The sequence below is a fragment of the Eschrichtius robustus genome, chromosome 12, assembly GCF_028021215.1.
Source record: "Eschrichtius robustus isolate mEscRob2 chromosome 12, mEscRob2.pri, whole genome shotgun sequence".
Taxonomy (NCBI): Eukaryota; Metazoa; Chordata; class Mammalia; order Artiodactyla; family Eschrichtiidae; genus Eschrichtius; species Eschrichtius robustus.
Genome location: NC_090835.1, coordinates 77,299,507 through 77,443,685, shown reverse-complemented (window position 1 = coordinate 77,443,685; position 144,179 = coordinate 77,299,507).

Below are 144,179 nucleotides of genomic sequence, written 5' to 3'. Positions count from 1 at the left end.
AGATAATATGAGTATCTGCTCACAGGATTGTTGTGTGTGCAAAGCAGGTGGCAGAGGACCTGACTCACACGATAGGCTGAGTGAACCTGAACTATCATTATTGTCATCAATAATCCATCCTCCACCCAATCATCAACTTTGACTTTGCTTGAACCCCCCTTTGACTACTTTCCTAACTTAAGTTGCCCCCAGGGGGGCAGTATTCTGCCCTGTCTGGTCATTGTTTGGGTACTTGTCTTATTCATTTCATTAGAGTCATAAGCTCCTGGCTGGCAGGAATTGGGTCTAATTCATCTGCGCATTCTGTGCCGGGCTTCTCACACAGCGGGCTATTTATAAGTTAGCCCTGGCTCCAAAACCCTCCAAGGTGCTCCAGAGGCATCTGAGAGAGGTCCAGGCTCCTATCTTGATGTCTGAGGGTCTTCACTGAGAGCTCCAACCATGCCTTGAATTCCTACCCCCTCACACATTTGCTCATGCTGTTCATGTTGCTTAGAACCCCCTTCCCACCTCTACTTCTTGAACTCTTATTCATCCCTCAAAGCCCAGATTAAATCACACACTCTCAGGACAAAGGTCAGATGGGCTTCCTTCTGCCTCTCATCTCAGATAAAATTTGACTCTAGTCCAAGGGTCAGCAAATTGCTTCTGTAAAGGGCCAGATAATAAATATCTTTGGCTGTGTGTGTTACTGTTACACAACTTTGCAAAAGCACGCACAGGGGCTTCCCTGGTGGCGCAGTGGTTGAGAATCTGCCTGCCAATGCAGGGGACACGGGTTCGAGCCCTGGTCTGGGAAGATCCCACGTGCCATGGAGCAGCTGGGCCCGTGAGCCACAATTGCTGAGCCTGCGCGTCTGGAGCCTGTGCTCCGCAACAAGACGGGCCGCGACAGTGAGAGGCCCGTGCACTGCGATGAAGAGTGGCCCCCACTTGCTGCAACTAGAGAAAGCCCTCGCACAGAAACAAAGACCCAACACAGCCATAAATAAATAAATAAACAAATACTTTAAAAAAAAAAAAAAAGAATATATGCATAAATGGGCATGGCTGTGTTTCAGTGAAAATTTATAAAAACAGGTGGCAGACCAAACTTGGCCTTCAGGATGAAGTTTGCTGATCTCTGCCCTAGTCTTTTATGGTGTTCATCACAGGCTGCCTTTATATTATGCTTATTTGAGGTCACATTTCCTCTCAACTTCTAGAATAAAAATTCCTTGAGGGCAAGAACAGTATTTTTCTGTTGCCATCACTCATAATAAGCACATAGAAATTACTTATCAGATTTTTGAAAACAGGCTAGAGAGCCCCCAGCAGAATCTTCCCAGTGCAAAGGTATAGAGAGATTAAGAACAGAGTATTGGGACTTCCCTGGTGGTCCAGTGGTTAAGACTTCACCTTACAATGCAGGTTCAATCCCTGGTCGGGGAGCTAAGATCCTACATGCCTCATGGCCAAAAAATCCTCAAAACATAAAACAGAAGCGATATTTTAACAAATTCAATAAAGACCTTAAAAATGGTCCACATCAAAAAAAAAAAATCTTAAAAAAAAAAGAACAGAGTATTACCGGCTGAATCGTGTCCCCCCGAGTTCACGTGCTGAAGTCCTAACCCCCAGTGCCTCAGACTGTGACTATATTTGAAGATGGGACCTTTAAAGAAGTAATTAAGTTAAAATGAGGCTGTTAGGATGGGCCCTAGTCCAATCTGACTGGTGTCGTTATAAGAAGAGGAAATTTGGACACACAAAGAAACTCCAGGGATGAGGGTACACAGAAAGATGACCAGGTGTGAACACAGGAAGAAGGCAGCTGTCTGCAAGCCAAGGAGAGAGGCCTCAGGAGAAACCAGACCTGCCAACACCTTGATCTTGGACTTCCGGCCTCCAGAACTGTGAGAAAATAAATAAATTTCTGTTGTTTAAGCCGCCCCAGTCTGTGGTATTTTGTGATGGCAAACCTGGCAAACGACACAGAGAAAGGCCAATTAGAAAAACAGAGAGGGAAAGCCCCAGTAAATGTTAATGATTTCAAATATTTCGCCTGTTATTTCTCAACAATTATAGCTTTCTGAGGACATTGGGATTTTATTCTGTTGGGAGGTGAGGATAGGGGGTAGTTAAGAATGGATTCAGTTTCCAAGTCCTGGGTTTCAAGTTAGTAGCTCCAGGCTTGCATTTCTAATACTGTCAAACCCTGATGATTCTGACGAGGGCTGTCCCGGCCCGCTTCCCCACAGTTTTCCAGAAACATTTCTTACATATCCACTCAAACTTAATCACCGAAATACCTGCCATTTCTCATGGACTTTTGAAGGGTCGTGTTTGCTTTGTGGAGTTTAAGGAAAGCATTTGATTTTTCTTCCCTTGTAAAAACTCCAGTTGGAAGAAATCATTTTATTTTCCCCTCTAGGTTTATTTTGTTTAGCTAAAGCCATTAGAAATAGCTTCAGTTTTACATTTTTCTTGTCTGCTTGCAAAGTGCGTTGCCACGGTGGTTGAATTTCAATGGTTTGGATTGTTTTGAATGACTTCTGTGTTTTTGTTCCCAGTTCCTCAAATACTGGTTGCTATCTAGGTGACCAGGTGAATGAGTTAATTAGTAATAGGCATTTTCACTAAGTATAGGTTTATATGTGTATTTTGTAAGTTGAAAATCTGATGTTCCCATAGATGAGACAATTTGTGTACCAAGAGACCCAGACAGGGGCCAGTATTTCCTCTCCAGACCCATTGACTCTGAGACCTCACAAAGGCAAATCTTTGGGGCGTGGGGCTGTGGCCTCCATCCCTGGGGGGCACATCCTCTGCTAGATCAATATAGGTCAGTAACCAAAACCACCTGGAAGGTTGTGCTTCCCTGGATCCCATTTTTTGGAAAATGGTGCCATAGGAAGTTTCCACTTGACTAATATAATGTTGAGGTGCTCATGCAGATTTCCGGACTTCATTACATTTTCTTGACAATCCTCTGGAGTTAGGTCCTGTTTTTTTTATCATCATCCCCATTCTATAGATAAAGAAACTAAGGGTCAAAGAGGTTGTCAAAGCTGCCTTAGATGTCAGTTCTCTTTTGTGACTGTGCCTTGCCAATCGAAAGCTTGCTGGTGGGGGGCCAGGACCTGGTTTCTTTCACTCCTCGGTGTCCCCTCTTGGTACCTTGTAATATTAGAAACAGCATTGCGTGTTACGATTTTCACTAGTACTTGCAATTTACCAAAGTTAACAAAATCTTAGGCTGAGGGATTTCAGGGATCCGTGAAAAAAGGCAGTATGGGAGAAATTTTTTTGACCTTAAACTTTCCTAAAGGCATTCCTAAAATCACACTACAATGGTGGCAGCTAATCCTGCCCCCCCCCCAACCCATCCCATAAACCTGTTTCTTTGTCAGACAAACATGCCCTGAGGTGCACTCACTTCCCTAATAAAATTCTGTCTGAGATGGATGAGGAGGGAGGGTCCCCAGAGGGAGGCCCTCCTTCTCAAGTGGAGATGCCCTCTCCCTGTGGCCGAACAAGAAGGCTGTCTCCTGAAGTGGGTGTGCAGGAAACGGCAGTTGGGATTGATCCCTACGAGGAAGGTTAAGTTTTGAAGGATGAACGTCAGGCCTGGGGGAAGTATGAACTCCTACCCACCAGGAGGTTTTTTTCCCCCTTTCTGCCAGTTTTGGGGTATCGGGAGTTCAATTTTGCTGAAGAAACCAAGCATTTATGCACACACATCAGATTAAGAGAACAGCCTCTGAGTTCTTGCCGTGAAAAGAGACTTCTGCCTTAAGCATTCATTCCGAATTGGCACTGTTCCCTTATCAACTTGGAAAGCTGCCCCATCCTGACAAGGTCCCTCAACTGACAGCGCCCCAGTGCTCTGGCCCAGATTACAGCCCTCGCCCCCAGCGGCCTTCACACCTGCGGCTCCCTGATTTAATGAGGGCTGTCGGGGATTATCAAGTCATGAACTCGCTTGCATCCGCCAGACTCTCATGAATGAGGCATTTTGTTCGGCTACCTCTCGTTTCGTGTTTCTTGGAGCCAATGCAAAAGAAAAAGGCAGTAAGTGAGCAGCTATTTTGGGCCAGCGTCTAATAGTTGAATATTGCATGATGAAACAGTGGACCTATCAAGTCTGTTATTTTTGTGACTTTCTTTTCTCTCTTCCTCCCACCCTCAGCCCGGCCTTCTTAGCCCTGCGATGCCCTTGCCGGGGGACTGGTAACTCTGCAGCCAGTGAGTCCCAGCTTGGGTAATTGAAATGGAGAACATCTGCCCTGCAAATCCCATGATGAACGGTCACCGGAAGTGGACCTATGAAGAGGAGGCCGTGGGCCAACATCTGAGCTCCCTGAGCCGGGCAGATTTCAAGTCCGACCCACACTTCTTGATCCAAGTTAATTTTCTACGGGAAATCCGACGGGGAAAGGCTTTCTAATTTAGTGGTGTTTTGAGACTTAAGCAACGCTGGTCAATAACAGAAGGAGAAAATGGTGGTTTGGATATTCAATGGCTTTTGGTTGACAATATTTTGATCACGAGGAGTTAGGGGAATTTTCAGTGTGAGGCCCTCCTCCCGGGAGAAGGCTGAGAGCAGAGCAGGGCCAGCCTTTGGCCTCAGGCAGGATTCTCCTTATTACAGTAATAATTGCCGTTATTAACAATTATAAGCAATTATTCTTCGCCTGTTTTCTAGCCATCAACCCTCGGCTGCCATTGGAGGAGAGATCACGGTGGTGGTTCTCATTACCCTTCAACACCTCCTTGCTGCCAGCCCGAAACTGCCTTGAGTGGGAGTTTACGGTTCATAGGATTCTTTCCCCTATATTCCAGGCAGAAGGAAAATCCTATCTTGGTTTCAAATTTTTCTCCAGCTTTAACATTATTTTTCCATCTACACTGAGGAAGTAGTTCTTTCTTAAAATACACCAGCCTCTGGAACCTCAGAGAGTCTGTAGACAGAAAGACGAAGATGGAAAACAAAAGGTAATGTGCCTGGAGGTTCATAGGTGAGAGGTCAGGGGGCAAGGAACCACTGTGGAGTCTGTGATTATTAACACAGGATGGGAGCAAGAAAGTAGCTCTTTGTGGCTATTGGACTGGCTCTGCCACAAACCATTGGAACACTCAGCTTTGAAGGATGAAAACACCAGCCCTGGACTTTGGTGTCGTCCTCCGACCGGCAGAGGCTGTTGGTTAGACGCGTGTCACGTCACGTCTGACGCTTGATGGGCACAAGGGAGCTGCCCCACCCCCTTGCCCGCTCTCCATCCAGCGGGGACCTTGGCACTTGGCTCCATGGCCGGGGTAAGGATGAGTGCGGCCGTGCACAGCTGCGCATTGTGGCTGAGGCTTCTTGTGAGTGCTGTGGACGGAGTGGCGTTGACTGTGGTGTCCTGTAACCAAGATTAGTCGGCAATTCCGGAAATCGGAGGGTAAAAATAACTGCAGAGCCGCCAGCCCCCGGCCGGTGCCACCACTGGAGAGAGGAATGGTGTCTGGAAAGTGCTGAGTGTCATGATCTTTGCTTCCTTCCGGTGGTGGGAGGTTCTCAGAATAAGATCTGGGCTTTGGATTTCCCCCAAAGGGTTTCTCAGTGCTCCACGGCCTGCTGAGTCAGTGGAGTCGAGCTTGGGTGAACTTTCAAGGAGGGATGTTGGGTTTTGAGAGAGGGGGCGAACGGAGCGGCCAGCCAGGGCTGAGCCCGGGGAGGTAACCGCTGAGGGCGCCCACTGGTCGTGTGGACCTCCTGTGGCTCCAGCATCTGTCACCGAGGGTTCGTGGCCTCCCAACCACCCTCCGAAGTAGATGCCTCAGACCCAAAGCCTCTTCCTGCTCCGTTGTTCTTGCCTCTTGGCCAACTCTGCCTCCAGACATTGACATCTATTGACTAACATCCTCACCCAGGTTCTCCCTCTTCTGTTGCCCCAGGAAATCTGGTTAAATGCCAAGTTCATGGTCCTGTTCCCATCCCTTTGGTACCATCACACGTGCTCTGCATTTGGTCTTAACCCTGAACCCCTCTGTACCATATTCTCCATGTTTTTCTGGGAAATGTTCATTGCAAAAAACCGCTCTGGGACCCCCTGAGAAATAGAAAACTGAAGTTTTCTACTCATGGCCCACAGAGAAGCTGGACTAACTTGGACTGAGGGGAACGTGCATTTGAACTGAATGTGTATCTAAATTCTAGAACATCCCGAGGAGGGGGCAAGTCTTACTATTTAAAAGCTCACATAATAATTTCAACTAGGCTTACTCAAGTTGAGGTGGTATCAGCCTTTTGATCTCTTGCTTTGATATCCAACTTGATGGGAATAATTCTAATCACTAAGTTAATCTCTCAAATTAAAAGTGTTTCTGAAGGAAATGTGTTTCTAAAATTGGTGATTGCGGCTTAAGCTTTTTTGGACCTTGCCAAAGCCAATTCATTCCTCTGGTCACTGTGCTCATGCAGAACTTGATTTTTTTAATTAAAAAACTTAAACGTTGTGTGTGTGTGTGTGTGTGTGTGTGTGTGTACACTTAGATGCTTGTCTCTGGGCTGGATTGTGAGCTCCCTTTGAAAGGGAAAGATTCATTCCGTTCTGTATCTCCAACGCACTTATGAAATGTTTATTGAATTGTAAAGGATTACATGGATTAAAGGTTCTTCTGGGAAATCCTGTTTACATTATTAATTTGCTTGGCAAGTTCTTTCTTTCTAGATAGCAACAAGACACAATTCATTACCAGCCTCTGTCCAAATTTAAAATTCCACCTTAGTGAAGTGCCATCATCTTTCTGTGGGTCTGTGGCTGAATGTCGCCAGTCAGGTCTTTATTTCTTCTCCAAGTGTTCCTGGGAAGACTCCAGCCTGCAGTCTGGCTCCGTTGCCTGGAGCGTGAGGTCCATGTGGCCAGAATCAGGTGTTTGGCCTGCTGTGTCCGCTCAAACCCATAGGCCCCATCCTGTGCCCTTGGCCCAAGTCGGCCACTGTACACTTGGTCTCAGAGGATGGAGTGAAGTTGGAAGGGCCCACCTGGTACCCATGGGGGTGGGGGATGGTGTTCTGTGGGCTTTGGCACCAGACCCAACTGGTACAAATCTTGGCTCCCGCACTTTCTCTGTGCGTGGCCTTGGTCAGTTCAATTATTCTCACTGAGTCTCAGTCTCCTTTTCTGTAAAACGAAGAAACTAATGCCTTACCTGTGAGAATGCTGAAAGAATTGGAAATAAGGATGCAAAGTGGCTATTGCAGTGCTAGGTAGCTATTGATGGGAGGGAAATCTTTTAAAGATGTGTGACACCATCTTTACCAAGGTCAACATTGAGCTTCAGAGTCAGAGGCCAAGGAGATGCTGAAGAATCCAGAGGCCAGGTCTGGTTGGCAGGAAGCAGTCTTGGCCCATGAAGAAGTCAGAAAAAATAGCAGCGGTAGTGCTCATCCAAGCACTACGCTATGCATATTATGTGGAACATTCTATTTAATTCTCAAAACGCCCATATTTTCAGCTTTACTGAGGTATAACTGACAAATAAAATAGTGAAATATTTAAAGTGTGCATCATGATGATTTGATATATGTATACATTTTGAAAGGATTCCTCCCATCTAGTTAATTAACACATTCATCACTACCTTTTTTTTTTGTTAATTTAGTGGGATGAGAACATTTAAGTTCTACTTTCTTAGCAAATTTCAATTATGTAATCAGTGTTATCAACTATAGTCACCATGTTACACACTAAATACTCAGGCCTTATTCATCGTATAGCTGAAAGTTTGACCAGCCTCTCCCTATTTCCCTCACCCCCATCCCCTGGCAATCACTTTTCTATTTTCTGTTTCTATGAGTTTGATTTTTTTTTTTTTAATTCCACATGTAAGTGACCCCTTGCAGTATTTGTCTTTCTCTGCCTGACTTATTTCACTTAGCATGATACCCTCAAGGTCCATCCACGTTGCTCTAAATGTTAATACTCACAACTCCCATTTTACAGATTAAACAACTAAAGCTCAGAGAAGCTCAGTAACATGTCCAAGTTCACCCAGCCAGATGAGGTCAGGTCAGCTCCAGATAAGAGCCAGGTGTTGCTCATGCAGCTTTTGGTCTCACAGCCTCAGCGGCACCCCTGACCTCTTGAGATCGTCCCTTCTGTGGGCCCCGTAGCTGGGGTCCAGCTCAGGGCAGGCACACAGGTAAAAGGAAAAACAAGCCAACAGGGATGGTAAGAGGTGAATGGAACCACCCTTTCCATGAGGAGGCAGAGGCCTACAGAAGTGAAAGGAAACCTTTGTCCCTTCCTGTGACTGGTTAGGGCAGAGCGAGGACCAACCCAGCCCTTCCGTGTGGGGATCAGCTAAGCGGGAGCGACCCAACCCATTTCCGTAGATCCTCGGCATCCCCTTCCTGACTCACGCCTTACACGCCTGCGGGGCGGGGGCGAGAGGAGGAAAACTGACAAAACCAGTGATAGAAAAAACCCGGATTGGAACATTTAGCTTCGTTCGGGACCAACTCTAACCGCACCTCTGCCTGCCAAGCCCTAATCGTCATCCCATGTCAGAGTCTCTTCTTAGTCACTGTCTGTCCCTCCAGAGGGACTTGTAAGACAATTACAAGAATTCAGCGATAATCTCTGTCTATTTACATCTTTCAGTTTTTATTTCCCGGCTTTTCCAGAATTTGCTCTCATTAAACATCCAAACCCAAAGCCAGCCGAAAAGGCTTTTCAGCGTATGTTACTGTCTCCCTCTGCCTGATTCTGTTACTCAGATCGAAGTCCCATCACAGTCCTGGGGTTTTGTGTCAACTTCAGAAAGATCACAAAGGGAAGAATAGGCCCTTGGAAGGGAACAGGTGGGAGGACCTGTGAGCAAGCTGGGCTACAAGTTCCGTGGCCTTGTATGTTGGTGTTGGAGGTGGAAGGTCCAAGCCAAGAAGGGGCTGCCTGCTAGGCACAGGGGACCTGCACCCTGAGGGGCATAGCCCAGTGATGCTGTCCCCTGAGGTCTGGGGAAACAGCCAAGTCTGGTGTGAGAGCCACAGTCCATCACAGCTGGGCAATGGACACAGAGAATGAAAGTTAGAGCATGGCTTCCATGGGGGGCCCTGCTTAGATCCTGCACCTCAGCCCTCTCTAGCTAGCCCTCACAGCACCACCCATGCACACACACACTCTCTCTCTCTCTGCATCAAGAGGGAATGTTTGGAAATGCTTTCAGAGGGGAGTCCTGGGACAACAAGGACTTACAGACACTGCTTCTTTGAAAGGCTGCCACCACCCTTCTGAGGTTAGAACTTGGTTGCGACTGAGGGGAGTGGCCAGAGCTATGGGTTATGGAAGGCCCATGAGACCCCCGCAGTATCATTCCTCCAAATCCCTGAGAACCACCCCTTCTTCTGCTGGTGTCTCATCACCTTGGTCCTTTCTACACGTCCCTGAAAGGTTGGATCCTGGAGAGAGGGATCTAACTTTTCCTCTTGGATTCCACATACCACACCCTGACCTTGACCTTTTATAGTTTTAGCAAAATACACCCTCTGCAAAAAGTGATTGAGGAGTACCTCCCAGACTGGGGTAGTAGTTACCACGGAGGCTGTGTAAGCTGCTGAAACCAAGAGCCCAATTAGACTGAAGACTATTTCTCTGTCTCATGACAGCCTGGAGGTGAGGGGCCCAGGCCAGCTGGGAAGCTCTGCTCCACATGGTCACTCGGCCCCCTGGCTCCTTCTGTCTCGTTGCTCTGCCATCCTCCAGAGAGTTGTCTTCATCCATACTGGCAGAGCTTTTGCTCACAGGAAACAAGGCAATTTATTTTCATAGTAGAAGTGGAGGGCAATTTATTTTCATGTACAAGTGATGCAGAATTTACACACCTCAGTTCTGCTCATATTCCACCAGAGAACTTAGTTACGTGGCCACACCTAGCTGCAAGGGAAGCTGAGCAATGTGGTTTCTAGTAAGGTGAAGGTCTGTCCCTGCAGGAGTTAAGGTTTTGTATAAAAATGTGGATGTGAGCTCTTCACTGACAGCGCTAGACAATGAGAGTTCATTCTTCCAAGGATGACTCTGAGACACTCCTAGATCCCTATCTATCTATCTATCTATCTATCTATCTATCTATCTATCTATCATCTATCTATCATCAATCAATCATCTCTCATCTATCTATCTACCTATCATCTATCAATCTACCTATCATCTGTTTATCTATCAATCATCTATCTATCTATCTGTCTACCATCTATCTATATCATCATCTTCACTGAGAATATGGTGGAAAGTAGGGCAGAAAGATCGACTCAAGTTTAAAACATCAAGTAAACTGACCATCATCTGTTCATTCATTCAACAAACATTTATCAGGTTCCAGGTGCCATGCTGGGCACTGAGAGATACAGATGTGGAAAGCATGTTCATGACTCTGAGTAACCTCGTCTGTGGTTTCTAAACTTGCCAGTCCACCCAAACTCCCAAAGAGACAGGCGAATTTGTTTTTAAACAGATCTCAAATGATGCTTCTTAGCTATCTCTGTTTAATTGAAGGGTAACCTAAGATTGAAGTTAATTAAAAACAATTACCATTTGCAGCTGCTTACCTTCTTAATGACTTGCAACGACAGCAGTTGCAGATTAAATTGAATGCTGATGTCCATGGGATTATAACCGTCAGCCTTAATCCCAAATTTTCCATTTTGTGGTCCATCAGAACAGCACCCCTGTGCTCATTTACGGGCTCTATAATACACCAATGTTATAAGATTGAACTTTAAAAAGTATCACTTTTGGTGATTTCACTTTCTTTTGACAAAACTACTGGAAAGATTTAAAGACCAGTGGAATCAAGCTTCTAGATTCTTCCAGTGCAGAGGCTCTGTGGCCCCCTGATTCTCTGTGATGCCCTTTGGGGTTGGGATGCGATGTGGGACTACTGAGAGGCAAAACAGCATGAAACAGCAGGGAGAGGTCGGAAAGATGGGTAACTTGGTGGTTTGTCAAGAGCCCCAATCGAGAACTGCGAGTGGGTGAATCAGAAGGTTGCCCTCACTGCACCTCTGGTGCAGAAACACACTGGGTAGGAGTCAGAAGTCTGACCAGGCTTGGAAAACCCCTGGGCCAGGGACCTACATCTCCTGCAGCTGCCAGACTTTGTGCTGAAGGACAATTATGTTCCTCTCAAATAGGTGCTTGCAACCTCCACTGGTGCCTTGCATGTGGGCTGCAGCAAGCGCCTAGGCAGCCCTCCCCAGACACCCCCAGGGCGACCGCCAAGAAAGGCTGGCCTAAAGCAACCAACGAGTGTGATACCAACAGATTGTCACTCTCCAAAGCATCTAGAGCTGAAGTCGATTTGGAGGGTTTCAACATCGTCAACCTCCAAATTCCAGAGGACATGACGATGACCTGGCACAGCCTCTGGGTTCCAAGAGCAGGAGAGGAGATGCCCAAGGGCACATGGTGAGTTAGTAGCTGTGTCAACATCCCGTCCCCTGTTCTCTCCAACATGTCAGCCGTCTTGGTCAGCACAAACGTGCAAGTGGTTTAATAAGGAGCAATAACGATCACAGTGACAGCCCCCACTGACAAAGCTCTGTGAGCCCTCTGTGTCATTTTAATCATGCGTATACGATGCTCTGTTCTCTCCCGGCAGCCTTACAGAGTAGACGGGGCAGGGATTATGCACAGCTTCAGAGGAGGCAGGGGTGGATGTTGAGAGTGTAAAAGCCCGAGCACCAGTACACTTGCGATCCACGTAGTATCTGTGATTTGCACCAGATCTCCCACCCCGTCCAGCATGCTCCCTGCTCCACTGCTTGGCAAGTTGCCACCTCCTTGGGTCCTGATTGGCTCGTCTGCTAACAAAAGGGAGAAGAAGAAAACAAAGAAACAGTGACAGTGTCTAAAGACATCTACCGTCCTAAGGCTCATAACCAGGGCTGCAAGGTGCAGTGAGATCCCCCAGCACAAGGCACACGGATGATTCCTCTGTCCCAACTCATTACCAGGCAACGTCTGGATCTCACCCAATCTCTGCGGGGTGCTCTCTGCGTGCTAGGTGCTGCTGGTACTTGGCGACGCACAGCAAGGCCTCTACCTTTGAGGAAGGGAAAGAGAACTGAGGAAGAAAAGTTAGAGTAGTTGCCAACTGTGCTAAGAACCCCATGAGTATCATTTCACTTAATTCTCCCAACTGCATCCTAAGGCATGTGTGATTGTCCCCCTTTTACGAAATTAGAGGCTCAGGGAAGTTAGGCAACGCCTGAGGGTCATACAACTAGTAAGTGGCCAAACTGGAATCTGGACCTAAATCCACCTGAATTCATGAGCTTTCCAGGCTTAGCGCTGGGTCTGGTATGCAGTAGGTGCTCAATAAGTGTGTCAAATAAATGAGTGGGTGGAGTGAGAGCAGGCCAGGCCGAGGAGGGAGACGTGAATTGGTGGTTCCTGGTGCAGTGGATGGAGGCTGTGGTCCTCACTACCAGGAAAAGGATACTGTGGTCCCAGGGAAGATGGGGGGTGGTGACAGCACAGCCACTGCTAGGGGGGCCAGCCTTCCCGAACAGAGGACACAGCTGAGGAAGGCGGCTGTTTTTCTCTGCTCCCGTCCTCCATGCCCACTGGGCCAGGCGGCCACGTTCATGTGCACGGTTGTCCCCCAGGAGTGGAGGTGGTGCCCGCCTTGTCCCCGCTACCTTCCCTCCCCTGAGAGAGAGGAGTCACGCGTGCCCAGCCGAGTCACGCCCGGGAGCTCACTGCCTCTCTGCCCACGCCTTTCTTTCCAGAGGTGATGTAAGAATTAGCAGCCTGAGAAGAGGAGCCCCAGGGCCCAGGCCCACCTCCGAGATAGTCTGATGCTCAGGGCTGGGTGCCGACAGCCGGCTCAGCCAAGACACATCTCCAAACCGCGGGTGTGGCCCGCCCTGCGTGAGCTGTCTCTGAGCCTCCTCGTGGGGCATCGTGGCCTGACACCGTGGTTCCTAAAGAGCTGACAGATTCTTCTGTGCGCTCTGAGAGTCACAGGAAGATTGTGACTGTCTGCCCCATCCTATTACCCCCTCCAGCTGCCTGGGCCCCTGAAGAATCCCTTTCCAGTGTGTAAGGATGTCACCATCGCAACCACATTAAAACCACTTGTAAGTGACATTCTCAAAATGGGAACGTGACTGATGTGTGTGTGTGTGTGTGTGTGTGTGTGTGTGTGTGTGTGCACGCACCACTCTAAGCCATGAATATTTGAAATACATCCCTCTGGCCTCCCGTGGTAAGAGAAAGGGTTGAAGCAATACATGAACTGTCCTTAGGGTCCTGTCCAGGTCTTGGTCCTGACTGTGATGAGCTTTTCCTCTCTCAAGACCCCCTGTCCCCAGTCCTCCAGCATGAAGGGAATCCATGGTCAGGGAGGGGCCCTCTGGAAAGGCACATCTGGAGACCAGCCTCGCAGGCACAGCACAGCAGCACGCCGGCCTCCCCTCCTGCTCTGCACCCCAGCACGCCGCCCTCCCCAGCCCACACCTCCTGCACTGGATGTGTGTCAGAAGTTTCCATGGGAGCCCCCCACCCCTCACTCAGGAACTTCATCAGACCTGGCAGGTCTGGTTGAGCCTCATGCAGTCGCTGCAGACGAGACTCTGGTGTGCGCCGTCCCTGGCGAGGCCAGAACAGGCTTGTGTCCGTGTTGGTCTCGCTCCAGGATTGTGGGATGTCCCCCGTGAGCTGGCGGGGCTCGGAGCCAACAAGAAGCTGGAGGGGGACCCCTGTCTGAATGGAGCAGGCAGCATCCCCACGACGGGTGACACCCCACGTCGCTGGAGAAGAGCCTGCACCTTCCAGACTTGGAGCTCGGGTCTCCCAGGAGCCGCAAGGTGGTGAAGCAGATTATCGCCGATCTGGAGCAGTTTTCCTTTGCGGAGACCTAGGGAGAGGCCCTCTCTGGGGGTCCTGTCTCTGCCATCCCAGGAGGCCTGCTGTCCCTACAACTGTGCACAGCATCCTGGGCTTGAAGTCAGGGGTCTCCGTTCCCAGAGAAGATGGGGAGTCCCTTTCTATCCCCTGAGACCTGTGCCTGGAAACAATCACGGATCCTGTTCCCTCGACTATTTCCTAAGTTTTATGAAAAACTGTGGTTATGATTCAACCCCAGACAATGACCAAAAGAAATCGGAATATTGCTTTGTTGAAAAAAAATAAAGTGTGGGTTGTGTTATTTTAAGTTCTCCTGTACTTAAATTGGTTTCTACCATCTATCATTTATTATTATATTAGGAGTACCCTCTGTTATGGTAGATGCATGGGCACTAATAAAAATATACAACCACTCATTATATATTATACATTTAATACTGTTATACACTCTACATCTCCATTATTGAAGGAGTAATACAAAATCATTTATTGGAATGTCATATTTAATTAATCAGCCTCACTTTATTAACTTTGTTCACTTTTAACCCAAATTTTATTTAGTCATACTTCAGAATTCAATAAATCAAAAGAACATAAACATTCGTTATCTTTTTCATTTTTTTGTTGTCAAACAATAGATATTTTTCTTCCTTAAGAAAAAAGTCTAATAGTTTTTCTTAAAAAAAAAAATCTAACACAAATAACAAATGTTGGCAAGGATGTGGAGAAAAGGGAACCCCTGTACTCTACCAGTGGGAATGTAAATTGGTACAGCCACTGTGGAAAACAGTTATGCAGGTTTCTCAAAAAACTAAAAATAGACCTACCAAATGACCCAGCAATTTCACTCCTGGGTATGTATCTGAAAGAAACAAAAACACTAATTCGAAAAGATACATGTACCCTGTTGTTCATAGCAGCATTATTTACAATTGCCAAGATATGGAAACAGCCTAAGTGTCCGTCAACAGATGAATGGATAAAGATGTGGTGTATATATATATATATATACACACACACACACACACACATACAATGGAATACTACTCGGACATGAAAAAGAATGAAATTTTGCCATTTGCAGCAACATGGATGGATTCAGAGGGCATTTTGCTAAGTGAAATAAGTCAGACAGAGAAAGACAAATACAGTATGCTGTCATTTATATGTGGAATCTAAAAAATACAGCAAACTAAAAAATACAACAAACTAGAGAATATAACTAAAAAGAAGCAGACTCACAGAGAACAAACTAGTGGTTATCGGTGGTGGTGGGGAGCAATATAGGAGTAGGGGAGTAGGAGGTACAAAGTATGGGGTATAAGATAGGCTCAAGGATGTATTGTACAATATGTAGAATAGAGCCAATATTTGGTAATAACTATAAAAGGAAAGTAACCTTTCAAATGGTATAAAAAATAAAAATTTTAATAAATAAATAATTTTTAAAAATCTAATAGTCTTTCTTCCCCCCTTGGAATAGATACTCTTTTTTTTGTTGTTTCAAATGGATATAAATCAGTCAGGGTCTCAGCAGGAAACAGACCGCACGCTCGAACTGGGTGATTGGAGTAGCATTTAGCAAAGGGACTCAGAAGAGTGGCCAGGAAGCGTTTGGCACCCAACAGCTGGTAGCAGTGGGGAGACCTCAGTCAGCCCAGGCCTGAGGGAGCTGGGTGGGAAGGGCTGCCGCTGGCCCTTAGTCAGACTCCCCCAGGGAGGGAACCGGCTATGATCACTCTGACTTCAGACCTCTTCCTTTCTCAGACCTCTTGCTGATCCTCCAATTTGCCAAATCCCATGGGCAGGCTGAGTGCCTGGGAGCCCGATGAGCCCCATCAGGTCAGCTTTGCCAGGACAGAGAGCAGAGCAGAGAAGAAAGGAGAGAGGATCTTTGGGGACAAATAAGAGGGTCACCTGCTTTGTCTCTGTGACATCTTCTGCTTCTCTTTCCTAGTTTCCCGTATTTACTTGTATATACTGTCCCCAAATTAACCATCACAGAAACTTTTTTTTTTCTTATAAAGCTCAAGAAAGAATCGGTATTTTTGTTAGGATACCATTTATTAAAGCTGAATCTCTAAAAAATTATTTTCAAAATGTTCAACTATTGCTATCCATGATTTCTCTTTAAAAATATCCAAATGTTGACACAATTTTCAACCTGCTTTTGTAGCTCTTACACTGTAAGAGGCCTCTCAAGCTCTCAATATTCTTCCAGCTTTTATTGTTTAAATTCTGAGCTCTTCGTACTATTCAACCCCTAATCATGTTTTATTTGTAGAATAAAAGTTTATGGAAGAAACATTTAAAGTGATTTACTTTATTTACATCTTCCATTGCATCTTTCAAAGATATCTGAACACAGTGACTTACCAAGTTAAAACAGACTGGAAATTTTTCTAAAATCTTGGTTGAAATCTCAGATATTCTCCATAGCATTATACTGGTCCTCTGTACAAAATCCAATGAGATTTTCATATAATTATTGCTCAGTGAAAAATCATTCTTCTTAAGCACTGATGATGTTTAGATATATTATTTCAAATGATACTACTTCCAGTTCCATAAGATAAACAAAATCTATTAAACTAATTTCAAAGTCTTAAATTTCACATATCAGTAAATTTTTAACAACACTTCAATGTGAAATAGCTGAAGCTTTGTCAACGATGACTGACATTTTATTGCTTTGATATATGTTTTCCAAAAAGCAATTTCATGTTTTAGTAGGTAAATGTTTTATAACAATCAGGACCATAAATCTAGACTATAATAATATGCCCATATTGAAATTACTGTTTTTTGAAGTCTATTAGATATTTTATATCCGAAAATACTTTTTTTTTAACTAACCACTTGATATTGTTACGAAGCCTAATTAATCGTAATTTCCAAATTTTTTATTTCTTTATTGACAGTCACTGATAAACTTTTTTTCACAAATTTTGATGATTTCAAATGCTGTTTTGTATAAAATTGACTCCTGGTAATCTTTTAGTTCCTTCCTCCCTGATGATTGCAAACTTTCTTTATTGGGACCGTGAGCTTCACTGGAAGAGAATTACCATTCTGATTATAAAGCATTTAGCACTTTCAACTTTTAATGGTGCAGTTTTTGAGTACTGTTTGCATCCCACATTTCCACTACCAGCAAAATAAGCTAGTCACATTTTTGTTGAAATAAGTTGTAAATTGTTTTTCATTCCAGCAATATAAATGATCTGGTTTATTTTGTACCAATACTTCGACAATATTCACAAGACATTCTGTTTGGGTTTGTGGCATGGTGTTGGGAGATGTTCCAGGCTACAGTTGATGATTAATATCCTATCTTCTTTGTTTTCCTGCAGAGTCAGAAGATTCGTATGTATGATATTTTCAAAGGAACGTTAAGAAACGTATCGCAAATTTGATGTGTTTTCATTCTGAGTGTTCAGGGTGTTGTTTGCTTTTAAGTGAACACGTATCATTAGTGGAACCAGCAAGATGGTAAGACTGGTTCAAAGAAAACGGGAGTGAGCCAACTATTTATACCAACTAATTTAGAAACATAACTGGTTAATATCCCACAGAGCAAAAACACTGTAATCTTTGGAGTTATCTTTTCTACCAGACAGAAGTAGTTGTATCTCCTCTGAACCAGATTCGTTTACATTGTTATTGGACAAAAGTCATTTGTGTCACTCTTAGTTTTCTAAGGGTTAACACGTATCTTTATGGATCTATAAAATATCCTAAATCTAAAGTAAGTAGTCTTTTTCCTATTGCCTTGCTCTATTTCCCATAAAACCTTAGCCAGCTTTGGCAAAATTTTACATTTTACATTTCATTGCCTTTTTTGAGACATTATTTGTAGGTATTATAATTCAAGGCAAATAAAATTCTCTTTTCACAAACCTTCTACTACTTCCTCTGTTCATAGCAGTTTTTTTCTGTAAGAAACCTTAGCTGTGATTATAACTTGCTATTAGTTTTATGAGTTCTAGCAAACCAGCAAACTTGAAGATAGTCTTGAGAACTTAGCTCTTTTCGAAAATAAGAAAGTCTTGTAGTTTGCTATGTTAAAAACAATCAAAAGCATGAAAACAATAGCACTAAGTACAGAAAGTCATTCTGAAATATGGAATCTCTGCCATCTAGGTAAAGAAAAACCTTTTACTACCACTTGTTAAGAGCAGACTGGGTACTCCAAGACCAATTTGTCACCGTAGTAGAAAGAAAACAAAATTCTGACTTTTGCATTAATATTTGGCAGTATATGCATAACAGGTTTCTGGGGTTTTTTTTAATCTTATGAATAAACCCATAAAACCTTAGCCAGCTTTGGCAAAATTGTACATTTTACATTTCATTGCCTTTTTTGAAACATTATTTGTAGATATTATAATTCAAGGCAAATAAAATTCTCTTTTCACAAAGCTTCTACTACTTCCTCTGTTCATAGAGGTTTTATCCCTCCCAAAGCAAGAAGTCCAGAAGAGGAAGTTCCTAGTATTAGTTCAGGAGTTAAGGATTCCAAGGTTGAGGTCTCAGCAATTTTGTTGGCCTTTCCCTCCTGGTCACAACATGGCTGCTGAACCTCCAGCCACTAAGTCCAAATTCTAACCAGAAAGTAGAAAATAGGTATAAAGAACAAGGAAAAGGGGGCAATACTGGTATCAGAAAAGCAAAATGTTTCCCCAAAATCTCCAGTAGACTTTTGCTGTGGTTTATCGGTCAGAATAGTACTTGGACATGGCTGCCCTGCTAAAATCAGGATTCTATTCATAAGGAAGAAGGTATGAAGGGTATTGAATATGTGTATCTGTCAGAAAACCAGAACCCAGTTTATGTAGTTCAAGGAGAAAGAGAATTGATACAGGGAATTGAGTGTTTACAAGACTGTTGAAAGGACTAAAGGAGGGAAAGGAAGGCTGGTGCTGGCTCTTACATCCACTGCTAGCTTTCAGGACATCAGGAAGTTACTACCACAGGAAACCACTACTAATTCTAGAGCTCCAGCTACTAGAACTACCCATAGCACTGAGGCAGGTGATTCACAGGGGAAAAACCAGAGGTGGCTGCAAAACCCCACATCTGCCCAAACCAATTTGTCTGCCCACCACTTCTGGAAGAAAAATGTGGTCAGTGTCTCCTCTCTGCCTTCCAGTTCTCAGATGAGTGTCCTTCACTGGGGAATCTAAACGGGAAGCCTGCTGGTAATGGATTCTGGGAAATGTAGTTCCCAGGCTCCCAGCCCCTGCCTTCCAGAGGAGATGGGGGCCTGAATGATGCTGGGTACCAAGAGTCCATTTGGCACGGAGGCAATAGCAGTGTTTCCTACACCCATGCAGAGTGCAGGCGTCAGACTCTGTGCAAATGTGGAAGGGTTGGAAATCTCCCCTGGTGCTCCTACTACAGGATCACTTTTGAGAATCACTTCTCCAACGGAAGTGAGGTACAAATGCATATGCTTGGTGCAAGGACAATGGGTTATGTCCAGAGGAGCAGGGAAATTCTTAAAATAATTCGAACGTGTGTAACTCAGATCATCCTCTCTTTTTCATGCTCCTTTACCCAAAGCCTTCCAACATGAGTTACCTGGACCTGGGCCAGAGTTCCACAGAGAGGAGGTTGGGAGAGAAAAAGGATTGTGTCACAGGGTCACAGCTGATCACCTTGGGGCTGTCAAGGGGTGGAAGCACGTTTGTTCACTGTAGTCCATCGGCACTCAGGACAGAGACAGGACTGGAACAGAGGTAGCAATCTGGGAGCTCCCGGCCAGTGTCAGGGGGAGAAGAACCCTGAGTGAAAGAGCCACTGAGTCACCCAAGTCTCTATGTAGAGCAGCAGCCTTGGAGCCAGAGACCCCCAAGGCTAAGACACAGGAAGATGTCACAGAATGGCCAGGATGACTGTGATTGCGGAGCTGGGGGAGGACCTGAGACAGGGTTGTCACAGTTCTGAGCTACAGAAATACTGTTTTATTACTGTTACTGTGGCCTTACTGGCCCCCTCCCCAAAGATAAGGATCAAACTTCACCATCCAAGTACCCGATCTTATGAAGCTTATTACACGACCTGCAATGAGCGGCTCCAGGCAGAAAACTAGATCCTGCAATAGGAGGGATGAAAGTGGTGAGGCGTGAGTTCTGCCTCTCTCCTCCTGGTGTGGCCTGCGAGCAGCCAAGCTCCTCTGTTGCTTTCTATGTTTTGAAAATACGAACATATTTAAAGGGGATTTGAGAAATCCTTGGTTGGTGGTTGCAGGGATTTCCGCAGAAGGGCTCCAAGGAGCCAAAAGCATCACGGGCCTCTGTCCTTTCCCTCAGAACGTTGGAATGGTCGTTACATGAGCTGCAGTTGACCTCAGCGGCTGGGGAGGTTTGCAGAACTTAAGTAGCTCTTTTTAGGTAATATGGAGTAAGTAAGACCAGCGGCTTTAGAGCCAAACCCTAAAGTGGATGTGAACTCGTCAGCGGAGCCAAAGCGGAGGTTTCTAGAACAAGGGTGATGTCACAACTGACTGGAGTTCACCTCAGTTGCTTGGCCCTCCGGTCACAAGTCTGAGTTATGGCTGGAGTCCAGCCTAGGCTTTGCAAGCCAGAGGGTGGGAGGGAGGGAGGGAGGGAGCGACAAGAAAGCAGAGGGGAAGGAAGTGACACACAGGAGCCTGGATAGAGCTTGGGACTGACTTCTGGGCTTCCATCCCTGGAGCCACTACTGAGGGGCTTAGAGGGGTGACAACCGTCCCATGGAGAGGAAAGCCCAGATCCTCAGTGAGTCCGAAGACTGTGGGTCGGGGGGGCTTGCTGACTTCTGGCCGAGGAGCTCTGGCGGTCATCTCCCTAGGATGGACAGAGCTGGCGGTCGCCGCCAAGGAGGCTGCCGTGGAGTTTGTGAGGAAAGGACCTACCTCTGCTGATGGCTCCCCTTTCCCTTCTGGGGAACCAGAAGGTGCCCCCTATGACTCTTTCTGGAAAGACATGGGACCCCCAGTGGATCCAGGTCTGCTGGCCCAGACTCCCTCTCCTGAGTCACGATATCAGCTGGTACACAGTTGAGCTGAAGCATAAGAAATAAGAGGAGAGGGACCCCTTCCACACTGGGTACCTCTTGGGTATGTGGGTGGGGTAGGGTGGGCCCCAGTTGGAGGAAGGAACCAGCGCTCCGGGCGGGACCCAGCACCAGTGTCCTTCGCCAGGACTCTCAGCTGGTAGCATTTGGATTCTGCTTAAGAAAATGTAGACTCCTCCAGGGTTGACCTTCAGCAAACCACAGGGTGACCCAGCGACCACAGGGCTGGGATCAGAGCACAGGGGCAAGCTGGGTCAGAGAATGTGCATGGACTTAAAAGAGCAGCCTGCCCGGTGCAGCGGGGGGGCAGGCAGGGGGCGCTTAAATCGCGGCCAGGGATGCCCAGGCGCTCCTGGGGCATGGGGGTCAGAGCCCACACTGGAGAATGAATGAGGGGCCCCGGCAGGATGCGCGGCCGCAGGTGCAGGGAGGGAGTGGAACAGGCCCCCAGAAAGCTCTCCGCTTGTGTGAAAGGAAGTAACTGCTCTCTGACAGCTGGATGTACTTCAGGTCTCTCCATTCAACAAATATTAAGCACCTACTGTATGCAGAGCTTGGTCTCGATGTTGGGGAAACAACCATGAGCAAAACAAAGTCCAAGAACAAACAATGCAACATCGTGTGGAGGCGAGGAGACACGGCCACAGGCACAGCCACGGAGCAGCCGTGTGCCTCTCGTGTGTCACCCCTGTGTGCTCTCATTTAATTGAAGTGGGCTCAGTGTCCTTATCTGGGGATGAGAAAAGCAAGGCTCAGAGAAAGAGAGAGGCAGATTAGGATAAAATTCCCAAGGCCACACAGCAGCAGGTCAGTGGAAGACCTGGGAAGCCAGTGCTTGACCTGAGTTTAATAACTCCATCCCCAGCGTCCTCACTTTGGATAGGGAAGTAAAAAAACCAGCTTCACACCACCCCTCTTCTGCCTTCTCACTTCCTTTCTAGAACTCACTGTCACATCTTTACAATAATTGACTAAGGATTTGGGTCTTGTCACCAAGTGCCCAGCCTCATTTTAGCCTTTTTAGGAGCTACAAATAATAATGATAATAATAATGGTAATATTGAGATGTACTCTCTGACCTTGAGGAGCTTATACTGTACTGGCAAGTCTGATTGCACACCTCTGAATTAGTCTGAGGCTGCTTACAGAGCAACCAACACCACAAGTGGAAAACAAAAAGCCCCTCTGCTAATGGACACCAAATAATAGGGCATCAGGGTAGAGCTGGGGCAATAGGGAAGGCTTCCTGGAGGAGGTGGGTTTTAAAAGGGCATTTTAGCAGATACAATATACCTAATTGTTAAAGAAGCGAGAAGCCTGCGTTCTGAGAAGGTGTGAACTAATCACAAAAGTAGGAAGGGTCTGGGGAGCAGGGGAACAGGACTTTGGCCCTTATGACCTTCACTCTTGATGTTAACACATGTGAATATGTTATGTTACGTGGCAAAAGGAACCTTGCAGATGGAATTAACGGTCAGGGATCTTAAAACAGAGAGATGAGTCTGGATTATCAGGGTGGACCTATTCTAGTCACGAGTCCTCAAAAGCAGAGGACTTTCTCTGGCTGGAGTCAGAGAAATGAAGCAGAAGAGGAAGGCAGAGATTCAAAGCATGAAGAGAACTTGACCCACTTTTGCCACTTGCAGGTGGAGGGAACACGATGACGGGGAATGTGGTGGCTTTAAGAAGCTGAGAGAGGCTCCCAGCTGGCATCTGACAAGGAACCGGATTCTGCCAACGACCTGAATGATCCCGGAGGTGAATCTGCCCCAGAGCGTCCAGATAAGAGCCTAGACCAATGGACACCTTGACTTTAGCCTTGTGAGACCCTCGGCTGAGCCACACCATGCCAGACCTCTGCCCTGGGGAACTGGAGGTAACAAATGGTGTTGCTTCAAGCCACAGAGTTGGTGGTGATTTGTCACAGCAGCCATGGGGACTGATACCTCCTCCCAGCTGGCTGTGCAGGGCCCTGATGGCAGCTAATGCCTTGGCTAGTTCCGTAACCGTATAGGAGAAATACACTACCTGCTCTCCATTCTGTGCTCCTATGGCCTGGGAGTCATAAACTAATGCCTACTCTTCTGCAAGTGGCAGTGACACAGGTGTCTTCTGGCTGAGGCTTTAGAGCAGATTGAGTAGGAGACTTGCTGGCGTTTGCAGGAATCAGGGCGGTGGTGCAAGCCAAGCCATCCGAGCTGACCCCTGTCCCAACCCCGCCTCTGCTTATAGATCTCACATCGGCATCACTTCTGAGAGATCCAGTCACCGGAAATCGTCTGCAGGCTGAGTGAAGCACCCTTTCCGCTGACTCAGCTGGGTCTTACGGGATTTGAACCCCAGGCTCCGGGGTGTTTAGGACTGGGACAGGAGACCACGAAGACAGCATCCCCACCGGATCCAGCCAGGGCTGACCTGCCAGTAAATGCCTCCTTATGCTAAGTGGTGACTGCCTTTGTTTCCCGGAAGTTTTCTCATCAAAGCTTCTAATCATCTCCTCCTCCAGGGAGAAAACCAACTTGAAAGACAAAGATCTGCACGGCCCACTGGCTCTCCATCTGGCCTCTGCTGGCTCATAGGCACAGCCACGCCACCTCATCCAAGCCACTAACGAAAATGCTCATTGGGACAGAGTCGAGGACAGCTTTGCCGGAATGCTTGGTTCCAACGTTCTAGAACGTGGTTTTCCTCTAGAAAGTGCCCTCCAGGTTGACACCCATCCAGTCTCTGCATCCCCATGAATACAGCTGTTCAACCCGTTACCCTCCCCCCCAACTGCAGCACATGGGCAGAGTTCTCAGTCTTGGCCAGAAACATAAGAGATTTCTACTCTTACTGATGTGCTCGTCCTGAAACCCAGTCGAGGAAGGCAATGTAGATGGACTGACATACTTGCTCCTAGAGGGTCAAGCTCCTCTCCAAGAGGCACTCACGGGGAAGAAAGTGTGGTGCAGTGGTTAGGGCCCAGGCCCTGCCACTGGGCCCCCTCGATGTGAGTCAGGCTGTGTGTTCTAACTGCTCACCGGGCAAGCTGTTTAACCACCCTCTGCCTCACTACCCTCATCTGCAGAGTCGAAGTAATCATGGTACCCATTTCATAGAGTGGCTGTGAGGATTGAAGGAGCATAGAAAGCCCAAGTATTAGCGATTATTTTTACTACTTGCTTCTCTAGGTATAGGCAAAGCTCTCCCTTAATAGTCCATTCTAGAAACCTGGCCACAGGGTCTTGAGTTCAGGGTTGATATCTTCTTTGTCTGCATATTCCAAGAGCGTCCCTTATTCCTGCTGGGTGGCTATCGTTATACTCAAGGACAGTACTGCTCATTTTAAACATAAAAAGGCACCTTTCCTCAAGGCTGGGAACAGTGACAGGGACACATCTGACCAGCACGCGGAAGTTTTCAGACCTTGGGCAGAGAGGCTGTTTGGTTTCAACGTACTAGGATGCAAATCCACGGGGGTGACAATCCTGCTGTCTTCATTTTCCCATTGTCTCCAGCATGCTGCCCAGCAGATGCTTGGTGCTCGATTGATGTCTTCTGAATGATTGAGTGAATGAATGAGCAAATAAATGAACTGAGAAATACCACACAATAAAAGGCAAGTGTTTTGGACTCTTTCAATGGAAAGCCTACATCTTACTGTCATTCTTTTCGAGAGATTGAACTTGTTGGTGAAGCGTGGCTCTGACAATTGGAGCTTTTTGGAAATATCATCCATTGGGTTATCTAGTATCCAGAAGGCCCCTCACCCCTGAGCCCAGCTTTTAGGCTTGAGTCTGCATCTCCACAGACGAGCTTTGGAGAGAGAGGTGCTCAGAGGTCCAGCCATCATCCAGGAGAAGGTGGCCTGTTTGCCTGGGTCCCAGGCAGTGGTTCTCCATCAAAGCTTGTGGTGGAGAAGCGGAGCGGTTGATCTGCGTGGGACCTTTGTCCTCAGAGGTGCCAGCTCCACCCTGGGTCATTTCTGTGAAGCAGAACTACATTTGGAAGCCAGGAGACACAGGTGACTAATGGCCCCAAGGTGAAGGGTGGAGACTTGCATACAGGTAGGGTGCACCTCTGTGGGCTGGATTAAGGCCAATTTAGGAGTCTAATAATAGGCTTTCCAACAGGTAAACTCCTGAGGCTGGTTCAATCCTCCCAGACTCTGGTGCCTGGGATTGACTCATCTTTCCAGTGCCCTGGGCAGGTTTCTATAAAGGCGCCTTCCTTTGGGGAATTCAGATGCTGGGTTTGCTATCACCTGTGGGCGAGGATCACTGCTCAGTTTGAGGCTGTCAGCACAGCTCATGACAGAGGCATGACCTTGACCTCACTGAGATCATAGCGTCTTTCCTAGCAGGGCTGTTGGGCTGGGGTTCTGCCCCCGAGCCTCCTTCCCTACCCTGTCCAGTCTGCTCGCCCATTAGAGCTCAGCTCTTACAGCTGCATGGAAATATAAGGATCACCATAAAGGCCTTCACAGACGCGTATTAGGAAGTCTGGAGCATTCATGGGCTTCCTCCCAGGTTCCTTCTCTCAGAAAAACTCACCAGCCTCCATCGAGTCCTCTCTCTCTCCACCCCAGCACTTAACTCTTGAATTTGTCCCTCCTTTCTGTTTTTCCTGCCACTCTAGTCTGAGCCATGACCGTTTCTCTCCCATAAAAGCCTCATGAAGGATTCTATTTCTGCACTTTCCCCTATAATCCATTCTTTCCATGGCAGCCAGTGGGTATTTTTAAAATGCAAATCTGATCGTGTTGCTTCCCTTTAAAAATCCTCCAGTGGTTTCTCATTGCTTCAGGAATAAAAACTCAAATCTTTAACCCTGCCGATAAGGTCCTGCATGGTTTGGCCCTCACTCCAAGCCCTCCTTTGATAAAAATCTCATCGTACTCCTTACTTTTTCTTCATTGCATGAATCTGAGTTTTCAATTATATAATGGTGGGTGTTTTGAGTAGAGAGTGTGTAGACCACTTTGTGTGGCTGTACAAGTTGTGCTAGGGGGTCATTTACTTAGATTAGGATGTGACTGGACACCTGGAATGGTGCAGTGCACAACCTGTACAACCATACATGGCAGCTCATGGTGTTTTCAGCTCCTGCCAAAGTACCTGGCACTTGCTAGGTGCTCAGAAAATATTGGTTGAACGAATACATGTTGATGCAACTTCAACAACCTGAGAGGATGGTATGAGCATCCTATAAATCTTAGTGAACCCCATATATAATAATAAAAAAAAGAAGATCTTAGAATATTATAGCTGTAATGAAGAGAGGTCCTTCAAATACAAAATATTTTGTTGGCATTTGACCATAATAAAAATAATATTTATCTATAATCCTTTACTCTTTGACACAGTCCTAGGTTGATTGCATGCTTTATTGTACTCAGTCTTCACAACAAACCCATGAAGTGAGCCCCATTATTATTTCCTTATTGCGAATGAAGAAATTATTCCTTGGGCAAAACCACGCAGCTCTTAAATGGCAGCACAGGAATTGGAACCAGGGCTGTCTGACCCCAAAGCCCATCTCATCCCCTGAAGCAAGATATCCATGTCCAGGATCAGCACTGCTCCTTTATTTCTTCCCAGAATCTCGCTTGGTACTTTGGAAGCAAGCAAGGCTTTCAAAGCCTCGTGCCTGCCAGTTCTGAGTGTGTCACCTGGAACAACCTCTCCCAGGATGCCCTGGGGTAGTGGATGTGGGGATCAGCTGTATCTCCATGGTCCCTGACTCACCAAATGCCAGAAGGACTGGAAAAGGCTCAGCAAGTCACCTGAGTCTTTTGAATTGGCCTCTGGCTCAGATGCAACCCAAAGGGCTTTTTCCTTCCAGTAGGGGGCAGTGGTGGGGTGGGCAAGGGACAGACAGAACCTGCCACTGAGCTCAGGAGTTTAAAACTTTTCATATCACAATTACTGCTACCACCTATCAGGTGCCCTTGGTGTCCAGGCATCACACAGATCTGCATGTATTACTTCTCTGGAAGGCAGATAGAATTATGCCCATTTTACAGCTGAAAAAACTGAGGCTCATTGAGTTTAAGTGACTTTTTAAAGCTTCCTTAACCTGAGAGTAACTGACCAACTGTTTCAAGCTCCAATGATTTGAGCTCCAAATCGGGTCTGTCAGGACCTATAGCCCATGCCCTCCAGCTCAGATTACACCTAAGACCAAAGACCAGCTCCCTGGGGAGGTGGACAGTGTGGTGGCCTTCCAGCCCCCCCTCCAGCCCTCTCCCACACGGGACAGCCATGTTTGTTTGGGGAAACTAATCCCTCTCCCAGATCCATAAACCAATCAGCACAGTCTCATCCTTCTCGCCACAGTGATTTGTTCAGGGATGGGAAGGAACCCAGGCCTAAGCCAATGAGACCTCAACGTTCTCCAGGTCACAGTGACTGGCTCAGGCTGGCCCGATCAGAGTGAAGTATGGGACTCTTGTTGAATATCTGGGGGTGAGGTGGGGCAGGAGAGCGCTCTCTCTCTCTCTCTTGCTCTCTGTGGTGTGGTATGGGGATGTGAAGCCTGGAACTGTTGCAGCTGTTTTGCCACCATCTGGGAAATCAGGCTTCAATGAATCCAAGCCATCCAAAAGGGCAGAGTCAAGAGGATCACAGAGAAAAGGAGACATAGCCCTGATAAAGCCACGCCTGAAGGTTGAACCACTCCTGGACTTTCGTTCCTTAATGTACTATTTCTTCACTGTTCAGGTCATTTTTGAGCTGGGTTTTCTAATAATTGCAGTAGAAATTATCACACCCAGAATCTCCAAGAAGTTGGCTGGGTTTGTCGTTTCTAACAGAAGATTGCAGATGGAGGGGAGAAGGAGTCCTGTGGAGGACCCAAGGTACAGGGAAAGAAAGGGAGCTGGTGTGAGCAGGTGAGAGATGAGGGAGGTGATGGGTGAGGGAAGAGAGACGGCAGTGAAGGGTGAGGAGGCTGAGGGGGTGAGGGGTGAGAAGCAAGGGGGTAGGAGCCATGAGAAGAGTAAGGGATGTGATGGGGTGAGAGCGTTTGGGAGGGAAGGACAAGAGCGTGCAGCTAAAGAGCTGCAGAAAGTGAGGGGTGAGAGAATAAGGGGGTGAGGGAGGTAAAGCCCACGAAGGAGGCGAGGGGGCAAGGGAGTGAAGGGGGCGGGGAATTGAAGAAGGTGAGGAATTGGGGGAGGTGGCCTCCCAAGGGCTGCCCCAAGCCAGCCGACTGCGGGAAGTGCCCCTCTGGCTGCCGGCCAACCCCACACCTGCTGGGCAGGAGCTCTTGTCGGGGGGTGGGGGGTGGACCGGGAGTGAGAACACGGAGCCTTTGACGTAAATCTTTGCCTTCCATATTTTCAGTTCCTCTTTGCTTAATCGGAGGAATCAAGCCCTGGGTTTTCAAGACCCTTGTTCCAGAAACGTAAGAATTCACCTGCTTCAGGGAGAAGGCAAGTTTTGGAATGAAAATGCTCCCACACCTCCTGCCTCAGCCTTTTGTCCAGAGAGCGAAGGGAAGAGCTTGAGTGAGACTCCATTGGACGAAAGGGGCCCCATGTACATAGGCGCTGGCTGTGAAAGTCTGGAATTACAAAGGAGAACTGAGGGACCAGCATGATTACAGAAGGCTTTCTGTGACAAAGACAGGTTGTATAGTTGTCCTGTGAATAATGAGCTATCCAAGGGTCTTTAAAATAGGTCTCAGTTTACAGGAATCTGGTCCCCTTTTTGACAAAATCAATCACTGATTAGAAAGCAAGGCACACCCAAAGATAGAGCACATCTAATGACATCCCCAGGAGAATGGCCTCAAATAGCTTCCTCTCCAGTCCCTCCCTCAGCAGCTCAGCCTCTAATCCTTCTAAAAGTTGTGCAGCCAGGGTCCCTCAAATGCCACCAGTATGCCCCCAGACTGGCATACTGGACCTCCTCTCTCTAAAAGACACATATACCTCCATCCCTTCACCAGTCCACCCTTCTTTCAAAACTACCCTGCAAGTTTTAGGTCATGGAGTGGTAGACAAATTAAAAATCTTGTCCACATCTAGCTGTGTGACCTGAGTTATGTTTCTTAACCTCTCTGAGCTTCAGTTTGTTTCTCTCTAAGTGGGAGTAATTATGTCACAAGGCACTTGTCATATTAAATAAGAAAAATGTGCACCAAAGCACAAATTCTGACACCAGTAGATGCTGAATAAATTGTTTGAAGAAAAGAATCTATCTGGGCCATGAACAGATACATTGACCTGAGTCAATGGATGGTTTGACCTGAGTTGGTCTTAGTTGCAGACAACAGAGTCCACTTTAACTGGTTCACAGAAAAAGGATTTACTAGAGAGTATTGGGGAGTCTGTAAAATGTCTTGCAAGGCCAAGGAATCAAGCTAGGAACAATTCGGACTGAGGAAACACCCAACCACACCACAGGACAATTTCAGTAGAAACTCCGCACCTGTGATGTTGGGGACCAGTCAGGACGGTTGCAGAAAAAGCAGATGCCTCCTCCAGGGAATCTGACGTCCCCACACCCAGCAGTCACCTCGTCTTGCTCACTGCTGCCTTCCATGCCTTATGTGGGACCACCATTTGGCATACCTGGGCCATCATTAGAACTCTGGCTACAACAGGTCAGATTCTAGGATTCAGGAGGGCTGGTGGGGCAGATGTTTAGTGAGCCAGCCTGTGGCGTTGGCATCCACGTCCAGATGAAAGAGGTTAGGCTACAGGACCTGCGTGGTCCCCAGCGCTGGTCTATAGCCAGTAGCTACAGCGTCAGTGTCGGCCATGCTCATTGATCTGCTCCAAAGGCCTCCCAGAAGCCAGCCCAACCTGCTCCCTCGGCCTGGCCTTCTACCTCTTCTCTGTAGGAATCCTCTCATCCAGGCAGCCAAGCCGACTAGCTTCTGCCTCCTGAGATGCTGTGGGAGATAGGGGAACGGTGGGTGCTGTGCACGCAGGCACACAAAGCCTTGATTCAAGTCCCGACTCTGTTATTCATTTGCTAGCTGTGTAACTAGGACACATGATTTCCTTTGGGATTTAAATTCCTCATCTATATAGTCGGGTGATCATCATGACACCTGCCCTGGTTGTGAGACTCCAAAGAAAGAATAGGTGGGAAAAGCACTTGGTAAATTGTAGAGGGCTTGTATCATCATTCAGAGCTTTCCTGCCCTTCGAGGCTCAACTCAGTGCTGGCCTCGCCCTCCAACCCCACCGGGATCTCAATTCTTCTGGAATGGCTCCCAGAGCCTGCTCAGCATTCTTGGAAATGTCCTCCAAAGATTGCTAGTTCTCATTATTTGAGGGTTGATCTGATATTTAGAAGCAATTGAAAGCCATTTGAGTCCAATCCCGGGGAATTAGGTGAGTAATCAAACTGGGTAATAGAATTTTTCGGTCAATAACGAGGTGAGGCAGAGTGGTTTATTTTTTTTCCACGTGGCCCACACAAATGGACTCTGAAGGCAATTCCAAAAGAGATGCCACACGGTACTTGAGCAATGGCAACCTCCCTGGAATAGGATGGAGCTTTCCAGTGGAATGTCTTTGGAGTCCTAGTCTGTTTGCTGAAAAAACACAGTCATTATTTTATAATCACAGCTTGCATAAACATCAGCTTTTCTCTCCTGGCTCTGAAACTGGCATATATAAACAGTGTTCCCTCAATTTATTTTGAGCAAATGACCATACTCAACAAGCAAGAACCTATAAAAACAGAATAGATGTATGTAGAATTGCAGTGTTGTAACTAAATCAAACTTACAGTGCAGTGAATCTGATACATATTTAATCATTTACATAGTTGTTGCTAGGCGGCTTGGTAATAAGGCATAAATGTTCTTCGTAAATATTGGGCATAACAACTTGAAGCGTTTTGGACATCGGCTGGGATAGGGTGGGGGCCGGGGGTGGGGGGAGGGTTTGGGGCCTCCCGGAGCCCTCTGCCCTGACATCCCTCACCAGCGGGTCTGATCCTGGCACGGGAGGCTGCCTTGCCTTAAGCTAAGATTGAAACCGAGCAGGACCCTGCGGGGATCTCTTCTACTTCACCCAAAACTCTGTCTCTGACATTCGATTCGGTACCGGTGTATGGAGGCCGAATTTCGGCTCCAAGATGTGCTTCTGGTGCCGAGTCTGTGGGCCGGGCCTCCGAGGACAGTGGGCCCTGGATGCCCAGTTCTGTCTTCTGAAGAAGAAAAATGAGTCAGAGCTTGGGAAGATGGTTCTGAGGCCTCAGGAGACAGGGAGTTCCTGCCCTGTAGGCTGACGAGGCCAGGTGTGGACCAGGCACGTGACCTCGAGCACCCTAGCAACCTCCACAGGGCTCAGGGGCCCCCGTGATGCAATCTCAGGATCTGTGGGGCATAAAGATATAAATCTGGGCGCACAGTAGGTGCTCCATAGAATAAGTCTGTCGTCCCCTCTCCCTTCTCTCCCCAGAGAAGCTAAGAGGCCACAGAAGCCCATCAGCAAGGTTAGGGGCACCAGACGGGAGGCAGGCCCAGGATGTCATCAGCAGAAACTACACAGGGCTTTGGGGAAGCTCTGCTGAGGAGTCCTCTATGGGGGTGTTCAGATGTGAGACCTGCCTCTTCCCCTCCCGTTATTTATCAGAGTAATTCCTAACACCAGCAGTAAGGGAAGAGGCGTTTTTATGGGGGAAGAAGAAAGAAGAGGCTCCCTCAAAAAATAATTATGGAATGTGGAGTATTTCTGAAGTGCCCAATGGCTGAGTGATGCCTGGGGGCAGGGGGGCAGGCCTGGTAGCAGGGAGAAGGGGCCTGGAGAGTGGGCTCGGATGGGGCGGTGGGAGAGTGGTCTTTAAGGTATAGGAGGGAGACTGGGGGAAGGCTCCAGAAGCAAGACGGAGGTCTTCTGCACTTTCTAGAAGCTAAGGGATTGTTCTTTAACCTTCTGAGGGAGTAGGACCAGTCCTCCTCCCCCAAAGGGGGTGCCCTTGGTTTGGGGAGCTGATAGAAGGCAGACGCTAGGGGATAAATCAGAGGTGGTGGTGAGAATCTGGACTCCAGCAAGACCCTCCGCAGTGAGGTATGGGGTTGGCCTGGCCTCCCAGATTCTGGGAGAAGCCGGCTACACATCCCTGTAACTTGGCTGGATGTTATCCAAGGTGGGCGGTCTTGTCCTGGGGCCGGGAGGAGGGAGGAGAAAGGTACTCAAGTCGTGTTGCTTATTAATGGGAAAGAGCCCTTCTCAGGAGACAGAGACAAAGAGGAAGAGAGAAAGAGCAGTGGGTCTGAAGAGTCAGAGAAGCCAGAGAAAATGAGATCGTCAACTCTCTAGCCCTCCCCAACTCTCCTTTCTGGAGCATTTTAAAGGCCTAAAGACGACCGTGACTCATTCATTAATTTGAAGAGAAAACAAGAGAAGAAAACAACAGAATAGTCCAGACACAAGCATTCTTTTAATGCCTTCCATTCCCCAAACACACATTTTCAACCAGATTCCTTTGGCTTCCCAGAATGTCTTAATTTTATGCTTTCATGAGTCATTAGAGAGAAGAATTTTGAACCCTATAGAAGGGGCAGCAGTCAGCAGTTAGTGATATTTAAGGACTGAGGCTTGGAGGCTTGCAGGAAAGAGGCTCAGCCAGTGGGCCTATCCTTCAGGCAGGGGGCCTAAGACCTGCGCCCACTCTCACCCTTGCCCCTTCCTCCTTTACCTTCCCCTCTCCTTCTCTTCCCTCCCTCCCTCCTTCCCTCCCTCCCAGTACTTCCCTTACACTCTCTCTTGCCATTTCTCTCCCTCTGGATGTCCCTTAAGGGACAGGTCACCTTGGGTCACCGGATACAGCCCCTTCCCTTGTCCTACAAAGCTCTGGTTCCCAAAACCCCAGCCATGCCAAGAAGAACGGTCTGCCCAGGCTCGTTTGCAATGCAGAACAGACTTACCTGGCTTTATGCACGGCTTAACCAATTATTTTAAAAAGAAACAGCCAACTTGGAACACTATGTGAAGGGACTTTTCTTTCTGCTTTTGCTTTTTCCTTTTTTTTCTTTTTTTTTTAACCAGCATCTTCTCTTACCATCCCTAGCTCCTTCTGGACCTCTCCTCCCCCAAATGCTTGCTTTGGCTTGGGGAAAAGGTTTTCGATATCTGACACCTCTTGAAAGTGCAGTTTGGCAAAGGAGAATAGAAATCCACTCCAGCCGGCCAGGCCTGCACTGGGGGCTGCATGAAAACACCTGGGTACCTCCTCACGCCCAACGAAAACCAGGCCTCCTGTCTACAAACACAGCACCCTGGTCTTTCCACCATCCCGGCCCGCTCCATGCTCAGCTGAAGCCCTGCTCTCTGGAAACTGAAATGAATTGAAAACAAAAACAGGTGGTAGAAGCCAGCCAGAGGAGGCCTGGGCAGATTTGGGGGGTGGCAGGGGTGGGGGGCATCTTGCAAGGGGTCAGACAGGGGACATTTGAGGCTGGGCCACTGGGTTTGTTCCCTCCCCTCCCCCTCCTCCTCCTCCCCCCCCACCCCCTCCCCAGGGTCCAGCCTCCCCCCAGACCCTGCCACAACCATCCTCAAAGCCTGGCAGATGTTCAGACTGATTTAAGACATTCCTGGAAATGACAGGGGAAATTGTCAAGGTGTCTTTAGCAGGCCTCACCAGAGAAGCCCCGCTCCCCCCTGACTGCTGGGAGGGCTGTTACAGCAGCTCCACCTTCCTCTCCCTGGGAACCAAAACTATTTTCCAAGGCCTGGATGTGGGCTGGTGTCGACTGCCCTATATAAAATAGCAAACAGCCCGTCTGAAGAAAACAGTTTTTAAGGTTCAGCAGAACACACCATAACGGAGAAAATTCTGGACAGGCAAGCCATGGAGGGGCAGATGGAGACACGTGCTAGAGGTGTGAACTGTCAAACCAACAGGAGGGTTCACACGTCGTAGTGCTGGGCGGAAGGGGGACCCACTTGCAGACACACACACACACACAACGTGTGCGCGTGCACATGCAAACATTCCCCTGCCATGACAACAAAGGAATTTTGCATCGTGCGATCTGTACTTTTATTGTACCCATTATATACCTCATATTTAAAATCTTTTTCTTCTGGGTGTAAATGATTAGGGGAGAAAAAGAGCATGAATTCCAGTTTCTCATTTGAAGTGTGTTCCCAGAACAGAGTCATGTTGCCGAGAACCGTGGTCCTGCAGAGGCACCAGCACTGGGGCCCCCGGCGCCTGGGTTCTGTCTCAGCTTCCCCACCAGCCAGCTGGGTGGCCTGAGAAAGTCCATTGTCTCTGGACCTCAGTTTCCTGCTCTGCTATAAAGTGAAATTTTAAAGCTCTTTCAGCATCGGGTGGTGGTTTAAAACCATAAAATGCAAGCTTCAGCTCCTTTGCAATTTACACTTTTGCCCCCATGCCCTTCCAGCCCAGCCCACTGCCTTTGCTTACTAGGCTTGAAGCCATTCCGTTTGGGACAGGCTGTGAGCATTTCTCTGGGGAGGTCTGTCCTGGTGGCTCTGGAAGCGAGCGGGAGAAGGGTGCCTAGGGCAGCCTCGGGGGCGCTGCAGCCTGTGTGAGGACCACGCCGGGCCAAGCGCCAGAGCCCCTCAGTCCCCTGGGCCACTGGGCAGGCACAGGCAACATTCTCAGAGCCAAACTGTTCATCTGGACAGCTTCAAGGCCAGACCATCTAGACTGTACCTGGGATTTCTTATTTATCTAACTCAAATATCTCCATGTACAGGGCTGGGGGAAAAAAAAAAAAAAACAAAACCGTGAGCTCAGCTCACTCCCTCTCGGGCTAGGCGCTTAACTTTTCTTTGGCCCCAGACGCGTGTTCCAAATGCGAGGGTTTACATGTAGACATATCTATTTGCAGATCATTTGTCTGAGCCCTTATTATCCTGTAATTGGGTTAAATACTGCTGTGCAGGCAGCAGCATACCAAAGCCATTGCCGAATCCTTGCAAGGCATCAGACCTGCCCCCCTCGTCCCCCTTTCCTTCTACAGGCCTGTTGGAAGGAAAAGGTAGAAACATAAATTAAGGCAAGGAGAGCATATTTCTTTCTTGGAATGAGCTATTTAAAGAACAAGCCAGATGGTGCAAAGAGACATTTTCCCTTTGCTCTTTACATTTTCAAAGATTGCGTGTGTGTGTGTGTGTGTGTGTGAGGCTGAAATACACCATTCTTCTCTGCCCACGGCAAGACCGTGCTTTCCAATAAGTGCCCCTTGGGTGGTGGGTCTGATGGCGGCAGGTTCGGCTGGGAAGCCCCTTGCTGCAGCAGTAGCACCGGGTCTGTGCTCTCCACAAAGGCCACCCACACAGGCCTTCTCTCCCAAAGACTTTTCTGCTTTCCATGAGTCTCTAGGTCAGACACAGGCCTTCCAGGGGATCAGCTCACCGCCCTGGCAACTCCCCTCCTCCTGCCAGGAATGACAGGACCTCTCCAGGAGCCCGTACTCCCAGTGGCTGGAATACAGCTTTTACAGTCCCCACTGAGCCTGGGAACACCAGCCCCTGAGTGACCAGGTTTTCCCCAGACAATGCCCTTGGATACTTTGCTTTATGGAAATCTTTCTAAAACATATTGTGCCTTTCTGCCTTATTTCCTGCATATTGATTGTGTTGAGCATAATTTAACTGAAGACGTAAAATGAAGGATGGCCCTGGTGGTCTGGAGCAGGCTTAGGGCTGGGAGTCAGAGCTGGGTTCAGATCCAGACGGCATCACTTACTATCTATGACCTTGACAGTTCCAGGAGTCTGTCTCCTCACAAAGAGAAGGTTTTGACCCGCAAGGGTGTGGGGAGGATTAAACGACATAATCTTGTCATCCCCTTTCCCTCCTCTGTGTCTCCTCTGCCTGCACACACACTCTCCCTTGCTTGCCTGGATTACCGCCAACAGCTAAGTTAACCTCTGCTTTCGTCCCTCTCCTCTCCCTGATGCTTTCATCCAAAATAACCTTTCCAAAATGTAAATCACACTATGTCTCTCCCCTGCTTAAAATCCTCAGAATTCCCGCTAGCTCTGAGAACAAGTTTTGAATGCTTGGTGTGTTGCACAGAGCATCCTAGCTCGGCCCCCATCTCTCTCCCTCCACCCCACCCCTCCAGCCTGTGTGCAGGACTCCAGACCACACTCCTTGCTGGTCAGAGTGGCTGGGTCCTTTTGTCCCCCTTCTACTTGGCTACTCCTCTTCAACCTCCTCCAGGAAGCTTTCCAAGATTGCATTTTGTCCACCTGGTTTGGGGGCTTCCTCAGGGAATTCATCTCACCCCACTAAAATCCTGCCTGTGTGCCCACTTGAACCTCTCAAGGGCCGGGGCTGTCCTTTCCCTGTGCTCCTCAGCGCTCAGAGCAGTGAGGACCAACCAGTCAGCCCTCTATCCTCTCAGCGCCATCTTCCTTCCTTTCTTCCTCTTATGCCTTAGACAGCGCCCTCAGTTCTGATGACTGCAGTGGTAATTACAGCCCTGGGGCTACATGAGTAAGGCTATTTATCACCACCCTAAATAGGCTCAGATCACTGGGGTTTTAAAATAGTCCTGTTTGTTCTTCTGCTGTCAATTCTCACCTCTCGCTGTTGACCGTGTGTCTTATTTCACGCCCAATTATTGGACGAGAGCCTCTCCTGTCTTAAAAACTAAATTTCAGAGCCCTGAGCTGTTTTCCTCCCCATGCAGGAGACTTGTTCTCTACCTTTGTCTCTGTGGCTTTGTCCTCAATCGTTGGAGTGGCAGGAATCTGGCTTTTGGACAACTGGTGGGGGACGCTGGGTGGGGGTGTGTGTGAAATACCTCCTGTAGATCTGGGGACAGACAGCGTGCCCACTGCAGAAACCAGAGCTTCCAGGTTGTTCTAAGGGCTAATTTGATTAAGAATAACTTTAATTCCTGGAACCTGCTTTGAAAGCCTGCATCTGCGTAAATGTCAAGTTTCTTAGTGTCAAATTCAAAACCACAGAAGGACAGATGTTTTGCTTAAGTCGGAGGATGACTCGCCCTCTTGGGAGAAGGATGCTCAGGGAGGCCAAATGGGGCCACCGGGAGAGTCTGTGCCCCCCGCCAGTGTCTCTCCTGTGACCGGAGGGCTCCCGCGGCGGTTCCCGCAGGCAGGCCCCGACTGCGAGGCGGGTCGGCCAACAGCACAGGGACCCAGCTGAAGGCGAGCAGGGGGTGCAACCACTGAGGACCATGCCCGTGTGTGTGAGGGGCCCAGGCACAGGATCCACCTTGAGGAAACGTGGGGCGATTGAATCACCAAGTGGTAGAACATTCAGAGTTCAGAAGGATGTGTTGAACTACTTCACAGAGGTACAAGGAGCACATCCAGAGCAGGGGGGACTCTGCAGGGCCTCCACAAACTGGTTTCCTCAACCAAGAAACTGCAAGAAGAAAAGAGAGAGAGGTGGAACCTCCAGGTCAGGGTTTCTCAATGTCAGCACTCTTGACGTGGGGGTAGGATAATTCTTTGTCGTGAGGGCTGTCCTGAGCAATGTAGGGTGTAAGCTGCATCCCTGGCCCCCATCCACGAGATGCCAGTAGCACCCCCCCCACCAAACCAATGGCAACAACCAAAAATGTCTCCAGACATTGCCAAGTGCCCCTTGGAAGCGAAATTGTCCTTAATTAAGAACTACTGCTATAAACTAAAAGAGACTTAAAAAACATACTGACTTGTCACAATGCATGGATCTGATTTGGATACTGAGTCAAGCAAGTAAAAATTCAACTGTTTAAAAATAAAAAGGAAACATTCATGAGACTATACAGAACTATATATTTGAGTTTATTAAGGAATTGTCATTAATTTTTACATGTAATGGCATTATGGGTATCTTTAATAGTCCTTTTCTTTTATCAATACACATTGAAACATATGAATGAAATGCTATGGTGTCTAGGCCTTGCTTCAAAATAATCCAGAGCGGGGGACAGAGAGTGAGACAAAGATGAAATAGGATTGGTCAAGAGTTAAAGATCATTCATGTCTGGTGGGGTCATGGGGTTCATTACACCCTTCTCTCTACTCTTGTGTGTGTGTGCAAAATTTTTCACACAAAAATATGTAAAAGAAAGAAAAAGAATAAAAGAAGGGAAATAGTAGCTGGGATTCTGAAGCTGGAGATACCTTTTTCTCCTCAAAGAACTGCTGTCACTTCTCCCCAGCTTTTCCAAATCTGCCTTTTAATCAGATCCCTCTGGGCTCCTGTGTTGATGCGCTCACCACCCTGAAAGGCATCAAGCTGCGCAAAGAGAAATCACATTCCGCTGAGTCCTTGCCTCATGAGAATTTTAACAGTCAACGGTATCTGCATGGCCCATCTCATCCCAGCAGTTCTTTCCATAATGAGTCCTGGCAGTGTAAGGTAGACACTCCACAGATGGTTTTTGCATGCGGGCATCCGTGAATGAATGAACTCGTGAATGGGCAGAGTTCAAGGTAGTCTGCTGGGCTGTGGGAGAGACATGGTAATAAATAAGTCAAGGTCCCTGCCCTTGAGAAGTTCACCGTCCACTTGGGGCCAGAGATGTTTAGACAACTGTTGTGAAAATAGTTCAGAATGAAGTCAATGCTAAGTAGACTCTAGGCAATGGCTGATTTCGAGGAATGAAGAGAGCAAAGTCCCAGCTAAAACCTTGGGGTCTGATCTCAGTAAAAGCATCACAAATTCTTATGACATCTAGTTGCTTTTTTTTCACGTCTTTGAGTTGTGAAGTCATAAAAGCTGCCATAATCGAATAGAGATTCACTGAGGGCACTTGGCTGGCTGCAGAGGGGAAAGTCTGTTTACACTAAAAAGAAAAAAATATCAGTTCAACTACTGTAAGAAAACCAAAAATCAGAAAAAGCTGTCGATGGCTTAATATGCTCTTCAGCGGCTTCAGAAGATCTGAGTCATGCCTTTTCCTAATATGTCTTCCCGTGTCAAAATCCACCACCTCAAAGGGGAGCGGAAGACAGTCTTATGGAGACCGCGCTCAAGACAGCCGCATGTGAATGGTGCCAATGTGTTAGCTCATCGCCCGGAACGCAAAGTCCTTTTAGGAAATTGATTTTCCTTGGATAAAGTCACTTCCCCTCTCTGCACCTCTGTCTCTTCCACTGTAAGATGAAGCAGTTGGATGAGATCAAGCATGGCAAATTTGTGGCATACTTGCTACTCCCTACCACTCTGCGCCCACAGCAGACATTGCTAATTGATCTCAGCATCCTCCCCCACCAAGCCCAGCCACACTGGGTGTACTCAACAGAGGGTTCCAGGCCCCCACAATCCATCAGAGGGAACTCAAACCTCCTTACTATCTCTGGCCTTCAATTTCCTGGAATGCTGAATTTAAAAGCCCTGATCAAAAATATATCACTGGAGAAAACCCAAGCACACCATTATTTCACACTGTCGTTATCAACAACTCTGTGGCTTGCTGAGGGCTGTGATAGGAGCTGAGATACTGGCAAAAGATGTGGCCCACTCACCCCCCTCCTCCTCCTACTTAAGGGGATTATGATTTGGGTAGGGAGAAAGGAAATACAGAGGAAAGACAAACCACAGTGCAACTCCAAGGGCCCGGTGAGTGACCATGGATAGCCAGGCTGCAGGAGGTGGAGGTGACACAGAGGGAGGGGCCAGTTGGAGCAGGTTTCCTAGGAAACAGAGACGATTTAAACCTTGAAGGATGAGCAGAGTAGACAAAACAGCGAGCAGAGCCAAGGTCACCAAGAAATCGGGCCCTGCTCTGGGCTCTCCCTCTTCTCTCAGGAGTGATAAGATGTAATGTCCACAGGGATGTTAGGTGGTGAGGTCATCCTACAGCATCCATAATGGGAAAGGAAATTAAGGTTGAGAAATCTACACTCAAAGTCATCTTCGCTCCCCACAAAGGGAATAATACCTGGAAGAAGTTTTCTGGTCGGTGGGCATTTAATCTACTTCCCCATGTAGACTGTGTTTAGCACAGAAGATGGAAGTGAAAGGGCTGGGGAGTCCCTGATCTTAACTGCATAGACACAGGAGGTGAGGAGTCTGGGTGTCTGCAGGCTGGAATTCTTTCACCTGGATCTTTTGTTTGTTTTCAAAGCAGCTGCCCCAAACCTTCATTCTGGAAATAGGACTGGCCAAGGCAGAATCTGCAGATGAAAAGTCTGCTTTAGCTGTGCAGCTAACGGGACAGACTGTGTAACAGGAAAAGGCACAATTTAATATGTGTAAAGAGAAATACATTTTGATATACTACTGATTTCTAAAGTGGGATAATTTGAGAACACACCTCAGCCAAACTGTAAAGGGACGTATGGAGGTTGCCTTCTGTGTCTCCCTGGGTCTGGCCAAGGCCAAATGGACAACAGACTCACAGCACGTCTTCTCTGCACGGTGGCCAGGTTTGGGTGAGAGCTGAAGCTTACCACATCCTAGGACTGTGAGCCCTGGGCAAACCAGATTCATAACACACTGCCTTGAGCAGCCCCCAGACCACCAATTATCCACTTGGTCAGACCTCCTCCCCACTGTGCGCTGAGCTCTCCGTCCCTTAGCATGACTTAGATTACAGAGGACAGGACGGCCGCGTGGGCCTGGAGGTGTGCCCTTGTGGGCAGAGGAAGCAGCTGTCCGTTTGGGGTCCAAAATGGCCGGGAGAACAGGTGACTGAAACTTGGGAGCTTGTCTGGGCTTTTCTAACTCCGTGACCCTTTACCTGTAAAGGTCTCCAGTTCATTTAGGAAGAGGATGCTCAAAGGTGCCTTGCTTCTCTCACTGTGCGTCAGATCATAGTGTGTCTGAGCCATGGAAATTTCAGGGATCATTTAGTCCAGCCTCCTCCACCAACATGTCCCCACCCCCTCTATTTCGATGCTTTTCATCTGCTATTGTCTGAGAAATCCACTCAACACGTTTTTGGACTTGAATGTCAATTAAAAATACATAGCTTGGAAGCTGGAAAGTACCCAAATGTTCACCAGCAGTTGAATGGATCTATAAATCCTGGTGTAGGCACACAGTGGAATACTACACAGCCATGAAGATGGACAAGCTACAACGACACACAACAGTGCGAAAACAGGTAAGAGTAATCCAGGACACAGAAGTCAGGAGGGTGGTTCTTTATGAGGAGCAGGGCTGAGAGGTAGAATGAAGGGCTTCTGGCGGGTGGTAACGTTCTGTTTCTTGATTTGTGTGCGGGTTAGTTGGGGGTGGTCTATATATGAAAATTTGTCAAGCTATACAGTTAGGATCCGTGACTGTATGCATCTTATACATCAATAAAAGTTTTTAAAATCTGTATCTTACATAAGAAGTTACACAGTGTATGATTCCATTTGTATGAAACATCCAGAATAGGTCAATCCAAAAAGACAGAAAGCAGACCAGAAGTTGTCAGGGGCTGGGGCAGGGTGGTGGGAGGGAGTAACTGCTTAATGGGTAAGAGGTTTCCTTTTGGCGTGATGAAAATGTCTTGGAACTAGACAGAGGTGATGGCTGCACAACATTTTGAATGTACTAAATGCCACTGAATTGTTCACTTTAAAATGGTTAATGATTAATTTTATGCTATGTGAATTTTAGCTCAAAAAAATACTCTCTATCTAGGATGGGCCACCTGATAAAAGCCATCTTTGTTGCTGTAATTCCTGCAGCTTGACAGTTTCTCCATCTCTCCCAGCTCTTGCTGTGATCACAGATGGCTGAGCTCAACGGGGCTCTGATCTGAGCTCCAAATAGCTGGGGGTTCCAGGGTGATGCCTGGGCATTACAGTGAACAGGCTCACAAGACTTCAAAAGCCCATCACACCTTCAGGGGGCCCTTGGGTGATGGAGCCTGGGCTCGCAGAGGGCCAAGCTTCATCCTACTGTCGTGTCAACGCCACTCCAAGGCCAAGGACTTCCCAGGTGGTCAGCGGCGTCCTCGCCCCTGTCCTGAGCCAAGCTGGGTCTGGTGGGTTCCCTTCAGCCTCGCATGGAAACTCACAAATGCAGGAGTGAGCGAGCCCCGGCTGGAGAGCGATGGCCGCTCACACTATTATCCCTTTCTTAGCAATAATGTTTAGGTTCGGGAATGAGTTCCAAGATATATATAATTCCTCGTGCTGAGTAAGGGCTCCAGCCCTGACTCCACCGCTGCCCCGGCTACTGCTCTATCCAGGAATGTTATTACACCAGCCGTTGGCCCCGGTGCTATGGATGGGTGTCTCTCAATGTCCTCATTATGTGCTCCGTATTTCAGGTCATGTAATTCAGCTGTAAAAATTTGCCCCTGGCTACACCTGGCATAGGAGTGGCACAGAGGGGTGTGTTTATTTTTTTAAGGTGCTGTTAAAAATAAATTTAATAAGAGAAAGAGAGAGGAAGAGAGCAAGCAAGGGATGGAGACCGTGTTTAATTTGAACGATGGAGGAAAAGACATGAACAGAAGGTCTGAGATTCTTGTGCTTTGGGCGTGTGTGTGTGTGTGTGTGTGTGTGTGTGTGAGAGAGAGAGAGAGAGAGAGAGAGCGAGCAGGCGCGGGTGTTTCTCCTAACTCAAAGCCAGCTTTGTTTATTAAACCGAGATTTTCCAGATCGTTAGGTTGTGATGTGGCTTAGTTTATACTGTGCAACATCCCATCTTAAATACACACAGGTAGGTAAGTGAAAACCAACAGAGCTACTTCAATTAGTAAGAGTATGGGCAGCAATGAGCGTTAAATGAACATTTTCGTGAGTTTTTTTCCTTCCCCTTCCTTCCCTTGGCCATGTAATTAATGAGTCTCTGAATGAACTCAGTCTCTATCTATGAGACTAGAAGATTTTTGGCTCTGGAATCCACAACATGAAGATGGAGAGGAACGTAAGGGTCTCCAGGCTGAAAGATTAGGTGGCAGGCGGCCTGTCCTTCTGGGCACGCCATGGGTGAAAGAGAGCCACCTCCCCTGCCCCACAGCTCCCAGCCCTTAGGAAGATAAGATGCACCTTGGGTGACCTTATCATCTAAACCAAACCCCAGGACATTTAGGCTGATGGAGGAGTTCTATTCTACTTCTGGCTGAGAGAAGTTGTTTGGGAACTACCATGTTGAATATTGGGCTTTCTAGACTATTTTCAGTGATTTATGAGAAAAGCTGGGACGTCTGAAATTAACATGTCCTGGAAGGGCTGAGGTAGTGCCAGTAATGGGATGATAGGGGAGGGAGGGAGGATATTGACACATCAAGTTCTCCTTTCTCCACTTGAGCTACGTTGCTACGTTATGGGGGCTGTCGTGTTCCCTGGACCCGAGATGTCCATGTTTGCACCCAAACGTGGTACCACACTGAACTCAAGAATCAAGGCTCCGTGGACAGTGGGAGAGGGCAGGGGGCCATGGATGGAAAAGCCTCGCTTCTGAGGGGCAGCCCCCGTGTCAGAGTCATCTCCTGCCCTCCCTGGGCTGAGATTAGAAGCTTGGGGTCTAAGGAGGACCTCTCGGATGTAACTGCATGCATCTGCTGGTATCCAACAAGGGCACCGTGGAGGGCCACCCGGAGCCAAGGAAGGGCTGGGAACGGGGCGTCCCAGATAAACCAAAGGAGCCCTCCCCCTCACACACACCTTCCGCGTCCTGTCCCCCTCACCTGCCTGGCGGGACCCTGCGGCCACAACCCCTGCCTGGTCACTCTGCCTGGGGCAGCCGGAGAGTGGCCTCGGGGGCTTAAGGCTGAGATAGCGCACCCTCACGTAGTGGCTCACCGAAGTGTCACCCGACCGGAGCTGGGACACCTCTCTTTGGCTGTCGGTCACCTTAATCCACTCCATCTGACAGTGTGTAGGTTGTTCTTTCCCCTCAGAAAGAGCCTCTCCTGAAGCTCGCCATTTGGCCTTACTTGGCCGCCACCTGGTGTCCAAGAGTGTCACTGCCGGTGGGTTCCGGCCAAGTGGAAAGAACAGGAGGTTTTCGCTTTTGTCTTTGTTTTTCCTGCTCTTCTTTTAGGCTCTGTGGTGAAAGGTGGGGCTGGTCTGGATTACAGTCGGGAAGCAGGCACAGCTAACTTGGGACATTCCCTGCCCCAAAGGACACGCTCTGCTCTGGGTTGGTTCTCACACGGCACAAGGAGCTTTCAGAAGCCCCCAGTCAGTGTTTTATTTTGTTTTGTTTTTATTAAACAGACACACACACACACACACACACATATATATATATATATATATATATATATATACACATACACACACACACACATATATATATATATATATATATATATATAGAGAGAGAGAGAGAGAGAGAGAGAGAGAGAGAGAGAGAGGAAATTTGGGGCTAAAGGATCAGTTAGGAGCCAGGCTGGGTTTATGTCTTATCTCAGCCACTTATGAGCTACGTGATCGTGGGCAAGTTACTTTCATCACTCTGAACCTCAGTTTCTTTCTCTGAGAAAAAGGAACCATACCCACTTCAGAGGGTCCATGAGATTTAAAATGAGAAGTCCTGCCAAGTTCTTGACCACTGAGGGTGTTCAATAATTGTTAGTTCCTCCTTTCCTCAGCAGACGTAGGGAGCTGGAGATAATGACCCAGGTAATAGTTAAAGTTTAGTGACCCAGTGAAAGTAGGATTTGCTGTTCTTGGTGTGTGTGAGGGGGATGGGCAGAGCAATGGGGGTGGGGTGGGTAATGGAGGGAATGTCTTCATTCTCACTTCCTCCAAGCTTCTCAGTCTTTGCAGGTCTGGGAACAGGAGTCTGGACTGTGTGCGGTGACTCTGATCACACCTCCATTGGAGAGATTAAAGGCACACGTCACTCCAAACTTTACACCGACTGGTTAATAAGTAATAAGGCAAGTCACTGAGGACTAAGCTTTGTTTGGAAAGTTCTCCAGAGACTAGTGTGCCCAGCTCAGATCAGCTTTCACCCCATAATGCTCATCGCTATTTACTGAGCCCCTATATAGGGGGGGTACAGTTAAGAATGTGACAAGCATTGCTCCTGTACTGTTGTGACAAGCATTGCTGCTGTACTCTTGTGACAAGCATTCCCAGGTCAATATTACTGTTCCCATTACATAGATGAGGTAATTGGGGCTTGGGGTGATCAAGTCACTTGCCAAAGTTCACGCATCTAGGAAGCAGTGAGGTCCACACAGCTCTAGATCCAGTTTGTCCCCTTCCTGCTTCTCCCAATGTCCCTCGGAGTCCAGGGGTCTTCTGGAGCAGTGGCCTGTCTCTGAACCAACCAGCAGCAGCTTTCTGCCCCAGCCCCTGGCATAAATCACGTCTTGGTTCCTGCCCATGGGTCATTGGTTGGGCTCCCAGCTGTCTTCCGCCTAGTTCCAGGCGTGCGGCTATATTAAGAATGTGAACCGTAACATTAACACTTTAAAAAAATCCCAAAGAGAAAGGCAGAAAGAAAGAAATACCCCTAAAGAGTCTAATGTCAGGTCCAGCCAAGGGTCATAAATCAATGTCGGTAAATTTATAAACAGTTCATAAATGTAAGTGCTTTTTACAGGGCTGTTTGTTATTGTGGCGGGGCTGGGCTGGGGCGGGGCCGTCCATCCATCTGTTTTCCAGTCGGGAGCCGCTCGGGTGGCTCCCGCACCTCCAGCAGCAGAAGCAGTAAGAACCGGGCCAGCACGGCCAGGTGATCTCGGCACGACTGAAGCTTGCCGGAAGGTGGGAGAACCAGCCTGGATGATGCGTGAGCTGAGCCCTGAACTTGAACTGAGGTTTTGAGGACATTTATAGCAACAACATCACAAAGATTAATTTTTCTCCCGGTTCTCCTTTTGATTTTTCTAAGTCTTCTGCTCTTAGAAGCTCTGGTGTGTCCTGAGCTGAGGTGCATGGCCAAAAGGGAGCACTCCAAAGCAGAGAACCAGATTCTTCACACGGAGTTCCCCCTGCGCACTTTCGTGGCATCCCACCTCACCTTCACTCGGCTCATTCCAGGACCCAAAACCCAGGGACTGGGTTTAAAGACAGGCTTGACCGGGACATACCCTCTGCCACCGCAGGAGAGGTTCTGGCTAGAAATTCCTGGTTTTTTAAATGAAAGGGGGGAACGGTGACCCCCGCCTCCTCCCATTCTGTCGCCGTGTTGAGAAGCAGCAGTGCTTGGGCCCTGGGAGTCCACAGAGCAGGTCTTAAAAAGAGCTTCTTGGCTTCTCTCCATCAAGACTAGGAAACACACAATATTCCCTCCACCATCTTTATTTTTCTCTCCTCCTTTGACGTGACCACAATCCACTTCCCCATCAGCCCCAAACCAAGACCCTATGCAAATGAGCTCTTGCCAATGGGTCCTGGGGGTGGAGGACAGAGAGTGGGGTTGCCTCCCTCTTCTCCCCAAAAGCTCCAGTTTCTAGAGCTCCAGCGCTGGCCCAGCCCAAACACCCTGTGGTACGTCTACCTTGACACCTGCTAGCCAGGTAGCCAGTTGGTAAAGGTGGAATGCGTGTGGGTGTTGACCTCTAGCTTCGGCTGCCCACTTCCAAGCCCTGGTCCCCTGAGCTAAGTCATTGATGATCAGCTCAGAACAGTCATGAAGACCTAAAGGATCAATCCAAGCTGAGCCAATATGACTTTACTATTATACTCCACAAACTCAAGATCTTGTCTCTGTGGATCCTGAAGGTAGGTGATAGTGAAAGTAGGTGCGTAGATCCAGTGCCTTCTAGAAACTTCTCCCATAGCAATTCTGAAACACATACATTTCTGTTTAGCGATGATATTCCTAACACAAAGCAGCTCTTCTTATAGTGAGACTTTTAAAAAATGCATTTGCCCATAAAAGTTGTTTCATTATTCTAGAACCTTGTCCCCCAATTTCCAGGAGACTCTGGTCACTCTTCAAGAGGCCGCTGGGTCTGGGAGAACCATCTCGTACGGCCAGAACTGCCCATGAAAAATCCCTTAACCAACTGTACCTTTCCAGGCCAGTGCTAAACAGGGATTTCATTTATTTGAAAAGTAGGTATTAAATATGTCAGAGATAGGAAGTTAAATGTAATGGGCCCAATTCCGCACTCGGTTCCATATGCGTAAATCCCACTGATGGAGAACAGAGTGTGGCTGGCGCGGCAAAAGCGAGGTCCCTGGTCTGTGGGAGGAAATTGCGCTCTGGATGGATCTTAGCTGACATTCTCATGGACTTGGAGCCGAGGCTCTTAAAACTGGAAGGGGCCCTGAAGTTCCTGGTTGGGTTGCTTGGTTTTTGTTTTTGTTTTTGTTTTTTTTAATCTTTAGGAGTTGTCACATTCCTGCTTTATTCCTCGGTTTTATTTTCCAACTCTCGGTAAACATTTGCCATTTCTCCTCAGTTTTGTTCCAGTTCAGCTGTGCTTGAGTGCAGTTTTCCAAGAGGGTGGCCAGGTGCTCAGCCAAGGAACAAGCAAACGTTTCAGAGCCTAAGTTTGGGGAGCAGTCTGAAGGCCCCCAGCCACTGAAACTACATGTAAAGTCTTGCTACTCAAAGTGTGGGCCCCGGACCAGCAACATCAGAATCCCCTGGGGACTTGTTAGAAATGCAGGGTCTCAGGACTTCCCTGGTGGTCCAGTGGGTAAGACTGCGGGCTCCCAATGCAGGGGGCCGGGTTCGATCCCTGGTCGGGGAACTAGATCCCCCATGCATGCCACAACTAAGAAGTCCACATGCCGCAAATAAGAAGCCTGCATGCTGCAACTAAAGGATTCCGCATGCCTCAGCTAAAGATCCCATGTGCCACAACTAAGACCCGGTACAGCCTAAATAAATAAATAAATATTAAAAAAAAAAAAAAAAAGAAAGAAATGCAGGGTCTCAGGCCCCACCCCAGACCTACTAAATCCAAGTCTGCATTTTAACACAATACCAAGTGATTCATGGGCAGATTACAATTTGAGAAGTCCTGGATTAGAGAACAGAAACTGGGCATGACCCCTTCTTTGACACAAATTTATCACCAGCCATTATCTTAAGCACTGCAAGAATCCGGTTCAGATGTTTGTGATAACTCTGCAGTGGTGACTCACCAGCCCAGTGGCTCTCTTCAGTGGCTGTGCCTTAGAATCACCAAGGGAACTTTTTAAAAATGGGGATGTGCAGGGGGCTTCCCTGGTGGTGCAGTGGTTGAGAATCTGCCTGCCAATGCAGGGGACGCGGGTTCGAACCCTGGTCTGGGAAGATCCCACATGCCGCGGAGCAGCTGGGCCCGTGAGCTACAACTACTGAGCCTGCGCGTCTGGAGCCTGTGCTCCGCAACAAGAGGGGCCGCGATAGTGAGAGGCCCGTGCACCGCGATGAAGAGTGGTCCTTGCTTGCCGCAACTAGAGAAAGCCCTCGCACAGAAACGAAGACCCAACACAGCCGAAAATAAATATAAATAAATAAATAAATTTAAAATGGGGGATGTGCAGACCCAACCCAAGAGATGGTGATTCAACTGGTGGCTGGGAAGGGGCTTGGACATCTGTATTTACTTAGAGCTCCAGGAGATTCTACTGTGGAGTCAGGGCTGGGAGGTCCTGGGATAAAATATCACCTTGCATAGTGAGACTTCTTTAGGAAGGGGAGTGATGTAATTTTCTGATTCTCCCAACATTCATAGCACGCTGGACCCCATGCATGATACAGAAATGGATACCGTGACTGCTCTCCAAGAGCTTGCAGTTCAGTTGAGGATAAAGTGAGATGCATAGCAAGAGGTTCGTGGTTTTGAGAAGCGCCAATGTTCTGTGAGGAGGGTTGAGGGGGTGAGTTTATGGCAGGAGAGGATGGAACAGGACGGGACAGAAGGAGCTGGAGTGCTAGATCTCAGAGGAGATGCATTCACACGGCACATGAGAGCTGGGAGGACCTTAGGAATCTTCCGGTTTTGCCACAGAATACCATAGAGCAGGGGTTTTCAACCTCAGCACCATCAACATTTGGGGCCCGATAATTCTGGACCAAAATAACAATGTGGGGATGGTCCTGTGCATTACAGGATGTTCAACAGCATCCCTGGCCTCTACATGCCAGGAGCATCCATGCCCCAAAATCTCTCCAGACTTTGCCAGGTGAGCCCTGGGGGCAAAATTGCCCCTGGCTGAAAAGCACTCCCGTAGAGCAATCAGGGAAGATGGTGGTAGGTCCAGACACTGACACGGAAGGTGCGCTGAGATGTGTTGTTAAGAATAAAAAGTAAGTAAGTTGCCCACAGTATGGATGTTAGTCCCAATAACAAGGGGTGTGTTTGTGTGTGTGTGTGCACGCTTGTGTGTATGTCCAAGGGTTGGGTGCAAACAGTGGAAGTGGTATCTCCTCTCTAAGTGGTTAAAGCATGGATGCTGGCACTCAATTACCAGGGCTCCAATCCCAGCTCTATCACCTATTACCTACCCTGACCAATGTCCTTAATTTCCATGTGCCTCAGTTTCTCCATCTTTAAAATGGGACTAGCAGTGCCTGCCTCAATGGATTTGTTATAAAGATTAAGTTCAATCATTCTGTGGAGATAAAGTACGCGGTAAAGCAGTTCCCAGGTTTGAGCCCTGACTGACAGCATCATCTCTGAAGACACGAGGGAAAGACAGGGACAGAGGACACAGGGAGACTTTCGAGTTTTGCTCTGTAAACTTCTGTTTGAATCCTGTCTAATGAGATTTCTATACTAATTGTGTAATAAAGCACACACACAAAAGAAAGAAATGTTCTTGTTCAGCCCACCTCGTCTTTTTAAATAAACTTTTTATTTTGGAATTTTTTTAGATTTACCCAAAAAGTTGCAAAATAGCACAGAGTGTTCCCTCACGCTTCTCACCCGGTGTTCGTTTCCCCTCATGTTATCATCTTACATTTCCATGGCACAATTGTCAAAACTGAGAAATATTGGTACATCACTATTAACCAAATTCCAGACTTCACTTGGATTCCACCAGATATTTTACGAATGTCCTCCTTCTGTTCCAGGCGCCCATCCAAGACACCACAGTGCATTTAGTCATCCTGTCTCCTTAGACCCATCTGGGCTGTGCCGGTTGCTCTATCTTTTCTGTATGTTTCATGACCTTCACACTTTAGAAGAGTGCTGGCAGAGCATTTTGTAGAACGCCCCCCAATTAAGGTTTGTCTGTTGTTTTCTCATGGCTAGACTGGGGCTATGGGTTTGGGAGAAAACCACAGAGGTGAGGTGGCCTCCTCGTCCCATCATGCTGGGGCCACAGGCTGCCACCACGACTGTCACTGGTGAGGTGGACCTTGACCTCACCTTGACCACCGTGGTGTCTGCCAGGTTCCTCCACCGTAAAGTTGCCCCCTCCCCCTTCCCACACTGTACTCTCTGGAATCCAGTCACTGTGCAGTCTACACTCCAGGAGGGGACAGCTTAAGCTGAGGAGGGAGTGTCTAGGTTTTATTTAGAGTTCTTCTGTAGGAAGATTTGTCTCTCCTCCCCCATTTATTTACTTACTCAGTCATTTATTTATACAAGTATGGACTCATGGATATTTATTTTAGACTTGGGTTTATAATCCAATACAGTGATATTTATTTTGTTGTTCAAATACCCACTTCATTTTCATCAGTGGAGAAGCCCTGAATTGGGTTGGGGGTTGGGGTGGGGGGGCAGCTGATTTGTAGATCAGGGTCTCCAACAGGGAGATGGATCACGAGTTACAGACACAGAGCGGGGTCTTTGGTTTGGGTTGGTCTCCGTGAAGGCCACGGCCAGCGGGGAAGCAGAAAGGACCAAGTCCATGTGGCCTGTGGCAAAGCTGCTGCCAGTGTGGTTGGGGGATGGGAGGAGCTTCAAGGGTGAGCGGTGTAGACAAGGGGACCTAAATGTGCCATTTCAAGGCATGTCCCATCTGTAAAATCCTGGGGGGGGAGAGAAGGCCATGGTGCGGTTGCGAAAGAGACGCTGTGGAAACCCAGGACTTTCTCAAGGATCAAAGAACAAAGTCTGTCAGAGCTGTAGGCTCTGTGTTCTGTGGAGGAAGGGGATGCAGGCCTGCTGGAATCCCCAGGGTGGGAGTGGGGAACACAATGTGGTGTGACAAACACAGAATCACGGGCTCTGACGTTCAAGGGGGTGTATCAGCCTTGCTGCCGTTAGTCAAGCTTGAACAGGGAGCCCCACTGGACCCAAAAGTCTTGACTCCAAGGTTGAGTCTTATCTCCTGCCCCATCAAGAGTCCACAGAGATGTGGGAGGCCCTCTTTCCTCCCCCTGCGGCTTCCCAGTGTCTGGACCTTTTGCTCCCTCCCCCAGGGTCCCGCCTCTCCCTTCTCCTGGCCTCCCATGTGGGCTCTCAGGAGCCCTCTGGTCATTCTGGCCCCACTGGTCTGAGAGCAAGGCAAAGGAGGGGGGAGGAGGGAGAAGCGCTCGGATCCTGCGAGCTGACCTTGTGCCAGAGCTCGGCCTTTCAGAGCCAAGCTGGCCTCTTCCAGCGCAGCCCTGGGGGCCTAAGGTTCTGGGTCTCCTCCCTGCCTGGAGTCCCCTCTCCCAGGACTCTCTCCCCCCCCAACTCCTCTGTGCATTTCTCCAGGAGGGAGAGAGGACCATCCGTTTCTCTCAAATTCTTGTCAGACATCCTATGGGAAGAGTCAGAGACTCTATTGTTTTCACAAAGGAAGAGACAGAAAGGGCAGCTCTACAGCATCTTCTTGGCTGGTTGGCCTGTGCCTAGAGGGAGCCCACCTGCAGGCTCAAAGGAAGCAGTGTATGTAAAATCATCACCATTCTTAACCGGAGCCATCACACTATCCTTTGGTGGTAGGCGGAGAAGTCGTGGGGTTTTAACATTTATCAGAAGGAGAAATGGGTCACAGATCAAGTGTGGAAGCTCAGGCCTAGCCCCAGCCCCGGATTTGGGCAGGTGAGTGGACAGGCCTGGGATGGAGGGAGTCTTGAGGGGTCCCCTTGAGGGGTCTTTTCAGCTGACTGGAAGCCATGGGCTTCTTCAAGACTTCGTCCCCTGGGGTCTGGCTGGTCAAGGCAAATATAAGTCACACTGGAAGGAGAGGTGAGTCAAAGAGGACGGCTCCCAGGAGAGGGGAGAGCAGACTGACCACAGACAGGCCCCCCAGGCAGCTTTACGACTCCCACACATCATGGGAGAGCCTTCCTGGAAGCCGGAATCCTCTGGCCAGGAAATGGTTTTTTTCAATACCAAAGTGAACCATATGTGGGTCCTGGGACCATCGAAGAGGAAGAGGAGGAGGGATGAGAAAGCTCTCGAAGAGGATGGGATGCAATTGCACGGTCCACAGATGGGCTCCCAGAAACCACCAAGGAGGGGCCATGGAAACGGGAGGACGCCCCTGAGTGCAGGAGGGGGCTTAGCGTGGCTCAGCCAGGCGTGGCCACCTCTCCTGACCACTGCCCTCCAGGAAGGAACCCAGCCTGGCCGCCCCCAGCTGGAGGGGCTCCCACTGCCCAGCAGCCTTATTTCTAGAAGGAGCAGGTTTTTGTGACGGTGGAGAGGCTGCCGGCCATCCTCTCTGGCAGGAGCACAAGAAACACACGTGGCTGATTCTGTTTCCAACAGGAGGTGGTAACGGGGCTGCACGGGACATGGGAGACACAGTCCCTGCCCTCGAGGAACTGACTGGTTTCTTGAAGAGACAAGTCTGGCCTGGGAAATAGCACAGCCTGGGGGTCCAAGTGTGAATTGGAGCCTCAGTGAGGCCCTGGGGGTTAGCACCTGCATAGATGGTGTCATGATTATCTTCCTCATGTTACAGATTAAGAAACAGACCAAGAGCGATGCACATTACATGTCAAGAGAATCAACTGAGGGTCTTGGAGGTGGGCGGGACATGAGGGATGGAAAGAGGACAAAGACAACCCCATGAATAACTTCCTAGATGGACTGCAGAGGGCCAGCTCGCCATGGACACAAATCTGGTTGTGACGTCACAGATTCCTTCTGCAAAGCAAGCAGTTATCGGCCCCTTGGTAACATGCCCTGGTAGTCCCTTCAGCCTGAGGGCAGGTGTCCTGGCATTCCCGCTCACCTCTGCTTTTCAGGCCATCATTGCCCTAGGACACCTGCAGTCAGTGTCTGGGTGGGAGACTTGATTACCCAGGAAGCCTACAGTGTCACTGCCACCATTCCTCCGGAAAGTGCCCTGAGGCTGGATCTGTCATGGTGCCTGTAGCTTCAGCCCCAGGCCCACATCGCCTTCCTTCTCTCCTGTCCCAGGGAGGAGAAACAGGCCCTCTTCAGGACCTGCAGCTCCTGCCCAGCTTCTCATCCAACCTCTCCTGACACCAGGAAGCCTGGCTTGGAAGACCCTAGATGACTCCCACTGCCCCCAGACTCAGCCCAGGGAGGAGAGTGACCTTCAGGGTTCCTCCAGTGTCTCTGAAACAGGAACGTGCTGGAAACCCCGGAGGCCCCAGGAGCAGCAGGCTTGGGCAGAAATGTCTCCACAAATACTTCCCAGGGGGTTTGATCTGACGTTGCTACACAAATCTTGGAAGCCCTGGGACAATCCGTAACTGAGAGATTCAGGGAAACCGTGTCCCATGTTTCTGCGCAACTCCATCTTTTTCTCTTTCATGCTTAATTTTTTTGACTCTGGCCCTGGTGGACGTTTGGGTAGAATTCTCCAGCAATAGTAACCACATCAATGATGATGGCTACTGCACTAAACACTGGCCTGTATGAACCAACTCCTGGGCTAAGTGCTTTATAAATATTATTTCTCTTCTTCTTTTTTTTTTTTTTTTTTTTTTGGCCCCTCCACGCAGCATGCGGGATCTTAGTTCCCTGACCAGGGATCGAACCCATTCCCCCTGCAGTGGAAGCGTGGAGTCTTAACCACTGGATCAGCAGGGAAGTCCCTACAGGTATTATTTCTAATCCTTATAAGAAACATGCAAAACAGGTGATAGTCCCATTTTACAGTTGTGGAAATTGAGGCCAAGAAAAGCTAAATAACTTGCTCAAGCTCACACAGTACATCAGTGGCTGAGCAGGGACGGAACCTAAGTCTATATGACACAGAATTTTTATTTTTTTCACTAGATCATTCTGCCAATCTCGACCAAATCCTACGGTACAGATACTCCAACTCAGGACCTCCCAATCTTTTTCACGTGATGGGAGGTCCTGAGTTGGAGCACAGAATGTGCACTCTGTGACCCATTCCCAGGACCCCTTCTTCGAAATTCTGTCCTAAATTATTGATTCAAGTAGTAGTTTCCGTCTTTGGCTAGTCACTAGAATCACCTGGGGAGCTTTAAAAATTGCCTAAGCCTGGGCCACCCATACTCTCTGGAAGTGGGGCCTGGTTTAGGTATTTTTGAGAAGGCATTGGCTCTGCGCTGTTCTTGCTGATGACTCAGCCACACTCCCCCACCCACCCCCTACCCTTGTCCAGTCTCATGTTCCAACTCCCTTCACGTACACATGCACATACACTGCGTGCCCTACAAGAGCGAAGACCATTTCTGTTTTGTTCACCACTGGGCCCCGTGACTAACATAGTGTCTGGCACGTAGTAGGTGCACAATGGATTCTTTTTTAATGAATAAATGTTGAAGATCTTGGAGAGATTTCAGGCAAGGGTCTTCCATGTTTCTAATTGAATGGCAACTTTTTACATAACACAGTAGTTCATGTCACATAGAGGGCTAAGATTCATTCAGTTAACTTTTCTTTCTCCACATTTAGAATTTGAAACATCGGTTTGTACTTTAACACAGATGTCTACATACTGATCACAATTCTCATCACGTGTGTATCTAAATATACTACCCACATTGATTGACTTGCAGATATTGAACCATCCTTGCATCCCTGGGATAAATTCCACTTGATCATGTTGTATGATCCTTTTAATGTACTGTTGGATTCAGTTTGCTAGTATTTTGTTGAGAATTTTTGCATCTATGTTCATCAGTGATATTGGCCTGTAATTTTTGTGTGTGTGATACCTCTGTCTGGTTTTGGTACCAGGGTGATGTTGGCCTCATAGAATGAGTTTGGAAGTGTTCCTTCCTCTGCAACATTTTGGAATAATTTCAGAAGGATAAGTGTTAACTCTTCTTTCAATGTTTGGTGACAAGAATGTATTGTACAACATGGGAAATATAGCTATTATTTTGTAATAACTGCAAATGGAGTGTAACCTTTAAAAATTGTATTAAGAATTTCAAAATAAAAAGTAAAAATAAATAAATATACTACCCAGACCAAGTGTTTTTATTCAGTTAAGAAAAATGAGCTTTTCTTCTCCCCTGGCTCATGAGAAAGTATTTTGTTGACATTCAAATAAAGTAGAGGGAGTGACGTTTGCCCAGTGATAGTCATAATGTTGTTCACTTACTTAGGAGGAGAGAAAACAGGGAGGAACCAAAGTAATGGGGGGAATGTAAAATATGGCACATGAGGAAAAAGGGAGAGCAGGAAGCTTACCATCCTATGTAAATGGGTCAGCTCCGGGTCTTGGATAGGCTAGAAAGTGAAAAAAAAAAAAAAACCCAGGCTCAGATGGTCTCCCAACTGGGACCATCCATCACCCACTGATTAAGACTCAGCTGTCTCCAATGCGAAATGACTACTTGGTTAAATCCAGCTGAGGCTCTGAGGCGGAAGAAACCCTATAGGCTGAAGAGGTTGTGGAATGCTTCCTAGAAAAGGTAGGATTTAAACTGAGACCTCTGCTTCTAGCAATAAGGTAGACCAGGTGTCCAGGCTAGACTTCCTGCTCAAAATACTAAAGATGCAGGGGAAAATATTGGGGGTTTTTCACTATTTTCAAATGCCTCCATGAGTTAGCAAGAGAGTATGGAATACTCTGGCTAAAAAAATAAGTAAATAAATGAAGGCAGAACTCAGAAGTTGAGAAGGGGACTGAAGACGGCATCTGCCTTGAAGGAATTTTCTGGATCTAGTGAACTTGAAAATTGATGTTTGGAGCCTTATGAGGTTTGGTGGACAGGAGACCAAAGCCAGGTCTGCCCAAGGTAGATGGTCTAATAGGAGATGTCCCATAGAATTAGAACTTCCAAGGGCCATACATTTAGTGTAAGGAAGGACTGGAAATAAACCCAACCTCCTTCCCAGATTTGGGGAGCAGGTAATACCTGCAAGGAAAATTGCTTATCTTGAATCGTGGCACTGGAGCAAAGGGGGAAATATCTGTCCTGAGAACTACAAGCCAGAAGTCTTGTGTATTCGTAGCCTGAATTCACTATACGTGGGTCATCTGAAAAAAAACAAAACAAACAAACAAAAAAACAACAACAAAAAAAACAGGCAGAATGTTTAAAGTGATCCCAGACTAGACAACTAAGGAAAAAGCAATCAGAAATTTTATTTGAAGGTGTTCACATTTTCCCTAGGCCTCCAAGAATTCCCAGCAATTTCTAAGGAAGATGAGAAGCTTGCAGCTAAAAATCACTACAAATATAAGGAAACAAGGCACCAAGATCAAGAGCCAGCAGAAATGACAGCAGAATCAGCCTGCAAAGAATTCTGGTTTGGGAATTATCAAATGGAATATAACCTATTTTCAATAAATGGCAGGGAATCTTTTAAATATGAGTGAAAGGTCCTCAGATTTATAAATGAATAAAAAAGAACTTCTGTAAAATAAAAGTCTGGAAATAAAATAAAATAGAAATTAAAAACTCAATGGAGACAATTAAGCAGCAAACCAGCACACAAAGAGAGACTTTGTGACCTGGAAGATAGTACTGGAGAAATTATACAGAAGGCAGCCCTATGAGATAAAGAGGTGGAAAATGTAAAAGAAATTAAAGGCCATAGAAGACAGAGAGAAAAGGTCCAAGATATGTCTAATCAGAGTTTCAAAAGTTAAGGAAGAAATAGGGCAGAGGCATAATAGCTGAGAGTGTCCCAGAACTTAGGACTGACCCCAAGCCACAGATTCAGGATTTGAGCTGAGCTACAAAGATAGAAAGGGTGGAATTTGGATGCTTGGAGATGAAGCACGTGAAAAGCAGCAGGACCTCAGAGTGTGCCAATGGGGCCAGCACCCTGGGCACTAGCCTCCTGGGACCGACAGAAGGTTCGGAGCCTCGGCGAGGTGTTGAAGCACGGAACCTCGCCATTCCTCCGGATGGAGAATCAATGGGAAATATACCCTGCTCCCAGATGACATAGCAAAAACAGCAGGGGTAGCTCTGTTTTGTCCTTGGGGGTCAATATCCGTCTGAGAAAGGGAGAGAAGAGACAGTATTGATCCTGATCCATTGTATGGATTGGGGAACTGAAGCACAGAAAACAGAGATTCTGAAAACAGAGTTCTAAAAAAGTTAAGTGGCAGCCCCGGGATCAGAGCTCTTTCTGTTCATCCCTGGGGCAGTCACCTCTGGGTAACTCACCCAGACACTCTGATTCACTATGTGTTTGGTAGATCAGCTGCAGAGTTGGATGGAGCCACTGGCATCCTTTTCAGCCCTGATGAGACTTTCAAAAGCAAAAGTAAAGCAAAAAGCACTCCAGGACCCAGGTCTGGATGCCTTCCCTACAAACGAAGTCCTAATTACCCATGACTGCCTACACCTGATGACTTGGACCCGGCCGATTGTGACGCAGTGTTGACATCTATGTGTGACGTGCACATGAGTACATCTGGACCTAACAGCTGTCACTGGGATCTGAAAATGGGTCTGACACATATGGTTCTACATGCAACGTGGTGGAACAGCAGACAGAAACTCAGCAGTGCCAAATTGCATGGGTGTGTCTGGTTCCTCCTCCACCTCTATCTTAACTTTCTCCTTGGTCATTCCAAGATGATTTTGTTTGTTTGTGTTGCTAGTGGTTATGTTCTCCAGTTCATCTGAACTCTAATTCCAAGCCTATGACTGTCACAAGTTACTTAACATCTTTAAGCCTCAGTTTTCTCACCTGTACAATGGGCTCTGTACTATGTCTTGGAATTAAGCAAGACTACATACATTTTGGTACATTTATCAATAAATAATATCAGGCTTATTTCCCATATTATGATTAAGTTAAACAGCCAAAGGATTCAATTCGCCTGTAATTAGACATGGTTAATTTTGGGTTAAAGTTTAGAAGGAAGACTTAGAAAATTGTCGTTGAATTTCAAAATGAAGTAGCAAGAATGTCAAAAGAAAGAATAAAAATGCCTAAGGGGGAAAATTAAGTGAGTTAGAGTTTCACTTTCTTTAGGTTCATATTTGACAGTGATTCTTAGCTGGGACAGCCTAACCTTTTTCTGGGTCTCAAAGACATTCTTCCTGTTTTGCCACATTCTGCATTTTCTTACTCCACCATGCTAAATTTGGCTCAGAGATTGAGTGTAGGGCTGTGGGACCCTGGCACAAAGAGGTAATGTTTGTATGTGTACATATTAGAGAATCAACAGTGTGGTCAGACAGATGGCTGTACCTGGAGCATGTCTGAGTCTAAGGGATGGGAGGGACCCCAGTGCCACAGACATAACTGCTGACAATTCAAAAAGTGTGTCAGAGACCAAATAATGTTGGGAAATTCCAGTCTACGCGTTTGAAGAGCAGGCATAGTGGGTGGTCCTAAGGGATCCAGCAAGCACATGACAGTAGGAAAAGAAGGAAAGGAAAATTAGATTCAATCAAAGGGAAAAAAAAAATTCCAAATGGTAAGTTCATTCTATTTGGCTACGGTATAACCCCTCCAGGGAACATGGTGGAACTTGAGTCATTGAAACCTTGGCTGGGAAAAGTCATGGAGGATGTACAATAGACAAAGCTGGAGTTTGGATTAGTCTGGTGGTGAGAGCAAGAGACCCAATAGGTGATTTGCATCTGCATTGCTCTGATTCAGCAGACATGCCCCCTGCGGACAGAGTCTGCTGAGAGGCTGAGCTGGGCCAGGAGGATGGGCTGAGCCTGGACGCGTGTGAATGGCTGTGTGTGTAAAGGGAAGTGTGTTCCAAGTCATCATTGCCTCGTTTCCTCAGGCTGACTAGGATGTTTGGAGAGTTAGCATGTTCCCTCTCATAATAAATTTCACATTTCTTGCAGAGACATTGTTTCACAGAAAAAAAAAAAAAAAAGAAGCAGGGGAAGAATATTCCATCTGAGTTTGCAGGAAATAATCTTTTTAATTAGAAAGCTGCCATACATTTCGGATTTTCCAATAGTGCTTAAGTTCACTGCCGTCGTGTGTATGTGTGTTTTTTAGAAAAGCACGCTACGTATTAACTATTTGTTTTTCCTAGAAAGTACTGGTGGAGGTGTGATTTCTCTGAAATTAGACCATTTTGGGCGATCCGTGTGATCAATACAGAATAGCATGTTCTGTGGAGTTGGGTTCATAAAGTTATCTGAAGCCAGGAACCATCACTGTAAATATGGTATAAACCAAGATTTTACATCCAGTATCATCCATACCTAGCACCAAGCTGAGTCAACAGACAGCGGTCAATAATTACATGTTGATTGATTGATTGATTTGGTAAGTTGCCCAAAGTAATATTTCCTCCAGGGTCTCTGTAGCAAGCAAATCAATGATAACTAGCTTTTTCAAAACCAGTTTGCTTTTCATTTCAGAAATACACAGGAATCCAAATGGGGGGTGGGATCTAGATTTTACACTGAGACCTGGATTTGAATGCCAGCCTTTTCATGATTCATCAAAGGACCTAAGCAATAGCCCACCAGCCCACCCTGCCTCGGTTTCTGAATCTATGAGATCAGGGAGCTAGTTCCGGTGCTTTCTGCTGTTCCCCTAACCTTGCGACGCTTTGCCCTGCCTGGCAACAGCCAGAGCCACGCTGTCGGTCGTTATCCAGTCTGCAGCTGCCCAGGAGTCAGCGATGGGTACCACAGCTGCTATTTCGAGGAAAGACGCAATGAGAATATTCTCATAAACTAGTAGACGGGTTACCCTGGGGGGTTGCCAACACAGCAAAGCAAAGAGAAATCAACAATAAAATTAAAAAAAAAAAAAAAAGAATAAGGACCCCCAGGTTCTGGCTCTAATTCTGTTTTTGAACTGACTTGCTATCCAATCTTAAACAAGCCAGTCAGTGTAGGTCTAGACCAAGTGTTACACAAATATAAAGGGGCATGATCACAATTATTACTAGCAGTGATTCATTAAGGGTGTGTTTGTCTGCTGTTTTGTTTGTTTGTTTAAGCAGCTTAAAAATGAGGTAACACCCTAAAGAAAATCCAAATCAGACCCCCTTATCTGGCTCTCTCTCAGTACTTTAATGCTGGTTGTTAAGAAGACAATGGGCCACTGGTTGTCCTGTTCCTATCCAGGTCCCGCTCACTGACCCATTAGTCATGTAACTAGGGGAAATCACTTGACTTTCTGGAACCTGGAGTCTGCGGTGGTTCTAAAACATATCCTCAAATTCTTTACTCCCTTCCCATAAAGATATGATGCCTCACTCACCTCCGTTTGAATACAGCCAGCTCAGTAACTCACTTCTAACTCACTAAAGTACAAAGTGCGGTGGAGGTGACGTTACGTGACTCTAAGGCTAGGACTGGCGCGCTCTCACAGAACACACACCTTTAGACCCCTGAGCCGCCCTAAAGCCACCTTGCTGGAAAAACTGCAAAGAGACAGAGATAGAGAGAGATGCCTGTGCCCCCAGCCATTCCAGTTTCCCAGTTGAGAACCAGGCATATTCATAAAGGAGGCTTCAAGATGATCCCAGCCACTGGCATCCTGTGACTGCCCCCAAATTCCTGACCCACAGAAACGGTGAGATAATAAATGCCCAGGGTTGTTTTAAAACACAAGCTTTGGAGAGCAATGGGTACCTAATAAGGGGACTTTCCATCCTCCCCTCTCCAAGGAACGGCTAAGGACTCAGCATTATTCAGGGGGTGGGTCTCAGGTGGCAGTCTCAAATGCATCTTGGGTTTCCATTACCAGAACCCACATCCTATGGTTTTCCTGAAACAGACCTGGGAATCCAAGGAGCTGGAGACTCCTAACTCTGATACTGATCTTGGGCAAATCAGTTCCTTCAGACCTCAGTTTTCCCTGCTGTAAACAGAAGAGGCTTTCTCTTCTCTTTGTACTTCCCAGGAGTATAAATTATACAATCTGGAACTCACAGGTCCACGAAGCATTTTGAACTCCTCCGAAGGTCCTGTTTAAATTCAAGTACTGTCATGACGCGTCTTCCCCACAAATTCCCTACGCGGGCTCAGCATCCTTCCAGGAGGCAACAGGAGAAAAGGCCTGGCTCTAGTTCTCCTGTTACTGCTCTTTCCAGCCCTTGGCAAGTCACTCCACTGGTCACTGCTCTGAGCCCCACCTTGCCTATAAGATGGGTGGATTGGCCAACATCCTCTCAATCCCTTTCTGGCTATGAGATGCTGCAAACGAGACAATTGAAAAGATAGGCTCACTGCTTCTAGATGTTTCCAACCAGTGAAGAGGCAGCCCAACTATTGCCAACACCAGGAAATGATAGGCAATTTAATATGAGATGGGGTGGCATTGAAGACAGGCACATCTGCAGAATCCAAGGCTCCGGACAGGGTCGTAGAAGTTTCTTCAGTTGCTCTTGAAGGACGGTGCTATGGATGGAATGTTTGTGTCCCCCCCCCAAAATTCATAGGTTGAAGCCTATCCCCCAGTGTGATGGCATTAGACAGCGGGCCTTTGGCCAGTGATTAGGTTAGAGGGTGGGGACCTCATGAATGGCATTAGTGCCCTTATGAGAAGAGAGATGATACCCCTCTCCACCATGTGAGGATACAAGGAGAAGATGGTCATCTGCAGGCCAGGAAGAGGGCCCTCCCCAACACCAGATCTGCTGGCACCCTGATCGTGGACTTCCCAGCCTCCAGAACTGAGAGAAATAAATGTCTGTTGTTAACACCACCCAGTCTGTGGTATCATGTTATAGCCGCCCCAAATGACTAAGACAGATGGAGTAATAGCCACAATCCTTAGCTGCAAACAACAGAATCCATTCTTGTTCATTTAAGGGAAAAAAGGAGTTTAATCAAGATGATTAGAGAGCTGGCAAAAGGTCCAGGAGGGCCTGACTCTGAAGCCATCAGCCATAAAGTACCCAACCACAAAAAGGAGTTTCTTAGAGAAGACCCCACAGCCACTCTGGACCTAGGACCCTCTGCCCTGGAAACCAGGAGCTCAACCCTACACCCTCCAGAATCAAGGGTCTCTGCTGCCCCCTTGTGGTTCCCCTGATGGGGGCACCACCTCAAACCCAATTCTCATGTGGACGCGTCAGGTACAATTCAAGGCACAGAGGTCTAGAGATGTTTTCTAGCTTCTCCCTTGATAACGCAGGATTTGTAACGTGGGAGATATCCCAAATGTAGGGAGGGTGTGCAGAGATGTGCCCCAGGCGACAAATGCCCGCAAAGATGGGTAGAGTGTGAGTCAGGAGAGGATGGAAGAGAGGGAACCCTTTTGAGGGAGGGGCCAGGCCAGAAATAATGCGGGGACAGGACGCCTCCTGAGCTGGTGTGGAAAGGCAGGCCGAGTGGCTGAGGGCACAGCCGAATGGAGTGGGGCTGACAAGCCATGAGCCCCACATCTCGAGATGCCTGTCGCCTGGCTGTCTGCGCCCCTTCCTCCTGGCTCGCCCCAGTCCCGCGCGGTCGTTTGGAAGCAGCCGTTCTTCCCAGAGCTGGCGTTTGGCAGTTGGCAAGAAGCACCCCACCTTCTCTCAGCAGCCGTCCACCTTCTTGTCTTCCCCTTTCCATCGGGGTGAATACATTTCTCTTCTGCCGCACATGCCAACATACCTCGAATTTGCTGGCAGCAGGCACTTCTCATGTGTTGGTTTTGGAACCTTTTTAGCAGTTTGTCCTATTTCTCTTCCATCTGGGCTAGAAACATGCCAACCAGGATTTCTCTGGATTTTTTTCTTAATCCCAGGCTGCAACCCAAGGGAGTGAGCATCCAGGACCCCCTGGGTCCAGGGTCCATCACCGCCTGGTACCTGCCTCCCCTCCCCAGCTGTCGCTGGGCACCATGACCCTCGGTCCCCCAGGCGTAGTCCCAACTTGTGGTGACCTCTCAAACTTAGTGTCTGGAGGCCAGGTTATTACAAAGGGACATTTGAGCTTCCACTGGAAATTGGTAATATATATTCTTGGCAGCAGTAAGGACAGGCTGTGAAAATTCTTTTAGTGTTGGACTTCTTTTAAGGAGTAGAGTTTGGTTTTAGCATACTCCCAGGCAGTGAAATGGGAAAACCAGGCTAAAGATGGAGATGTACGAGGGTGGCAGGTGGAACCCAGAGCCCCGGGTCCGGAGAACATCAGTGCCCGCCACCTGGTAGGGGCTCAATAATCATCTGCCGCTTGGATGACTGGATGAGGTGTAGCAGCAAGCAACACATGGTGACATTTCAGCTTCACTTTATTAGACCGACTGAGTCCCATCAGGTCTACCTCCTAACCTTCTAGGTCTGTATCGCCCCTCGCCGCTCCCCTTCTGCAACAGCTGGAATGCCTGACCTCAACCCCTCCCACCAGGCTCCTGCCCCACTTCGTCCCAGGTCCCCTGGCCTCCAGACCCCGGGCTCTCCAGTCCACTCTGCAGACCACGGCTACTGTTTATCTTCCTAAAAACAGAACTGCTAAATGTGGGATCCTGGATGGGACCCTGGAACAGAAGAAGAGCATCAGTAGAAAAACTGGGGAAATCTGAACAGAGCCTGAAATTTAGTTAAAGTAATGTATCGATGTGAATCTCCTAGTGTTGACAAATGTATCTAAGACATTAGCAATAGGAGGAACTGGGGCGATGGGTAAACTGAACTCTCTGTACTATCTTTGCAACTTTCCTCTGAATCTAAAATTAGTCTTACAACAAAAAGTTATACCAAAAAAGCAAATCTGACCATATCACTCTCCTGCTTAAAATTAGGGTGACCAATAAGCTTATCTACGAAACAGAAACAGACTCACAGACATAGAGAAGAGACTTGTGGTTGCCAAGGGGGAGGGGCGTGGGGGAGGGATGGACTGGGAGTTCCAATTCTAGAATCCTACTCCATAGAAATACATATGCCTCAAGATGTATGCACAAGGATATTCTGCTATAGTGAAATATTGGGAATAATCTGCATGTCCATCGATAAGGAAATAGCTATATAAATTGAGGTAAATTCATACAATGGAATACTGAGTAGCCATTAAAACAATGAGGTAGATCTCCATGTATTAACAGGAAGAGATCTCCAACATACAATCTACGTCAGGGGTCAGTAAACTTAAGTGCCATAAGCCAAATCCAACCCCTGTCTGTGAATGTACTGCCCACGAGCTAAGAATCGTTTTTACATTTTTAAATGGTTGAAATGCAATCAAAAGAAGAGTAGTATTTTGCAATACTGAAAGTTATATGAAATTCAAACTTCAGTTTCCATAAATAAAGCTTTATTGGAACATAGCCACGCCCATTCATTTACATATTGTCTATGGCTGATTTTTTAAAAAATAAATTTATATATTTATTTATTTTTGGCTGCGTTGGGTCTTTGTTGCTGCACACTGGCTTTCTCTAGTTGCGGCGAGCGGGGGCTACTCTTCGTTGCGGTGCGCGGGCTTCTCATTGCCGTGGCTTCTCTTGATGCAGAGCACGGGCTCTAGGCGCGTGGGCTCCAGTAGTTGTGGCACGCGGGCTCGGTAGTTGTGGCTCGTGGGCTTTAGAGTGCAGGCTCAGTAGTTGTGGTGCACGGGCTTAGTTGCTCCGCGGCACATGGGATCTTCCCGGACCAGGGATCGAACCTGTGACCCCTGCATTGGCAGACGGATTCTTAACCACTGCGCCACCAGGGAAGTCCCTATGGCTGATTTCTTGATGCGGCGGCAGAATTGAGTACAGGTGACAGGGACCACATGGTTCACAAAGCCAAAAATATTTATTATCTGGCCTTTTACAGAAAAAAAATTGCTGACCCTAATCTAAGTGATAAAGGGCAAATCACATATTGTATATGTATAAAATTCCCTTCATAAAATATGCTCATAAAAATTATATATATACATATATGTATTTAAGTATGTAAATTAATAGAAGAAGGTATGGGAGGACCCACCCTAAATGGTTAACAATGGTTCCTTATGAAAGAGGAGCAGGATTAGAGAAGGAAAATGGATAAAGGGAGATTACGTGTTTTAGTACTTTATATTTATATATGTATTTATAGTCTTTCAATTTTATACTGAAAAAGTGTATATATATCTCCAGTCAATTCTTGTTATTTGCAGTAGTTACGTTCTATAAAGTCAATGAAAACACTGAAATACAGAACACTGAGCCGTTGCTTCTAGGGGAAATATGGGGTCAGGTTCCTGGGAGTCTCTGGTCACAATATTTTCATCAGCCAATCAATCCATAACCTTGTTTTATGTGTGATTCTGTATAAAGACACCTGATTTAACGTATTTTGTTGATCCATTAACACTGAACTCACAGCCAACAGCTCTGTAACTCAGACCTGAATGAAGCTTACCTAACACACGTATTTTTTCTGTAAGGCACATCACAGCCTTCTTTGATTTAGCAACACTAGACAGATTTTTCAGCACTACGCTTGGGGGCCATTTTAAACAACAGAAAGTACAAAAATGCAAAAAACGTGGCACTCGTGAGATGGGGGAAAGGATCTTTGTTGACAGTATGAGAGCTGAAACAGCATCACTTTGTTTGACCTCAGCTGGGGCTGCGCTCATGGGTGACTCAAATCTTTTGTCCCTCTGCCCATGTCCACAAATGGTTGCGAAAGCACCATGTCTATTGATTTGTGGGTCACATACAAATTTTAGTGAGTAGAAAAATCCACATAATGGAACTGGTGAATAAGGAAGACTGGAGATATATATATATATATATATATATATATATATATATATATATATATATATACACACACACACACACATACATATGCATTGCTTTTGTAGTTATCAACAAAAAATATGTTTACTATTTGCCCTTGACCAGAGTTGTCTGCAAAGTCTTTCTTTTGGGCAGCAAGCAGAGGGTCCCGAGCCATGCCTCTGATGGGTAGAGACGTTCATTTTTACATTAAGACAGCCCACCTTTCACCAGGACCCCCAACAGGGCACAGACAGCACAAAGCAGAGGACGTATTAAGGCTTCCTCATGGCTGTTTCCCAAGTTGCAGTGTTGACTTCTTGGGTATCTGTGAACAGCTGTGTCCTGGACACACACGGTTGGGCCAGCCAGAGGCGTGCAGTGAGGGGTTTGCCTCTCCTCACCCAACTTCCATTTCTTCATTCATTCATATACTCACACCATTCATTCATGCAGTTAACACATTCATGAAAGACAAAGCATCATATGACATCCCTTATATGCAGAATCTTTCAAAAATGATACAAATGAACTTATTTACAAAACAGAACCAGACTCACAGGCTTAGAAAACAGACTTACGGTCACTGGGGGAAGGGTGAGAGGGAGGGATAGATTGGGAGTTTGGGATTGACATGTACACACTGCTATATTTAAAACAGATAACCAACAAGGACCTACTGTATAGCACAGGGAACTCCGCTCAGTACTCTGCAATAACTTAAATGGGAAAAGAATTTGAAAAGAATTAAAAAAAGAAGATCGCAGGGGCAAAAGGGTGCTGCTGTAGAGAAGGTGCACGAGTCAAGTAATATTGTTTCCAGGTGGAAAAGCTGCTTTCAACTCTTCTCCTAAAATGAAAAATGTAACTTGAGCACCGCCCAGGGCACTAACTTACATGTATTCATCTATTGTCTAATGGGGTTTTCATCTCTGGCTCATCTTCCCACTGGCCTTTTTGGAGTCCAGTGAGTAGAGCTGTGTCCTTCTGTCCTCCACACTTCCGCAGAGCTTATAGAAGAGCTGAAGGGAGGGGGGGGAATCAGAACTGGTCAGCAGGTGCAAGTCAGACCGAGTTAAGGCAATCAGACAGGAAAGCGAGGCACACCCGGGCCCACATGAAACAAAGTCTCAGCCTGACCTGAAGACATTGAAGGAATACTAGACCATCAGGGCTCGGGAGGTGAGGTCCGGAGGTCCTTAGCGCTGGACACCCCCCCTCAAGCTGGGGCTCCTACAAAGCGCTGTTGCCACCTTGTGGTGAGCAGAGGTGGGCCTCGGAGCTTGCTGACTTCTCCTGCAGGTTCCTCTCAGGTAACAAGCTCCGGAGGCTGACACACATTCCTGGAAACGCATCCCTCCCTAGGGCTTCGCCTACCCTACATCCCACCCCCGAGACTGTGCCCCGGACCAGGCTCCAGGGGGTGAGCCATGTGGCCAGAGGTGACTCTTCGCTGGGCCCTGTCCCTCCTCTGTGAAGCTGCAAGTTGTCCTGGCATCACAAGTCCCCAGGATCCCTTCTAGTTTGTAGAGTGAGGACCCGGAAGCTCTAGGATCTGCCCCTCGAAGCACTCAGCCTCGGGCTGGGGTTGCCCAGAGACTGTGCCCTGAACCAGCCTGAGGCGTAAGGGCCTTACTGCTCTTCCTTTGAGAATTTTCACAGTCAGTGTCTCTTTGTAAGTAGGGAAGGTGAACATGTCTCTTTTGTGTCTGCACTCCACGCCCAAAGTGGAATGCACTCTCTCCACATGTGGTGGCCAGAGGGACAGAGCAGTTAAGACCTGGGACAGGGCGTGCAGGTGTGTGTGTGTGTTTCTGTGTGTGTGTGTGTGTTTCTGTGTGTGTGTGTGTGTTTCTGTGTGTGTGTGTGTTCCGGTGCCTGTTCCCCTATGAGAAGAGACCAGACCTGGAGGAAGAGGGAGGTTACAGAGGAGCTGGCCTGCTGGCATCTGGGGAATCGAAAAAAGCCTGCTGGCTTTTCTCCCATGAAAATCGAGGCTGGGCCTGGGGAAGCAAACAGTTCCAGTTCCCAGGGGCGGCCCTCAGGACTGGAAACTGCAGCCTTTGTGGCCATTGTTTCAGCTGCGGGTGAGACTTGTATTGCTTGTGACAACAGTAGCAGAGTGTCCTACTGCAGGGCAGGGACCCCAACCGGCGTCTTCCCGGTCCCCCCAGCAGATCCCGCGCCTCACGCTCTAGAACGCCCCTCCTCCGCCCCTCTGTCTGTCACCTGCGCTGCTGCGTCCTGGGACCCAGCCGGCGGGCTCCACTCCCGTCCCGTCCACGCCATCTCGGGCTCACAGCCAGGCTCCATCTCTGTCACGGTCCCTGAGCAGCCCTGCCAGAATTCCTGGGAAGAGGTGGGTCCTCCCTGTGAATCCAAGAGTGGTGACTGGAAACTCTGGGAAGTTTGGTTTTCATACGTTCCAGAGGGAATGTTGCTGAACCCCGCCCGGGTCGGGTGGAATAGGGAGACAGGGAGAGAGTACCAAGGGGCTGGAGTGGTCACCATTCCACTGTGAGGGAAAACAAGCCCGGGTCTGGGGAGTCTCACAGGTCCCTAGGAGCACTGGAATTAATACATGAAACTTCTATACCCTTTGCAAAAGACGATAAGTCAGTATTACTGTGTCCATTTTACAGGAGAGAAAACTGAGGTGTGAGTCCATTCATCCATGAGGTTCATGGTTTCAGTAGTAATACTATTTATATACGTATGTTTTATACTTTACTATATTATATCTATCTATATATATACACACACACGCACACTTTTTACCTCTATTTCACATTTTTACTTTCCCATCATCATTCTTGATCCCGACAGCTCTGTGAGACAGAAAGGTCAGACTGACAGTCTCTCAGCCCATGACAGAGCTCTGCTAGAACAGGTCTCCTGCATTTCTGGTTGGGAACACAGTTGATTGCTTAACTGCTTTCATTTCCAACTCACCGTCCCCCTGCCTTCCTTACAGAGTCCAGTTAAAGCCTCCCCCTGTCCCCCACCCCCGCCCTCATGTCATGCCTGGGTCCCAGGGGAATCTGATCCCAGCAGTTAGGGTGACTCAAGTCTCTTTGCTTGTGTTGGGTTCAGAAGCCTGGGTTAGGCCAGTCAACCCAGGATATCAGCCTAGTGGCTGCTATTATCCAGGTAGTGGCTTAAACTGACCAGTTCAAACTGAAAGGAAAAGGTTTCCTCTCCTTCTCTCTGGATGTGACCAAAGAAGCAAGTGCCAGAGCTGCTGCTGGCAGCCATCTTGCAGCCATGAGGCGAGTCAGCCTAAGGAAAAGAATTAGAAGAGGGCAGAGTAAGCAGGATTACAGGAAAACAGAATTAGCACCCTGATAAAACCCTACCTGAAGCCCTAGCTCTGGGCTACTTGTTAGATCCTATAGTAAACTCCTTATTGCTTAAGTCAGTTTGCATTGACTTCTCTCTTCCTTGTATCCAAAACCACCTTAATGGGCAGGTCTGGACGGACACACTTTCTCCCACTTCTGCTGTCAGACTTCTCCTTGCTTTCCTCTGGCTCCTGTCAGAGCCAAGTCAGCACACATTGAAAGGGCCAGGGCGGACTAAATGCGTCTCCTGGACACCACAAATGTCTTTGTGGTATCTTAAGACTTTAAAAACTGTGCAGGGAGCTGCGGCCTAGCTCGGTCCTGCTTCCCATTAGGATAAACACATCCCTCAGCAGAGCGACCCATGCCCAGCTCCAGAAATAGCCTGCCCACCAGAGAAAATGCACTTTATTTGACAGGCTTCCACAGCCATATCATTATCATATAATCTCTTTTATCCACCCCTTTCCCCTGCCCTGGAACTCAAATTGCATCTTTAAAATGTCTAAATAGCAGTTTGGTGATCTTCAGTGATGCTATACTTGATACCGAACTGGGAAAATCAATGTCAAATGCCCAACTTCAGAGAAGTCTGGGTGAGGGGTGAGAGGGATGGTTTACATCCAATTACTTTTCTGTGAAGAAATATGGGTTGAAAATACTTGACAAGGGACTAAGTTTCAACGTCCACAAGTCCAGCTTTTGACTTCCTAATCATCAACATCAACCCCACAGACCTCGCCTGAGCGCCTGTGGGCGACTTTCCACCCTCTTTTCCTCCTACAAAAGTAGGAGTAGGTGGGGACTCCTTCTTTTGGCTTCCTCCTCCCAGGCTAGCACAGCCCTGCATGGGTGCCGGTGCCCCAGGGGCTCCAGGAGAAGTCAGGCAAGACGCAAAGAGGCAGCCCCAGCAGCAAATAGTGACGGTATCCAAAAATGCCCACTGGTAAAGGGACAGCGTCAGGACTGTCCCCGTAGGGGCCGCTCAGGGCAGTCACAGCATCAGAGTGAAACAAAGGAAGCTCTCCAGAGGAAGAGGGAGTCTGCCCGGGGGTGTGGAGGGCTGAGGACGCCTGTTTTGGGAGGTGGGTGAACTCCATTTACCCAGGGCCGGCTCTGAGCAGCATTGGGAAGTGGGCGGGAGCCTGTCTCCGAGCCGGCCCATCACTCTGGGCCGCAGGGCCCCGCCAGGTGGAGCTTTCACATTCCTCTTCCTGTTACTGAACACCTACTCCAGTTCCTTCCTGGATCTGAGTGACAGACTCCAGCTCCCAGGGCTGAGCGAAAGGCCAGGGAGGCAGCCAGGATATAGGAGGGTGGCTTCCCAGAAGGGAATTAAGCCTTCCTTCTGCCAAATCCATTTCCAGCAGCAGCCTGGAGGACTTGGTGGGAGAGGAGAATGTGGGGCTTCTAATCCCCCGAGCACCCACTCCGTACCCGACACTGTGCTTACAAGAATTGCATATCAAAAAAATAAAAAATAAATAAATAAATAAATAAATAAATAAATAAATAAAAAGAATTGCATATCATGGAGATCACCAGGCCAATTTACAGATGAGAAAACTGAGGCTGAGAGAGGTCAAGGAACTTTCCCAGGATCACACTAGCAAGTAAAGTGGCCGGTGAGATTCAGGTCTAGGTCTTTTTGCGCCTTGAGGCCTGGCTTGTACTACCTACCCTGCTTGCCTGCTTAGGTGAGGTGAGCTCTGACTTTCCTAACTGCCTCTTAAACTGACCTGGGGAAGCAAATAACAACTCCCTTCATTGGAGCCCACAGTATGCAGAATGGGGCAGGGGCTGGTAGTTACAGACCTAAAAACCAACCCTTTCCTCTTCCTGCAAGTTGCTCCTGATCAACGCTGGGCACCCCTGGCCATCGCAGGAGAAAGGGCAATATGGAACTTCCTGGAAGTTCTCAGGATCCCCACCGTCCCAACGCACACACATACACACGCCTGCACACACAGAGATGCACACACAGACATACACACACAATGAGCAATTTCTCTTGAGACCAAAATAAATGAGCTATATAATCATATTTTCTTCAAGATTTCTGGAGTATCAAAAAAAAAAAAAAAAAGACCATTATCCCTACACTTTTGGTTGAGGAAAAATTCAATCATCAAAATGAAGTACAGACAAGCAGAGCAGGTCTGTTTCTCATGAAGAAGGTTTGGGGAGAGGCAGCTCTGCTGCAGGCATGCGTGTGTCCCAAGTGCCTTCCGTTGGTGCACGTGCTGCGGGTAGGGTGTTGTCCTGTTTGATCGTGACCCCTCGTGCAACTCCATGCGCCTGAGCGTGTGTGCCGAAAGCTCCAGAAGCACCAGAGCCCCTCGTCCAGTCAGAATCAGGCAGCAGAAAATCTGCATTTAATTGCAAATGTTGTAAAAATAATCATGCAGAAGACCGAGCTAGCACTGCAACTATGTGGCCTTGACTTAGTGCCTGAGTGTGGGACGTCCTTCTGCGGAAATGATTATAGAGCTGTAAACTCTAAGCCGAGATTTCTTCAAGAACATGTCTTCTCTCGTTAGGATGATTTTACTTTGGAGGGTGTTCCCAGCCTTTTCCAGGAAAAGAAGATGGTGGGGGGTGGACGTGGGGGACTTGTAGGGTGAAGAAGGGGGACAGGGAGACCGACTCAGATGTGTCTTAAAGATGTCTTTGTTTTTAATTATCCGTGTCCTGGGCTACGGCGCAATCAGCCTCTCTCCAGAGTTTCAACTCAGATCAAATGCTCTGTGCTGCAGTCTTACTCTCCACCTCCCAGACGGCGGCCTTTCCCCATTTGAAGATTATTTATTGCTTCTCAACCACCTTTCATGCTGCTAAATGTTTCTCCATGCTCAGTGAAGAAAACAGCCCAGCGGGATTTTATTTTATTTCCCTGAGTGCTGGCCTGTCCTCCCACTTCATCCCAGGGAGCATTTTAGGCTCTACAGTCTACACACATCCCCTCCCCTCCTAGGGCAGCTCCTCGGCCTGGGCCTGGCCAGGGGAAAGGTCCCCAGGGTCCACTGGTCACACGGCTGCCTCTGGGCCCGCACGACTCTACTTTCAAAAGAGGGGGAGAAAGCAAACTGCTTCTAGAAGCTTGCTGAGAAGGAGCTCAGTCCAAAATGCTTCCCTTCCAACTCCTCCATCCCCCAGGGTATCCAGGGCACCCCTCCTGGACTTGAAAATGCAGATTTAGCCTAAGCGGGGTGATGCCAGCCACCTACCCCGACTCCCCACCCGGGTCCGAAATAAATTCACACCCCCTCATTTCTGTCCTATTAATCAGTCAGTCTGAGGAAGAACAAGCCAGCCAAGCTGGGCCAGTTGGACAAGTCACAGAATACATGTTTTCAGATATTTTAAAATTAATTCTATTTCCTGCTCATATTTAAAATTTTGCTTCCATTACCAGAATGCAACTGTGCTGGACCTCTGGTAAGGAAAACTGCAAATTCTATAGTTAGATTTCCCCACCCACCCCCTGAGACTCCGTGCTGTTCATCCTCATAGGCTGTAACCCTGGGGGCTGGGCGGATCCCAGCCCCTTCCTCCTTCAGGTTCTGATTTTCAGCTCTGGCCCCCCCCTCCCTTGCTGGGCCTTAACTCTCACTTCCTGGCCCAGCTTGGATGGCGTCCAGGGGGCCCTGAGAGCACCACCCACTCCCTGGCCTTGGGGGTCGAGGTGCCCCCATGTCAGCCTTGTCCCCCAGCTGCCCTGCTCTCCCCACCTTGCTCCTCGTCTTTGCAGCCCTTGCCCTTGAATGGTCCTTCTTCCACTCCTGGGTCTCTTTAAAAAAACAAGAAGCCTAAAGAGCCAGTGGAAAAATTTTTTTAAATATATATTCTTTTAATATATGAATACACACAAAGAACAACTACCTTCAAAAGTATCTTTTCTGTAAATTAGTCTATCCCAATTTTTAAGTACAGAAAATGCTGGCATATGTCACAATATGCTAGGAAGAAATGATTCTTGTTTTATGAATTTAAGTTTGTTTTTCTTAATTTTGTTTGTGATCTATTTTAAATATAGCAGTGTGTACATGTCAATCCCAAACTTCCAGTTTATCCTGCCCCCCCACCCTTCCCCACTGGTAACCCTAAGTTTGTTGTCTAAGTCTGTGAGTCTGTTTCTGTGTTGTAAATAAGTTCATTTGTATCTTTTTTTTTTTTTAGATTCTGCATATAAGCCATATCGTATATCTGTCTTTCTCTGTCTGACTTACTTCATTTAGCACAGTAATCTCCAGGTCCATCCATGTTGCTGCAAATGGCATTATTTCATTCTTTTTAATGTCTGAGTAATATTCCATTGTACATATGTACCACATCTTTTGCGTCCACTCATCTGTCGATGGACATTTAGGTTGCTTCCATGCCTTGGCTATTGTAAACAGTGCTACAATGAACATTGGGATTAAAGACCTAAATGTAAGACCAGAAATGTTTACAAGAAACTTTAAAATGCTCTCTACAGGCAGAGACCATAATAATAGCAAACACTCACTAGAGTTTACCGAGCTCCAGGCATTCTCCTAAGCACCTTACATGGATTAGTTCATTTACCACCCAGATGCCGTTATCATCCCATATGAGGGGGGCCGAGGAACAGAGAAACCAAAACTTGCTTGAGGTCACCCAGCCAGGATGCGGGAGGGCCAGGCTTTGGACACAGGCAGCTCTTAACAATTGCATTATTCTATCTCTCTAAGGAGGAATTTTCTCTAAAGGGGGAAAGGCTGATTTTAGCCTTCTTACGAGTACAGTGATATTCCATTTGTAAATTGGTCAATTACTTGATAATCTCAACCATACAGGCCTCGATCAAGAACTGAAAACGTAAGTAAAGGAGACCTTTGAGAAACTAAAGAAATGTGTCACAAAATTCAAATCCAAAGTTTCCTGAGGAGAGTCGCTCAGTCCTTCGCACAGGATCTCCAGATGACAACTCTTACCTTACATACAGTCCTAACAGGCGTGGAGGGTGTTTGCCCAGCCACAGCCTATTAGAAACAACGAATGAGAAAGAAGGTAAAATCAACCTTAAAGGGAAGCATGTTAAACCATAGCATGGTGCCCAGTCAATTGGCTGTATTTATAGCCAATATAGATGACGTTTGTGATGAATTTTAAATTAATACAGGGAAATGCTTATATTATAATTGTATCTAAAAATAAGCTGGAGGCAAAATTACATTTACAGTATGACTTCAACACGTAAAACAAGCAAACAAAACTCAAAACGATGAAAAAAGAGAAAGTAGGAATATACCAAAATGCATTTTTCACTGGATGCCATGAGTGATTTTTTTTTTTAATTTCTACTTTTTTTTGATGTTTTTGTTTCAAATTCTGTGTAGTGTGTGTGTAGTCTTTTAAGAATGCAAAAACTCCCAATAAACTTTAAGAAAGAGAAATAAGGAAAGAGGAAGAGAGAAAGTCAAGGGAGGTTGGGGGGAGGATGGAGGGGAGAAGGCCACCCCAGTCAGGTGCAAGCCCTACCACGGGTGATAAACCAGAGGAAGAGAAACTACTGAATTCACGTCCAAGAAATCAGAATGCCTGATGGTCTAGGCGCCACTTCCTGGAAGGGCAAATTGCTCTCCATAAATCGATCACCTTGAAAATATCACGATATAATCAACTGGCAATTAGAATAATAATTACTGTTGACTAAGCACTTACCTCTTTCCAGGCAAGCGCTTTACTTACAAAACCACTGGGCCTCAAATAGGCCTTGTGAGGGAGCTATGCCTTTCCTCAATTTATCCCTGAAAACCTGAGGCATGACAGTTAATATCCATTAGAGTGAAGGTTTGATTCTGTTCATGAGATCCAGCTAAGAAGGCCTAGAGGCAAGAAACCAAAAGTAGACAGATTCTCATTTAAAATATCAAAAATGAATGAGAGCCTTTTATTCGTTAAAGGGTGAGTTTCAAGTGTGAGAACCACTTACCTAGCACACCTTGCGGTGCTAGGTCGTGGATACCTGGGGATTCCAGGTGAAGTTCGCTAGAAACCCTCCAGCCCCTACACCCTGCGGGATCGCAGCAGGACAAGGAGGGCTACTCCTTGTCCTGCTGGAAGTGGGTCCTGCCTTCTAGCACCTTGAAGGGGTGCATTCCCTTCTGCAAGGGTTATACCTAATACTGCCCTAACACTGGGCTTCGTGCAAAGGAAGCTCTCAACACAAGGGTCACTGAAAGGAAAGAAGGGGCAAGGGAGGGAGGGAAGAGGAGAGAGAGGAGAGAGAAAGGTTCTGTGACCCGGGGGCCTGCCTGCAACTCTATTGCACAGCCCCAGCTACTCAGGGAGCCTCGGGTAATGACATCCAAGTAATCCGTTAAAATAGAAATGGGATCCAGGAAGGCTGCTTAAGCCATTAGGTCAGCTCTCTAATGAGCATCGTGTTAGGGAGCAGAACATGAGAGGGATCAATTTTGATGAAGGAAGAACTTGGTGGGGGCTTCCCTGGTGGCGCAGTGGTTGAGAATCTGCCTGCCAATGCAGGGGACACGGGTTCGAGCCCTGGTCTGGGAAGATCCCACATGCCTCAGAGCAACTAGGCACGTGAGCCACAACTACTGAGCCTGCGCGTCTGGAGCCTGTGCTCCGCAACAAGAGAGGCCGCGACAGTGAGAGGCCCGTGCACCACGATGAAGAGTGGCCCCCGCTCGCCGCAACTAGAGAAAGCCCTCGCACAGAAACGAAGACCCAACACAGCCATAAATAAAAATAAATAAATAAATTAAAAAAAAAAAAAAAAGAACTCGGTGTGCCTGGGGAAGGGAGATTTTGAGTCTTTTCCTTAGAGTCATAGTTAACTTAAAATAAAGTTGTTTTCATAGCACCATAAATTTTAGCTCTGAAAGATACCTTAGCCATCATCTGGTTTCTAGTCCAATTTCCTTCTTTTACACATAAGGAAACTGAGTCCCAGAGAGGGGACTTGATCTACCCAGGGGCACACTGCGAATCTGTGGCCAAGCCTGAAGCAGAAATCACTTTCCTAACTTCTTGCTACATCAAACTCATTTTGACGGTGGGAACCTGAAACTGTAGTTTCTCTTCAAGGCCAGCTTGCTGCTGCTCTGTTCTTTCAAATTCTCTGTGAAGTGGGTTCCCTGGCCACATCCTCCTGCCCTTTCCATCTGGGATGGCTTGAGATAAGGGTCTTGCAAATGACCACCCTGTAAAACCCAAACCAGAAGGGGCCTCCACCCTGGCCTAACCCTAACCTGCACCCAACCCAAATACCAAACTTTTTGCTGAACCACAAAAGGAACTAAAGTCTTTCAGAGAAACTCCTAGGGAAGCGTTATGAACCAGAACCAAATGGATATGCTTTCAACGCAGCTAAAGCAGAACAGAACCTGGCATGTCAAAATGTTCTCTGACACTGAGAAGTTCCAGCTCTGGGCCATTAGTGGGATGTGGATAAAGAAGAGAGGAGGCAGGGGTAGGAAGAAAATTCTCTCCCGGTAGAGAGAAACGGAAGGTAGTGGTCAGCTACCCGCCGACATGCTCTTCCCAGGTCCAAGCCCTCTTAGGGCATCTGAGACTCCTGTTTATGGGGAGGAACAGAAAGCTGAGCTCTGTGCCTCCATGGCATTGATCCTGGGGGGTCAGTCACCAGACACTCCCTCCTGACAGAGGTGAAGCCTGAAGACAGAAGGAACATCAATGTTGTGTGTGTTTTGTGCAAGTGGTTGACCTGTGCTCTTGCTTATAGAGGTGATACTGAATTAGAAGACCGTATTCAAAGAACCCAACGTGAATTGTATCTGGCTTCCCATCAGAGGGGCAGCATTTTAGGAATCTACCAACTCGTTACATTGAGGTGAAAGCAAACAACGCATGTGCACTTCTGTGAACCGCTGGAGCATGTACCTTGGGAATGCCAACGTATCATTTGAGGCCCAAACTCTCATTCTTCTTTCACTTTCCAAATCAGTGTCCTTCCCTCCACTGAATGCACTTGATTATTCCACACACCCCTATGGTGGAAACAAATTCTCTCCTCTGAACACTGACATAAGTATAGCTATACTTCTCCTACAAGGGTGAATCGCTTCTACTTCTGATTCTGGTTCTAGATGCCTGTGAGCAGCTTGGGGAGAGGTCCCTTGCCTGCCCTTTCTCCCCTCACACAGCACCCAGTGTGTGACAGCCGCACAGGGAATGTTTACCGAATGAACAAATGGATTTTTAAGGTTGCTACCTCTTGAGTGTGGATTCTTAGCCTCCAAAGATGGGCTAAAGAGGAGTCATAAACCCTCTGAAATCATATGCAAATTTATGCAGACAGTCCATGCATATGTGCTGTTTGGGGAAGAGAGTCCAGAGCTTTCATCAGATTCTCAGGGGCATCCAGTTTCCAAAAAGGTAAGAATCATAGCTCTGGGATTGCTGTGAGGACAGACCAAATGACATGGTGCCTGTGAGAGAGCTTGGAATTCCACCTGGGGAATGTCTCGTGTTGAGCTCCTGGAAGTCGGCAGACAGGCCAAGTTTCCACTCTCTCCCTCTCTCCACACCTCACTCAACAGTAATAACGTTAATAACCACCACCATTTTTCAAGGGCCTATTGGGCGCCAGGCTCTGCTCTAGTGCTTGCTGCATTACAAATGAAGAAACCAAGGCTCAAAGAGGAAGAGGTCACTGAGGGTCACAGCTGGTGAGTGCAGGGCTGTGTTCTGAACCTGAACCTTACTCCTGTGAGGTTGCTAAGAGGACACATGCAAACAGGACTCCAAATAGTGCTCCTGGGATGGCAGGGAACTCCAATTAGAAACTCCCAAAGTCCCAGCTATATAAAGTGTGTGTGTGTGTGTGTGTGTTCTGTGTAACAAGAGATGGATAGATGGATGGGTGTGTGGATGGATGGATGGATGGATGGATGGATGGATGGATGGATGGATGACTGGATGGATGGATGGATGGATAGATCACTGGATGGATGGAAGGATGGATGGATGGATGGATGGATGGATGGATGGATGGATGGATGGTTGGATGGATGGACAGGAGAGAGAAAGGAACCCACCTTTAGTTTCTTCTAGATGTTTATCATCCAAATTCATAGGTGTGGCACAGACTCAATCAAATTGACACACCTTGATTTGGAGAACAATAAAGTCAAACAAGAATACAGTAGTCTCTGTTATGGGTTGAACTGTACCCTCCCCACCAAAAAAATTCATGTGTGAAGTCCTAACCCCCATACCTCAGAATGTGACTTTATTTGGAAATAGGCTTACCATAGACATGATCAGTTAAGATGAGCTCATAGTAGGCTAAGGTGGGCCTCTAATCCAATATGACTGGTGTCCTTATAAAAAGGGGAAATGTGGACACAAACAAGGAGGACATCACATGAAAGTGAATGTGCCCTGCAAGCCAAGAAACACCAAAGATCACCAACAAACCTCCAGAAGCGAGAGGAGAGGCAGGGGACGGATGTTCCCTCCCAGCCCTCAGAAGTACCCCACCCTGCGGACACCTGGATCCGACTCCAAGCCTCCAGGACTGTAAGACAATAGGTTTCTGTTGCTGAAGCCCCGCCCCCGCCCCCACCCCCACTTTGTGCTGCTTTGTGATGGCAGCCCTAGGAAACACATACCCTCTCTTTCTTCAAAAGCAGAGTGAAGGTGTGAAAAGGTCCATGTGCGCTGAACTCTAGTCCTGCCCCACATGCCAAATTCTAACCTTTGAGTCCTCTATCCCCCACAAAATGGAGACAAACAAGTCAGCCAGCACCAGCGTGGCAGGACTGAGGGAAAGCTTTTCTGAATGGATTGCATTTTAGCTTGGTTTTCATCAAACTTGTGTTAGATTGTGTAAACTTCTTCTTCATTCAAAACACTGTTCTCCAGAGGTTGGCATTGCTTATGTACTTGTACGCCTTCAATGAATTAACTAACCAAGGTTCTGGAAATCTGGTTGGAGCACACCTTCTCCCGGTGTCTAGCTTTACGATGGGAAAACCCTCCAGCCTTAATTGGGACCCCAATGTGCTGGACCCTGGGCATGTTTCACCGAGGGGGAAGGAAAGAGGCCTGAGGACAGCCCCTGCCCACAGGGGTCTGCAGCCCAGCCAAGGGGACAAGACTGAAGGGTGACACACAGCACAACGTCTGAGTCATGACAACAGGCAATAATTCGAGAGAAGTCACAGCAACAGCCAAATGGAAGATGCAATAACCAAGGTGATGAGTTTGGAAAAGGGAGCAAGAAGTTTAGGGGCATCAAGAAAATGAGAACAGATAAATTAAAATGTGCAATAGCTTGAAATTCAGGCTTTGCCCAATGCAAGGGGAACTTGAAACTCAAGTTTCCAGATCACATCTAAATTTAGAGCCAGAGTTTTCAGTGGGTTTGAAACCTGGCCAGATTGCCTATCTTTCAGGTTCTCTTGATGTATTTGAAGCCACAGACGTGGCATTTCTAAACAGAGGAACTAAAAGTTAAAGGGAGTCAGCTGGGGTGGGTCCCTTAAGTATCATTAGTGTCCCCGAGTCCCAAAGGAACAAGTCCTTCACCCATTGTAGGGGAAAGACCAGGCCTATTGTGTTTCAGATGGGTTTTCGACCTGCTATCACTCGCCTGGGCTGGGGGTTATTGAGCACTTACTGTGTGCCTAACAGGGCTTACCAGCCATCAGCTGAGGAGCTTTGTTCTTCCACAGGCTTCCCAATCACCCCAACAGGTAAGCCACAAATCACTTGAGAGGACCAATGACTTCATTCAAACCTCGTCCTAGAAAACTGTGAAATGCTATTGGTATGAGAAGGCTGATGGGAGCATCCTGCAAAGAGGAAAGGCACAGGCCACAGAGCAAAGAACCCAAGATAAGAGAACATCTGTATTTTTCTGATCAGCTACTGGCTATTGAGGCAGCGGTGGGCTTCCATGACCCCCCAAGAAGTAGGGGCTCCCAACTTTCAAGTAGGAGGGCCTCTTTCTAGTGTAGAAGTTGAAAGTAGTTATGTTTTTTCCATCTGTGGTAGAGAAAATTCCTACCAATGAAAAACTACTAAAATTCAGTAACATTTTTCAACTGATTTGCGTCTGGCTCCTTTCAAAGGACCCACATCTGTAATGTACTTATGTGCAATGTCAATGATTCTCTAAGACTAGATCAAGACATTGGCTTGCTTACTGCATGGACTTATTTGGTGAACTCACTGGCACAGCTTTATAGCTTTTGTCAATTTGAAGTTTGGTTGAAAGAATGAAAGTTTCTACCCTAATCTGGCCACACATCCAGTGTGTTTTAGAATTTAAAGTTTGGTGCCATGTGTTTAAAACAAGAGCATCGCTTTACAATGGGAAGCCCAGCAGAAGCTCAGAAATGCCCAAATGGTACAGAACAGGTGGGCTATCTCATTGCAGAGACAAAAGAGAAAAGTCATCATTTCATTTCCAAAAGCCAGAAAAGAAATTGCTTCCATCAGGCACAAATGAAGTACTAACAATAAAAAAAACAAAACAAAACAAAAAAAACACCAGATCTATTATTCATGTGTGTCAGTTGGGAAGCAGGAGCAGTTAAACATTCAGATTTGGAGATAGACCTTAGTTGGAATACCTCCCCTGCCTCTTATTAGCACTCTGACCTTGGCAAATTTCTTAGAGTCTCTGAGCTTTGGTTCTCGCAAATTGAGATGTGTTCATTCTATATCGGTGCATAACGAATTACCACAAACAGTGGCCTTAAACAAACACTCCTTATCTCACAGTTTCTGCAGGTCAGAATCCAGGGGAAGTCCTCTGCTAGGGAGTCTCAAGACTGGAATCAAGGTGTTGGCCAGTCTGCGCTCTCCTCTGGAGGCTCTGAGGGAGAATGTTCTTCCAAGCTCATTCAGGAGTTGGCAGACCCAGCTCCTAGCAGCTCTGTGCTTGAGGTCCCCGTGTTCTTGCTGGCTCTTGGGCCTGACCTCTCTTGGCTCCTGGAAGGTGCCCTCAGCTCCTGGCCATGTGGCCTCCCCCACTGGCCCTTCACAACATGGCAGCTCACTGCTTCAAAGCCAGCAAGAGAGTCTCTCTCCCTGCCTGTTAAAATAAAGTCTTATATAACCTAATCATGGCATCAACAATCCCATCCCCTTGGTCTTATTATGTGACCTAATCAGGAGTGACATTCTGTCATGTTCACAGTTCTGCCCACACCTAAGAAGAGGGAATTAAGCAGGATGTGTACACCAGGAGGCAGATCTCTGGGGCCATCTTAGAATTCTACCTACCAAAGCGTTGTGGGTTTAAATAAGACACTTTATGTAAAGTGCTTAGCTCTGCACCTGGCCCACAGAAAGCTTCCCCAAGTGGTAGCTGTAGTCACCACCATCAATATGTATAGTAGGCAAAATAATGAGCCCCCCCCCCGCAAAAGATGTCCTTGGAGACTGTGAATATATTATGCTACATGGTAAAAAGAATGAAGGTTGCAGACAGAATCAAGGTTGCTAATCAGCTGACCTTAAAATGGGAAGATTATCCTGGATTAGCTCCTTATGTTATCACAAGGGTCCTTCCAGGCAGAGAGAGAGGCAGAAGAGTCAGAACCAGAGAGATGGCAGCATGAAAAGACTTGGCCCAACGTTGCTGGCTTTGAAGATGGAAGAAGACCACAAGCCAAGGAATGTCGGCGGCAAGGGATGTGGCCAAAGCTGGAAGGGGCAAGGTATAGATTTTCCCCTGGAACCTCCAGAACACAGTCCTGCTGTCACCTTGATCTTAGCCCAGTGAGACCCATGTCAGACTTCAAACCTCCAGACCTGTAAGAGCATAAATTCGTGTTGTTTTAAGCCACATTTATAGTAATTTGTTACAGCATCCATAGAAAACTAATACAATGTTATATATTTTATTGGGGCTAAAGAGAAAGATTAAAATGATAGCTTTCAGGGTGCATATTGATTCGCTGACCATTTATAAAAGCTGGTTGGGAAACTGTGAAATGGAGAATCGAAAGTGGGATAGGTGACAGTCTCCCTGGGTCCACCCTGCTTAGCCTGAGTGTATGTGTTGTGCAGCATATGGGGCATGAAACCAGCAAAGCGCTTCCAAAGGAGACTGATGTGTCCCAGAGATAACAGTGAAGAAACTAGGGCTGAAAAGACAGCAGTGATGTGGGGATTGGATGGGGCTGCTGGGAAAGATTTGATGAACTGTCTTTTGGAAGAGAACTTAGAAATGTCATGTACATCCCAAGGGGAGATCTACCGGATGGAAGATACCAGAACTCAGCACTCAGCTCAGTCTGAGTAATTGCTTCCTGGAAGTCAATGATCAGTAGTTACAGAGACCAGAACTAACAATGGCTTAAACAAAAGAGAAGTGTCTTTCTGTTATGGTAAATGCCTTCTGGAGGTGAGTGGTCCAGGACTGGTTTGATGGTTCCATGACGTCATGGATCCAGGCTCCCTGATGCACTGCTTCCCCAAGGTTGATGCTCTCACCCACAAGGTCCAAGATGGAGAAGCACATCCACATTCCCAGCAGCAGGAAGGGGGAAGACCACAGCCTTTAAGTTCACATCCCAGAAGTTGCATACCTCACTTTTACTCTCATTCCAATGTCAACAACGTAGTCATATGCCCTCCCCTGGCTGCAAAGGAAACTGGGAAACTCATCCTTATTCCGGGTGGCCACGCAACCTGCTGAAAACTTGGAGATTCTATGACCATGGGAGAAGAGGACAGAACTGATATTGGGGGAAGGGGAACCAGCTAGCTCTGCACAATGATGACAGGGTTATTTTGGATTATCCTCCCTGTGATATGGCCCCTCACTGGTTTGGCACTCCAGTAGCATCCTGGTTCCCTTTTTGGAAATGAACTTCTCTCCCATGGAACTGTGTGAAGGGACTATTAACAGAGGTGCTTCCCTGCCATAGCCAAGAGCTCCATCACTCACTCTACCTCCAGCCTCAGGGAGAGACTGATTCCTGGTACTCCTGCCCCGAACTGCCTAGTACCTGCCCTAACTCAGACCAGGTCTCAAACCTTTCCTTGCCTGTCCAAAAAATATCCTTCCAGCTTTGATCAGTTAGAGGGGGTTTCTGTTGCTTGCCACCTACGACTTCTCACAGATAACACCCGTTCCTGGGTCTTCCAGCAGAAGCTTGCAACATCTTGGCAGATCCGGAAGCAATCCTGTGGGAGGGCAGTGCACTTTCTCCTATTGCATCAGAGAGTCAGAAAGCAAAATACCCACTAAATTAAATGATTCATGCAGGGATTTATATTGCCATCAGTAAGACACTCAGGGATAAGCAATCCAGAGTTGGCACAAGTTTAATCCCCTGTTGGCCATTAAACAGGGGTCGGCAAACTTTTTCTGAAAAAGTCAGACCATAAATAGTTTAGGCTTTGCTGGCCACACAGACTCTGTCACCACTACTCCATTCTGCCACTGTAATGTGAAAGCAGCCACAGATAATACACAAAGGAATGGGCATGGCAGTGTTTCAATAAAGCTTTATTGACAAAAACAGATGGCAAGTCAGGTTTGACCTATGGGTCCTACTTGGCCAACTCTGCTGTTAAGGACCCAGTTCCTTCTCTCTCTTCCTGCTCTGCTTTAGCATGTGGCTTTTGTCATCATGCTTGTCCCGTCATTGTCACAGGTGGCTACTCCACCTCTAGCATCATCTCCTTTTAAAGAATCTTGCTAGATCCCACCCAGTGACTCCCACCTACATCTCACATGACCACCTCTAGCAGCCGATAAAAAAATTGAAACATAGTGGTTTTTAGAGGGACACTTTCCACCCTGAATAAACCAGGGTCCATCATGGAAGGAAGAAAGGGAGGGAGGAAGGGAGAGGGGAGGGAGGGAGGAAGGCAGAGGGCAGGGAAGGAGAGAAGAGAGAAAGGGAGAAAGATTGGATAAAGAGTAGGCACTGAGCAGTGTTTTCCGCACGTCCTGTTCACCCTGGTGCCTCCACCTTCCGCACAGCGCCGGGCACACGGCTGCGAGGAGGAAGAGGATGGTAACCGCTATAGAATCAGGTGCTGGGCTAACCCATTTCCACTCATTTGTTTGTTTAGCCCTAAAACCAATCCTGCAGCATAGGTGTCATTATTCTTTCAGGTTTACACACTGCGGAGCTGGAAGTTAAGCATCCTGACCAAGGTCACAGTTAGGAAGTAGCACAGCCAGGATGCAACCCTGCCTCTGCCTGACTTTGAGCCAGCGCTCAAAGCCACCAGGACATGTTTATGGAAAGACTGAGGCTGAACCAGACGACCTTGATGTTGACAGCCCCTCCACCCTGATAGGCTGTGATAGCTACCGTTGCTTAAGCAAACTGAAACAGAGACTCTCTGTGGTTTCCACCTCATGCCCAGGACCAGCCTCCAATTACTGTTCTTTCCAATTTCTCTCTCCCCAGTTATGCTGACCATATTTTCTGAAACAAAAATCAGGACACATTCATCTGGCCCCAGCCTGACACGTGGCCTCCCAACACGGCAGACTGTTTGAAATCAAGACTTCTTGGAAATTCTGGGACACAGAGTGGCTGCCCCGGGGTCCCTCTGAATCGGGGATGAAGGCTTCATCCAGCCAAAACACAAGGACCAGAGCCACCACCTGTGACTTTCATTTTCATTTAGGAAAGATGGAGGGTGGCTGTGGACATTTGGAAAATGATGGAACCCAAAGGTTTTTTTTTGCCTCAGAGCAGAGATCAGGCGATCAGAAATCTGCTGGAAATTTTGGGTCTCTGGAGTATGAGATTCTGCTTCACTGAGGCAAATATTCTCAGAGAATTGGAAGGTAAGAGCATCATAATGACCATGCGGGTTCTCCCTGGAGAGCCAGGAAGGAAACCACAGAGGTGGGTTCAGACAGGAGCTAGCCAGATGGACTCACTCAACTTATGGACTCTCAGAGCAGGAGTGAAAAGGGACCCGTGACCACCTGCATTTGTCTACCGTCATCCTCCTCCCCTTCAGAGACAAGCCCTCTTCTGCCTCTGCGTGTCTCCAGGCACCTCCATGCTGCCCCCCAGGCAGCCCAGCCTCCTCCTGGAAGGTACCTGGATATAACACCCCCTCCCAAGAAGCCCTTCCCCTATCTCAGCTGCCTGCTCACCAAACAGGTACATCTACCTTCACGCCCTCACCTATGTTATAGCTGAGGACACAGTGTCACTAGAGATTGAGTGACATTTCACTGTAGTCCAGAAGAGGGGCTGGAAGATAAGGCCTAGAAACCCCCATCCCGACTCATGGGCTTGCTGGTCTCTCTAACCCACCCTGAATGCAGACCCAGAGGTGAATGGGAAGACTTTGTAAGCAGGGCAGGTGCGTGAGGTACTGTTGGGAAGCTGGTGTGAGGACAAACAGGGGTCACCACAACTCTCCGGGCTTGAGCTGAGCAAAGAGCCCCAGCCAGGCCGAGTGTCTCCCCTAGACCTCCTCTGACCATGCGCCAACCACACGACACTTGCAGATTCCCCAAAGGGCCAGGATGCCTCAGAGCTTCTATCCACACTGCTCTCTGACCTGGACTATTCTCCCCCGCAAACCCCCTGCCAGAAAACAGGACCCTTGAGGAAGGGAGGGCGTGTTGTGTGATCCAAAAAACACTACTGTAGAGCACGGGGAGCTCTGCTCAATGTTATGTGGCAGCCTGGATGGGAGGGGAGTCTGGGGGAGAATGGATACGTGTATATGTATGGCTGAGTCACTCTGCTGTGCACCTGAAACTATCACAGTATTGTTCATCGGCTGTACTCCAATATAAAATAAAAAGGTAAAAAAAAAAAAAAAACCCCAAAAAACCAAAAGCACTATCTCCCATCTGTAAATTGAGAGAGGAGGGTCACCGTCATGAGCTACCAGGAAGATCTGATAAGAGGATGTAATCAGAGTACCTTGAACCACACCAGCCATAGTGGAGCCAAGGGCAGAAACATGGAGAAGTGAAGGGTTCTGGGTATCTGGACCATCACAAAAGGAAAGGGACAGCCCAGGGGGAGAGGACGGGGACTCCACAGCAAACTGTGTCAATGTCACAAGTTGTCCTAGGACAAGGGGGGACAAGGTTCTTTTCTAGCCTTGATGTAAACTGTATCTTCAGACAGAGGCAAAGCGTGGACCATGGAGCCTGCCGGCCTGCGTTCAAATCCCAGCTCTGCCACACTACCACTTGAAGAGAGCAATACAGACACATCCCACCCATCCCTTCTCCAGAGCAGAGGCCATGCGCCCCTCATCAGCAACTCCTAGCATCACAACCTGCCCCAACAGAAGCCCTACAGCCTGGATTTATTCTCTGTACCAGAGTCAGCACCTCAGAAGAGAACCAGCAAATAGGCTGTGAGAGCCACCAGTGGGGAGCTGGCCCTCAGGAGGTTCTGACCTCCCGTGACCACCCTACATCAGGACCTCGCACATGCCAGCCCTCACCACCCAGTTGCTGATACCATACACCTGTGAGGGGCTCAGACACACGCATCTTTTTTTAATTGAAGTATAGCTAATTTATAATATTATATCAGTTTCAGATGTACAACATAGTGATTCAATATTTTTTTTCTTTTTTTTTTAACATCTTTATTGGAGTATAATTGCTTTACAATGGTGTGTTAGTTTCTGCTGTATGACAAAGTGAATCAGCTATACGTATACATATATCCCCATATCCCCTCCCTCTTGCGTCTCCCTCCCACCCTCCCTATCCACCCCTCTAGGTGGTCACAAAGCACTGAGCTGATCTCCCTGTGCTATGCGGCTGCTTCCCACTAGCTATCTATTTACCTTTGGTAGTGTGTATATGTCAATGCTACTCTCTCACATCGTCCCAGCTTACCCTTCCCCCTCCCTGTGTCCTCAAGTGCATTCTCTACGTCTGCGTCTTTATTCCTGTCCTGCCCCTAGGTTCTTCAGAACCGTTTTTTTTTTTTTAGTTTCCATATATATGTGTTAGCATACAGTATTTGTTTTTCTCATATTTTTATAGATTATACTCTGTTTAAGGTTATTATAAAATATAGGCTATATTCCCTGTGCTGTACAGTATGTCCTCATAGCTTATTTATTTTACACGCAGTAGTTTGTGCCTCTTACTCCCCTACCCCTATCTTGCCCCTCCCCATTTCCCTCTTCCCACTGGTAATCACTAGTTTGTTCTCTCTATCTCTAAGTCTGTTTCTGTTTTGTTATATTCATTTGTTTGTTGTATTTTTTAGATTCCACATATAAGTGGCAACATACAGTATTTGTCTTTCTCTGTTTGACTTATTTCACTAAGCATAATATTCTCTAGGTCCATCCATGTTGTTGCAAATGGCAAGATTTCATTCTTTTTTATGGCTGAGTAGTATTCCACTGTAGATGATAGATAGATAGATAAATAGATAGATAGATAGATAGATATAGATAGATAGATATCACATCTGCAAATGATATGACCAATAAGGGGTTAATATCCAAAATATATAAACAGCTCATATAACTCAATATAAAAATAAAAGGCACATGAGTCATCTTAATGTCTCCCCAGCCATGGTTGAGAACCATTGGGTCAGACCACCTTCAGTGAAGGTCTTTGAAGGGCTCATGTTAGGGGTTGATGGTTAAATATGGCTCCATTCAACCCTCATTTCTTGGAGAACTGCTCTGTTGCGTGAACTTGTGCCAGGACCTATGAAGATGCACAAGGCAGGCTCCCAGCTGAGAGTGAACAGCTGGAACAAGACGATGACCTCTAAGCATCTTCTAAACCCAAGATCCAGGGCGCCGTGATGCACAACTCTAGGGGGCACCCTTCACACCATAGACATTAGAGATGTCTCCAGAGGGTGCTCCCAACATGGAATGGATGCTTATGACGCCCGGCAGCTGTGCTACCTGGAGCTCCCGCAGGAACCTGAGTAGCTAATGAAGGCAGAATGCTGGTTCCCTCTTTGGACACACATGGATCCCAGTAAGGCACTCGCCACCTGCAGTCCAGCTTTATCTCACTTCACTCATTCCAGAAACATGAGCTCACTACACTGTGAGCTCCTGGCAGCATTTTTGTACTGAAGATGAACATATAATGTATGGTGCATATAATGTAAGAATTATATGCATATAAGAATTACATCAGATTCTATTACATGTTTTTCTCCTTTTCCTGTTCACTTCCTGTATTAGTTATCTACTGCTATATGACAGATTATCCCAAAACACAGAGGCTTAAAACAGAAAAAAAAAAAATTACATCAGAACAACAGATATGAGCTAGGACCGCCCCAAGCAATGGAAAGTGTGCCCCTCCCACCCCCTCCCACTCACAACTTCTATTCCTCCTGTATCCCCCTCGGGGCTGGCAGAGAACTTTGCATATAGGAAATATTGGGAATATTGAATATTCCTTGCTTAATGGATTTACTTCCCTCTTAGCAGCTGACCCAAGTACAATCTTCATTTTGAGACTGTCCTGCTTTATAGCACCAAAGAAGCAGTAGCCTGCTCAGGGTCTCTGCGTTGAATTAACTTCCCTGGTAGACAGAGCAAAACCAGGTTGCAGGTTGCTTCCACACCCAGAGAGCACGACGAAAGGGCACACAACCAGCTCGCCCCAACCCCCAGGGGTGGTCAAGGGGCAAAGTCACGGCCCCGCCCTCCAACATGGAGCCTTGAGAGGGGATTAGTTCCTGATGTTTAGGTCGAACTGGGGGAGACGGGAGGGGGAGTTCCACTTCCCTTGCAGAACATAGTAGAATAATAGGAGAGCATTGGCAGAGTCGCCAATTAATTTCTAGTTCCATGAACTTTTGGACCAACGCGTGGCCCTGAATCCACAGTCGTCGACCAAGACAGTGAAGCCCGTGAAATCGAGACTTATTACCTCTCTGTACTTCTCAATACAATTTTGCTAGTTGCCAGGTCCCCAAGCGGCTCCTCCCACTAGAAACTTCCTCCACTGGCCGCAGGGCTTTTCCCGCACTCGTCCCCGTATCAAAAGGCGCCTGTCCTACGTACGTTAATGCCCTTTACCGTGGACCCTCCCCCTTCAAAATATAAAAGCCTGCTCGGATGTTGATGCCTGCTTACGGTAAAGCAGGCTGCCCCTCTCTGGTTAGCTGTTTCTTTTTGATGGGAGCCTTCTTGACCTGAAGGCATGTCTCCCAGGAGGAGAATTTCTATTTCAGGCCAAAGGGTAGTTGGACATCTTTGAGCTCTTTAAAATTACATCCTATGTAAGTGGACACTTCTCTTCCCGACCCACAAAAACACGGAGGACCGAGGCCAAACCCATCAGTAGCTGGAAAGTGGTGCTCTGGGGCGATGGGCCCTGTTCTCTGGTTTTGTTTGTGACTTGCTCACAGCCCAATCTCTTGAAAACAGACCCGCTGCCATCTCTGTGGCTCACGTCTGTGTGACTGGTCCGGCCACAAAGCCCATCTGAAATGACAGACACTCGTACAGAGCAATGCAGGGGATCGGCCCCAATTGGGAACACAGAGGGCTTCTTGGGGGTCAGGGGATGAGAGCACAGGTCTGTTGGCAGGTATTATGTTCCCTGGCAAGTCTAGAAGAGAAGTGAGGAGAGGGCAAGAAGCCCAAATGGCCAAGTGTCTCCAAAAGCCGGAGGGTTGAAAGGCAAGGAAGAGAGCTCTCTTGTCTTTTTTTCCTGGCTCTCCTCACATCTGTTTTTATTTTGCCAAATGTACTGAAATTAAAATGCTGATTAGAATTAGAGTCTCAGTTTGAGGCTTCAAACAGGACTCTCTCTCTCTAATTAGGGGACTGCATCTCATCAGCTACTCAGCAAGGAACACATGGTCCCCACTTGTGGGAACTGCAGCACCCCTCACCCGTTGCAAATGCATCCAGGGACTCCGCCTATCTGCCCCAAGTTGATGCTTCCGGGGACCAGGAAATAACTGTCCCCTGCACCCCCCGAGAGCCCCGATTCCCTGAACTGTTGAAGGTCGCCCCGTCTCCCCCGGCACAAGACACCCTCAGCCCGTCTTTCAGCACCTCCTCGTCCCTGCCTCAGTGCCCTCCCCCAGGGCCTCCCTGGACACTGTCCCTCCCTCAGACCTTTCAGGGAGAAGGAACGTTTGTTGAGTAGCAGGTACTGCACTCAGCACCTAACACTCACCATCACATTTCCTCTCCATGACCCAGACGCAAAAAGAAGTATCTTTCTGATCACCCAGATGTCCTTGTGGGAGTGAAAATCTGAAATAATCTTGATAGCTCCAAAGCCCATGTTCATCTTAAATCCCTATTTCCTACTCCCCCCGCCACTCAAAACTTAACTGTCAGCCTTTCTAAACCCTTGGCATCTAGCTTTCTGATAAATAAAAGGCAGTAAGTGCTCAATTGTTCGTAGCTGCTAATGGTTTCAAATGGTTTAAACACCTGCCCCTTTCTTCCTAGCTTTGTCCAAGATTGCTGACTTTCAGTTCTGGATACCCAGGTGGTGCCTCTCTCCCCACCTCCATCGCCCCCTCCCTTGTCTCTCTATCTGTTGGTGACAGACCCTCCCCTCTTCCCCAAAACCCAAACCCAACACCACATGAGGGAGAAGCCAGTGAACTTCAGTCCAGAGGGAGATGAGTGGAGACCAAGCAGGGCCCTTAGCTATTGCTGTCATGATGAACAGATCAAACATACTGTGGATTCAGGGATGTTTCCATCTCCCAAAGGCCTTCCCTCTGTAAAGAGCAGTCTGACCTGTGGGTTACGGGCCCTTGGTGCCCTCAGACTTATTGCAAACAGTTTGTGAATCCATATATATGTCCAGCAGTGTTGGTATGTCACATAAATGGATATAAACAGAGAATATAACATACTACTTCTCAAATGTACATAGATTAATAAAGCACAAATTCATTTAAAAGCACTTTGTACTTTCCAAGTATAGCTACTATTATACATGTATCTGTGAAATGTTTTGAGCTTAAAAGAAGCCTACTGAAAAAGGTTAGGAGTCGTGGATTAAAATATTACACAAGCTTCATCCCAACCTCAGCATCCTCAGTTTATCGACCTTCAGTTCATTCAGCAGAGGTTTGCTGGGTGCCCACTGTATGCCAAATACCTTTCTAGGTGCTGGGGTGGTATCCATGAACATGGTAGACAAAAACCTCTGCCTTCGTGGAGCATACATTCTGGTAGGAGGAGATAGAAAATAATAAACAGGCAAAGGGTATTGTATGTTAGGTAAAAGTGCATAAAAACAAAATAGGGCAGGATAAGGGGAATTGGAAGTTTAGGGTGGCAGGACCGCAGTTTTGAACGTGGCAGTCAGGTGGACCTCACTGAGATGTGGCTTTGAGTACGGGACTGATTGATTACGGGCTTTCCAGCAACACTGTCAAGCCAAAGACTTCACTTTGGGTAGGCATTTCCAGATATCAAAAGGGTGCTAGGGAGATGTTAAGGGGCCCAGTGGGGGCTTTTAGGATGCCACAAAGATTCCTCACAGACCACCACATAGGCATAGTCTGTCCTCAGTGCCTGGCCTCACAGAACATGAAGGGACTGAATGACTTTGGTCTTTCCATTACCTGAAAGAAAACAACAGAGCTCCTTCCTAAATACCCTTGTGGAGGAGAGCATAGGCCCCAACCTTATTCCTTGTGGTTCCTTTAGGCCAAGAGGCCAGACCCCTCACCATGGGGCCAGCCACACACAGGCAGGCCACCTACCCCAGCACACTCTTGTTCCAGAACCACCTGCCCATCCCCCACTCCATTCTCAGCATCCTCAGTCTGTCTGCATTGCCTTGACCTTGACCAGCCTGGCACCACTTCCCAGCTTCCCACTGCTCTAAGTCTAACGTGGGCCACACCCCTTTTTGCTCTTGACTGGTCAAGGGCAGATGCAAATACTCCAACTCCAAAAAACAAAGGTGTCTTTACAGGCCCCAGGCATTGAGAATCATGAGTTTTCTGCACCTATTTTCCACTCCCAGGTCACCATCTTGTAGATTACCAGTAATACTTTCTCTTTGGAAGGTCTTCCTCCACCAAGAAACAAAGTCCCGAGGTGCACCCATGAGAGGAGAACAGGGGTGCTGGCTGTCATGTGACCCCCTCCCCCACGCTCCCCACGGCAGCAGCGATTCAAACTGAGCCTCAGTAAATTTCCCAGTTACCTCCTGGGACCAATCAAACTCCGGAACTACCGATGCTCTGTCCACAAACACCAGGGGCCAGCCTCTTGCGTTATGCCCTTCGTGTCGGATAATTTGCCAAAAGCGCTACTCGTGGTCCCCTCCTCATGAGTCAGATGGGCTCTCTGGGCCCAGGGGCACCTCTCAGTGGCCTGGGGTGGGACCCATGTAGGGGGAGCTCTCAGATTTCTCCCTTTGGGGAAGGGAGCCAAGGCATGGAGTGCATAAGGGATCAGGAGCTCGAAAAAGTCCTGGAACAGAAACAGCGTCCCTTCTTAGCCTAGGTTCCAATCCCCTCTCTGGCACATTTCAGTCCTGGTCTTGAATTTTTCAACCTTTTTTTCCTTTATTATAATAACTGTCGTCTTCTGGTCATAAAACATCAGGACAGTGGTCACCTCTGGGAGACACACAATAGGGAGGTTTGGGGTGCTGGTGAACATTCTGTTTCTTGACCTTGTGGTGGTTGAAAGGAAGTTGACTTCATAACCATTCAGTAAACAGAGCATATATGTTTTATACTTTTATATAATTATATTTATTACATATAAAAAAGATGTTGACACGAAGACATCACCTGGTCCTTGAAGGGCTGTGGTCTCCTTAGGGCCTCACTGGCATATGCTCCTGACCAGACGCCCTCTCCTCCCTCTCCTCCTCCTCCTCCTCCTCACCCATCCTTTGCTGTTGCCTGCCCTTCTGGTTTCTCTTCCTCCCCACCTTCCTGCAGACATCACTGGTAGCCCACAGTCCTCCACGCCTGCCCTTTCCTTCTATCTTTGTCTGAGATTGCTGACTTTCAGTTCTGGGTACCCAGATGGTGTCTCTCTCCCCACCTCCATGGCCCCCTCTCTCGTCTCTTTTTCTATCTGTTGGTGACACACCCTCCCCTCTCCTCCCAAACCCCAAACCAACACCACATAAGGGAGAAGCAAGTAAGCTTTGGTCCAGAGGGAGATGAGCGGAGACCAAGCTGGGCCCTTACCTATTGCTGTCATGATGAACAGATCAAACCTACTCATGGACTTGAAAATGTTTCCATCTCCCAAAAGCTGTACCTCTGTAAACAAGACTAGAACTGATAGAGAGGCAAAAGGAAGACTCAAACAAATGAAAGTCACAGCACAGTCTTGGAGAGGAAGATTCAATGTCAAAATAAAATGTCAATCTCTCCTCAATTACTGTTTTAATTAAATGAATTCCAAAAAAAATGCTAGCATGTATCTTTCGAACCAGATTATATGGTTCTAAATTTCATGTGGAGAAAAAAACAAGTAAGAATAACAGACAACACTGAAAAGGAAGAGAAATGAGAAGGTCTTACTCTACCAGATATTAAAACATGTTCAGTGTTTTAAAGAACTGAGATACTGGCACATAAATAGATACACTGATGGAACAGAATAGAAAGACCAGAAATGGGTCCAAATAACGTAAGATTTGTTATGATAAAGGTGGCATTTCAAATCATTGGTAAAGAAACTAGATTATTCAATAAATGGCATTGGAATATCTTGCTAGCAAGCTAGATAAAAATAAACTTGGACTCACTCAATTAGAAAATTCAAAATTGATCGAGGACTTAAAAGATAATAAAACTATAAAAGTGCAAGAAAAAGACATGGGAGAATTCTTTAAAAACCTTGGAGTAGAGAAAGCCTTTCTAACTCTATCAGAATATCCATATTATAAAGAGAAAGTTTGATTTGATTATGTGAAAATCAAAGCTTCTGCATGGCAAAAAAAAAAAAAAAAAACTAATCCTAAGCAAAAAAAAAAAAATTTTTTAAGTCAAACCAGGAAGAAACATTTACAACTTATCTCATTGACAAACAGCTAATGTCCATAATAAATAAAGAGCTCCTGCAAATTAATAAGAAAAATACCAACGGGGGGGTGGTGGTGTGATTAATTGGGAGATTGGGATTGACATACATACGCTAATATGTATAACATGGATAACTAATAAGAACCTGCTCTATAAATAAATAAATAAAATAAAATTCAAAAGAAGAAAAAAGAAAAAGACCAACAACACAGCACAAAAACAAGTAAAGGTGAGAAACACAATTTTTTTTAAAAAAAGAACTACACATCTCTCTTAAGCATTTGAAAATACATTATAACCTCACCCATAATAAGAGAAATGTAAATTAACACTATTTCACTTTTTTCCTGTCAGAATGACAAAAGTCTGAAAGTTTGAACACACATTCTGTTGGTGGAACTGTGCAGAAAATGGCACTCTCACATACTGCTGATAGGAATAAAAATTGTCACAATAAACCCCTATAGAGGGCAATTTCGTATCTATCAAAATATAAAATACATATATCCTTTGACACAGCAATTCCTCTTTTAGGGATTTACCCTTCAGGTATATTGAATACCTGCAAAATGGCATATGTGGAAGATATTCACTGCATGATGATTTTTAATAGCAAAAGGTTAGAAAAAACCTAAATGTATATCAGTGGGGAACTAGTTAAACAAATCGTGGCATTCTTACAATCTATACATCTGTTGAAAAGAGAGAGAGCAATCTTTACGCTCTTTATTAGTGTATGGAAATACTTCCAAGATGTGGTAAGTGAAAAAAGCAGGATGCAGTATAGTGTCACACTATTCACAAGAAAAGCAAGGATAAAAATAATGCGTATTTCAATTATCTCATAAATTTACAAAATAAAATCTGCATGGGAATAATGATCTAACAGCAACAGTTACCTGTCAGATGGAAGGGTGGGGACATGGGTGGGCAAGTGCCTTTTTATGCTATACTTTTAAATATTTTTTAATGTTTGAACCCTATATATGTTATCTATTCAAAAAATAAACTTAAAACAGTACAGAAAGAGAAAAACAGAACCAGCACTTACGTGGCTTAGCTATAAAGGATGTGGCCGGCAAACAGGCACACCCCAAAGAGGGCCCCCAAAGCAGGTTGAGCAATGACAGTCTGGTTGGAACGAGGGGCAGCTTTGGGGCAGAGGGTTCATTGGACACCTCATTCCGCCATGTTTAATTTTTTGCAAAATCTCAGTGGTTTTATCGCCACTCACCTTCCTATCCAGAGCACACCTAGAACCAGGCACATGAGTCCCCAGAGACACATTTCCATGGTCCTACCTCCCTGGTGCTGGGTGTCTTACCCAGGGCCCCCCCTTTTCTTCCAAGGGTCCAAAGTTGGCCATGAGGCTAAGGATATGGAAGAAGGAGCCAAGATTCTCCTTGAAACTCTCCCTTCTTTCCTTCCTTCTACCCCACTGTCAGCCTGGCCCCCTACCTGGGTCTCTAAACCAGGTGGGCGGTCTCTTCATTTAGCTCTTATCGTCCTCTCTGTGCTTCCCCTTAACTTTCAAACGTCCTGCTGCTTATTTTCTAGCGGCATGACCTTGGGCAGTTCACTACTACAGTTTGCTTATCTGTAAAATGTGAAGAATGGAAACCAAACCACTTCCTAGGGTTGTTATGAAAAGCAAGTGATAGTATATAACTGAAGGGGCTATTTTGATGTAAAGGGTTACATTCAACAAAGCAATTAATGCTAGCAACCAACTAGTAAACCTCCAAATCTCGGTGACGTAGCACAATAAAGGCTTATTTCTCACTCAGGAAAATTCCAGTGCCAGTTGGGCAGCCTTTCTCCATCTCGCAGTTAGCCCACCTGGACCACGTGGTCTCCAGGGTTGCCGTAGCCTTTGGAGAAGCCCAAAGAAATCTCATCTTTGTCCTATTCGATAATCTGCAGGATGTCAACACATCATCTGTTTTCCCTCCACCCCCTCCCACACAGGTGCCGGGCAGCCTTGCTGGGCGAGGAGGGAGGGGGCAGCAGCCAAGATTCCCACCTTAGCGTGGCGCTAGGTGAGCCCCTTAACTGGCTCTACCTGGGGTAAGGCACTGCAGGGGAGGACAGCAAAGCGGACAGGTGCGTGGCACCAAGAACCAGATCAGCAGGGACAATGTTGTAGGGACCAGAGTGAAATGGAGCCACCGGGTCTCTTTGCCTTTTGCCCCTGACTCCTCGGCTGCCATCGAGCCCAGCTCCCCGGGTGACTGCACCGGGCGTCCAGCTGTGGGAGATACCTTGCCACTTGGCATTTGTGTAGGACCGTGGGGTCCACGAGGGGCTGTCACACATCTCATTCTCTTTGCCTCAAAACTCCCGTTGTAGGTGGCCTCCTGCAGCCTTTAGTGAGAGCCCAGCCAGAGGAGCCAGGAGAGGTTTGGGGGTCAGGGAGTCTTTCTTTGGGGTGTCCCTGCCTTTCTCTGGGAAGGTCGCTTTTCCATTTGAGGCCAACATGGCAGTGAAGGTGAAAAGCAGGAAGACAGCACATCAGGGAGATGAAGCAGAGAAAACCAAAGCAAATTCCGTCCCCACCCCCAGCTCCAGTCCTCACATCCCTTCCTTCCCAGAAGAGCCTTGCGGAGGAGGAAAGACATGGGCAGAGAAGGGCGTCCTCCCCGGGGCTCCGTGCAGCTGCTGGCCGGCCGCCCCCTGCCCAGCCAGCTGCGAGGGCTGCTTCCTCTCCTGTGGGCACGTCCTCGCCGTGCTTCCCGGGAGGGTGGTACTTTCAGTCAGCCACGCCGGGGAGGAGACCCCTCCACATGCCAGGTGGCCCTCGCCAACTTCCTGGGGCCTGGACCGCCCGGGCCCTCCCCTAACAGCCAAACAGAGGGCTCCAGTCTCATCCCGTGTGAATGTCGGAGAGCAGCTCTGCCCCCTGATCCAGAGACTCCTGGAAGGTGTCCATCCCCAGGGTTGCCCCTCCCGTGGCTGCTGTCCTCCTTCTGTGCCCCGACATGACCCCCACGGCTCGTCCTCCCTTCCTCAGGGTACCACGAATCCACACCTGCTCTTGTGGAAAAGATCAGGCCAGGAACCCACATAACAGCCAGGGTGAGACCTCATTGCTCTGGCGGGCCCGGTGCCCAGCCAGCCACCAACACAGACACACTCACATACTCACACTCACACACTCACGCACACTCAAAGCAGACTCTTGGGAGCTGTCTTCCTCCTCGGGCCTGGCTCCATCTGTCCTCCCTCTTGGCAGAGCCCTGTCTCTGTGGCCAAATCTTCTCTCCTTTCTAGGACCCCTAACACACCTCCCCCACCTGCCAAGGACAGGTTGCAAATTCGTGGTTTCTTTATCACCCGGAGTGTTTTCTCTTGCAAACATCACAAGGAGGCAGCATCATGGGGTGGTGAGGAGCAGGAAAAGCCTGGGCCACCCTCTGGGTTTCATACGCCAGCTCCACCACCGGATGGCCGTAGAACTCTGACAGTTACAGACCTCTCTCAGCCTCCTCATCTGTAAAACCAGGACAATGCTATTACTTACCCCACAGGGTAACCACCCTTTGAGGATTGAATGGTGTAATGCATGTAAACCACTGCAATGGTTTGAATGGTGGCCCCCAGAAGATGTGCCTACATACTAATACCCAGAATCTGTAAACACGGATTTATTTAGAAAATGGGTCTTTGCAGATGAAATTAAGTTAAGGATCTCAAAACAAGATCATCCTGAATTACCCGAGTAGACCCTAAATCCAATGACAAGTGTGGATTTACAGCTGGTTCTCTTACAGGCAATTTTTAATGCTCCTGGGATCGGTTTTTTCATGGGTGGTGGTGCTGTAACTGCCTCAACCCTGCATAGTCCCAGGAGAATAAGAGAGAGACAGAAACCTGAGCTTTCATTCCACAGGGAATGAGCACTGGGCCTCTGAGCAAGTCTGTTTTCTCATCTCTAAAATGGGAATTTAACCTCTCCTATTCACTTCATAGAGTATTGTGTGGTTGGGTAGAAATGAGCCCATGTCTGTAACTATGACTCATTAAACTCGTTTGAACAACGATTTAAAAAAAAAAAAAAAAAAGACAAAGGGCATCTACTGTAATGACATCACTCTTTCTACCTCTGCTGCCATAAGAGTGTCCAAGGATGAATTTGCTTCCTACAAAGCCTTCAAGATTCAGATGTCCCAGCCCCCAGGGAGAGCAGGAACTGGCTCCAGGAGCTGGAGGAGGGACCAGGGTGGAGCAGCGAGGTTTGCATGTGGCTTTGATTTCAAGAAGTTTGCAGCCGAGAAGATGATCCTTGCAAAGGCAGTGGCCTTACGAAAGGCTTAAGGGGCAGGATGCTGGGACTCGAGATGGAATTCAGCATTCCTGAAGTTCTAAAGCCTGACACTTTTTATGTTTTAAACCCTCTCCCTTATTTCCTGTTACTCTTTTCTTCCTGGCTGTAATCTTACCTATTAACTTGGGAGCAACGTGATTTAAAGACGACACGGGGTTTCAAATAGTTTCAAGGTGCTCAGAGTTTTAAATAAACCACTCAATTCTCTCTCCTTTTTTTAAACTTTTATTTTGCAGCTCAGAAAAAAATCTGTTTTTTTTTTTCCTTTCAGCACTTTTTGATCAAAGTCAGATCGATAGAGTTTTTTAAAGTAATCTTTTAAAAGACAGGCTGAATGGACTTCCCTGGTGGCACAGTGGTTAAGAATCCGCCTGCCAATGCAGGGGACACGGGTTCGAGCCCTGGTCCGGGAAGATCCCACATGCCGTGGAGCAACTAAGCCCGTGAGCCACAACTACTGAGCCTGTGCTCTAGAGCCTGCAAGCCACGACTACTGAGCCCGCATGCCACAACTACGGAAGCCCTCACGCCTAGAGCCCGTGCTCCGCAACAAGAGAAGCCACCGCAATGAGAAGCCCGCTCAACATAACCAAGAGCGGCCCCCGCTCGCCACAACTAGAGAAAGCCCACACACAGCAACAAAGACCCAACGCAGCCAAAAATTAATTAATCAACTAATTTAAAAAATAAAGCTATAAAAGACAGGCGGAATAATATAGTTGAACTTTATTTTTCCAAAACTGATGTACAGATTATTTTCTGTGTTTCCTGTGTCTAATGGTTACAGCCATCATTTAATGTTGTTTTGCTAACAATAATTGTACCCAACATTTGGTAAGGACTTTCACCTTCATTACTCAATTATTTTTCACTACCACATCATTCCCATTTTACAAATAAGGAAACTAAGGCTCAGAGCCCAGGGCTTCACAGCCAGTAGAGTCACATGTCAAACTCGTAAGTTGCTGTTCAGAGGTAGCTCTCAGTCCCTCAGAGTTCCAAGGCGTGCCCTTGGATTGTATTTCTGGAACCTGGAATGCAGCCAAACAGGGCTGGCTTGAAAAGACCAGATAGAGGAGCCAAGAGGTTGAGTTCCCATGACACAGGTAAGCCCCCTGGGCTGGAAAGATCATGAAGGTGAAGGTGCAATCCAAAGGAAGCCAACTGAGGCAAATGGAGCAGAGTACTGTATCCTCCAAGGGCTGACAGAGAAAAAATGAGTGTGCCCTGGTCCAATGCTCTCATCTGGCTCCTAAGAGGTCACATATGTAAGATTCAGGCTAGAGTACGACTTAAGAGCATAAATTAATGGGCCTGTACCAATGGGGTATTTATTGAGCACTTACTATATCAAGCACTGAGCTAAGTGTCATGGGAACACAAATGGCACATAAGACAGGTTCACCGTCCTCAAGGGACTTCTGGTCTAGTTAGGCAGGCAAGACTAAAACATGCAATGGCAGAAGAAATGATGTCGGTATTCAGTTTCATAGCATAAACTAGAAGTTGCGTAGGAATCTAGAGCAGAGGAAGACCTATGGGGACCAGAGGCCATTAAGAGACCTGGAGGATAGAATGAAGAGGGCTAACATTTCTAATCAGAGTTCCAGAAGGAAAGGAAAAGGAAGCTGGAGAAGAGGAAATTGTCAAAGAGATATATGGCCCTGAATGGGATGTCAGGACCCTTTTCTATTTAGTTTCTCTAAAGGAAGTTCTTTTCGGTGGGTATTTGGGGTTCAGGTGGCCACTGCAGTATATTCAGCTGGTAAATTCTCCTGAATGCCACATCCTCTAATGCAACCAAGCGTAGGGTGTCAGGGAGAAGGCCATGCCAGAGGAGGCTGAGTTTATCAGTACAGCTTTAAAGCTGGTCTTGGTCATGTCTACACCTGGCTTTTGCCTTCTTAGTTCTCCGGCAACCCACTCGAAATTCTCTCCACCTCCACCATTCCAACTCTTCAATATAATAAAACCTCGAGTAGCCAAAAATCAAGATGATACGACAACTACACTCTTAAGAGAAATGGTCTGCATTTTCTTTGAAAGCTCAGCTTCCAGAATAAACCCTGGGATCAGTTCACATTCAGCCCAAATTCAACAATTCCTTTAAGTGATTATTTATGCTCATAATTCTATCTCTGAGTAACTCTGTCATTAAACAAAGACTCGATTGTATTCACTATGAGAGGCTACACCCTCTGCAAGGTGACAAGGCAACCGCAGACCTCAGGCCTCGGTAAACCAGGTCCCAGCTCTCCCAGCACAGGGATGGGGACTGCCCCGCCATCACATGCATCAACCTCCACGTCATTCACAAAGGGCAGTTTGCACGGACTACACAATCTAGGTATCCTTTATATTTTTGTCTTCTTTCAAGGAGAGACATTGTGTCTTGGGGAATGTCCAAGTGCAGAATCTATTGAACCAGACATTTTTGGCTATGTGCTTAGAACAATTTTAAAAGCTTCTCTACGCTATGTAAAAGATAAATTAAATGCAGCTTTACTTCCCTTCTGGAGCTGCTGCCCAACAATGCGCTGCCTTGAATGTGTGAGGCTGACAGACATTTGCCCCATCAGGTCACAGCCAGATTTCAGCCAATCAGGATTCAGCAGAGCCTGGCCCTCTCGCTCTTCACTTCACTCCTCCCCACAGAGCCACTCCTCATTAGTCAGCCATGAAAATAAACCCAGAGCAAAGCTAGAGCAAGAGCAGACGTAGCCCTTTAGAAGTATCATGGATCCACTGAAAAAGCGAACTCATTGCGTCTAGTAACTAATGATAATAAAGTTTTACCTTTTACAAAAATGTCAAGAAGTAGTAGAGAAGATGACAAAGGTGGACCTTATTGGACCAGGTTGTGTAAAAAATAGACAAAAGATGAATTTCAGAAAGAGCCAACAGCTTTATACCTATTTCTGCCTAAGACCTTGCTGCTTCCAGAGCTGCCTCTCCGTCGAAGTCCTCTTACAAGATGGGGAAAGGGGCTGATAAATTCTGCTGGGATTTTCAGCCCTAAGATTTAAAAAAAAAAAAAAAGATTGCTTGTTAGTCAATCAGCTATTCAGAAGATTCAGTCAAACAAAGCCGTTTCCTGGACTTCCCTGGTGGTGCAGGGGTTAAGAATCCGCCTGCTACTGGGGACAGGGGTTCGATCCCTGTTCCGGGAAGATCCCACATGCCGCGGAGCAACTAAGCCCGTGCGCCACAATTACTGAGCCTGCACTCTAGAGCCCGTGTGCCACACTACTGAGCCCACATGCCACAACTACTGAAGTCCGCGTGCTCTAGGGCCCGTGTGCCGCAACTACTGAGCCCGCATGATGCAACTACTGAAGTCCGCACGCATAGAGTCCGTGCTCCGCAACAAGAGAAGCCACTGCAAAGAAAAGCCCGTGCGCCGCAATGAAGACTGGCCCCCACTCGCTGCAACTAGAGAAAGCCCGCGTACAGCAATGAAGACCCAACCCAGCCAAAAATAAATAAATTTTTTTTAAAGTCTACTGTAAAAAAAAAAAAGAAGCTCAACTATATATTTAAAAAAAAAAAAAAAAAAAAAAAAGCCCTTTCCTTAAGCCTGGAAGGGACTCAACAATTAGGTCTATAGGAGTGCAAAAAAATCACTTTCAGGTCCTGAAGCTATGTTTTCATTAGCAAGCTTTAAATATTAACAGTAATAATAACAACAGTAACAACAACAAGCGTGAGCCAACGTCTGAGGCTCACAGTTTAGACAACAATGCTGTTATTTTCTAAAAGAGCCTGTCATCAAGCTAGAACTTCCAATTTAATGAGCCTGAGTTTCAAGGACCAGGAAGTGGACTTGGGTTTCTGCTCTTTTCCAGGTGACAAGTATGAATTGGCCCCTCTCCATGGGACAATGGGTATTAAAGTGTTCTTTCTCCTAGGAAACACATGTAGGGGGACTTCTCTTCAAGCAAATCCTGTTTATTCCACTTCGGACCTATTTTCCTTCCATATTACCACACAGGAGGGATAAGAAGATAAAACCTGGAGAGAGAGAGCGGAGGCCACACAAATCATTTGCTGCCTGGCCCACAGTGACTTGCCGTGGTTATGTCTATGCTCCCCACTGGCTTTTTCGAAGGCCCTGCCCCTCCTTTCTCACCCTTCACACCTTCAAGACTCCAAAGCCCCCGGACATGGTAGTTTATCAACCTCAGCCAATCACAGTTGACTGGCTTCAGTGATTGGCCCAAAGGGTGGATCACATGACCAAAGACCTTTCCTGGTGCTTTTAAAGCTAGAGCTAAAGAGAGAAGCCCTTCCCTTTTCAGTGATAAATCTGGGGAAAGTGAGTCAAGAGCAGGCAGCAGCTATGGCTCCACTGTGTATAGAAATCCCATCTGAGGTAGGTGAAAGTAGAGGAAAGCCACAGAGAGACTTCTAGCAACTCCAAGTTCCTGGTTGCCACCTCCCCCAGCCCCACCCCTTCCTTTCCAGATTGCATGAGTGATTGAAGCCCCTTTTTGCCAAGGTTAGTTAGTTGGGTTTCTGTCACTTATAGCCTGGAGTCCTAACTAGTGCAGGAAGTGCCCTGTTGAGGGTCCTCAGCTTGTTGGTGGCTGGGCTGAAATAAGAATCCAGAGCTCCTGATTCCACCTCATCAGGTCACAAGGGGCTTCAGCTGGCTGAGTGACCTCAGACAAAACATAACCCCACTCTGGGCTGGATACAGGGTTCAACTCCATGATCTCAAAGGTTTCTCAAGAAATAAAATTCTGTGGGTTTTTGTTTTTTGTTTTTTGGTTTTAAAGCATTGAAGAAGGAGAAAGAAAAAGAGTAAGAGATAGTAGACCTGTGTGTGTGTGTGTGTGTGTGTGTGTGTGTGTGTGTCTGGAGAGAGAGAGAGAGAGAGAGAGAGAAAGAAAGCAGCTGCTAGGAAAAAAACAAAAAAAGGCGCAATCAATCCTTGATCCCTATTAGAGGGTGGAGAAGTGAGAGGATTATTAGGTGCTCTAAGACAAGCTACATCAATCAGTGGTATAGAAAAATTGATTTTTTTCGTTAGAGGATGTGCCACCCCAAACCAAGCTTGTGGAGAATCAAATGACCTAGCTTAAGAAGAGCCAACATTGGTAGCTCAAGTTGGTGTGGCAGAAATAGCAGGGGGCTTTTAGGTCTTTATAACTTGGTGAACAAAATGTTGCCTAGAATAAATGGGTCACCAGCCAAGTGCAGAAACTTCTGTGGCTCAGGGATTTCCACTGTTACTGGTGTGAGTGATGGCAGAAGTGAAGTAATTCCAGGTCACCTGTGAGGGAAGAAGCTTCCAGATAGGGCCAGTTCTACAGCACAGTTCTCGGGAGTGTTCCTGGAAGCTTACTCTTGAGTGTGTTTCTCCAGTTCTCCCAACGAGTCTCAGAGTCAGTCAATATCTCTTAATCCAATCCTTTTCTGGTTAAACTAGCCAGAGTAGATTCTGTTGCTTGCAACTGAGAACCATAATATGCAGGTATCTGTATGGTAGAATGGAGCTTGGTGAGGAAGGGAGTACCAACCATATGCTGGGAATTGTAGATAGCACAAACATGACCATGTGTATCATCTCCTAAGAAGCCCATGAGATAGGTACTGCTGCCTTCATTGTACGAGTGAGAGAAACTCCAATCAGAGAAGTTAGGTAGGCTGCCCAAAGTTACCCAGCAATTAGCAGAGTCCAGATTCAAATTCAAGACTGAATCTAAAGCCTGTGCTCTTTCTTCTGCTCCAAATATTTCTCATATATGTCCAATAATTCACTTCATTAAAAAGCCAATTTTCATTATATTTAAAACTGACTTAAGAATTCCATCTGATAGATTCAAAAAACAACCATGGGATACCCCAACCTCACATGGCCTCCCGCAGCCATGTCTCTCTGTGTTCCACTTTTTTTTAGGGCAGTGGGTTGGCAAATTGACCTCTTGGGCTACCTAGACCTTGCATGACCTGAACCCTGCCTACCTTTCCAGTCTTGTCCTGTACCAATCTCCCTCCTCACATTGTTTTTTCTGTGGTCTGAATGTCACTGTCTCCCAAAATTCATGTGTTGAAACCTTAATGCCCAATATGATGGTATTAGGAGGTGGAGCCTTTGGAAGGTGAAACTCTCATGAATGGGATTAGTGCTCTTATGAAAAAGACCCCACAGAGCTCCCTAGTCCTTCCATCATGTGAGGACACAATGTGCAGTCTGTGACCTCGAAGAGGGCCCTTCCTTGACCATGCTGGCACCCTGATATACTTTGAGCCTCTAAAAGCTTGTTGTTTATAAGCCACCTAGTCTGTGGTATTTTGTTGTAGAAGCCCAAACAAATGGACTAACATAATCCTCACACTGGCCTTCTTTCATCTCCTAGAATATTCTAAGACCCTCCCTGGCCATTGGTTCAGCATTGTATCTCCAGGGATAGCACCAAACTTGGCACTTAGTAAGTAAATGTTCAATAAATATTTATTGACTGAATGAATGGATGATTCCTGTAAGGGGGTTGCTATGTTGAGTCTTACCATATGGCAGAAGGGGTTTGGAAGAACTCAAGTTCTACTCCCCAGAGCCCCATGACTGAAGTGCTATGAGGTATAAGATCTGGGCCATTTCCCCTTAGTTCTGGGGAAAGAGACAGAGGAATGCAAAAAAACGAAGACCCTCTGGGATTTTTCTAAAGGATCTCAATGATCCTATCCATTGGGTTCATTCCTTTCCACTCTCCAGTGGACTCAAGCTGGGGGCATGGTTGGGGAGCTTGGAATTGCTGGAGAAGGGGGTCTCAAGACACCCTCACTGGAGAAATTCTTTAGAAGAACATTCAACTCTACCCAACAACTATGTATACACATGTGTGCCTGTGAATATACAACTTGCGTAGTTGATCCACAAATCTGGGTAGGTGACACCCCGTCAGGAAAGGAAAGAAGAGATGAACAAGTAGAGAACTATCTACTGGAAAGATGAGTAAAAGTTACATAACATTTCTCTAGGAAACTTCGATGGAGCCTTGTCCCCAACCAGCAAACATTTGTGTCTGGTCCCAGAGACCTGGTTTGGGTATCCCAGGCTGGTCTCTCTGGATCCATCCTTATGCCTTTTCACTCCCATACTTCCTGGCAGTGGTGATGTGAAACAAGCATCATCATAATCATATAACCCATCTTGGTTCTTTTGTGGTCACTGCATCTAAAAAATCACAGATTCTTTGGAAGTTAACAAATGATTGATTTGCTTTCTTCTTAAGTAATAGAACAAATCAGTCTAGAACTCACAAAATACCTTGGAGACCACTGAATGTGGTCCCTCTTAATTTTAAAGCATGGGGAAACTATATCCCAGAGAAGGGAAATGGTCTGCCCTGAGTCACACTGCTGGCAGAAGCAAGCCTCAAGCCCAGGTCTCCCAACACCCAATCTAGGTCTCTTGTCACAGCACCACATGTCCAGCCACCCAGGACCACAGGCTTGATTTACACCACAACCTGTGAGCTCTTACAGTCTCTAGCTGGGGCTCCCCACCACGCCATGGGGGTCTGGATATGCCTCTGACCTCACACGTTGACTTCAGCAACACCACCCGATTGGTTGCTCTGCCATACAGCCCAAGTCTCCCATTGTTAATCACCTTTTAAAAGAGTTTAACATCTGCTGCAGGGAAATTTACTGGCCTCAAGTTACCGGCTATAATTTTGGTCATTTGGGGGAAATAATGATGCTATAGTCGTCACTTTCCAAATGTTGCAGGAACCTGACCCAGATCAAGAAACCTCTCAATAAATCAGCTCAAAACCGGCATCAATTTCTAGCCCTGCTATTTAGAATTTTGCAGCTCTGAATCAGTGTCTGGGCTGAAGAAAGCATCCAACTCAAAGCCTCTAGATTTTAATAATAGCTGCCATTGTTCAAAGAGGGATTCATAACTCTCAATGGATTCCAGCCAAAAATCTGGAGCCAGACTCTGTATTTATGTATGTTTGGATGTACTGAGTGCTCTACAAGTTTCATGAGTGGCTCTTTCAACATGGGAGATACCCAGATCTCCAAGCCTTGGTCCTGCTTGTGGACATCACCCTGGACTGAGCCCTTCCTGCTGACAAGTCTTCTTTGGCTCTTGATTTATGTACAGATGACCAGCATCATTGTACATAAGGACATAGGTCATTAGTAATAAAAATAACAGCTAACCCTTACGGAGTGCTTGCTCTGAGCCAGGAGTCATTGCATTAATTCATGTAACCCTCACAACCCTATCAGGCAGGTACTACTATTATCTTCATTTTACACATGAGGAAAGTGAGGCACAGAATGGGTAAATGGTCATACATATGGTAATCAGAGGAGCTAGGGTTTGAACTCAAGCAGTCTGGCTACAGACACCTCTCCCCTCTCTCTTTCCTAAACAGCTTTACTGAAATACAATTTACATACCATAAAATTAACCCTCTTACAGTGTATAATTCAGTGTTTTTTAGTATGTTCACAGAGTTGTCTAATTATCATCAATATCTATTTCTAGAACATTTTTATCACCCCAAAAGAAACCTTAGACTCATTAGCAGACATTTCCCAATTTCTTTCATCTTCCACCCCTTGCAATCATTAATCTACTTTGTGTCTCAATGGATTTGCCTGTTCTGGACATTTTATTTAAATGGAAGCATGAAATATGACCTTTTATGACTGGCTTTTTTCACTTAGCATGTTTTCAAGATTCATCCATGTTTTAGCATGTATCAGTACTTTGTTCCTTTTTTATGACCAAATAATATCCCCTTGTATAGATATACCATTTTTGTTTATCAATTCACCAGTTGATGGACTTTTGGATTGTTTCCATTTGGGGGCTGTTATGAATAATGTTGCTATAAACATTTGTGTACAGGTTTTTGTGTGGACCTATGTTTTCTTTTCTCTTGGGTATACCTAGGAATGGAATCAGAGTCACATGTTAACTCTGTGTTAGGTTTTTTGGGTTTTTTTTTGAGGAACTGCAAAACTGTTTTCCAAAGTATCTACACCATTTTACATTTTTACTAGCAATGTATCAAGAGTACAATTTCTCCATATCCTCACCAACACATTGTTTTCCATTGTTTTGATTATAGCCCTCATAGTGGATGTGAAATGGTGTATCATTGTGGTTTTGATTTGAATTTCCCTAATGACTAATGATGTTGAGCATCTTTTCCTGTGCTTATTGGTCATTTATATATATTTTTTTCCTTTGGAGAAATGTCTATTCAAATTCTTTGCCCACTAAAAAATGGTTATGTGTCTCATTGTTGTAAGAGTTCCCTGTACATTCAGGATACAAGTCCCTTATCAGATAAATGATTTGAAAATATTTTCTCCCATTCTGTGGGTTTTCTTTTTACTTTCTTGATGGTGTGCTTTGAAGTTTTAGTTTTCACAAGGTCCAATTTATCTATTGTTTTCTTTTGTTGCTTGTGTACATTACAGAGTATCTAAGAAGGCTTTGCCCAACCCAAGTTCATAAAGATTTGCTTTTACCTTTTTGTTCAAGAGTTTTAAAGTTTTAGGTTTTATATTTAGGTCTTGATATGGTGTGAGGTAGAGGTCCAACTTTATTCTTTGCACGTGGATATCCAGTTGTCCCAGCATCATTTGTTTAAAAGACTATTTCTTCTCCCATTGAATGGTTATAGCATCCCAGAGGTCTCTCTTGACTACTACACTCAACTGTCTTGAAAGCTTTTGGAGGACGAACACCCGTGTGTGTGTGTGTAACAAAAAGCAGCTGGAACTAACTAAAGCAGTAACCTAAAATGCTAGCCTATCCTGAACGTAAATCATCTAATGGCTGAAAGTCTAAAGGGTAAAGATGATGAAATAAGACCAAGACCAGAGTATCCATCTGTCCTCCAAAAGCTGAAACATCATCGGAAAGGAGATAGGGTCTTAGTAAAAGTCTGAAAAATGAAACTCCCCCAAGGAAGGAAGAAGGAAGACAACTCCATGAGAAGATGCTGCCTAAACTAGCAGACATCCTCTCACCTCTTAAGTGGACTCTAGTGTTCTCTGCCCAACACAACTGAATAAGCATATAGAGTCAGATGATGAGACTGGAGTTTCAGATCTGTGATGATTTCTATCAGTCCTTCTTCTGAGATCTTAGCATTATTCCCTTCTTTGTCACAATTCTTGATATAATAACTTCCTACCTGAGTCACTCTGCTGTATAGCAGAGATTGGCACAACATTGTAAATCAACTACACTTCAATTAAAAAAAGATGGAAAAAATATGTATAGTAACTTCCTGCCCATCATTCGGGCCAAATTCTGCCTCATCAGTGACTTAGGGTCCCCAACTCTTAGCCACTCCTAGAGTGGAGAGGTTATGATTTTATTACCCTGCCCCTTTTACAAACATCTCTTCAGCCTCAGAAGGAGCCCTGACATTATCCAGTTAGTGATTCATTACCTCTTCTCTAAAGACAGCACCTCATACATAAGGGGCGTTCAGATAACTCAGAAAGCCATGACTTTCAGAAGTGATTCCTTTGGGGTAGGGGTGATACTATATTGAGAAAGACATCATACTACATGGGACTTAGAAGTGGTCAAGGCCCAATCATTTTGCCTTGAAGAACTTTTGTAGGGTTTGCTTTCCTTTCCTCCACTTTCATCATGAGCCACTTCCTCACTCCCTGAAGTGTTATATAAGTCAGGGTAAATAACACTAGTTACTGTAACAAATAATCCCCCAAAGTAAAGTGGTTTGACTCAATAAAAGATCATTTCTCTCTCCCACAAAGTCCAATGCAAATGTTCCTAGCCAGTGGGAAGCCTTCTATGCAGCTACCCAGTACTCCAGGGTCCTTCCATCTTATGTCTCTGCCACACTCTAAGTCCTCTGCTGGACCCTTTCCATCCAGCCAGCAGGTGGGAAACAGAGGATATGGAATCACTCAATGGTGTTTATGGGCTAGGCCTGAGTGACATGCTTTAGCCACATTCCATTGGCCAGAACTCAGTCACAGGGACACACCTAACTCAAAAGAGGCTGGAGGAACAAGATCTCCTGTGGCCAGGAGACAAAGGAAATGTTTTTGGTGAACACCTGGTTGTCTCTGTTGGCAACTATGAAGATGCAGAAATCAGCTGCCACGATGACAAAATCTTTATGCGGCATCCTGGCTGTCCTAGTGTGTTCCTTCCTCTGAGCTCAGAAAGGTCTCCCTGGCCACCTGCCTTCATTAAGTGTGACCAGATCCATGTGAAGAAGGCTCACAGGCAAATCTGCAAGCCAGACAGTGAGATGAGTCTGGTCAGAAGCCTTCCTTTCCCTAACAGTTCAAGGCTATCAAACAAGAATTTTACAAATACCTAAAAATGGTCAAAAGTCAAAAAGAGCTTCTAAAAGCCTGAGCTTAGATTCCATCTAAGAATGACCAGAGGATGTCTGCCAGTTTAGACAGCATCTTCTCCTCATAGAGTTGTCTTCCTTCCTTCTTCCTGGGGGAAGTTTCATTTCTCAGACTTTTCCTGACCTGGACTGGGTCTCCTGGACAGGAGACTAAGGTTGGACATGTAGGCTGAAAGGGCATGGCTTAGGAAGATCAGGAAAAGCCATGTCACTCCAGAGGGCTGAGCACAGAGGCAAAGCCAGATGCAAGGCCATGGAGCAGAGCCTGGACATCAGAACAAAGCATGAATGAACGAATCAGTCTAGGCGTTGAGAATCCACAGCTACTAACATCACAAAAAGAGAGACGACCAGGCATTTTGAGGCTCCTGATGAAAGAGCACACGACCACCTGTCATCTAGGGAGAAAATCAAACCAGAATGTGATCAAGCCTCTAGGTCCAATTACTAATTTGCCAGAAATGCACAGGGTGGAAGAACATGCTAAATGACACCATGAGCATGCAACCAACAAGATCCAGGCTGTGCATAAAAAAGAACAAGATAATGCCATTTGCAGTGACATGGGTGGACCTAGAGATTGTCATACTGAGTGAAGTCAAAGACAAATATCGTACGATATCACTTATATGTGGAATCTTAAAAAATAGTACAAATGAACTTATTTTCAAAACAGAAATAGAGTCACAGATGTAGAAAACAAAGTTATGGTTACCAAGGGGGAAATGTAGGGAGGGATAAATTGGGAGATTGGGATTAGCAGATACACACTACTATATATAAAATAGACAACTAATAAGAACATACTATATAGCACAGGGAACTCTACTCAGTACTCTGTAATGACCTATATGGGAAAAGAATCTGAAAAAAGAATGGATATATGTATACGTATAACTGATTCGCTTTGCTGTACAGCAGAAACTAACACAACATAATAAATCAACTATACTCCAATAAAAGTTAATTAAAAAAAAAAAAAAGATTCAGGCTGTGGGAAGCCCTACAGAGCAAATGATTCTGGTTCTTCAACAAATACATGATGAGGAACAAAAAGGGGATCATGGAGGAATGTTTAAATTAAAAGAGGCTTAAAAAGATATATCAAAGATGTAGGTAAAACTAAGCCTTAGTGCTTAGGGATGCAGGCTTGTGTGATAAACTATAAAAAATTGTTTACCACAAAAGCCTGCCACCTTCACGTAGGAGGACGGTCTCTGTGTCCCATAGTAGCTGAGGAAGTGACCTGAGCTCGAGAGAATCGGGTTCAGTTCCCTGTCCTATCTCTGGTTATCTGTCTCTCTCTAAAGCTCCTTTTCTTCAATAACAAAAATGAGGTCACCTATTCCAATTCTGCCAAACTTCCAGGACTGTCCTGAGAACAAAGTGATCCTGTGCCGCCCACCTACTCCTTGTCCCCCAGTGAGCCGATCACCCTTCAACGTCTGCATTCAACCCCACCTGATCCAAGAGATGCAAACCCTCCCTTCCTGCAGCCATCGGCTCATCACCCTGCCATTACAGCAGCAGTGTGGTCAGCACCCAGCAAGGAACTTGGACACAGCAGATAAAAGTCTGTTGTAGACAAAGTCAGTAAAGTCTGGTGAATGAATCAGATGCAGAAAAGTCTCTGTAATGATTTAAGTGTAGTTACAAATGTAAATTATTATAGTTATTTGTTACCTTCACTAAGCTGTAGGATTAGGACACTAGAGGGAAAATGTCATATTATTAAGACTGGGTGTTTTGTCAACCTGTTGCCTTTCAGGTAAAGGAGACATTTTGATTTAAAAAAAAGGGGGAGGGGGGACTTCCCTGGTGGCGCAGTGGTTAAGAATCCACCTGCCAATGCAGGGGACAAGGCTGTGTTACCAGCCCTTACAGTGAGCTCGAACCTTCGGTGCTTTCCCCCTGGGCTAGTGGGCTTCACTGGCATGAGTCAAAATCACATGGGGCCCTGGGCCAAATGGTGCCAAGTAGGTCCAACCAACCATTAGCCTTTCTAGAAGCTCATCCTCAAGACCTGTATGTCCAGTAGGCTATATGGGGAACCCCAATACTAAAGGATATTTAACAGTGATAAAGGGAAAGGGTTGAAGTCTGAGAAACACTAGATTCAATAGAATGAAATATATTCCTTCATTGCAGAACATCTCAGAGCCTTGAATAGTTTTAAATGTGTTGTCAGTCTCCAAGAAAGTAGGCAGCATTCCTCAACTTGGGGGGACCGAAGAGCCCTTTTTAATGAAGTATCTTATAGGCTTTATGTTCCAGAGAGTGGTTTTCAGGAAAGGCTGGTCCAGACAGATGCCAGAGTTGGGGGCTGGAATGTTATTCAACCTTAAATATGGGCTTGCAGGGCTGGATCTCATGCAGTGACATAACTGACATTCACACGAGCCACCTCCTCTGTTCTCTGGGGGCTTGTGTCCACTCACCTTCACCTTCTTGCCCAGCACCTTGAATGGATACTTTAGTTGGAGCAACTTCTGGGCTCTCAATTCCGGCTTTCCTCCAGGTGCCACAGGGAGGCTCTTTGACAAGACAGGTTTTAGGACAACAGTTATTTCCTCTTCCTAAACGAGGAACTCGAGTGTACTGCAATGGCCCAGTGATTCCCAGACAGCCAGGCAGCGTAATAGGCCCGCCCACTCCAAGGTTAGACCCCAGAGGTAGCTCAGACACATGTGGGAGCTGTACAACCCAGGAGTGGCAAGAATTGTTCTGCGGTAATTTCTCAATCCAATGGCATCACTTTCCAGAGGCCAAAAGGCACATATAAGAGAAGTAGCATTTCAGATGCATCCCCACCAGCAAACCCTCTTGCCTGTGAGGCAGGCTGTCTGTGGCAGTGTCTGCAAGATGATATCAGAATTTCCTGAGACTCCTCCGCTGTGTCCCCTAAGACTTAAGAATAACATCCCAGGGACTTCCCTGGTGGTGCAGTCATTAAGAACCCGCCTGCCAATGCAGGGAACATGGGTTCGAGCCTTGGTCCAGGAAGATCCCACATGCCGTGGAGCAACAAAGCCTGTGCACCACAACTACTGAGCCCGAGCACCACAAGTACTGAAGCCCGTGCGCCTAGAGCCCGTGCTCCGCAACAAGAGAAGCCACCACAGTGAGAAGCTCGCGCACTGCAAAGAAGAGTAGCCCCGCTCGCTGCAACTAGAGAAAGCCCGCGCGCAGCAATGAAGACGCAGCACAGCCAAAAATAAATAAATTAAATAAATAAAAAATTAATTTAATTTAATTTAAAAAAAGAATAATATCGCAGCCCTCTCTCTGTGACAAGCTTTGGAAAAAGTGAACTGAGAGTGGGCTGGAAGGAGGTCCATGAGCCACGTCCCAAGGCCAGGTCTGTGAGGGAGAGGGAACAGCCAGTACCAGCTCCTCTGCCTGCTGTTGCCGGGCTCCTGTTTTCCCAGTCACCGCCAGCAGTCCCTCCTTTCAGCTGTGGCTTGAGTGAGAATTATGGAATTGCTATTATTACCCCAGCCCGGTGTCCAGGGTTTGATGGCTGCTGCCCTGGCAGCTCCCACCCAGAGGGGAGCCAACTGCAGGGACAATAAGACAAAGTCCTTGGCAGTTGAAGCCCTCTCCTCTGTGTAGCTGGGGCTGATGAACGGGATGGGGAGCCAACCCCGACTCGCTCCTTGGGAAGTCTTGGAGCTGGAGTCTTGCTCCCCGACATCTGATTCCAAAGGCATTTTCCAGCCCAGCTGGGAAGGCTGTGACACTCTCAACAAGGCTCCCTCTATCAGCCTTGAGAAATGAGCATCTGCCAGCCTCGGCTATCTGTCCAGGGCCTCTTCTAGAAGAGGAGATGGATTTGCTCTGACTTGGCTGGCTTTATCAATCAACCCACCACCCAACCAAATGCACAGCATTTAGAGAGCACCGCTGCGTGCAAGGGACCACTCAAGATTCATTCATCCAACACGTCTTCCTGCAGCACCTACTTTGTGTGAGGTATTGTGCCAGGTCCTGGGGTTTACATCCAAGCGCAGAGGAGGTGGAAAGCCCCACCCTCCTGGGAGCTTATACACGATTGTCAGGAAAGAGAGGAGGAACAGAATAAATGTGTGATTTAGTAACCCGGAAGGTAGTAAGTGCTATGCGGGAATTTGAGCAGAGTCAGTGAGATTGGGTGTGTAGGATGCAGGCGTGAGGTTAAATGTCTGGCTAGGGAAAGCCTCGCTGAGAAGGTGACATTTGAACCAAGACTTGAAGGAGGTAAAGGGTTAAAAATTAAACCCCCAACTGATCTGCCTTCCAGGAGTTTACCAGCTCTGCGGGAGAGCAAACTATTTCATAAACACCATACAGCAGAAGCCTCGTGAAGCACCAGACAGAGGGGTGGTGGGCATTCAGAGGAGGAAATGATTATAAACCACTGTCACTCAAGGAGGAGAGTGACTCCACCCTTGGAACTGCTCCCTAAAAGCGCTTCATTGCTTGAAACTTGGGTGAGATGCCTAAGACTGGCGGGTGTGACCAGAAATATGAGGAAAGGATGTGAGCGGAGCACAAGAGAGCAGAGCAGGGGACGTCCAAGGGAAACGGCAGGGCCAGAGGCCCATCCCAAGGCTGAGGCAGTCCAGGGAAGAGAAATAGCCAGGCAGGTTTAGCAAGCTGAGCCCGTGGGACATGTGCCTTTTTCCCACTCAGAACAATCTGATTATTGTTCTCCTAAAACCAAACCCACTACACCAGAGGGCCTCAAACCTGCCTACCTGTTGGTATTACCTGGTTTTTAATAATACAGGTTCTTGGGCTCCATTTTGGACCCATAAATCAGAATCTGAGTTTTTAAATTTTTTAATTTTTTTGGCTGCGTTGGGTCTTCATTGCTGCACACAGGCTTTCTCTAGTGGCGGCGAGCGGGGGCTACTCTTCGTCGTGGTGTGCGGGCTTCTCATTGTGGTGGCTTTTCTTGTTGCAGAGCACGGGCTCTAGGGAGCTTGGGCTTCAGTAGTTGAGGCACGCAGGCTCAGTAGTTGTGGCTCATGGGCTCTAGAGCACAGGCTCAGTAGTTGTGGCGCATGGGCTTAGTTGCTCCACGGCATGTGGGATCTTCCTGGGCCAGGGATCGAACCCGTGTTCCCTGCATTGGCAGGCAGATTCTTAACCACTGTGCCACCAGGGAAGTCCAGAATCTGAGTTTTTTAAAAGCTCTCCAGATCGTTCCAAAGATCCATCAGGTTTGAGGTCCACTACTCTGGCCTGACACTGTCTGTTTTTACTGCCTGAATCCCGTCAGAGGCAGCTCATGGGATAAGAAAAGGGTATCAGGGGATTTCCCCACTGAGAGGGAATGATCTGTTCAAGCATCAGTCTCCACCATGAGACTGTGAGCCCCTGAGGGCAAAGACTTCTTACTTCTCGGTGTGAAAACTCAGGCCCTGAACCATGATAAATCTGCTCTGAACTGAACTAAGCCCGGTTCCACTAGCCACCTGGCTGTGGCCATGACACTTAACCTCCCTGGGCCTCAGTCTGCATCTATAAAATGGGTACAATGATTCCTGACCTTCCTGTCTCACAGGATTTCTGAGAGGCAACGGATATACTTGCAAGAACAGCTGAACAGTTTCCCAATGGAGGGGAAGCTAGGCACAGATGATTTAAAATAGATCACCTTAAAGCCTTATTTGACCTTGGAATCCATCCTATGAGTAGGTTGACCTTCCTGAACTTTTTCTTTTGCTTTACCTAAAACTCACTCATTCATACTGAACAAAGAGTTAAATAAGAATTGACTATGTGTCACACACTGTATTTGGCAATAACTCACAAATGAATAAGACATAATCTGACTGCTGCAGAGCAAAAATTTGAACTGGAAGGAGCAAACACATGGACAAAGAATGCTGATACAAGCAAGTGGGAGGGAGGATTATGTTCAAAATCTTTACTTCTGGGCATGAAGTAATGAGCAGAGGAAATCTCCCAGAGTCCAAGGCAGAAAGTGCACAGTGGCCAAACGCAATGAGATAGGAAACAGCAAAAACAGCCCTTTTAGGACCAGCAAGTCAGGTGACACAACCAGAGTAAGGAGTGTGTGTGGAAGATGCAGGGGAGTGGCTGAGAGGGGTACACAGCCTGAAAGACAGCACCTGCTGATCCCTGCCTCCTGGTGTTCATGCCTTTGTATAATCCCCTCCCCTGGAGTGTGGACTGGATCTAGTGACTCACGTCTAACAAGTAGCATATGGCAAACATGATGAGATGTCAATTCCAAGACAGGCTGCAAAGAGACTATGGCTTCCTTTGTGGGTGCTATATCTTGCTCTCTAGCTGGCTCGCTCTGAGGGCTGCCCTATGGAGAGACCCACGTAGCAAAGAATTGATGTCTCTGGCCAACAGTCAGCAAGGAGCTGAATCCTGCCAATGACCACATGAGTGGGCTCGGTCCTCCTCCATTTGAGCCTTCAGATGAGACCGCAGCCTGGCTGCCACCTTGATGGCAGACTTATGTTACCCTAAGATGGAGACCCAACTGAGCTGCACCCAGATTCCTGCTCCATGGACACAGGGAGACAATAACCAATTGTTGTTTTAAGCTGCTAGGTTTGGGGGCCATTTTTTACACAGCAGGAGATAACTCATACAGGAGGGTCTCGGACATTTCAAGCAAGAAGGTGAACTAATCAAACCTGGTCTTTAACCATTGGGTTGACTGGCAGTGAGGGGCCTCTACAGGAGCCCCAGAGAGGAGTGATGTGGCAGAGGGAACAGAGAGAGATGAAGGAGAGATCTGGTGAGGTAGGGTTTGGTTCCAGGAAGCCACACTGCCCACTCATCTGGTTACTCAGACTGAAAGACCCAAAGCCGTCACTGATTGCTCCTTTCCTCACAGCCCATGCTCAACCACCAGTAAATTCCATCTTCACCTTTCCCTCCCTCTCCCAGGACTGCGCTCCCCATGGCAGCCAGATCATGCCACATTCCCGCTCAAAAGCCACCGATGACTCCTAACTGCGCTTAGAATAAAACCCAAAGTCCTCCCCACGGTCCAGAGCCCCTATGCGGCCCAGCCTGCGGCCACTCACTAAGATATCTCCTCATTCTCCCACTCACTCAGCCCCAGCCAGACAGTCCCTCGCTAGCCTCTCTGTCTGGAATTCTCTTCCTGCAGTTGCTCTGTTTGCTCCACTCTCTCCTTCAGTCTCTTCAGAAAAGGCTTCCTGATGAGAAGGGATTAACGCTGAGATCCTAAAGAAAAACCATGGAACCTGCCATCTTGGATGGCTTCGGGAAGTTAGCCTCATTGCTTTTGAATCATGTCGCCTGTGGCAGGATTAGTAGTGTTAGATGGAGCAAAAGCTTTCCTGGATGACGCCAGGACTGTGGGGCTGGGGGCCTGATGACCAGAGAGAATGGGAGGTCATTGCCCGTGTGGGACGTCTCAGCAGGAGCCCCTCTGTTCTAACTGCCTCAGACCCTTCCCCTTGGCCGATGGGCCTGATCCACAGACCAGGCTGCAGGTGTGGCTGCGCGGTCGGGCAACAGAGGCACAGGGAGGTGAAATGACTCCTCCAAGGCTTTCTTGTTCCCAGTTCAAGTGCACTCATCATCCTTGGGTGTTTAAAACAATGAGCACTGGACAGGAAAAAGTAAATAAATCTTAATAAGAAATGACATGTACACAGTGCTTTGTCGATTGCTATTCATTTATAACTACTTTAACTTATTATGTTGTGGGTTTGAAGCAGTCATTCATTAAGTGGACCTTCACTGGCCACCTACAAACCATGCGGTCAGGCGCCGTGCTAGGCAGCAGCTACTCACTGTGCGTGCTCAGGATGTGCCCGGGCATGACCCGTGGGGCTCAGGGTGGGGCTTCTCAGTCTGCAGGGCTGAGGTGGTGGGGCAGTGGGCCTGGAGAAAGGAGGGCTTTCTGGGCTAGCTGCCTGGAGCTGGTGAGAACCACAGCCCCTGTGGAGCTCTTCATCATCTGCTAGATGAAGGGTCTTCACAGCCCATCTCCATCCACTCACAGCCAGCATCGCACTGAGCTCTCGGGAGGCCTCCTGCAGGATGCTGGACCCAGCCAGCTGGCAGCCAGGCCGCAGCAAGTATGGCGACAGTCTCTTGGCAGTGGGCAGGGCCGTGGTGATGTAAAAGAGCTCCACGGAGCAACCTGTGAGCCACCAGTGTGCCCCTCCCCCCCCCCCCAGTCTTCCACCTCATCATCTCCCTTACAGGCCACCCACGATGTCCTAGAAGTGCCAGCTCTTCTATTTTCACTTTTTCCCTTAAGACAGAAGAAAAAAGACAAGAAGTTGGAAAAGCCAAGGGTCAGGTAGTAAGCAGGGAGGTACCATCGGGAGGAGCCAGACAGGGTGGAAGCAGAAGGCTTCAGGGACAAGGATACCTCCAGCCCCACCTGTGCTGACAGGAACCCCCCAGAACCCCCAGGGCCAGACCCAGAAGGGGCTTTAAACACCACCTCACCCAACCTTGGTTTTGAGTCAACTGATGTTCAAAGAGGTTAAACAAATTGTCCGTGTTGGTAATTAAGTCAGATTTGTTCTGGCCTTAGAGAATGGAAGAGAAAGTTGAAAAAATATTTACCTTGGACAGAAAGCCTGCGTTTTAAGGCACTCAACCATATAATGACACCTAATCATTTACCTATGATCGGTCTCCGTCTGGTTTCCTCTAAGCAAGTCTAAGTGCCTTAAGGGCAGGCTGTTTCCAAGAACCTCTTGTGTCACAGACACCCAGGAAGCACTGGCTCACACAGGTGAACAGAGGGAAAAAAGAACAGAAGAGGAAGCCCAACCAATGAACAGAATAAATGATGAGCAAAGAGACACCTCCTAAGGTGCCTGCAGCTCACTCCTGCTGAGAAGTCAAAGCAAAATAAAAAAGCAGTGTGGTTTACAGATAGAGAGAACAAACTAGTGGTTACCAGTGGGGAGAGAGAAGCAGGGAGGGGGTCATATAGGGGTAGGGGATTAAGAGGTACAAACTCTTAGGTATAAAATAAGCTACAAGGACATATTGTGCAACACGGGGAATATAGTCAATATTTTACAATAACTATAAATGGAATATAACCTGTAAAAATTGTGACTCACTATATTGTACACCTGTAACATATATGATATTGTACATCAACTATACTTCAATACAATTTTTTAAAAACAATTTAAAAAAAATTGTTTTAAAAAGCAGCATGGTTTAGTGGAAAAACACAGAATCATAAAGAATGATAGTCACATTATTAATAATATCAAGAAATGTACACACACAGTTTAGTCACAGAGCCTCTCCATCACGACCAAGGACTGCCGGCCGGGGCAAGTTGCAGGCAATGCCCAGCAAACTCAATTTCCACACCTGCCTTGAATGAAAAATAGCATTTTTCAGTGCCTGCTTCGTGTTCATCAGACTCTCCACGGGACGTGAGAAGCTTGGAAAAAGCAGGATCTAAAATTACCACTGATTTTTTTTTTCTGAAGTCCCTATTTCATTTATTCTGAAATTTCAAGAGAGGGCACAAGACTCTTTCAACGCTCATCAGGAGGGGGTCCAAGTTGGAAAGGCTGAGACATCCCACAAATGTGTCTGCTTCTGCTGGGGGCACGCTCCCCACTCCCTCGTGTCCCCGAAAAGCATGCAGAAGGGGTGAGCTGGGGTTTCCTTTCCTCACCGTTCTCCTTGCGAGGGCAACAAATAGTCCTCCAGCTGTGTGAGAAAATCACTTTCATCTTCCTCATTTTATTTGATCCTTGTAAGATCTCTGTGAGCCAGGCAGGAGCCCAACTTAATTCCACAAATACTCCTTGAGGGTGACCATGAGAGGCATGGCGCTCAACAGACAAGAAAACTGGGCCCTAAGAGTTTAACAGTCCTAACTCTGAGTCTGAAAGGTGTTACTGAGGCCACTCCCTTCCCAGATGAAGAAATGAGGCCCGGACAGGGAAACAGGTTGTCCTCTGTCACCCAGTTGATGCTGAAGCTGAGACCAGAACCCAGGTCCCCCAAAGCTTCACAATCCAGTATTCTGTCACCACATCACACGGCCCCTCCGGGGGTCCCCTGCCCTAGAGGGGAAGAGAGAGGAGGAACAAAGGAGGAAACTAACACGGACTGAGCACTGGATCTGCCATTTACTGGAGACGGTTTCTAACCCCATTCTTTGCACTTCTGTACTGACTCGGAACTTCCCTGTCTGTGAGTCATTTCACCCCACCTCCTAAGCACTGTGAGTCTCGGAACCCCAGGATGTCCTGGCTCTTCATCTGTAAATGGCCATAACCCCACGTGCTGCCCAGGGTTGTAGCGAGGATCAGTGACCTCAGGTCTTAAACACCCACCCTCCCCTTGTGGGCTGCAAGATGTCTCCTTGCCCTTATCTTGCACCCGAATTACAGAGATGGGGCGTGCCACTGCTGGTGGTGACATCAAGGTCCCTGACTCCCAGCGGAGGGCCCTCGCCCCAAGCTGCTGGGGGACCAGACTGCAGTGAGCCGGGTTTTCCCTGTGTGAGAGCACAGGGGAATTCTAACAAGAAACAGAGCCCCACTGTCCCCACACAAGCCAACTTGGAAAGCAACCACTGCCCAATTAGGCCAGGCATTTTATTTTCAACATCAGATTTTATTTGTGAGGTTTGCTTCTTTCTCCATCGTCGAGGTCTGTCTCAGGCGCTTGCGACTGCTTTTAGGGTTTGGGATTTCTGCTGAGGCCCCAGAATAACAGGAGCAAGCATCCTGCGGGCACAGCAGTTCAGGCTCTGATACCAGCTCTGGGGCCATTTCTCACTTGTGCACCTCATTTCTCACCCCACTGATACAAGAATGTTCCCCGGCTTGCTGGTTTGGAGTTCGTATTCTTTCCTTAAACCACCCTCTTTACGCTTCCTTCTAGATCTGCTGGGTGGGAACTTGGTGCAGTTCATTGCAAACAGGAAGTTTCCAGACGTCAAAAAATTGTTCTCACTTCACTGTCTTCTTAGAATATGGGTGAGGGGGATCCAGATGGCCATAGGGCAGCTGGGCAGTACAGCCGGGAGGGTACTGGCCATGGGGTCTGGCCGTTGGGCTCTAATCCCAGCCTTGCCACTCTGCTGTGTGGCCTCGGGCAAGTTACTTCTCCTCTCTGGGCTTCAGTTTCCTAGTTTATAGCCTAACCTGCTTGTTGGAGGTGAAGTCTTGGGGGCCTGTTTGCTCCGAGTTTGTAAGACTCCAGGGTCCCCGAGAGCCAGGACTCAGGAACCAGGGACATCTTGGGCGAGCCACTTAACCTCTCAAGTGTCTGGGTAACACTGAAATGGTGATAATAAAATGCCTGCTTCTTTGGGGGTTGAGAGGAGTAAGTGAATTAATCCATGCAAAGTGCTTAGAACAGTGCTTGGCACACAAGAGGCACTAAGGATTAGCTTGTACTTTGGTGACTTCGACAAGGGTTGTGTCTAACTCATCTTTGTGCCCTCAGCACCTGGTGAAAGGAGCACTGAACGAGAGAAGAAACCAAATATATGAAAGGGGAGGGGAGGTTCAAGGGGGGGGCAGCTGTTCTGTGGAGCGGCAAACAGATTCCCTGCCCCTGGCCCTTTGAAGTATCTGTGTCCGCATGGTTGGGGTGGAATGTAATGTCCCCAGCCCCTCCCTACTTCTGGAGCCCCAGGAAAGCCTGGCCCCTCACTCCCGGTCTGTGGTGGCCACCGCACAAGGCCGCCCCCCCAACTCAGCCCACCTCAGTTGCCCCTCCGTCTCCTTTCATCCCATACATAGTTCATCTTCAAACTCAAGGGAAACAGTAGTCAGAAAAGAAACAGCCCTCCGCCCCTCAGCCCCCGGCCAGTAATCTGAGCTGCAGAAGGAAAGGGGCAATTATGGTTTGGGATTTCTCCCCCTCCTTTTCCAGCTGCTTGACTCAACTTTTCATCTTTCTTCTGCCTCTGGAGAGCTCAGCATTGAGCTCGAAGGGGCTGCATTCTAGGGGTGGCTGGAGGTGGGGACACGGCAAGGCCCTCCATCCACCTCCTCCTGCAAAGATGGGGCGCCAGAGCGGCAGCCCTGGGGGCCCTAGTGCCCCTCTGCCGATCCACCGCCGGACCACTCTCGCCAAGCACCTGGCAGGCTCAGCCCTCTTGCAGAAGGAAATTTATTAGCCGAGGCTGCAGGGAGGGCTGGGGTTACTGAGACTTCATTACTCTTACAAAATATACTATGGGACGTTTACTAGTGTCCCGTGAAGTGTGCCCATAAATCAGGGGCTCCGCGGCGTTTGTCAGAAGAAATGAGAAAAGTGCGTTTGCTCACGCTCACCGTGGCCTTGTCGTTGACCCCGGCCCTGAGCAAGGCCGCGGCATTGGGTACAGCCCCGCCACTGGCCGCCCTCAAGGGCATCCTCCCGGCCTCAGGCCCGGACACAGGTCTGTCCCAGCTTGCACGGTCTGAATGAAAACGTCGTCCAGTTTCAAATCCACACATATCACACGTTGAATCTCTCCTGGAAACAATATTTCCTCTGCCAATTTTATTCCCCCGGCCCTAGGGACCTACAAAACTTCTGTGCAGCTTGATCCTGTTTCTAATATACACATATATGAAGGAAATACACCCGAAGGTTAACAGTGAGTCTCTCTGGACAGAACAATTGTGGGTGATTTTTATTAACTTCTTTATACTTTCCCGGATTTTCCACATTTAAAAGAAATAAATATGTGCGACTTTCATGATCAGAAAAATGTTACTTTTTTAAAAAGTAAATTTAAGAACAAATCATGGGGAAATATGAATATGTTCATGTTATTTACCAAAAAATAAGGTAAAATTATAAACAACCTACATGTGTAACTATTATTTCACATTACCAGGACAGACATCACACAGCCACTTAAAATACTGGTTTTGAAGAAGTGAGGAAATGCTTATGATTTAATGCTTAGAGGGGAAAAAAAGGCAAAACACAGGCCATTTGTGTATGCATGTGCTGATGAGTAGTATATAAAAATTGTACATAAGAAAAATGCCTAGAAAAAAATATTACTGTTGTATTAAGGTGTGGGCTTCTGAAATATTTTCTTTTTCTCTTCTCTGTTTTCCAAATTTTGTGTAACGTGGTTATACTTCTTCTGTAATTTGTAAGTGTTTGAAAAGAGAAAAGAAAATGCAATTCGGGTCTGGGGCCCCTGCTCCCCCCTCCCCCCATGGCTCAGTACCACACACGTGTTCTCACCCCACATTAAAATTTGAGGCCCGGGGTGCCGTGGTGGGTTCAGTTCCGTTGCGACAATCTGGGACGGTCAGCTCCACCAATGAACTTTTTATGGAGTTTCTGACTTTGAAGCTAAGTAATGAGACTTGGCCCCTGACCAGGCCTTGACATGTTCAAAGTGGTCTCCCCCCATCAATTAGCTAATCCAAGACACCCGAAGTGGGCAGGCAGGCAGGGCAGGCGGGCAGCACAGTGAGACCCCGGTTTCTGGTAGGTGTCCTGCCAGAGGCCGGGCCAGGAGTTTGAGGGTCCCACTCTAGCCTAAGGCCAGGCCCCCTCCCCCAGCTCAGCAGCCTGCGTGCACAGACCCCTTCCTCCTGTCTTACATTAGGGGGCAACTCCAGAGAGGGAGGGAATTCTCAAGGCTCTGAGCTGGTCTCTATCAGAGAAGTGCTTCGTTTGGAAAGGAAACGTCTGTTTGAAGGAAACAGGCTGGTCTCGAGCGCCCCCTGGCTGCCCGGGATGTCCACTGTGGCAAACCACCATCCCACACCTTAGCACAGGCAAGAGGTGCCAGCACTGGTCTCTCCTCAAAGTCCCTGGGAGTTTTCTAGATGCTGGGTACCAAGGAGTTCTCCTTCACCCCCACCCCAAGTATTTAAAAGTAAATCGACCTTCTTCAGTGAAGAGATTCCTCGACCCCAAGAGAGGGGTGCGTTTTGCTAGGTCTGGCTTTTTGGTGGTCGTCCCCACCTTAATTCTTTATAAGTAGTCACTCTCTCCTGACCTGATGGGCGTGGGGCAGGTGAACCTCTGGCCCACCCCGGTCATCTCCCTTCACTCCACATTTTGAATGGATCTCACAGCATTTGGAATCTCAATGGCATTTGGTTTTGATTTTTAACAGGAGGGGAAAAAAAAAAACAACAGTTTGCCTTGAAGCAATGCGTTCTCTTGGCAGCTCTAGGGAGCCTGGCAATGCTGAGACCTTTCCTGGCAGCGCTAAGAAGATGAGCTGGTTGGTTGTGGTGTGTTTAGAAGTTTAGAAGCAAAAAGAGCACGGGTTTGCGGGAGGTGGGTCTGGACTGGGGGGGGGCGGGGGGTGACAGGACCTCCAGATCGGTTCTCTTCTCTACTGTAAATTACAAGCCTGCTTTTTTTAATTTCCTTTCCCAGAACAATGTTATTCATTCAATTCCAAAGTAAACATTGGGCTTAGATACTCAACAGTTTGGGAGAACAAACTGTCCTCGTTGTTAAGGTCTTTACCTGTCAGGGGCTGATTAAACCCATATATCTTCATGGCAGCCATCGGCAGCCGCCGGGGGCTGTGAGGAAGGACCGGGCACCAGCACCCCCGTTCCCCCACGGGCGAGGGCAGCCCCTCGGTGCCAGCCCTGGGCTCGGGGCTTCCCCTTTCTCCCGGGCGGCTACAGTAGGGTGTCTGTTCAGGGCTCCAGCCTGACCCTGAACCTCTGGGATAAGGGGACAGATCAGAGGAAGTGCTGAGGCCCAGAGGGCACCGGGAAAGAGAGAGGAGGAGGGGAAAGTGGTGTTTGAACCGCCTTCAAAGTGATAGATGTTTGTACTATAGAAAAGCTGATTTGGGGAGAAATGCAAGCCTTGGGTAGTAAATCATGCGATCCGACGTTGGAGCTAAGAATATGGAAGCCCATTTCCTTTCTCCTAGGGGAAGGTTGCTTAATTAAGAGATCTCCGGGTACTCGACTTCCTCATAAATTTTAGAGAGCTGTAAAACTCAGAGTGTGTGTGTGTGTGTGTATGCTCGCGTGTACGCAGGGTAGGCAAAGAAGAGCACGTTTGGAGCTCTGTTCGGAATGGCAGGCACACCACTGCTCGCCCTTTGGTGCCTCAGTTTCCCCACGTGGGGAACGAAAGTCACATGCTGCGTCTCACACCCCAGCTCTCAGTAAGCATCAAGGTACTAGGCTGGAAATCTCCTGGCGCTCTGATTGCTGAGTGAATGGACGGGAGGGGGCCGGGCGCCCACAGGGAGAGAAGGGAAGGAGGGTTTGACCCCACTGCCTGTGTTGGGTGGGGTGGACCCCGAGCCTGGCCCCAGGCCCCAGATGACAGTTTCAGATGACAGGGAGCAAGGCTTCCCTCCTCCCCAGCCCTGATCCCAGGGATGCCGCCGGCTCTCGGGTGAGCCTTCCCCGGAAACCCGTGGCTGGAATCTTAGGTTTCCTGCTCTCCTCTAAGGTTCATTTCCCAAGTACAGTCCGCTTCTTTTCCAGAAGAACTTGCTTCCCCCCTTGGCTTATCTGATGGTGGGAATCTCAGGGAGCAGCTTGTCACCTGTCATTTTCCGAAGTGAAGGTTAACAGTTGGGGAGCTGCGAGGTGGGATCCTGAGGACCCAGTGATGCCACCCGTGGTAGGGGCAATGCACGCGAGATACAGGAGGCCAAGGAAGGGCAGAGAAGCCATCTCTCTTTGAACAACTCAAGCTGAGTCAAGCTTGTGCTGGCATGGAAAGAAAATCCTCTTATATGGCATGTTCCCTCCACAGAGCACTTCAACTCTCATTACCTTGGATCCCACAGCGTCACAGAGGACGGAACACGGAAGGCCAGAGTATTGTCCCACGTTGCAGAGGGGCAGCTCAGCTGAGGAAACGGAAAGTAGCAGCCTGTTGTAGATCACGCTGACAAGTTGGCAAATCCAGTCCCCTGACCCACTTCCGCCAGGCCCTTGTCACACGTTGGGTCAGCCAGTGTCAGCACAGTGTCAGCTTGCAAGGGCTGGGGTGATGCTTTGTTTCCGGACCGCTCATTAATGGCACTGTAAGACAGGATGCGACAAATGCATGGAAGCTGCTGACTTCGTGGCTCCGATGCCCTTGACGTAGGGCAGATCCCTGGCAGTGATTCCCAGTGTCTGGGATGGTTTGGGTGCCCCCTGGACTCCCAGCCGACCTGCTTAGTTCCTTTAAGCCCTAGATTCCATTTAGTGGGGAGCGCTGGTGAGGATCAAATTAGGCATGTCTGTGAGCATGCCAGGCGGGGTTGGTCTCCCAAGACACACTGGTTTCACTCTTCCAGAAAATGGGAACACACATCTGAGCCAAACAACTGGCATGGTGCAGCCCTACCCTAAGCCTTACTTGTTGAGGAAACAAGATAAGAATGCTGGCACTTGGTTTGTTCATGGGGCTCCTTCCTTCAAAGAAAATAATGCCAAGGAGACAGAGAATGGGGATCCAAACACTGAAGTGAGGTCTGGTGCCACAGGAAGAGAGTTGAGGTTTCCAAAATATTCCAGCCCGAAGCGTGCTCTCCTTAGGTCCACAGTCCCATCACATTATTGTTGATTTTTTTTTTTTTTTTTGCTTATTTGGTTTTTTTCTACAATAAATATGCATCATATTTATATGCATACAAATATGTATAATGCATGAAACAATAAAATGTTTTTAAAAGAAAACTCACATATAGAGCACATAAGACCCCTAGTTCTTTTCCTTTCCTTGCACTCAGGTGCCTTATAAAGTAGGTTGAAGTTATGAAAACTTTGTTTAGACAGACCTTTTGGAAGCATTACACGGTTTAACTGATGAACGTATACTTAGCATCTCGCCTGCGTTGAGCACTGCACCATCTCGTGGTGACACGGAGGTGAATAACGCACCCTCCCTGATCAACACCACACCACTTAAAACAAAGCCCTGCATGTTCTTTACACCTTCTACCTCTAGAACGTGTGGGAGACCTAAAGACCCACCGCAGACTTCTGCCTGGCCAGTGAAATGTGCTGGATATAGGCCTGGACCAGGAGTCAGACAGGAGAACTACAGTCCTGGCTGCGCTAACTCTCTGTGTGACTCTGGGCAAATCCCTTCCCCGCTCTGGGCTTCAGTTTCCCCATCTGCACCAGAACAGGTTGGCCTATAGGATTCCCAAGCTTCCCTCCAGCTGTGTGGTCCTGGGATCTGAACCCCTTCTGGCCCAGGTCTGTCCTGGAGTCCCCCATCCCCTGTCGTGTGCTGTCTGGGCCTAGGGCTCGCCTCAATGTACCCCCCACCCACCGCTTGTCCGCGCCGGGGACCCGGGTGGTGTGGTTGGCTTTCCTGCTGCTCTGCGTCCAGAGCACACAGCCTTTCCAGAAGGTGAGGGATGGCCTGTCCTCCTCCCCTGGCCTCCTTGCTGTCTCCAGCCCTTCGTGCAGAACGACGGAGGTGAAAAGCAGTACAAAGAAGACCCAAAACACACACATTTGAAGGAAATATGCATCAGAGGCAGAGGAAGATGGGTGCCCAACTACAACACACTTTGCTGAATGACGGGCCAAAGTTTCAACTAGACATAGGCCCCCATTTTCCATACCTGCATGAGAAATAAGAGATGCCTGCTCCGAGCTGATATTTGCCCCCTCACATTTAGCAGTGTGTCCCTCTGAATGTACACACCTGCCCAAATTCACTGTATCTACATATCGACGCCAGTGGAGAGGTCTCTGACCTAGAAAACCTGCTTCAGGTCCCTCTACTGACCAACTGGTGACTTTGAGCCCATCACCACCACTCTCAGGGCCTCAGATTCTCCTTTACACACTGGAGGAGCCCCACTGCATCCTCCCTACATGGATCTCCAAGGCCCTTCCAGCCCTGACTGCTGGGATGTACAGGGCTGCAGGTGAGCCTGGCTCTGGTGGCACCACAGCCCCAGGGCGTGGAGCAATGGCCCCAGCTGGCCTCCGAGGTAGTGACCAGTCACCGCTGGGTGGCATGGTGACATGATTCAGGGCTCTGCTGTCTTCTGTTCTGCGTATTTTGGAGGCCTCCCTGAAGATCTCTGGGGTAGCCAGCATCGCCCCATACCTTCCTCTGATCCCTGTGGAAACAACGTGGCCACATCGAAAGGCCTTTGAGAGAGATTTAAGGCTCCACGTGGGCCCAGCCAGTATCCCAGAGGCCCAGCTGACCTCCCACAGCTCGATTTGCCGTAGACGAGCCAAGGGTATGCCTTCTGTTTCCACGCAACTATTAGCACTGCCTCAGCTCACACTGAAGTGTGATCCACTTTGGAAGATAAATATCTGGTGACCCTGCCCTTGAGGTAGAGTGGCCTTCCCAGAAACAAGAGTCTGGATCTCACCTCACCACGTATGGGGGTACAGACCCACCCTAGGCCAAAATGTGAGGAGCACTATAGGGGTTAGGGTCTTCTCGTGTCCCCCACCTAATTTGCAGTCTGAGGCATTGTTTCATACCCTTCCCAGTCATCGGTATCTCAGATTTACACATTCTCCTAGAACCGGTTCTCAAAGTATGGTTCCCGGACCAGCATCATCAGCATCACCTGGGAACTTGCTAGAAATTCAGGGTCTCCAGATCTATCAGATGAGGAACTCAGGGGGTGGGGCCCAGCAATCTGTGTTTCAACAGACCCTCCAGGGGATGCAGACACCTATAGGAGAATGAGAACTGCTGCCCTAGACAATGTGAGAACTGACCTCGAAATTCCCCAGGGCTGTGTTTCCTCCGCTTCCTGTTACAGATGGAGATGCTGGGAGCAGTGGTAGCGACGCTGCAGCCTGAATTCCCACACAATGCTCCCTACACCTCACCTGGCTTGCATCCGACCACCTGTGTTTCAGTCCCGCAGGAATAAGGTGTCAGGTTGGTCAGTGGGGCTGTCACCCTAGCAGGATCCTTTCTCCTCTGGGTCTCAGATTCCTCATCAAAACAACTGAGGGATTTGCTCAGATGATCTTTAAGGTCCCTTCCAGGTGTGACATTCTTTCTTTGTTCATACATCCTCCTCCAGATGATGTCCACACTTCATGGGAGCCTCAGGGCTCAGGCTGTGATGAGATGATTCCAGATAATATTTCAAGGCAGAGGGGCTTCTGGTGACCCTCAAATCCATCTTAGAATCAGATGGATTTCAGAAACTTGAAAGAGGCTCAAGGGCAGACCCTCAACCTTGGCGCTACTGGAAATTTTGCACCGATAATTGTTGAGGGACCATCCTGTGCACAGTAGGATATTTCGAAGCATCCCTGGCCTCCACCCACTAGATGCCAGTAGCACCCCCAAGTTGTGACAGCTGACGCTGTCTTCAGGCAATGCCGCATGTGCCCCGGTTGGGGGATATGGTGAGGGGGCAGTCACTCTCGGATGAGAATCCTGCCCCGTAGGCTCTCTGGGCTGCGAGCACTCCTACTCCGCTCCCCAGATTTCCCCCATCCTCCCCCAGCGCAGGACTCTCCCACAGTGCTGGCTCAGCCTACAGGTGTCGGCAGGGATGCTACATGCCTTGGGAGCCCTACCAGTGCTGCTTCCACGCCAGCCCTACCCAGGCAAGAACGTTCATCCGGTCCATTCACAGCAGAGGGCTGCATTCTCCCGTCATCACCACTTCCTACTTATGCAACCTTGTACAAGTTCCCCAGCCTCTCAGAGGCCCACTTTTCTCATCTGCAAAATAGGAACAATCCTCTCTACCTAGTTGGTACTATGATATGGCTTAAACGGGATGTACACAGAGCACCTGTCTGCCTGGACTCAACGATGGTATTATAGATGAGAAATGGGAGTCAGTCTTTCTTTCTGCATCCAAATTACAATTTTGTCTTCAATCCACAAAGGTAGATTTGCCCCAGGAGAGCTTCTGTTTGTTTTGTTTGGATTTTCTTCCCCAGCGATCGTAGCTGCCTGCCACCATTGACAGATAAAGCTGGAAGGACATTTCTCAGCAGCTTTGGGGGATGAAGAGAACTTAGTTATGTGGATCTATGCCCGGCCCAGCTTGAGGGAACAGAAGAACCCAGACCATAGACTCGAGGCCTCAGGGCCAGACAGGACGTGAAGGAAGGATGGGATGGGAGGGCCTGGGGACCTGGGCAGGCACCGGGCATCCTTTTTAAGGGGAACCACCTCTAATCAGCTCGAGATAGTTGTTCCAGATGGGAACGTGGACAGAGGTTGTCATGGCTTCCTCTTATTCATAGGAAACTGAAACTGCGTTTTTATATGAAATTTCCAGATTTTTTTTAAAAAACAATGTGTCAATTTAAAGCTTCTGGTCGAGAGAGATCCTAAAATAACTCAGTAACTTAATAGTCACTCGAAACAATCCTATGAAATATGTGCTGTGATTATCCCAATTTTATATTGAGGAAACCGAGGCACAGAAAGGTTAACTCACTGGCCCGAGGTCACACAGTTAGAAGTGGGTCGGGGGGGCTTCCCTGGTGGCACAGTAGTTGAGATTCTGCCTGCCAATGCAGGGGACACTGGTTCAAGCCCTGGTCTGGGGGGATCCCACATGCCGCGGAGCAACTGGGCCCGTGAGCCACAACTACTGAGCCTGTGCGTCTGGAGCCTGTGCTCCGCAACAAGAGAGGCCGCGATAGTGAGAGGCCCGTGTACCGCGATGAAGAGTGGCCCCCGCTCGCTGCAACTAGAGAAAGCCCTCGCACAGAAACGAAGACCCAACACATCCAAAAATCAATCAATAAATCAATAAATTTAAAAAAAAAAAAAAAAAGAAGTGGGTCGGGGGAGAGCCCTGCACAGGAGAGGTGAAGGGAGGCCCTGTGTTGAATAAAAGGAGACAGAGCCGATTTTTCTACCATAACAGTAAATTGGCCCCAAATTAAGCCAATACCCAGTTCTTATTGCTTCTGCAAGGAATTAATAAACCATGACATCTCCTGAAATGGGGGAAGGCCAGCTGCTCAGAGAATGTCAGAAAGCCCTTTACGGGCCTGGAGCTGTTCTGCCTTAGCAAGTAAAACGATTATGCCACAAACATGCAGAGAGGGGAACACAGCGGGGCCTGCTGACGCCTGTGCCCGCTCCTGGCTCGGCTCAAAAGCGTGCCCACCGCTAGGAGACAAGGCTTTGCAGTAGCCAGCTCCCGGGCATTAATGGCTGCGGCCTCCCAGAGAACATTCTGGAATATGTTAGGTTTATATTTTGCAGATAGTGTGCCAAGTCATTCCCTTATTCTGCCTATTAGATGGTTAGTTTCCTTTTTCTAGTTAAAGGATTAACTAGAATTACCAGTAATCATGAGCTTCCCCCAAGGACAGGTCAAAGGAAATTAATGGAAACTGCAGGAGTGGGGACATGGGTTTGCTCCACAAGAGGAATTCCTGACTGGGAGGATTGTCCCTGGCATGGGTTACCAGGGGGTGGAATTAGAACCCATCATGGAATCCGGGCAGAGCTGGAAATTCCTACAGGCCCTGGCTTGGAGAGGAAGTTATAGGCAAATAAGAGAGCGGAAGGGAGGCTGGTTCAAAACTTTACTGTGAAAAGTTCTAGAAACTTGGAGCTGAAGGGAGCCTTTGAAATATTCCAGCCTGACCCCTTAACCTATAGAGGAGAAAACTGTGTCCAGAGTTGGGCAGGGACTTGCTAAGGATCACACATGTAAGTAACCAGTAAAGCTGGAACTCGGGGGCCTGGTCCAGCCATAGTTTCCCAACTTTGAGCTGGTAAAGTTCACCAGAGATGAGACTACAGGCTCCCAAGATCCTCAGTTTGTTCATCTATAAAATGGAGTGTTAGACTTAGCACATCATAATGCAATTGTCTCCTTACATGTCTCTTCCCTCTCTAGGCTGGAGATGAATGCTTCAAGGATGGAGACCAAGACTTCCTCACCTAAAAAGGATGGGTGGCCTCCACGTGGCCTGGCATACAATGGGCCCTCAGTAAGTCTTGCGGACTTGGGTGAATAGTCACACTCGAAGGTGCTGAGGCTTATCTCACGTGTGTACACAGTCTCTCCGAAGTGCTGGACAAGACGGTTCATTGCTGCCATTGGAGCAGATAGGAGACCTGGGTTCTGGGAGCTACATCAAACAGAGCAAATGCTATTGATACTTGTTAAATCTAGGCAATGGGTATAGGAGCGTTCATTACACTGTTCATCATATTCAAAAGGATTCATTTTACTTTTCTGTTAGTTTGAACATTTTCCTAAAAATAGTCAAAAAAAATTAAGAGCAACCTAAAGCTTATTCCTAAAAAAGCACATGCCCATGAAGCTTGGTTCTAGAAAATAGCTACCTCATTCATTCAGTAGATGTCTACTGTTGCTAGTGGGATGAATGTTCCTGATTTTTTTTCTTTCTTTTTTTTTTTTGCTGCACTGCACAGCCTGCAGGATCTTAGTTCCCCAACCGGGGATTGAACCCACGCACCCTGCAGTGGAAGCATGGAGTCTTAACTACTGCACGGCCAGGAAGTCCTGTTCCTGATTCTTTGGTGGTGCAAAAGTGAAGTAGACGCAGTCTCTGCCCTCCAGGAATCTGACAGGAAATGAGACTCAGGCAACAAGGCAGATGTGAGTGCAGGGGAGACATGTGGAGAGCTGGCTCAGCCAAGGTCCAGCCACGGACCCACCCCCTGACCAGCACCACTGACTCTAACCCATCGCACACGCACAGTCACACCACAGGCAGGTGTGGAGGCAACCAAAGGCTGACCAGGATCCCCCCCAACGAGGACAGCTTGGGCCCCTTCACCACCACCACCCTCATTTCCTGCTCTAGAATATTTGCACAGATGACCCATGAGGTTTAAGTGAAACAAAGAGGGAAATGAGCCCCAAAATGGCACACGCGTGTGGATGGGGGAGAGCAGGGTCACTGCTGCGGGGTCGTGCTTTGCAAGGAGGAGGGGAGCCGTGTTTATGGGTTGATGATATGGTTAAGAATGCCATTGCCACAGCAGGGCACCCCAGGTCCAGGGTCATGATGGATGGGCATATTTGTAAGCTCTGGGCTGCAGCGTGAGAGCATAGAAAAGCATCAGATTTAGAGTCAGGCGGCACTAGATTCAAATGTGAGCTCTACCACTTACCGGCAGTGTCCAGCAAGTTGCTTAGCCTCACTTTTCCCACCTGTAAAATGGGGTTAACAATGAGTATCTGCTTCACAAGGCTTGGGCAGGTGGCTGCCTAACTCAGCCTCGCATAGAGTGGGTGCTCGGTAAACGTTCCCTAACCCACCCTCTCTTGCCCCTCGACAAGGGCACCTTTTGGTTTCTTCAACTATAATATCAAAAGAGTTGCAATGATGGCCTCAGAGTTCCCGCTCCATGATTTTTATGCTGTCTGCTACCATCCCGAGCCCCTGGCAGGCATTCCCAGAGGTTGATGGACTAAACAGACATGCACTGCCCCAAGCCAGAAGCTGTATCCACTCCTCTGTCTGGTGGAACAAGAGACCCAGCTGTCCTCCCAGAGAGCAGCCGAGGACTAGAGGGCAAGGTGGCAGCCAGCAGAAGCTTAACGGCAGAGAACGGAACTCGGGGGAAGGAAGCTTAGGGCAGAAATGGCAAAGCCAGATCTGTGTGGATAGAACCCCCAGAGATCACAAAATCCATCCCACTTAAGACCGCATTATGCCCTTCAGAGAACACAGGCTACTTTTAAAGACCTACAAAAACTAGACAACCCCTGACCCCGTCACTGTAAATTACCAACCATGCGGTCCTGAAAAGTCAGAGACAGAGAGAGGAAAAAAAAAGTACTTGGTCTATAGTTTCAAGCTAAAATATCCAAGCCTCAGGTAAATGGACAGCTCAGGGTTTCAGCCAGGACCCTCCAGGAGCTGCCTGCCCTCCCCATGAAGGGCCACAGGTTGCTCAGAGGACCCTTTGCTTAGTCTCCCTCCTCTGGCTCCAGGCTCACTAGAGATGGTGAACAGCTGTTTGCTATTCTGAGTGGAGAAGCCTTTTATATACTTGACGACATATTAAATCATATCTTAATGATGACTGGGAAGACTTCTTGTTACAGCTACCGCATGGATAAAACGTGATGGGCCGTCCAGCACTGATGTTAATTTCATCTGGGCTGTGGACATGCGGGCACATGGCAGAAATTGAACAAGTAAAATCGTTTGGTTTTTAACACTTTGTCTTCAGGCAGAGAGACTGTTGAAAAAAAATGTGCATTTCTTGAAAAGACTAAAATATTAGAAGCAGCCTAGTTTGGGGTGGTGGAAAGGTAGGTGGATTTCATTTCTACGTATTTTCTAAATTATCTACCATTGAGTGTGAATAATTTTTACAACCTGGAAAAGAGAAATGATGTATTCTTCCAAACACATGTGGGTTTTTTGAGCAGGCCGTTAGTTTATACCTGCTGAGATTTTAATTCAGGGCTGTTTTTGAGGTGGTGGTGAGACAGAAGTAGCAGAGAAGCTAAAGGAGAAAAGTCCCGAAGGAAAGGTAGCAAATTCCCCAGCAAGCACATAGTGGGCACACAACAATGATTTGCAGGAAGCTATTACTTGCCCAGTATGTCTTAAACTCAAAAAGCTTCCCTTTATCTCAAGAAAATAGTAGTTGGCAGACAGACACAGCATCTCCTGAGGAAGCTTTAGAAGGAGCGATGTGTGTTAGAAGGCCTCTGACTATTCTTTTTATTTATTTATTTATTTATTTAGTTCCATGGGGTCTTAGTTGTGGCAGGCAGGCTCCTTAGTTGTGGCACGTGGGCTCCTTAGTTGTGGCATGCGAACTCTTAGCTGCGGCATGGGAACTCTTAGTTGCGGCATGCGAACTCTCAGTTACGGCATGCGTGTGGGATCTAGTTCCCTAACCAGGGATCAAACCCGGGCCCCCTGCACTGGGAGCATGGAGTCTTATCCACTGCTCCACCAGGGAAGTCCCAAGGCCTCTGACTATTCTTACCACTGAGTTAAAAATTGTCTTTAGCTTCTGGAGTATGACTCAGGTTTATGGGGATACCCACATTTGCATGGGATAGAGGAATTCCCCAAACATGAATGCACTCTCCAAAAAAACATGAGCTAGAGAAATGTTGATAATAAAATGTTAAATGAAGAAAGCAAGTCATAAAATTCTATGTATACTATGATCACAACTATGGAAACATTATATTTATAGAGAAAAGTTCTCAAAAAAGTCAAAATAGTTGCTATTTGGGGGTAGTTGAATAATAGGTAAGATTTTTTTTAAGTTCTTAATGTAACTGTTAGCCTTTCAGGGGTTTTAGCCAACACTTTATGAAAAATTTCAAGCTTACAGCAAAGTTGAGAGAATTTTACAGTGACTCCCCATTTACCTGACACATAGATTCTGCCTTTAATGCTGCTTAGTTTTTAAACTATTTAAATTGTTTTAAATTGTTTTCCATTGTGTGATATTTGGCACTTACATTAACATGTGTAAATTATAAAGCCTAATTACAAAATGAACACCTACGAACCCATCACCCGGCTTAGGAACCAAAACATCACCTTCTGTTTTGCATCTCCCCGTGTGCTCCTTCCTGTTCCCAATCCATTTGACTTCCCCGAGGAGCAGACATATCCTCAACTGTGGGTTGATCGTTATCCTTGCCTTTCTCACAGCTGTTGTGTGTGTCTGCGCTGGCCAGGGCAGGCCAGGTCACGCTGCAGTAACAAAGCAGGCTAACATCTCAACTGCTTAACTTGTCAGCCAAGGTTTGTTTCTGGCTCAAGCAGAATCCACTGCAGGTACAGCTGGCTCTCCAGGACAACTGTCCCGCATCCTTCACAGTCCAGGATGCTTTAATTTACAGTGCCACCATCTAAATAGGAGGCTCCCCCAGGATCAACTCAGCAGCAAGTAAAATGCTTCAGCCCAGGAGGGCATGTGCCTCTTTGACTCACAGCCTATTGACAGAACTAGTCACATGGGCTGAGTCCACTGCAAGGGGATGTTCCCATGTCCCTGGGAGGAGAGGATAACAGGACAGGGGTCAGCTCTAGAAATCTCCATAGTACCCCCGAGCAACATATGGTTTACTTTTTGCTTGGGTTCTCTTAGTTTTGAGCTTTACCCCTCAAAAAAAGAAAAAAAGAAAAAAATATATATATTTACATTTATATTTATATATAATAAATTATATATATTTATATATATATGGTATACAGTGCTCTGCAATCTGCTTTTCTCATTCACTACCATGTCTCTAAGATTTCTCCATGTTATTGCTGGTAGCTATATTGTCATTCATTTTCATTGGTGTATAATATTCCATGGTGTGAATACTACATCTCAATGTTTTGTCCATCCTCCTATAGGAACACTGGAGTTTCCAGTCTTTTGCTATTACAACAATACTGTCAGGGACAGGGTTTCTGTTGCTCATCATGCTCAGGAGTTTCTCTGGGGCACAGGTTTTTGGGTTTTTTACAGCTAAATTTTTTAACATGAAGGAAAAGAAAACGAAGAAGCAAAAGGTGGGACATGTTGCACTGGCATTTTTCCATTTTGCAAAGGGAGGTTGCGACACGGGATTATTTAAAAGAAAAAAAAAGGAAAGGCAGACAAATGCCAGGGTGCAGAAAGATCACAGCTTTTTATGCTCCTCTTTAACAAGGCACACAGGTTGGACTGAGGAAGAGTAAGTCAGAGATTAAATACATGTCTGCATAAAACTGCAATTTACAAAGAAGAAATAAATGATGAACCCACGCAGCTTTCTTTAACACAATTTGCAATTTTTAAGGCAGTGTTTCTCAATGTCAGGATGTCACCATTTCAAGAGACAACCTGAGTTCTCAGAAGATTTCAATGTGAAGTTAATTTTCATTTGCTTCCATTTTGAAAATAAATGCCGTACTGTGATGTTTTTTTTTTCTTTTTTTACTGGAGGGAGGCATGTCTTGGAATCAAAGAAATAATGACAAGGTATTTCAGCTCCCCAAAGATTGGTAATCACCAGCATATGGCCCTGGAAGGAAATAAATGAAGCAGGGGAAATAAGGCTATTGGTGACTGATTTTGACATGGGCTAAGGAACAACGCTAATCACATAAATTATCCTACCAGGTTCCTAGTAGGATCCCTCATGTTGGCAAGAGACTATGCCCTTGATGAAATTTGTTTTATGTTCAATTTTGGGGGGTAGCAGGAAGAATCTGGCAACCCACCTCTTGACAAGTCAAGAAAGAAATTGAGAGTAGTCCTAAACAGCTTTGGAGTAGATGGCCGATGGGCAAATTGGATGAATGTTAGCAGAAGTCTGGGAATCTGTCACCCTTGGTTTTGCTGACAAGAAAGAAGATGGGCTGGGTCTTAGCACTAACCTTAGAAGACCAGGACACAGAGTTGGCCTCTGACCAAGGGCAGAGGAAGAGCTTCCAGAGAGCTTTCCATGGGAAAGGAAAGATGATCAGCTGCCTATGAATTAGTAGGAGCCATAGCTTGTAATGCAATGATCAAGAAATGGGGCTCGGGGCTTCCCTGGTGGCGCAGTGGTTGAGAATCTGCCTGCCAATGCAGGGGACACGGGTTCGAGCCCTGGTCTGGGAAGATCCCACATGCCGCGGAGCAACTAGGCCCGTGAGCCACAACTACTGAGCCTGCGCGTCTGGAGCCTGCGCTCCGCAACAAGAGAGGCCGCGATAGTGAGAGGCCCGCGCACCGCGATGAAGAGTGGTCCCCACTTGCCGCAACTAGAGAAAGCCCTCGCACAGAAACTAAGATCCAACACAGCCATAAATAAAAAAATAAATAAATAAATAAATAAATAAATAAAATAAAGGAATTCCTTTAAAAAAAGAAGTAAAATAAATATCCTTATTTTAAAAAAAAAGAAAGAAATGGGGCTCTATCAAGATGAAACAAAAGTAGATATATTGTTCATTGTTGCTGCTACTAATGGGGCATTTCTAAGTGTCATCCACTGTGCACTGTTTCCTCATTTCTCAGGGCAAGCCAGTAAGGTAAGTGGAGTTATCACTCAGGCTTCTAGGTAGCAAGTGACAGAAACCAGCTCCGGGTGGTTTCAGCAGAAAAAGCAGTTTACCGAGAGGATATTGGGCATCTCAGACAATTTCAGGGAATGTTCGGAAAACAGGAAGGAGCCAGCAGAAGCCAGGAGCTGAGTTCAAATCATGAGCAGCTAATGCCATTGCTGGATGGGTATGCCTGGTGCTGCAGCCCTACCCCCATCCGGAATAGTAAATGTGGCCGCTGCCACCGTCTCTGCAGCTGATGCTGCTAAATCATCCTCCACCATCCCCGCCTCTGCCTCACATGTCCCAGATTCAGAGTTCTGGGGGGAAGGGTGGGCTTAGCTGAGCCTCGGGTATGTGCTGATGTCCTGAGCCAGCAGGTGGAGGCGGAGGCTGGCAGCCAGCAGGGAGAGGCAAGGGGCTGCCTTTTAAGCTTTCTTTCTTTGAAGCCCCCTGCTTCCCACCCAGACCCACATGGGGAGAAATTCCCCAGTTGTAGGAAGGATGTTCAGATGCTGGGCAAAGGCAAAAACCTGGCAAGTGTCCCCCAAAGTAGGAGTTATTGTTATCCCCATTTACAGATGAGGTGTCCTGACATTTCCTGTCGATGCATCATGACTGTGGTGATTCCTCACATCTGTATCTGCATCAGGCAAAGGAAGAAGTAAGATGCCCCAAAATTAAAATGAGGCAGTGTGTAAACTGTAATGGCTAACATTTTACGGTGCTTTACAAAGTGCATTCATCTATTTGGTTCACTTAATCTTTATCCCCCAAAATCCTTGCGTCGACCCTGATAGGTGCAGAGGGTGGGTGTGCTGGTCCTCCCGTTTGGTACATCAACACCGAGGCCAGGTGAACTCAATGACTTACTGTGAGTAGAGGCTAAAACTAGATATTTTGACCACAGTCTTGATGCATGTGATTATTTAAGTACTTGGTTGATTTTTGTTTGGCATCTTGCTCCATTTAATGCTTTTAATGGTTATGAAAGCAGGACTTCTCAAACTTTAACATGCACAGGAATCACCCAGGGATCCTTTTAAGATGCAGATTCTGATTCAGTAGGTCTGAAGTGGAGCAGAATATGCATTTCTGACCAGCTTCCAGAGAATGCTGATGATGTTGGTCCAAGGACCACATTTTGAATAGTGAAGACTTTTAGAGGGTTAGTAATAAGGATGACAAGGAGTACGCGTTTAAAGCTGTATCACACAACTGCTATATTTTAATAACTTAATGAAGAATTGTTTGTGGTGTAGTCGAGAATTTTATTTCTTCCAGGTTTTGATCTTTTGTGTTATTTCTTTTTTTTTTTTCTTTTTTATTTATTTATTTATTTATTGGCTGTGTTGGGTCTTCGTTTCTATGCGAAGGCTTCCTCCAGTTGTGGCAAGTGGGGGCCACTCTTCATCGCGGTGCGCGGGCCTCTCACTGTCGCGGCCTCTCTTGTTGCGGGGCACAGGCTCCAGACGCGCAGGCTCAGCAGTTGTGGCTCACGGGCCCAGCCGCTCCGCGGCACGTGGGATCTTCCCTGACCAGGGCTCGAACCCACGTCCCCTGCATTGGCAGGCAGATTCTCAACCACTGCGCCACCAGGGAAGCCCCTGTGTTATTTCTTGATTAATTTTAAAAATGGAGGTTTGACAGTGCAAGGTATTGCGCAGATGAAGTGTTTCTTGTTTCATTAACGTTCTGGTCTAGAAAGAGGCACAAGCAGAGGGTGACACAACAGCTGGTGGGGCCGGCCAGGTTTGGAAATGCAGCGCTACTGCTCAGAAATCTGCCGGTCATCAGAGCGGGAATTTCACAGATAATGTAACTCAGCATGCAGCCCGAGAAATTCAGAAGCAATTCTCTCATCTCAAAAGTAAGCACTCCTGAAAAGTTTATAAACACCCAATATCCCTGCATGGAGAAACACAAATAGAAGAGAGGAATAACAAAACAAATTAAAAAAACCTTCACAGGGAGAAACAAAAGCCACACGACTCTGAGGGCCTCCATCAAGCTTGAAGAAACAGCTGGACAAAACCCAGCTGCCTTATTGGAGCCAGGTAGGTCACCGATAGCCCCGCAGAATGAAGGTAAGTGAACGGACGGAGACAGTTGAACAGGAGATGAAAACAATGCAGAACTAAAGAAAGCAGAGGAGGGTTAACAAAAGCAACCGTCTCCTCGTGAAAGTAAACAAAGACAAAAAGAGAAAGAAGAAAAGAGCAACCAGATGCAAGGTTTGCCTGAAACCCCAGCAGCGGTGGCAGAGCCGGGAACATCATCTGGGGGCAGGAGGAAGGGCTGCAGATTAGGAAAGGGGAGTTGACACCACCCAACCCTCAACAGCTGTGTTTGGGGACAGGGGACAATTATTAGAAAGTTATTTTTGTGTTTTCCTTTGTTCTCGGAGCCACCAGCCAAAGCTCCACATATGTTCATCTGTTTGGGGGCCTGAGAAAACAATGCTGATTTCACCATAACCCTTGAGTTTTTAAAAATAAGAAAAGAAAACACCCTTCTAAAGCTTCCACGAGTTTCAGTCCTTTTCCAAAATACATATTTCTTTGCAAAAGGATATTACTCTGCAGTGTGGTTTGTTTTTCTCCTCTCTCTGACTAGATTGCCCTGTGTTTACACATCGAAGTAAGAAAACACGGGTGGAATATTTTTACATCCTTAAGTTGTAGCCTTTGAGGGTGGGGAGCATGCCAGGTCTCACCGTTCAGAACAGTGCTGTCCATCACAGAAAGGCTATGCTTCCCCCACAGACTCCAGCCTCCTCAAAGCGCCCCTTCCCACTGCATGACCCACACCCTCCCCGACCCCGCGAAGTGTGACCCGGGCTCTCTGGATGGCCCTGCACTCAGTCCTAAAGAACCAGCCGCCTTCCCTCTCACCCTGGGCCATTCTCTTCCCTCCCATTCCCCGTCCTCCTTCTGTGATGTTCTCATCACCCTTCTTGGTCCGCATTTAGAAACGGTAGATTTTTGCCCCTACCAACTCATCCGCAAGTCCTGTAAACCCCACTCATGTTCTTTTTTTTTGGCTACATTGGGTCTTCATTTGCTGCACGGGGGCTTTCTCTAGTTGTGGTGAGCGGGGGCTACTCTTTGTTGCGGTGCATGAGCTTCTCATTGCAGTGGCTTCTCTAGTTGCGGAGCACAGGCTCTAGGCGCGGGCTTCAGCAGTTGCAGCACGCGGGCTCAGTAGTTGCACTGCGCAGGCTCTAGGGCACGCGGGCTTCAGTATTTGTGGCTCGCGGGCTCAGTAATTGTGGTGCAGGGGCTTAGTTGTTCCACGGCATGTGGGATCTTCCCAGACCAGGGATCAAACCCGTGTCCTCTGCATTGGCAGGCAGATTCTTAACCACTGTGCCACCAGGGAAGTCCCCCCCACTGATGTTCTTCAGATTTAATTGCTCCCAGTCTCTGCCTGTAGGTCAATACTGATGGGTGTTATTGTCTAGATACTTCCTCATGGGAAACTTCAGGCTCTTGTCTCAAGGTGTCAGGGGGAAGAGCTCCCCAGTGTAGCATATGAGGGTGTCATCCATGAGCATCCTATGGGGTGTCATCCTATGTGGTGTCATCCTAGGGGGATGTCCTCACACACCGTGGGGGGTCCCCTCCAAGTCTCTGCTCATAGCATTATTCCCACCTGCCCATGCTTACCTTCCTCTTATTCAAATCCTACCCATCCTCAAGGTCCCCCTTAGGAGGTAGCTCTCTGAGCCAGCCATCAAAGCTTAGTCTCCCCAAGACACTATCCCCCGAAGGTGAGTTCCAGAAGCTTCTAACTCTGGGAAAGTCCAGAGCTCACCTCATGCAAGATCCATGTGTAACTCGACACTGTGGCGTCAACACTCTGAATTGAAGAGTCTCACGTCTGTACTGCTGGGGCTGCCTGCTCTGGGCTAGACCCACCTTTGGCCCTCCAGGTAGGAGGCAGACCTGGGAGGGAGTCTTTCTGTGTGTGGCCCCTGGATATTTCATCTTTTCTTGGCTGATCACTGGGGAGTGGGAGAAGAGGGACTACAGAATCGGCTTGATCTCCAGGGGGATGGTCAGGTGTGGTTATGTTATACACTCTGGTTTTTCCTTTCTGAAATCCCATCAGACTGTAGAAGAGCATGGTCTACTGCTGACCCATGTCCACTCTGTCTATCCAGCACCCACATCCTCCACGAATCATCCCATGACCCCAATCCCTACAGATGTCTCCTGTCTATGAACCCCTAGAGCAGGGGTAGGCAAACCGTAGCCCACAGGCCAAACATGGCCTGCCATCTGTTCTTTTAAATAAAGTTTTATTGTAACACAGCTACACTCATTCACAGCCATTGCCTGTGGCTGCTTTTGTGCAACAGTGGCAGAGCTGAGTAGTCACAGCAGAGCCCATATGGCCCACGAAGATCAAAATATTTTCTATCTGACCTTTATGGGAAGAGTTGTCCAAGCCCTGCCTGGGAGTATCTTCCATCACAATTTAACACTGAATACCTTGTGGTTTTCTGTGTAGTTATCTCATGTCTCCAATAAACACTTAAGAGCTCTGAAAAGCAGGGATGACATATACCATGTGCTCCGTTGTTTCTCTATCCTAAGAGCTTGGCATAGTGATGGTAATAACAAATACGCAATTATTAAATAGATGTGTCAGAATGCTTTCCCCTTCAGGTCACAGAAACACTCTCTCAGACTCACTTAAATAATCATGGTACTTCAGAACCATTTTTTTTTTTTAGATTCCATATATATGTGTTAGCATACGGTATTTGTTTTTCTCTTTCTGACTTACTTCACTCTGTATGACAGTAGAGCAATTATACTCCAATAAAGATGTTAAAAATAATAATAATAATCATGGTATTTATTGTTTCACAGAACAAGAAGTCAGAGTGAGGGAAGAGGTCAGTGGTGACAGATTCAGCCCCTCAACCCAAGTTCTTTTCATTTCTCTGCTCTTTCAGCAGCAGTGCTGGCTGCCTCCCAATACTATTTCCCCTCATGGTCTCAAAATGGTTGCCAACAGCACCTGGAGCAACATGCTTCCCTGTTCACATCCAGTAAGGTGGAAGGAGAGGGCCTGTGGGACAGGCTGCTATTTCCCAGAAGCCCAGAGCTTCTCCCCTGGAGTCTCACTGACCCAAATTCACTCACAGCTGCCAAGCGGAGTGGAATTAGCATGACTGACTTAGGCTGCCTAATCATCTGGGTGCAGTGGATGTTGGGGAGTCAACCACAGGGTTCCTACAACTGAAACGACAAAAATCGTCTTGTCACATCTTCACGTCCCAGTATACAATGTTTTGAAATATTTCAAAACCAAAGCCAGATTGGAATTTAATCACTAAAATGGTGGTGTATTTTGTGTGTCACCTGTTCCTCACGGCATCATTAAAACCGTTGTGTGGGCTTCCCTGGTGGCGCAGTGGTTGAGAATCTGCCTGCCAATGCAGGGGACACGGGTTCGAGCCCTGGTCTGAGAGGATCCCACATGCCGCGGAGCAACTAAGCCCGTGAGCCACAACTACTGAGCCTGCGCGTCTGGAGCCTGTGCTCCGCAACAAGAGGGGCCACCATAGTGAGAGGCCCATGCACCGTGATGAAGAGTGGGCCCCGCTCGCAGCAACTAGAGAAAGCCCTCGCATAGAAACGAAGACCTAACACAGCCAAAAATTAATTAATTTTTAAAAAAAAAAAACTGTTGTGAACATTCACTTAGTCCTGTGATTCCCCGACACACACAGGCTTTGCCTTCTGGAATTTCACCTAAGATGACCCCAAAACATATACTCTCCACATATTACACATTTATATTTCAAACCAAAAGCACCTAATGCCAATATATTCTAGAACTTTTAATTTACTAAGCCACAGAGATTTCCCCCCAAGACTTTCATTTCTAGAACATTGAAACAGGAGCCTTTTCCACACCCCAACCCTGCAGCTAACTGGGATTCCAAAGGACCCGGACAACCATATAAGGTCAAAGGAATATACCTGATACATCTATGAATGAAATGTTCAGCCTGCGTTAACATTCTGCTAACTAGCTCAGATGGTTTCCAGAAGTTGCTGGAATGTTATTTCATTATACAGAGAAAAAAAGGAAAGAAACAAACAAAAAATAAAATAAAACTAATAATTCCTTCCAGAAAAGAGCAAAAAGGGCAAGCCCACTATCACTTTACCCCCCTGCATAAAAACACGAAGAAACATGGGGCAATGGCTTTAATTACACTGCTGCCCTGATTTCAGATTCATGCCAAGGACGCTGTGGATTGGATGACTGTGAATATTCTGTCCATAAATGGTCAGTGAGGCCATGACCAAGCATTCATTCCCCTCAAGGAAGAACAAGGACCCACAAATAACAAGCCTGCGGTAAGTAAATGGGCAGCCCTTGCCAGAATGTGTTACACAAGATGCTAAAAATCTACCTAGAGGCAGCCGTCTCGCCATCAGACACAGGCCCAGACTGAGCTTGAATTTTCTCCTTAAAATCAGGCAGAGCTGACATGTGCAAAAAGAGGGGAGCAGAGCTGTTCTGCTACACGTAGTAACATGTCAGTGGCTGGGCCGGATGAATTACAGGCTGGGGACCTGACAGTGGTCTTCTCACAGGGGAAGGGCATGAACCTACCTCTGAGACTCGTTCCCCCTCTCCCAGG